Source organism: Carassius carassius, chromosome 1 (genome assembly GCF_963082965.1).
Source record: "Carassius carassius chromosome 1, fCarCar2.1, whole genome shotgun sequence".
Classification (NCBI taxonomy): domain Eukaryota; kingdom Metazoa; phylum Chordata; class Actinopteri; order Cypriniformes; family Cyprinidae; genus Carassius; species Carassius carassius.
This window is the reverse complement of record NC_081755.1, coordinates 24,560,680-24,677,400: the sequence shown is the minus strand read 5'-3', so window position 1 is coordinate 24,677,400 and position 116,721 is coordinate 24,560,680. Positions and strand designations below refer to the sequence as shown.

The 116,721-nt window shown below is 36.7% G+C and overlaps 1 protein-coding gene across 1 annotated transcript; it reads left to right on the top strand.

The window, feature by feature from the left end:
- Positions 1-44,423: 44,423 nt before the first annotated feature.
- Positions 44,424-110,036, top strand: LOC132142548 (protein shisa-9). The gene is made up of 5 exons (XM_059552505.1): positions 44,424-44,693; positions 46,149-47,334; positions 81,531-81,646; positions 100,182-100,292; positions 106,143-110,036. Exons 2-5 carry the CDS (start codon positions 46,790-46,792, stop codon positions 106,607-106,609), a joined length of 1,239 nt encoding a protein of 412 aa, XP_059408488.1. The 5' UTR covers positions 44,424-44,693; positions 46,149-46,789; the 3' UTR covers positions 106,610-110,036.
- Positions 110,037-116,721: the final 6,685 nt, after the last annotated feature.

Below are 116,721 nucleotides of genomic sequence, written 5' to 3'. Positions count from 1 at the left end.
TTGCATGAAACCACTGATCTAGATCAGTACATGAAACCCATAATACAACATATTAATCATATTTAGTCTTACCACAAAAACAATCTAATAGAAAAACTGATCATCCATGTGTGAAGTATAAATCTGAAAACACGTGAAAAAGTGTGCTACCCTAGAAAAACACCAGATGGAGATATTACACAAGCCACTGCTGTTGTCCTTCAACTCCTGTACTTTTTTATGTAAATAAAACGGAGAGGAGGCAGGATTGTTTGGTAACACTTTTTTTCTAATTTGCTTTCATAAATCCAATTTATTTTTATTTTTTTTTACGAAAAATGAATAGCATGTCATTAATCACCCTCAAATCTGTATGGATAAGTCTTTTTCAGGTAAACACTTCCTGGTCCCCACTGACTCCCATAGTATTTTTCATCCTATTTGGGTAATCTATTCCTTGAACTCCACTCACTCACTATCCCCCAAGTCCAGAAACCATTTATTAGTTATAAAATAGGCCAATTCTGTAAAATAAATGATTAAACTGTATCTATTTAGAAACTTTTGCTGACAACAAATTCCATGAGAGAAAAACAACTTGTTCTTTCAAAAGGGGTCATTTAATAAAATCAACATTTTATTTGGCCCTTTGACTTGAAAAATTCAGTGTGCTATAAACATTTAGGGAGCATCTCAGTCAGCTCCCTTGTTCAGTAGTCAGGGCACTGATCAGGGAGTCGACCATTTTAAGGGCTGTCTAAATCGCAAAATCCTTCCAGTGCAGTGGAACATTTGCTTCCTGAAGAATACAACAATGCACCACAAAATCAAGGGAGCATCGGTGCTCACTATGCTCCCTTACCGGCAATAACGTCACATTTCAGAAGCATGAAACATAAACCACACAAGTCAACTCAATACATATAATGACTTGCGATAGAGGATTTGAAAAGACAGACCATTTTTAGTGTATTTCAACATAAACACACATCGCTAGACACATAATGAAAACATATATTATCATTTATAATGAATATTCGGCTGAAATGTTGTAAGAACGTAACAGAACGATGTGTTTAAAGAGAATAAAATTATTATATAAAAATGAGATTGGTCCTGCCTGTTGTTTATTAATTCCGGTAATGACGTTCTATGTTGACCATTGGCGCTATACCTAATCATGTCACTGGAATTCGAGGGATCACTGTCTTAGTTTGCAGTGAGTCAGGGAACTTACCAGTGCCCGAATTCATGTACACGATCTACTGATTCACAAGCTCAGGAGCTAGGGAGCTGATTGAGACACACCCATCCTCTAAGAATTCCTAACTTCATACCCAATTCAAAAAATGATACTTCTGCAAAAGCACTTTGTTCTGAAATTCTGCAAAGGTCTAATGTCAGACAGATACATTAACAAACACAATAATATATATATATATATATATATATATATATATATATATATATATATATATATATATATATACAACCCGAATTCCGGAAAAGTTGGGACGTTTTTTAAATTTTAATAAAATGAAAACTAAAGGAATTTCAAATCACATGAGCCAATATTTTATTCACAATAGAACATAGATAACGTAGCAAATGTTTAAACTGAGAAATTTTACACTTTTATCCACTTAATTAGCTCATTTAAAATTTAATGCCTGCTACAGGTCTCAAAAAAGTTGGCACGGGGGCAACAAATGGCTAAAAAAGCAAGCGTTTTGAAAAGATTCAGCTGGGAGAACATCTAGTGATTAATTAAGTTAATTGATATCAGGTCTGTAACATGATTAGCTATAAAAGCTTTGTCTTAGAGAAGCAGAGTCTCTCAGAAGTAAAGATGGGCAGAGGCTCTCCAATCTGTGAAAGACTGCGTAAAAAAATTGTGGAAAATTTTAAAAACAATGTTCCTCAACGTCAAATTGCAAAGGCTTTGGAAATCTCATCATCTACAGTGCATAACATCATCAAAAGATTCAGAGAAACTGGAGAAATCTCTGTGCGTAAGGGACAAGGCCGGAGACCTTTATTGGATGCCCGTGGTCTTCGGGCTCTCAGACGACACTGCATCGCTCATCGGCATGATTGTGTCAATGACATTACTAAATGGGCCCAGGAATACTTTCAGAAACCACTGTCGGTAAACACAATCCGCCGTGCCATCAGCAGATGCCAACTAAAGCTCTATCATGCAAAAAGGAAGCCATATGTGAACATGGTCCAGAAGCGCCGTCGTGTCCTGTGGGCCAAGGCTCATTTAAAATGGACTATTTCAAAGTGGAATAGTGTTTTATGGTCAGACGAGTCCAAATTTGACATTCTTGTTGGAAATCACGGACGCCGTGTCCTCCGGGCTAAAGAGGAGGGAGACCTTCCAGCATGTTATCAGCATTCAGTTCAAAAGCCAGCATCTCTGATGGTATGGGGGTGCATAAGTGCATACGGTATGGGCAGCTTGCATGTTTTGGAAGGCTCTGTGAATGCTGAAAGGTATATAAAGGTTTTAGAGCAACATATGCTTCCCTCCAAACAACGTCTATTTCAGGGAAGGCCTTGTTTATTTCAGCAGGACAATGCAAAACCACATACTGCAGCTATAACAACAGCATGGCTTCGTCGTAGAAGAGTCCGGGTGCTAACCTGGCCTGCCTGCAGTCCAGATCTTTCACCTATAGAGAACATTTGGCGCATCATTAAACGAAAAATACGTCAAAGACGACCACGAACTCTTCAGCAGCTGGAAATCTATATAAGGCAAGAATGGGACCAAATTCCAACAGCAAAACTCCAGCAACTCATAGCCTCAATGCCCAGACGTCTTCAAACTGTTTTGAAAAGAAAAGGAGATGCTACACCATGGTAAACATGCCCCATCCCAACTATTTTGAGACCTGTAGCAGAAATCAAAATTGAAATGAGCTCATTTTTTGCATAAAATTGTAAACTTTGTCAGTTTAAACATTTGCTATGTTATCTATGTTCTATTGTGAATAAAATATTGGCTCATGTGATTTTAAAGTCTTTTAGTTTTCATTTTATTAAAATTTAAAAAACGTCCCAACTTTTCCGGAATTCGGGTTGTATATATATATATATATATATATATATATATATATATATATATATACACTGGCTTGCTGTCATTCGATACGGAGGGCAAGAGCTGAGTCAAAATCTTCAGTTCTCATTCAAGTCATGTCACTCGGCGGCCATCTTTGAAATACCTCTCGGGCATCCAAGTGCAGCTCCTATCTCTTTGAATGGGGAAACATCAAGTTCTCCAAAACTGTTCACTAAGCTTACGATTAAATTTAATATTAGAAAACATCAAAGAAATCTGACAGCAACTGTGTCATAAATTCTTTTCCACAAATAGATGTTATAAAAAGCTTATTTCTCAGGCTAGACCAGCCAGTGAGCATGCACAATCCTAAGAGCACGTCTCAGAGTGATGACTCTGTTTCTATAGCAACCGGGACTTCTAACAGCAGCTACAGTGATGTGCTGACTTTATTGATTAGCGATTGGCTCTTTCATTCAGAAGGAGGGGCTTCCTGCGATTGAGCGGGCATATTAAGCGTTGCATTTTTCCACATTCAAAACTACAGGAGCATCTTATTAAATTAGAATGTTGTGGAAAAGTTCATTTATTTCAGTAATTCAACTCAAATTGTGAAACTCGTGTATTAAATAAATTCAATGCACACAGACTGAAGTAGTTCAAGTCTTTGGTTCTTTTAATTGTGATGATTTTGGCTCACATTTAACAAAAACCCACCAATTCACTATCACAACAAATCAGAATATGGTGACATGCCGATCAGCTAATCAACTCAAAACACCTGCAAAGGTTTCCTGAGCCTTCAAAATGTTCTCTCAGTTTGGTTCACTAGGCTACACAATCATGGGGAAGACTGCTGATCTGACAGTTGTCCAGAAGACAATCATTGACACCCTACACAAGGAGGGTAAGCCACAAACATTCACTGCCAAAGAAGCTGTTCACAGAGTGCTGTATCCAAGCATGTTAACAGAAGGTTGATTAGAAGGAAAAATTGTGGAAGAAAAAGATAAACAACCAACCGAGAGAACTGCAGTCTTATGAGGATTGTCCTCTTTTCAGATGAGAGCAAGTTTTGTATTTCATTTGGAAACCAAGGTCCTAGAGTCTGGAGGAAGGGTGGAGAAGCTCATAGCCGAAGCTGCTTGAAGTCCAGTGTTAAGTTTCCACAGTCTGTGATGATTTGGGGTGCAATGTCATCTGTTGGTGTTGGTCCATTGTGTTTTTTGAAAACTAAAGTCACTGCACCCGTTTACCAAGAAATTTTGGAGCACTTCATGTTCCCTTCTGCTGACCAGCTTTTTGAAGATGCTGATTTCGTTTTCCAGCAGGATTTGGTACCTGCCCACACTGCCAAAAGCACCAAAAGTTGGTTAAATGACCATGGTGTTGGTGTGCTTGACTGGCCAGCAAACTCAACAAATCTGAAGCCCAGAGAGAATCTATGGGTTATTGTCAAGAGGAAGATGAGAAACAAGAGACCAAATAATGCAGATGAGCTGAAGGCCACTGTCAAAGAAACCTGGGCTTCCAGACCACCTCAGCAGTGCCACAAACTGATCACCTCCATGCCACGCTGAATTGAGGCAGTTATTAAAGCAAATGGAGCTTTGTAAATGAACATACTTTGCAGAAGGCCAACAATTCACTAAAAATATTTATTTATTTATTTATTTATTTTAATTGTTTTTATGAAGTATTCTAATTTGTTGAGATATTGAATTGGTGGGTTTTTGTTAATTGTGAGCCAAAATCATCAAACTTAAAAGAACCAAAGACTTAAACTAGTTCAGTCTGTGTGCATTGAATTTAATACATGAGTTTCATAATTTTAGTTGAATTACTGAAATAAATGAACTTTTCCACGGAATTCTAATTTATTGAGATGCAACTGTATACGAGTAATAGGTCTTGTGTATTCTGTAGTCTTTGGCTAGATCTATCTGCTGCTCTCTACACTGTAAAGGGTAATGAAACCCCAGACTACTTTTTCAGAGAATTAAGCAGAGGTCTTTGTGTTGAACATCATAGAAGACCATCTTAGCATCTGTTAATTTTAATTGTTAAAGAAAACTGGTTAAATTTAAGCTTTTTTGCGCTGTTTTCATCTTCGTGTTGATGTCACAATTTGTGACGTGGCAAAGGACAACACGTTGTGTGTATAACATTTTTCATGAGACTGCACAACTGCATGTGCTGATTTGCTATGACAGCATTTCAGACTGTGAGACCATGTAAATTACTTGAGGAACGTTCATGGATTGAAGGAGAATGTTTGTTTTTTGCTTTGCAATAAGAGTTCGACACAAGCTCGATTAATTTACTTAGTGAGTGTAATTGTTTTTACAGCTCCGTGACACAATGTTGCAAAAGGCTTATATAAACGCTGCAGAGTAAGCCTAAAGATGTCAGAGGTGCAACAGTAGATTCATATATATGTTGTAGATGCAGAGTGCAAATGGCTGTGTATTTATTTGTGTTTTTAACTTGATGGGAGTGAAATAAAATTGTCCGAAACTGAAGCTGTATCTGTATCTGTCTCCCCTCTTCCCCCTCCACTCCACAGCACACCACACCCACTTTTCTTTTAAGCAGTTTTTAAAACTGTGGTGAGAAGTAACCAGTGCTAAAACAGGGGGTTTCATGACCCTTTAAACATCAAATCCTTCCGTCCACTCTCTCATGTCTGGATTGAGTCTTACCTCACAGGTAGGTACTTCAGATTTGCTTGGGGAGGAGATTATCCAGATCACATCAACTGGTTACTGGGGTTCCTCAGGGATCAGTTCTCAGACCCCTCCTGTTCTCATCATACAGGCACATGGTTTTTCCTTCCATTGCTATGCTGATGACACGCATCTCTACCTCTCATTTAAACCAGATGACCCAGCGGTACCTGCTCGGATCTCAAATGGAGATTCTCATATTCCCAGCCACACCATCAGTGCTCATTAATGATAATCACATCAGCCAGGAATCTTGGGGTGATCCTTGAAGATAGCTGACCTTGAGAAAGGGGTCATCGGATGCGACATGCACTTTTACAAGTTGTTTGAACTGATATGTGTCTTGGCAGTGAGTGTTCACAACCACCTTACAATGATAAAGATCCACCAGAATGTCTTCTAAGCGACTGAGGTGTTCTGTTGTTGGATGTAATAATGAGCAGACATCATTTACTCCAGACATCTGAGTCGCTGAAGATGCAGTGGATTACTTTTGATTTTAAAGGGAATGCGCCAATCTACCTCAATGCGTCTGCTCACAAGAATCATTTGTGATCCAGCTTTACCTCCAGAAGAAGTGTGTAAGGTTTTTTAATTAATTTTGGCAAATTGCCTTTCCTAATAATGTGCTAGTTAGAAAGTTTCACGATGGATGCGGCTAAAGTTTACCGTCTCTCAGAGAGCGGCTCAAAAGAGAGGGGCGGGGTGAGCAGAGCTCATTTGCATTTAAAACGACATGCAATAAAACAGCATGCTAAAGACAGAGCTGTTTTTGACAGCGTAAAAACTGTGTTGTTTTACACTACCATTGAGAAATTTTAACCAAATTATGTTACAGACTTTTCATTAAGACACTAAAGAATCATATCAACTTGTGGAAAATGGGCATCTGACGACCCCTTTAAAGATCATATTGCAAAAACGACACGATCATGCAGGTTTGCACTACACAACATTAGAAAGAACATGCAACTCAGCCTCTCATCCAGCCCCTTGTCATTTCTAGGTAGGACTATTACAATGCTCTTCTGACTGGACTTCCAACATGTGCAATGAAACCTCAAAAGATTCAGAATGCAGCAGCACAATTTGTTTTCAATGAGCCCAAGAGAGCCCATGTCACACCACTTCTCATCTCTCTGCACTGGCTTCCAGTCATGGCTCACATTAAGTTCCAGGCTTTGGTGCTTGCCTACAGAACAGACACGGGCATGGCACACTCCTACCTCCACTCTCTGCTATGGGTCTACATCCCGTCCAAAATCCTCAGGTTGGTAAGTGGGACGTTTTCAAGGATGTTTTCTTTCACCATTTCTTGCTGGTGGAATGACCTGCCTAACTCTCCAAACAGTTGGATCCCTCAGTGTTTCCAAAAACAACTGAAAACTCTGTGACCATCTAACTGCATCCTCCTAATAATAATAATAATAATAATAATAATAATAATAAAAAAAAAATCTCTATGCTTTAACTTTTTCATATGCTTTCATTTTCCCTTAATCCATTCCTGTCCTAGCTTATACTATTTTGAACGATGACTGAAACCTTGTATAACTGGCACTTCTTGTGTTTATTGCCATCTTATGATGAATCGCTTGTCGTATTACTCAAATGTAAGTCACTTTGGATAAAAGCATCTGCCAAATGAATAAATGTAAATGTATTTTCCAGACAATATTTTAAGATTTGATTTAGATTTCATTAGAGTGGAAATATTAAAAGATAAATATTTAATTGTACAAACAACATATTTCATATTTTGACACTTTCTTTAGAGAATAAATGTGTCTGTATAATGGACAATATTGGGTTTCCTCAAAAATGTCAAGTAACAGGGTCTGGGTCCAAATGCAGGGAAATATCACTTTATTTCACACGAGAACAAAAAGGCCAACACGGCAAAGACCAAAACAGAAACAAATGACGGTGACAAGCCAAAACACGAGTAACAGGAACCACAGCATATACAAATGACGACTAAATGCAACCAGACAGAGTGTACTGTACCACGTACTGTTGTGCCTGCACAAAGACTGCAATTTAAAACATTCTCTCGTGTGAGAGAGCATAAACATTTTCAGTGTGTCCGGAAGTCGTTTCATTGGAACAGGAAGTTATAGCTCAAATATTCTCCACGTATATGGCTCCTTCCAAACTTGTTTAAAAAATTTGGTATTTGTTGTTTCTTTACACTAGGCTTTTTCGTATGTGATCACTCGTGTGTTATTGCCAATTCTGATTTAAAAAAAAATTTTTTTTACATTTTCTTTCCCGTGTCCTTCGGTTCATTTAGTCCGAATATATGAGGAGAATATTTGAGCTATAACTTCCGGTTAGTGGGTTTAAATGTATTTATGTAAAAAAAAAATATATATATATATATATATATATATATTTTTTTTTTATTATTTTATATTATTATTATTTTTTTATCTCACGTTTTGAAAGGGTAAACTCTGGTTCACACTCCAATACAGTAGGTGGCGATAATGCACCTAACTTTGGTGCTACCCGCCATATAACCGAAGAAGAAGAAGAAGAAGAAGAAGAAGAAGAAGAAGAAGTAACTTCTGGTTGCACTGAAAGGACTTCCGGACACACTGAAAATGTTAATGCTCTCTCACACGCGAGAATGTTTCAAAGTTTTTATATATTTCTACAGATATATAGTGTTTCACTTATACGCACAAGTGTTTCAGTGTGTATCGCAAGTGTTTCAGTGTGTATCGCAAGTGTTTCAGTGAGCATCGCAAGTGTTTCAGTGTCTATCGCAAGTGTTTCAGTGTGTATCGCAAGTGTTTCAGTGAGCATCGCAAGTGTTTCAGTGTGTATCGCAAGTGTTTCAGTGAGTATCGCAAGTGTTTCAGTGAGTATCGCAAGTGTTTCAGTGAGTATCGCAAGTGTTTCAGTGTGTATCGCAAGTGTTTCAGTGAGTATCGCAAGTGTTTCAGTGTGTATCGCAAGTGTTGTAGTGAGTATCGCAAGTGTTTCAGTGTGTATCGCAAGTGTTTCAGTGTGTATCGCAAGTGTTTCAGTGTGTATCGCAAGTCTTTCAGTGAGTATCGCAAGTGTTTCAGTGAGCATCACAAGTGTTTCAGTAAGCATCGCAAGTGTTTCAGTGTGTATCGCAAGTGTTTCAGTGAGTATCGCAAGTGTTTCAGTGTGTATCGCAAGTGTTTCAGTGAGTATCGCAAGTGTTTCAGTGTGTATCACAAGTGTTTCAGTGAGTATCGCAAGTGTTTCAGTGTGTATCGCAAGTCTTTCAATGAGTATCGCAAGTGTTTCAGTGAGCATCACAAGTGTTTCAGTGTGTATCGCAAGTGTTTCAGTAAGCATCGCAAGTGTTTCAGTGTGTATCGCAAGTGTTTCAGTGAGTATCCCAAGTGTTTCAGTGAGCATCGCAAGTGTTTCAGTGAGTATCGCAAGTGTTTCAGTGAGCATCGCAAGTGTTTCAGTGTGTATCGCAAGTGTTTCAGTAAGCATCGCAAGTGTTTCAGTGTGTATCGCAAGTGTTTCAGTGAGTATCCCAAGTGTTTCAGTGAGCATCGCAAGTGTTTCAGTGAGTATCGCAAGTGTTTCAGTGAGCATCGCAAGTGTTTCAGTGTGTATTGCAAGTGTTTCAGTGTGTATCGCAAGTGTTTCAGTGAGTATCGCAAGTGTTTCAGTGAGCATCGCAAGTGTTTCAGTGTGTATTGCAAGTGTTCCAGTGAGCATCACAAGTGTTTCAGTGTGTATCGCAAGTGTTTCAGTGTGTATCGCAAGTGTTTCAGTGAGTATCGCAAGTGTTTCAGTGAGCATCGCAAGTGTTTCAGTGTGTATCACAAGTGTTTCAGTGAGTATCGCAAGTGTTTCAGTGAGCATCGCAAGTGTTTCAGTGTGTATCGCAAGTGTTTCAGTGTGTATCGCAAGTGTTTCATTGTGTATTGCAAGTGTTTCAGTGAGTATCGCAAGTGTTTCAGTGTGTATCACAAGTTTTCAAAGGGTTTAGCCTCAAACGGCCTCCCATACAAAACAAGCTTCCTCAAATGACATCTTTATCATTCTAGTCTTAAGGACAATGTCCATTTGTTTCTTTTTTGATTGGATGCATCACTACAGAAGGGGCGCCTGTGTTCTCCCCCGAAGTCAACCCCGTTACACTCATTCACTGACTCATTCTCTCGTTGGCTCTCTCCAGCTAACACTGTCACTGCGGGAGGTGTGACCTCTGTGGAGACGTCGCCAATCCTCTCGCACACTTGCGCTCACAAGACTGTGTGTGCGTGTTTTTATGTTATGACTGTGACGGACCCTCAATCTGACAACCCAAAGTCTTGATGCACACAAAAATATGACCCAGAAAGGTTCTGAGGGAACATCTCAGAATAGAAATAAGCAGTTAAACCAAACTTAATCCCCAAAGAGAGACCTAAGATGGATTCACTTGGTACTCGGTCCTCTTCTGTTAAATGCTTTGTCATTTAGGTGTAATTCCGATGGTGAAGTATTATAGAAGAGGAACACTTCCAGCAAGCATCCTGTGTGTCTAAACAACACCCATATCATGAACATCTCCTCTTAAAGCACTGAAAAAATGGTATAGATACCATCAGGAAGTGCTATTAAATTTCACAAGCAATTACAAAGAAAGTAAGAAGGAATCATATGTTAAATTTTGAAGTAGATAAAGTGATATAGTATTTTCTTTTAAAACATACTCCAATAATGTTTTTTTTATTAACAACTTTGAAAATCCTTTTTTTAAATTGAGCGACAGTTAACCCAAACAAGAGAATGTCATCGTTTACTCTTTGACGCATGCAAAAAAATGTACACTGTAAAAATGTATAGGCTATATTTAAAATTTTCTAAAGAAACATGAATGTGTTATTTTCTTTGTAATTATTTGTTACATTTACTAGCAATTTCTGAGTGCTGTTTTAAACCTGTGACTAACTTTGAAACCTGCAAATGAGATTTGATAGCTACACCGTAAAAATGCTTTATGAATGTTTTATTAGATTGTTATAAGTTCTACAAGGAAAAATACTCTTTCTGTCTTTCTACTTTAAAATATAATGTTTAGTTCAATGTGTTGCTTTTTCTTTGCAATTCTTTGTGAAATTTACTAGCTATTTCTAAGTGAAAATGGTTTCAAAGTAAAAAATGAATTTCAGTCTTTTCCTTAGAAAACCATTGCATGATTCAGAAGACTTAGTACAAGAAGCATAAACACATTTTTAAGGTTGTATTTTTTTTATTAATCTTCTTGTCAGTTTGACAACCAGCTGTATGGGAATGAGCAGCATTCACATTGTTTAAAGCATCTCATTTCGTGTGCGACAGCAGAAAGATCCTAATCGTAGAAGTTTGTAATGACATGAGGGTGAACAAATGCATGTCTTTTCAAAATAGAACTGTTCCTTTAATCTGAGACGATTATGATGTCACAGACCCAGTTTTAGCTACAGCTCAGCCGTTCCCAGAGACTCATTTCGTGTTTCATCATGATGTCTCACGCTCGCTCTTTACTGTCTTTGTATGTGTGGTCCCATCTTAAGTGGGTCGGCTCGCAGTCAGAAGCAGAACTAAGCTTCCTGTTCTTCTCCAAGAGTTTAATTCCAGCTTTATCTGGAGATCTAATGTCTGACTGTCGCTTATGGTATTTCTGAGAACTTCTGAGAATGGTATTTCTGCCACTGTCATAAATGAACTGAATGAACTGAAACGAGAGCGAGAGTCTCATGCTTGAGTGCATGTACTCGTGTCTCTTCTACTTTAGCTTCCAATATCTCTCCATCCATTTCTCTCATCTCCCATCCCTCACGCCAATCTCTCATGACTCGTCAGAGCTCACTGACACACACTTTCACACACCATAACAAGCATCTTTTCCAATATATTGTTTCATTTTCCCTTCCAGCCTCTCTATTTTGTTTTTCATTTTCTTTCCAGTTCGTAGGTAACACGGCATTTTTTTTTCTTCTACAACTGAAAAAAACTAAAGAGATTTAAATCAGATACACCAGATACACATTCGCCACTAATCTGAACAAAGCTGAGATATTCTATAAACACATTAGTTTTTAGTATTCACTGAGAATGACCATGACTGTCTTGACTTGACTTGAAACTACAACTTAACATAAAGATCACTTTCTTCATTATAAAAAAAAAAAAATTAATTAATAAATAATTGTCAGCTAAGTTGATCGTAGAGACCATTGGTGTACTTTGGTTTACGCTGCTTTTGCCTAGCTCTACGGGCATGCAAAACATAACTTATCTTCTGCTAAATACAATGTGTGGTATAAGCAGATGAAAAGAGATGCTAATGCTAATTACATGAATGACCTGAATAGTACGTTTGCTTGAATATTTCCACACAACTCCATAACTTTCATGCAGCCACCCACAATCTAAGTTCAAGCTCCAAAAATCTCCACCATAACTGAAAATTAAACACATGAAATAAAACGTATTTTTAAGACATTTACTCACCCAATTCAATTTGATTCAAAGCATGCTGCGAACCATTCATCTCTCTCAGAACTGTTGAACGTTCTGGCAAGGTTATTTCAAAGTTAAGAGCAAACAGTCTTCCAGGTTCCAGTATACCTGTTTCAAAATATATTATATTGTTTTCAAAAAAAAAACATTAAGTTGAATGCTCTTTAAAGGGGTCATGAACTGAGAAACAAAATTCACTTGAAATTTTGACATATAAGAGGTCATAATATAATAACATTCTGTAAGTTTTAGGACTCAAAACTTAGTCTAAAAAAACGGATTAAATTGAAACCAGTCTGCCAAAACAACAGCTTGTAGAACGTTCTACTCTATGATGTAATAGTGTGGATAAGCACCGCCTCTGCAGATGATCAGCCCATGCTTAGTGCATGGGGCCTGTTTAGCCCCCCCAACCGATTTGCACATGTAGTGTAAATAAGCAGTGCTTCACTTCTTTGCATTGCCTTCCTCCTGATCCAAACATTAGGAAAGAGTGGATGAACTTTATTTGTAATCATCAGTAAGAACTTGGTCCTTTGTTCACTTCCTTTACTGTGGAATTGTTTACACACAATGCACGATTTGCCACAGGATTTTCAGAAAGACTGAAACCCAAAGACGATGCTGTACTGACTATATTGGATCCAACAGTAATGTAATGCAAAACAAGTGGCCTTGTGGCCACTATTGCTTTGTCTGTTCTTACAGATGTGCACTGATTGTTTATGTGTTTTTAACCTAAATCACAACAGCGTCCATTTATAAAGAATTTAAACTGTCAAACATTCACAAGTGTTAGCCAATCATAGCAGTGGGCATTTACTTTAATGACCCCTTTAATGTTTGCATTAAAAAATGGACATGTTGAATTATACGTTTTCGTAACTTCTATCACTAAATGGAAATGTATTTTTGTTAGCTGCGTATGAACCTACTGTACCATTGCCCAAAAATCTTTTTTCACTTAGAACCAACACAAAAAAGACTTATGAAAAAGGAATTACATTTTAAGCAGAAACATTTTTAAGTGCTGCAATAAATTAGCCTCTAGATGAAATATAAGCATGCTTTTATTTTCCCGGGAAGTTGAGTTGCATTTGTCCTTCTGTTCATTGCTTTGTCTTTCACAAACTTTTGTGACATTGACCCGAGGGGGCATCACTGCAGGGCAGGAGCCATATGGATTTCTCCTGAGATTGGCACGACCCACCTCAGTCAAGGCCAACAATATAAACACACATATGCACATGGAGGACAGAGGTTGCTTACGCATGTGTGACTTTAGAAAGCACTGCGTGTACATTTGCCCGAAACAGCAGTAACACTGCGACCATGTTACTTTAATGTCCTCATGTTTACCAAATGTATGCACATGATCAACATCTTATTGAAAATAAGATTTTTTTAACATAAAATGATCATGCAGAGTTAACTCGCATACCTTGTGTAGAGGAAACTAAACTGACAACTCCCAATAAATTTAGTTGTATCAAAGTAACTTGATGGTAGTTTTTTTCATATTAAGAATAATGCATTCATGCTTTTACCTTTATATAATGAGCAAGACACAGAAGACTGGACAGTATACCAGCATTTGCTTATTAACTGTTAGTTCACTCTTCAGCAGAATAGAAACCACCAAAACAAAATCATCTTCTTCATACACTAATACTACAACACTTAAGCCTACCAAATCTCTAAACCTAAATAAAAACACGTAATAGTTGATAAACACTTACCCAGTCCCATGCAGAGCATGCTGGGAACTACAAAACCAATTCCCAGTTTCAGTGAAAGCAACCAAAAAAATTATAATCATGTAGTCCCAATGCCAATGAACAAATTTAAATAGATGAATTCCAATGAAATTCAAGAATTTTTGAATTATTGTAGTTCATTTTAATGAAATTGTACAAACAGTACAAATATTTTTTGAGAGTTGAATACTTAAACTTTCTAGCAGTTAATTCTAGTGAGAAATATAAAAAGTATAAATAAAAATTTAAATAATATATTTGATAAATTTTTAATGGTTTTGTGCAACCACCACAGCTGTAAACGAAATGATTAAAAGTAAATTAAAACATTATGGGTCTATGTAAAATAAAAATAAAAAAATAAAATAAAAACTTTTTCATTCTTTCTACTTCAAAAATTCACATTTGAGTCATAATGTTACTTTGTAAATAATTGTGAAATTTACTAGCAATTTTCTGAAAAAAAAAGGATGCATTTAACTTAATTTAACTTTAAGTTTCAATCAAAATATGTTTTGGTGTTGAAGAGCAGAAAAAAATGGCTTAATAAAAAGACCTTAAGAATCAGAGTTGAAGAATATATTGCACTAAACAACATACATATTTTATTTTGGTCACCCAATATCACAGTGGACACAAACAATTCTGTTATCTGTGTGTTTCGATTTTATACACCGTGAAAAGTGTTTTTCCTATATCCAAAAGCATATCAATATATAAATGCTTTTCACTATACAGACGCAGCCGTTATAGTCAAATGGTTTTAGATGGCATTTAACGGCAAATCGACTTTACTGATAAAACATCAACTACTCAGTTACCAGAAATATCAGTGTCAAAGTAGTTTAGACACACACTCACAATGCCAGTGTGTGTGAGTTCTTGTTCAAGGGGGATATGAAGTGAATTCATTATCCGTGACATATTCCTATTGTGGTTGCAAAGGCAAAGGAAATTGTATTATTGTACTGCTAAGTGACCGAAGGTGGAGAAGATTTTAAGAGCTGCTCATAAGTGACTTCAATACTGATGTTACTGATTCCATGTGACTTTAAACAGTGATTCAGAATATCAGGGCTGATATCACAGTGACATACATTGACAGTGAATATTGACTCATCTAAGCAGTTTTTGCCTGAGGGCAGGACAGACACATGGATGCCCACGATGTAGCTGGACTGAGAAATGCTGGGCTTGTACATTTTACCAGCACACAGCATCTGGACAACAATACAGAAAAAACACCATGAAAGCAGGTCAGAGCATTGTATACATGTTTGTGCGTTTATCCAATATAGCCTGCACAGTAAATGCTTTGAAATATGGTCTATGTTGCAGAAAGTATGATTCAAAGACCATTGTGACATATGGTAAGCCCATGGCTATCTCTAAAGATCATTCCCCCTTCCATCCATTTGTTATTTTTCTTCCCTTTCTAATGGTATGTAGAAATAAAAAGGGCAAAATAATGATTGTCATTTATAAAAAAATAAAAGATTTAAATGAGTATGTAGACTGAGTTAAATAATATTCTACTGAAAAACATACAAACAAAAATAAATTATCTTTGTTTTGAAGTGAATGAATGCCCAAACCTTATGAATTAATTTTTTTTTATGTAAAAGAGAATACATCTCTCTCAGATATTCACATTGTTGATCAATATGGGTTTTTCAATGACTAATTCTTAAAACCGGATCCTCCCTTTCCCTTTAATATTGATTTTTGTTGTTGCATACTTGCATAGACAGTCACCTGCAGGTCACAGCCATCAACTCGCCATTCAGAGAAGTTATGATTTATAATCAATAAGCTGCAAAAACCTGCATGAAACATTTATTTACTTCAATAATATGTTGCAATGCTTTATTTTATTTATTTTTTTGTGTGTGTCCTGGTCCTGTTCCTCATTCTTCTCTTCATAATTTTTTGTAATGGCTTTACTTTCACAACAAAATGTAAAAACTCCAAATTTCTGCATCTAAAATATTTTTAAAAGGTTTTTATAGGAGCTACACTGATAGAAATAAATCTGTATAATAACAGAAAAAGTACTGGCTGCCCATTATTCCATTATTTTTTTTAACAGATATTATTTTTAATCCTAAAACAAAATGCAATTAAGTGTAAATTTCTAAATACAGAAAGAAACACTAGTAAAAACATATGGAAAAATCATTCAAATTAATACAGTACATTGTGCACTATTTGTTTTACAAATAAAACTGTCATTTAGAGTTTAGATTAGGGTGTTATGATTTTATCCTGACAATGATGATAAAAAAATAAAAATAATAATAAAAAAATCTCTTTTTGACTCAGGGCCAATTCTTGACTCCAGTAGTGATTTCAAAGTAGCTCATAAACAATTCACAAATGCAACAAGATAGCAGCATTCTGGCCACCATCCAGAACACTTCAGCACTGTGACATCCAGTTTTGCATGAGCACCATTACTGGTTTTTGAAAATGCTGAAATGTATTAATTTTTTTGCAGTTCTATTTGCTGCCACTAGTGGCACTGAAACGACACAGCAACTGACATGTTCTCCCTTTCTCTCTCACACTCTCTGTCTTTATCTATGACATTTGAGCATCTTCATGATTGCACCTTACTTAGCATGCACACACATGCATGGGTGCATTCTCAAGCTGCACAGTTCACTGGCCTTCAGGTGAAACTTGCGCTCAAGTTTGATTTATAAGTACTTTGTTTACATCAAACTAAATGAGATACATTAATGCTTAAAGATGTTTCCTCAGCTTTAGGCACTTTCATGTCCCAGGAATTGTTTTAAAAAGAACATACTTCAGTGTCTTTATTGCTGCTTTTTCTATTTTACAATTCTATAAGCATGTATTAATTATTTCATTGTATATATATCTGTCCCACAACAATTGTGGTTTCATTTCAAAAGCAAATAATAATTTTGCTGCTGAGAAAGTTATTTTGTAACGTTAGTGTACTTAAAGGTATAGATCACTTTGAAATTAAATTTTGGTATGTTTTAGCTTACCTGAAGGGAATCCCAGATGTAGGTGTCTTTATTTCCAAAGTACTTTCAATTTTGACTTATATAATTTTTACCTCTTATACACAACCACGTCCAAGTGATCTGAGGGCGCGCATGCTTCCTGATGTGACGTGCGCGCACGCTCTGGCTTAGTCTGCGCAAGCGCGGAAAGCGCTGGAAGTGATCTCTCGCGCGTGTATGTCACTCATTGTTTACTGTTTACCACACGATACGCATCAATCTGTACTGTCTGAAATATAATGCAGTAATTGTAATTAATTAATTGGTTTATAATGCACCCTGTAATCGTTGCGATTATAATAAACACAACACATTACTCACTCTATTTACAGCGTGCCATTGGGTCCCTCTGGCATTGGACGTCGCCTCCAGTTTATATGTGGCAAACTAAACACAACGTGCAAAACGCTGCATCTCAACAGCGGAGAAAACTCAGGATCTTCAGTCAGGCAGGTGTGTGATGCGATACTGTCAATGTCCTCGTCGTCGTCTTGTAGTTGTGGCATTGCTATGTTCCATTCGTGACAACATATGCTCTCCACTTCTGTTGGAATCTCACAACACTTGCTACAAGAACACCACCAGTTTTGAAGAGATCTCTGTCTCTCTGAGGCTTGAAGACGTGCTGCCTGCAGCGGATGCTTCCTTCATCACTCTTCTTAATTTGTGTATTCTGGTTCAAATAAATATGGTTGTGAAAAAAATTAAACATTGTCTGTGGATATATCGAAATCGTCTTCAATTGCGATTTCCTGTACGTCTAAATATGTTTAGATCTTCACTGTGAAAAGTAACACTTCCGAAATCTCTGTGTAAACAATGAGTGACGTACACGAGCAAGAGATCACTTCCGGCGCTTTCCGAGCTTGCGCAGACTAAGCCAGAGCGCACACACACGTCACATCAGGAAGCATGCGCGCCCTCAGATCACTTGGATGTGGTTGTGTACAAGAGGTAAAAACTATATAAATATTGTTCGTTTTCTTACACAACCCGCTTGTTTCGTGTCTTAGGTCATCAATGTGTACTTACGATAGGGAATTGTTTAATTTGGACTTCTCTGTGCATGCTCTTTGAGGTGGTGACCATAGACCTGCATTATATGAGTCACAGACAAGAATTGTTTGACCTAAAAATATCAAAATTGAAAGTACTGCGGAAACAAAGACGCCTACATCTTGGATGCCCTTGAGTTAAGCTAAAACATACCAAAATTTAATTTCAAAGTGAACTATCCCTTTAAGAGACAAACCAGTTCTCTCAGTTTTGCTTTAAATATTTTTATTTTATTTTATTTCTTTTGGCTTTGCATTTATAATGAATGTTCTTTATAATTAATTACATTTTCAGTCCTTTTCTTAATGTCATTAAATTGGACTTCAATGTGAACGTTTCTTTTTATTTACTGACATTTTATATTATTTCATAATATAATAATAATATAATGTGACTTATAGACAAATGCGACATTGAAAGGTGGAAAATACTGTATCTATTCCACTGTAATTCTGCAAAAAGTGTGAAAATATTATTTAATGTGAGTATTTAGGATACATCATTTGTTAACTATATAATTAACCATAGCAAGTCAGACATTTTATTCCTAAAATGTTATTTCCAAAAGAATGCTACATTGAAAACAGTATACCTGTATCCCTTGAGATGTGAAATGATTTTCAGAAGTCGTGTATATACTGTAGATTTGTATAAATTGTTGAACACTGTTAGTTGAAAAATGAAATACACTAATAAGAGTTTCTACAGGCCAAAAGTGTCCATAGTAAAGAAACACAGAGCCAGTGTGCATGAAGACTTAGCTTCTGAACCTCGGGACATATCCATAATCAGCATCATTCTCCCTGCCTTTTCTGCTGTTTTCTCCTTTGCTGTTCCCTCCGGATCTCTGATAAACTGACGTTTCTTTGCTGATATGCACATTTCCCCAATCACTTCATCTCTAGTCCCTTCTCACACACACACAATCTGCATCTGTATCCCCCAGAAATTCTCTCGCTTCACGCCAGATGCCGAGTTGCCTCAGTGAATCCTTTGATGTTATAGGCCGTCACGGCGGGGGAGCCGGCTCAGGCTTTGTAAGGCAAGGTGGTGACGTCACAGCATGTAAACTTAAAAGCCAAACATAAACAGGGCTCACTGCAGTGCAGCGCTGCAGGATTATAACACTCCAGTCACGCAGGCCTCTGATGGATACATCAGTGCAATGAAGCAACGTTAAAAGAATCAATACAAGTTAAGATTCAGCTTGTGCGCCAACCTGCTAATTACCACAGAAAATAATCTATCTATCAATCTATCTATCTATCTACAAACCCGATTCCAAAAAGTTGGGACGCTGTACATATTGTGAATAAAAACAGAATGCAATGATGTGGAAATTTCAAATTTCAGTATTTTATTCAGAATACCACATAGATGACTTATCAAATGTTTAAACTAAGAAAATTTATCTTTTTAAGGGGAAAATAAGTCAATTTTAAATTTCATGGATTCAACACATCTCAAAAAAGTTGGGACAAGGCCATGTTTACCACTGTGTGGCATCCCCTCTTCTTTTTATAACTGCAAACGTCTGGGGACCGAGGAGACAAGTTGCTCAAGTTTAGGAATAGGAATATTGTCCCATTCTTGTCTAATACCGGCTTCTAGTTGCTCAGCTGTTTTCTCTGGGTGAAAGATCTGGACAGCAGGCTGGCCATTTCAGTACCCGGATCCTTCTTCTACATAATCATGATGTTGTAATTGATGCAGTATGTGGTCTGGCATTGTCATGTTGGAAAATGCAATGTCTTCCCTGAAAGAGACGACGTCTGGATGGGAGCACACGTTGTTCTAGAACTTGGATATACCTTTCAGAATTGATGGTGCCTTTCCAGATGTGTAAGTTGCCCATGCCACACACACTCATGCAACCCCATACCATCAGAGATGCAGGCTTCTGAACTGAGCGCTGATAACAACTTGGGTTGTCCTTGTCCTCTTTAGTCCGGATGACATGACGTTCCAGTTTTCCAAAAAGAACTTCAAATTTTGATTCGTCTGACCACAGAACAGTTTTCCACTTTGCCACAGTCCATTTTAAATGAGCCTTGGTCCAGAGAAAACGCCTGCGCTGCTGGATCATGTTTAGATATGGCTTCTTTTTTGACCTATAGAGTTTTAGCTGGCAACGGCGAATGGCACGGAGGATTGTGTTCACCGACAATGTTTTCAAGAAGTATTCCTGAGCCCATGTTGTAATTTCCATTACAGTAGCATTCCTGTATGTGATGCAGTGTCATCCAAGGGCCCGAAGATTACGAGCATCCAGTATGGTTTTCTGGCCTTGACACTTACGCAGAGAGATTGTTCCAGATTCTCTGAATCTTTGGATGATATTATGCACTGTAGATGATGATAACTTCAAACTCTTTGCAATTTCTCTGAGAAACTCCTTTCTGATATTGCTACACTATTTCTCGCAGCATCATTTGGGGAATTGGTCATTTGAGCCACTCTGAGAGGCTCTTTTTATACCCAATCATGTTGCCAATTGACCTAATAAGTTGCAAAATGTTCCTCTAGCTGTTCCTTAAATGTACATTTAACTTTTCCGGCCTAACACATTAACCTTGTAATGTACAGTACATTACTATGTTAATCCCTTAAAGTTAGAGTTGTCCCTTAGAGTTGTCATGACAAAACTATATATATATAACTCGATATTCATTTAACAATACATTATTTTACTTCACTATTTTAAATCAGCAGCATCAGGATTGGTTGTTAATAAAAACAAATGAACCATTCTTGTTAACTGGGTATCTTGAATACTTTCTTTTGGGTAACATCACTGACAGCAGACATGCCAGCAGTAAACATAGACACACAGAGATGCAATTCCACCTAGTTTATCAGTCTAACAAAAAAATAATGTATTATATCAGGACCTGACTGTGCCAGCACCTACTTTCTGTGTTGTGTGTGTGTGTGTGCTAGCACAGCAGCCAGACAGAAACTGAATGAGCTGAAAATAGCTGTGCTCCTGTTAGTGTTAAGAATACCTGCCTCTCTCGCAGATGAGTATGTGTGCATGTGCATTTTTATAAGGAGTGAAATTTCCCTGTTCTCTAATCACCAGTGAAGTAAAATGAATTAACAACGTTGACTTAAGTGATACATGCTGGATGGAGAGTGTGGCTTGGAGAAGAAGGGCTGAGAAATGTTAAATTCTCAGGATGCTAAAATAATGAAGCTAAGACTGAATTTGTCTTTCAAGACAGGCTGTCAATGTGTCAGGAATGTGTGTTCTGTGTGTAAGTGTGGGTGATGTAAACCAGGCTTTTTGAGTTCTGGGGATTGATAAGCAGGAGAGTTTGTGAATTTTCAGAAGACACTGCAGTCAAGCTTTCATTGAAATCCAGCGTGTTGCAAGCAGTCGCAGTGTTTGTAATGTGGGTCAGTAGCTTTGGAAGTGGTGGCACTTTTGTGATAAACGCCTGAGAGTCCACTGTCAAATAATGGCTAATACACACATCCGAATTTATCTGGGTCAGCCCAGTGGTGGAGACAGTGACCCTTAGACAAAGAAATAAAATGAGTTTGACTGCTGTTTAGTTTGGCGATGTGGGTTCCAAAAGAGGAAATGGTTTTTGCATGGTTATATTTATCGGTCATCGTCCTCTGGTAAAGCCTCATGAAACACTGAAGAACAAATGTGGAGGAAATAATAAGGAAATGAAGTCAGACACTCAAAAACGACTCACAGAGAGAAACGGATGTTTACGTGTTCTAATGTGAGAGGTTTTCTCCTCCGCAAACCTTGTACACTGATTTTACAGTGTGCTGGGTGTTTGCTAACAGATTGCTAAGTGATTGCTACACTACTGTAAAAAAAATGTTGATTCAACTTACTGTTTTTATCAGTCGCTTTGACACAATTCTCGAAACGTCTTAACATTCTCTTAACAGTCTGTTCAACTGTCATAACTGTTTGCTGGAACATCAAAACTTGCATGTCTGCAAAATACCCGAAAGATTTTGTTCATGCTTCAAAACCTAGTTATTGTGTCAATGACTTGGCCAATGCAAATAAATATAAAAGTGGTTTTGTCATCATTTGAGCCACACTGGTCAAAATGCTTAGATATGCACATTTCATTTCATGTTACATGCACCTTTTAATTTTGTTAATTTCATATTTGTTATATGCAATTTAATATCTGAGTTGTTATATGCAGTTTGTTTTTTCTAATTTTTTGTTGACAGACTGCTTTCTGTAATGTTCAGTAATGTCAGTTTTGTGTGTATCACACTGAGAATTTTAGATACAGGTTTCAAAAAATGCATTGGTAAAAGCCAGTACTGTAGCACACAAGAATAAAATGAACAGTTATTTTTATAAAGTAAACTTATTTTTGTTGAAATATGTTACATGTAAACTGAAAATTCACCATTGCTTATTAATTTTTACACACTCTGTTGCCTTCCCCTTACACCAACACTACCACACATACCTATTGCTCTCCACAACAAGCAACTGTGAATTTTCAGTTTACATGTAACACATTTCTACAGGTAAATGTACCGTTCAAATACACATTTTTTATACAGTATTGCTGTAGTTGCTGCTGTGACGTTCCTGAGGTAGTAATTGTGCTTGGAAAACTCTTTATGTACACTTCCAAACATGACTGACTTGCAAAATTGTGATTCCTGTTTCATTGCAAAGGGCTAAAAAATTTCTGGAAACTTTAAATGTTTCTGAAAATGTACAATTTACCATACATTTTCCACCCCTTTGCAACTGCAATGGCAAACCATTTGCCAAGACATTACAACCATTCCATATCAGTTATTTATGGAATATATACATTATACAGATATATACAGACAGATTTTGATAATTGAGTGTATCTTTTTGCAAGTGATGGCTCACATGATGAAATAATGTTTAGAAGTTGTAGAGAGGTTGACAGTTTCAGTGAGAATTAACTTATCAGTTTTGATTAACAAGGCATGTGCAATTAGTTATTGTGCAAATTTTAGACGACTGCACTTACTCATTTGCGCACATGCCAAAACACACGCAATTAGCTTAAATCAATAAATTCTGATGTTGTCAAGAAACTAATTGTTTAAACATCTGAACTTATTGTTTTGAGAAAAAAAGAACTCTTATTCGAGGACTGAGCAAATGCATTTGAGAAAAACTGTAAAAAACAAACAAAAAAAAAATAATTGTAAGTCTCCGTGCGGCCTTGAAGTGTTAAATTTAATCACCTTGAAATGTGAAGCTGACTAAACTTAAAATTTTAAGGTAGCATAAACACTTACTTTTTAAAGTTGAAAAAAAGATAGATAGATAGATAGATAGATAGATAGATAGATAGATAGATAGATAGATAGATAGATAGATAGATAGATAGATAGATAGATAGATAGATAGATAGATAGATAGATAGATAGATAGGCTTTTGTGTGGTCTTTGAGTCTGAGCTCTTTCTGAAGCCTTCAAAATACTGGCAGTGTAGCGGGTTTTCTGGTTTAGACTTGGATTCTTTCTTCAAACGTCAAACTTAATCTCAAACTACACATTCAGCAGGCCAAAAGAGATAGATAGACTGTGAGCAGGCTGAGGTGTGCGCTTGTGTGTGTGTAGGCAGGACTCAAGGAGCTAGAAGAGAAAATAACAGGATCTGAATGGACACTAAAGAGATCACTGAGAAACTGAATCTCAAATGTGGGGTGTTCGCTCCTCTGCTTGCTTTTGGCGAGTTTCCTGCAGACAGATTCAGCCTGATCCAGACAGACAAGTGGAGATAAAAAAGCACACAAAAATCAGACACTCTTTTCTAGCTAGAAAAAATTTGTTTGTTCAGCAGCCAGTCAGAACATATGCGGATTGTAATTTTAGACCAACCAAGTTTTCACTGTGGGCGGAGCCACTAGTGTTAAGCTGCAGAAAGAGAAAACTATTAAGGGACTGACAAAAAAATCTTTAGTATAGGTTACAGTCTAACACAGTTGACCTGAATTAATCCATAGTAATTCAAGGTTTTATCTCATAAAGTCTGAAATAAGACAATATGCTCAGATTCAGTTTCTGGAATGCAGCTGCATCTCAGTTGTCCTTGTTCTCAGTTGTGTATGACCTGTGTTTTCAGAATCGCTGGCGTGAAATTATGCTTTAAGAAAAGTGAGCTTTGAGCACATTAACACTGGCAAACACGCCTCCCTGCAGATAAAAACTGTGCATCTGTAGGAGCCGACTGCGTATCACTTAGAATTTATGAGGCTGTGAAACTGTTGCAAACCACTGCTCCAATGGATACAGTTAGTCACAGGAATAAAGAATTATCAATGAAAGCAATTATTTTCATTTTCTTTGTGCACAAAAAGTATTCTCTTAGCCTTATAAAATTAAGGTTGAACCACTGGTGTCACATGGACAATTTTAACGATTTTACACCACCTTTCTATGGTGGCCGAGACAGCTCAACATGCTGCAACATAAGAAAACACATGCAAATTGAAAACGCGCTGCAAATCATCACAACACATGCATATAACGAAATGCGCTGCAAATCATCACAACACATGCATATAACGAAATGCGCTGCAAATCATCACAACACATGCATATAACGAAATGCGCTGCAAATCATCACAACACATGCATATAACGAAATGCGCTGCAAATCATCACAACACATGCATATAACGAAATGCGCTGCAAATCATCACAACACTTGCATATAACGAAACGCGCTGCAAATCATCACAACACATGCATATAACGAAATGCGCTGCAAATCATCACAACACATGCATATAACGAAATGCGCTGCAAATCATCACAACACATGCATACAATGAAACGCGCTACAAATTAGAGCTGTAATCGGGCCTTAAAAGTTAGTCTGTAACATCGTAACATCTCAGCACTCTAAATAGGCATAGGCTCATTTAGCCTATAAAATAGATCAACGCACCAATAAACACTAGTCTTTTTTAACAAATTAAATTAAGATAATTTTTTTATTAAGATGGGTATTTGGCAATAACGAAATTAAGATAACGGCTCCGCCAGATTTGCTTCGCCACTAGCAGCTGACATTTAATAAAATAACAATGCCAACATTAGCGTATATACTCTGTCCACATTATGCATTTAAGACTCAATTAATATTTATTTATCATTTGACAAACCTTTACTCACAGAGATTAGGCTAAGCCTACATGTTTTTGTGGAGGAAAATGATTGAATCCACTGTAGATGTCTTCAGCGCATTCCTGCGATCACTGATGGTGCGTCATTATTCACTCATTATTATCATTATAAACATGGTCAAAACTTTTCCACACCTCAGACTTTGCTTTAGTTGCTGGTGCAACCAAAACGTAATCGTCAGAGGCAAGCCTCCATTTCACCTACACCTAGCATCCATTTTCGCATTTTTCTCACGCTAATCGAAACACATCACATGACCACTCGTTCACCTCGCAAACCGGAGCGCAAGCCTGAGCCCGCTTAAGATGATATAAATTAAGCCCGAACCCGTCGGGTCCCATCGGGTCCCGTCGGGTTCGGGCAAAGATCTTCAGCTCTACTGCAAATCATCACAACACATGCATAAACAAAACGCGCTGCAAATCCTTCACAACACATACATTAACAAAACGCGCTGCAAATCCTTCACAACACATGCATTAAAGAAATGCGCTGAAAATCCTCACAACACATGCAATTAACAAACGCGCTGCAAATAGCACTGACCACAATGGAAATGTTTCAAGGAGACCTCAAAAAGTGTCGGACCCGACTTGGATTTGTTTATCGTGCAGTGGCTACTGGTCAGTGGAGTTGTTGGTGAACTGAAAGACGAGTTTTTTGTGTTGCAGCGTGTTGAACTGTCTCGGCCACCGTACCTTTCTGTGCCTTGAACGTGTGTTGCTTTCTAGTCAGGGACAGAAAGCTGTTGGATATCATCCAAAATATCTTCATTTGTGTTCTGAAGATGAACAAAGGTCTTATGAGATTGGAACGACACGACAGTGAGAAATTAATGACAGCATTTTCATTTTGGGGGGAACTATCTCTTTAAGGACCATTAACACATTTTGCATTGTGACATTATTTTTAACACACACACACACACACACACACACACACACACACACACACACACACACACACACACACACACACACACACACATGCATATACTTGTGGGAATTACATAAAAGCAGTATGCATTGATTACAGTAACGATAATTTGTCTTGGAATGTTTTCATGATATTTCCTCTATCAGCTGCAAAAGACCGAATGTTACAGCTTAAAAAAAGAAAAGAAAAAAAGAAAAAGAATTATATTAATGTTTTCATGTTTTACAGCTATACTTACTGTATTGTCAATGATGTTGTTTTATAAAGGAATTGTTTTGGTTTCTTTTTCTGCTTTACTTTCACTCAAGTCTGTAATTCCTAGACTAACAGTTTTATAGGTTTAATTTCTTTCTCACTCTTCTTTCCTCTCATCCACTATCTGAATCTAACACATCTTAGTCTTTGATTTAAATGATCTGATCTAAATATTTAGTATTGTAAATAAAACTTCGCCAAGACTGACATTTTTTTTAAAATACGCCTGTAAAAGTATCTTGAAGCACATCTTTCTTGTTCGATAAAACATTTAAATCCTAATACAACATTAAAGACGTGTTGCCATTCCTCAGGCTATGATAAGGTCTCTGCAATTCCAACTGAGATGAGCTGAAACTTAGAGCAACCTCAGTGAAGCTTAATAGCTCCTCTTCCAAAAACAGATCTTTTGCAGAGCTGCTTGATGCCGTTTTATGGTTGAAAACACAAGCTTTTCCCACTGAACAGGAAACAGCCCTTGTGCATGTAATCGTGTTGATGCAGGGTTCATCTGAAACAAATCATTCAGCATAGCGTATTTACTTGGGCTGCCAATTTAACATGTTAAATTGGTGCAATTAATGATACTAAAACATAATTAAAAATAAAGCAATTAATAATGCAAACATTATATTGACTTCTAAAGCTACGTTTTGTAATATCTCCCGAAGGATTCACTCATAAGACACAATAATGTTATGGCACTGAATTATGTTTATTTTGAGGGCTGATATTTCCAGAAATACAGGTCTTATCATGTACTGTAGTTAATTCTATTTTTTTTATTAATTGAAAGTAATATTTACAAACCTCAAATGTTAGCAAGTATAGTCTGTGTCATACAGCACAAGCACACCTGAAGCCAATCTTTAAATCTTAGAGAAAATCAAAGAAGTGCACTCAGATGTGCAGTGCAAGCATGCTATACTATGAATGTGTCCTATCAGCACTACACAGATGCATTACTGTCATCTAGTGTACAGTTCTACACCTGATTGACTGTTTTTCTGTTCGTGCTGTATTTTTATCCATTTCAGCTAATCTTCTTACTAGAAGTGCACTGTAAATATATATATATATATATATATTTATAACCAAATCTTACTATGTGTTTCCAGATCCCTACTATCATTTCCACTCGTAAACCATGCATCACACAATGTAGACAGCGCAATCTTAACAACCTGCACACTTTGCCTATGTCTGCTAATACACTACTTTTTTTTCCTATTGGTCTCTGGAATTGCCAGTCTGCTGTAAACAAAGCCGATTTCATTACTTTTATTATTAGTCATTCAAAGCTTAATCTCATGGCCCTAACAGAGACCTGGATCAAACCAGAGGACTCTGCTACACCTGCAGCACTCTCCAATAATTTCTCATTTTCCCACTCCCCCCGTTTGACTGGAAGAGGTGGAGGTACTGGTCTGCTCATCTCTAATGATTGGAAATTTAATTCTTTACCATCTTTGGGTATCAACAGCTCCTTTGAATCTCATTCAGTTACTGTTACCTACCCTTTTAAAATAAATTTTTTAGTTGTCTATCGACCCCCAGGACCACTGGGTAACTTTTTGGATGAATTAGATCTGTTGCTCTGAACCTTTTCTGAGGATGGTACTCCCCTAGTTATGCTTGGAGATTTCAACATCAATCTAGATAAACCTCTGTTTGCCGATTTCCACACTCTGCTTGCCTCTTTTGATCTCAACCGAGTGTCAACTACTGCTACTCACAAATCAGGCAACCACCTGGACCTTATTTATACACGAAACTGCTCTACTGATCATGTTCTGGTTACTCCACTGCACACGTCGGATCACTTCCTCCTCACTCTTAACCTCAACATGATCCCTGACACATCACTTACCCCTCCACATGTCATCTTTCAACGTAACCTATGCACACTTTCACCCTCCCGGCTATCTGCAATGGTTTCATCTTCACTTCCTTCCCCTAAACTGTTTGCATCTTTGGACGCGAACAGTGCTACTGATACTTTCTGCTCCACTCTTACATCTTGTTTAGACACTGTTTGCCCCTTATCTTCCAGGCCAGCCCGTAACACCCCTTCTGCCCCTTGGTTATCTGATGTTCTACGCGAACACTGTTCTAAGCTTAGAGCTTCTGAAAGGGTGTGGCGCAAGTCCAAAAATACTACTGACCTTATTGTGTATCAGTCACTCCTATCTTCTTTCTCTGCTAATGTCTCCTCTGCTAAAATGACATACTACCATAACAAAATTAACAATTCATCTAACTCTCGCATGCTTTTCAAAACATTTTCCTCACTTCTTTGTCCTCCTCCTCCCCCTCCTGCTTCATCTCTAATAGCTGACGACTTTGCAACGTTTTTCATTAATAAAATTAAACACATTAGTGCACAATTTTCCACACCACAATCAGTCAAGCTCATATCACCAGCAAACTTACACTCATTTACATCCTTCTCTTCACTCTCTGAGGCAGAAGTCTCAAAACTCATCATTTCTAATCACCCTACCACTTGCCCGCTTGCTCCTATTCCATCTCATCTCCTTCAAGCCATTTCTCCTGCAGTTGTACCTGCACTCACTCACATCATCAACACTTCCCTCCACACTGGTGTTTTCCCCTCATCATTTAGACAGGCACGTATAACTCCACTACTTAAGAAACCTAACCTCAACCCATCTCTTTTAGAGAACTACAGACCAGTTTCCCTTCTTCCTTTTATTGCAAAAACACTTGAACGAGCTGTTCAACCAAGTCTCTACATTTCTCACAAACAACAACCTCCTTGACAGCAACCAATCTGGCTTCAGAAGTGGACATTCAACTGAGACGGCCTTGCTCTCAGTTGTTGAAGCTCTAAGACTGGCAAGAGCAGAATCCAAATCTTCAGTACTTATCCTGCTTGATCTGTCCGCTGCTTTTGACACGGTTAACCACCAGATCCTCCTATCAACCCTACTGGCAAATGGCATCTCAGGAACCACACTTCAATGGTTTGAGTCTTACCTATCAGATAGGTCCTTCAAAGTATCTTGGAGAGGTGAGGTGTCCAAGTCTCAACATCTATCTACTGGGGTGCCTCAGGGCTCAGTTCTTGGACCACTTCTCTTCTCTGTCTACATGGCATCATTAGGTTCTGTTATTCAGAAACATGGCTTTTCATACCACTGCTATGCTGATGACACTCAACTATACATCTCATTCCATCCTGATGATCCGATGGTAGCTATTCGCATCTCAGCTTGTCTAACAGACATTTCTTCCTGGATGATGGACCATCACCTTCAACTCAACCTTGCCAAGACAGAACTGCTTGTGATTCCAGCAAACCCATCGTTTCATCACAATTTCACCATCAAGTTAGGCACATCAACCATAACTCCTTCAAAAACAGCTAGAAGCCTTGGAGTTATGATTGATGATCAGCTGACTTTCTCAGACAACATAGCTAAAACTGTCCGATCCTGCAGATTTGCTTTATTCAACATCAAGAAGATCAAGCCCTTTCTTTCGGATCATGCTGCATAACTCCTTGTTCAAGCTCTTGTTCTGTCCAGGCTGGTCTATTGCAATGCCCTCTTGGCAGGTCTTCCAGCCAATTCTATCAAACCTTTGCAATTAATTCAGAACGCGGCAGCAAGATTAATTTTTAATGAGCCAAAAAGAATACACGTCACACCTCTGTTTATCAATTTGCACTGGCTTCCAATAGCTGCTCGCATAAAATTCAAGGCATTGATGTTTGCCTACAAAACTACCACTGGCTCTGCACCCATTTACCTAAATTTGTTACTTCAGACTTATGTGCCCTCTAGAAGTTTGTGTTCTGCAAGTGAACGTCGCTTGATTGTGCCATCCCAAAGAAGCACAAAGTCACTTTTACGGACTTTTAAGTTAAATGTTCCCTTCTGGTGGAATGACCTCCCCAACTCAATCCGGACAGCTGAGTCCTTAGCCATCTTCAAGAATCGGCTTAAAACACATCTCTTCCATCTTTATTTGACCCTCTAACTTTAACACTCACTATTCTAATTCTATTCTTAAAAAAATCTAACTACCTTTCTAATCTTTTTATATTCTATTTTCTTTTCATTCATTATGCAATTGTATATGTATGTGTGTGTGTATGTGCAAAGACCTCTAACTAGCTTGCTCTATTCTTTTTTTATTTTTATTTTTTATTCTATCTGTTTTCTTTTTATTTATTGTATTATTTAAAATCCCATGCTACGTGTACTGTGTTAACCTAACTGAGACTTGTTATAGCACTTATATATCATTGCTCTTTTTGTTGTTTTTGATTGCTTCCACTGTCTTCATCTGTAAGTCGCTTTGGATAAAAGCGTCTGCTAAATGAATAAATGTAAATGTAAATGTAAATGTAAATATATATATATATATGTATTTATATATATTATTATAGGTGAGGTTAAATTTACCCATATAAAACTAAGACAACAGGATTGAATGTACAAATATATAGAGGTGCAAACCTCCCAAATGACACACTGACTATGAGCCAAGATGATGCCCAACAACACTGCTTATATGTTATCTGCAGTATACGCATTACATGACCTTCTCCTGCCAGCGGATCAGATGCATGACCCACAGCTGCCAAGATTTGTTGTCATCTGGGAAAATGTAAGTTTCCATCAAGCTGCTCTTGAATTGGTTCATCAACCACAATTTATGGATTTTTCTGTCCATTTTATTTATACATATATATATATATATATATATATATATATATATATATACACTGTCTTTATTTATTATTGCATTGCATTGGATTTAGAACAGAAAATCTGTGATTTAGATAAAACTAACATACCAGGGTGGGCAAAGTTCAGATTGACGAATTGGTCCATTTTTAAATATTAAGTTAAAACTGAATTACACTAGATATGCTCCAAAGAAAACCAAATTGAAATGACAAGAAAAGGAATGACCTCATATTGCAATTTAAAGACATTCAACACAGGTAATGCATTCTGGGAAATGAAGTGTTCTTAAGATGAAATGAGAATTTCTTAAATACAATTAAATATATAAGCCAAACTAATTTCTTTAGGTTGCTTTTAAATATCCATCCATCCATCCATCTCTCTGAAAGCCCTAACTAAAAAAAGTCACATTTTTACAAAATATTTCTCAAAACGTTTAAACATGAATTTGTCAAGCCAACATTAAGTGTGTCTTCACAAAATTCTATCTTCTAATTTAAAAAAAGTACTAGAAATGTACTTATATTTTTATTTAATATTAATCATATTTTTTTAATGTTTACGAAATATTTTGTATTAAATTTAAATAATTGTAATAATATTTCATATTATAAAAATATTCAAATTGCAGTTCTGCGTCCTGTTCGCTATCTCACATTAAGGAACTGAATTGAACTTGCATTCTCAAGTAATTTTTTAAACGTTGTATATAGAAAGGTTGACCTAACAATATGGCTGACCTTCCTGGTCAAGCTAGTTAAAAAGAAGACAAAACCATCTATTGCTGAATAACTCATGCACTCACAAATCCTCATAGTCCACCAGTAAAGTGAAGTAACTTAAGCCAAACATGTCCAATACAAATTGGCACTAAAACAAATAACAGCTGGCACTAAAACAAATAAAAGGCCGCAAATTACAGAGCCCGATCAGAAAGAACAGATCCAGAGGAAACACACACAGCACGACAATAGCAGTAGAAAGGAAATAAAAGCTGTATTTTGGGAGCAATGTTATTTATGTTATAATAAGCAAGAGAGAGAGAGAGAGAGAGAGAGAGAGAGAGAGAGAGAGAGAGAGAGAGAGAGAGAGAGAGAGAGAGAGAGAGAGAGAGAGAGAGAGAGAGAGAGAGAGAGAGAGAGAGAGAGAGAGAGAGAGAGAGAGAGATCAGGCTTAATTGCACATTAACAGAAGCCGAAACAGTAAATCTTTGGGGACGTTACCATGACTGTCAGTCTCTTTGCCGCTTTTCAACCATAATTAATTCAGGCTTCTGTTACTAATTAATTTGGCTGAGCTAATTAAACAAAAGAGGCACCTTGGGTTCCTATCTTTCCTTCCCTCCTTCCTTTTCTCCTCTGTCCTCTGCCATTGCTCGGCTTTTTTTCCTGGGATTTTCTGTCAGCGGGACAATTCAACCAAAAAAGCCCTAAAAATTTGCCCTCTTCATCATACTGATGTTATATAATTTCCTGTATTATGCATGTTTTGCCTTTATATGTTATCTAAGCTCTAAGTAAAGTACTTCTGATGAAGAAAAATTTAATATTTCATCTAACAGTACATTATAGAAATGGTTATACTAAATATTTAGACATAATGGATACACCATCTATGTATATTTCAGGATCATCTTGGGTTACCACAACAAAACTGATGTTGAGAGTAGTGCAGTATAAATGAAAAGTGAAGTGACATTCAGCCAAGTATGGTGACCCATACTCAGAATTTGTGCTCTGCATTTAACCCATCCGAAGTGCACACACACAGAGCAGTGAACACACACACACACACTGTGAACACACACCCGGAGCAGTGGGCAGCCATTTTTATGCTGCGGCGCCCGGGGAGCAGTTGGGGGTTCGATGCCTTGCTCAAGGGCACCTAAGTCGTGGTATTGAAGGTGGAGAGAGAACCGTACATGCACTCCCCCCACCCACAATTCCTGCCGGCCCGGGACTCGAACTCACAACCTTTCGATTGGCAGTCCGACTCTCTAACCATTAGGCCACGACTCCCCTACAAACACCTAGACCTCATCTTTAATTATCAGTGGATGATAAAAAAAAGGAGGTTGGCATCTCAATAAGCTGAGCAATGCCTCTAGCGACAGTCACATGACTCTCCAGTTGTAACAAGAAGCAGGTGAACAGCATCATCCTACATCCTTCTGCTTTTTGAAGAGAAAGAAGCACTTTTCTGCTCTTAAGAGCCGTCTAGACAAGCACCAGATCACCCGCAGAGAGCATGCACACTAAGTGAAAAGCCTCAAGGTTCAGCATTCCTCTACTTTATATTTGAAGTTATTTTTCTTGCTACAGTTTGTGTAGAATGAGGTCTTGCATGCATCACCATAGCACTCTTTGGCAGCATGTCAAGTATAGAAAAGACATAGCAAGATTATGTGGAGGTCATCTCCTTGTACATGGATGGGAAAAGAAAGGATTAGCATGAAATCTGGTAAATATGCATATTTTTTTATATATTCTCCTATCCCATCTTATTATGCACTTCAACTAAAAATAGAAAATGCTTGCATTTATCCACAAAAAGGGATTATAAAGCGATCTATCGAAATACTTTTTTGATTCTTTATTAGTTTATAAATCCATATTAACCTTTTTGTACCGTTCAAAAAGCAGTTATCTTAGTTTCTTAGTAAGTTTTGTTTATATTTTTTATTTAGATTTAATCCTTATATTTTCTGTTGTCACTTTAATATTATAATCATCTGGTTTTCCATTTTTATGTGTTTTTATATACAGTGAAAAAAATTATATAGTGCTTATATAATATATTATATATAATTATATAATATAGTTATAGATTTTTATTTATTTGTATTAGTTTATTTAGTTTTACGTATTTTTGGTAATTCAAGATAAATTAAACGAAAAAGAGAAGTGATTCAGGAACTAGCTGAAATAAAACATTCATATTAATAATAATACAACTTTTATTTCATTTCAGTTAATTTATTTCAAGTAGCAAAAATTTGTGTGTGGGGGAGGAGTGTCACGGTGTCTGGTCTGTGTTTCCCCGGGTGTCCACTAGTGGTCTCACTTCCCCATAGGCACCTCACAGCAGGCACTTCATTTCCCACAAAGCCTTGTCCCTTCATCACCGTAATTGCCCACCTGTTAATTGCTCTCAGGTGCCTTCACTTTCATCGTCATTATCCTGTCTATTTAAACCTGTCTGTTTTCTCTCTCTGTGATGGAGTCCTTATTTTCCGTCATCTGGTTTCCTCGCGTTCCTTGTGTTTTGAGTTTCTTGTTCCTGTTTGTTTGTTCCTGGACTGATTTTTGGTTATGACCCCCTGCTTGTTTTGATTCTGATTTTTGGATTACCCATTAAACACACACTGCTCTTGGATCTCTCGTCTCCTGTCCCGATTGTTACAAGGAGGTTTAGTTTTTGTATGTATTTATGTATTTATTTATGTTTTAGTTTTGATGAACTAAAATATCCTTGGCAAGGACTGGACTTTGGGATGCATAGTGCATACAGTCCATCAAGCCCTGGCCCAGAATTCACCACTCCTAATGGGTGCTTATATTAGGGGTTAATGTCCATTGTCTAAATGCATAGGGATGTCAGATTCAATAGCTGGAGGAAAATGACATTGAGATTGTGAAGGAATTGGGTTCCTGTGAGACTGGTCCAGCTTTCTGATACTGCTAAACCCTCTACTACTAGAAAAGCATATCAGAGACTCAGTGAGGTCTAATAGTTTCACAACTTGTATATTCCAAAACATAGTTCAGGTCTACTCTGGATCTCATGCTGGGATACTGGCAAGGTCACATCTTGCCCATAGTGAGGAAAAAGATCTTTTAGAGATTAAGTTACAGCCACACTAATGCTAAGTATCTGCTTACCTGTTCACCATAATTGCTGTGATGGTGGTGTACATCTGTTGCAACTCTGAGGGACCTTTGCAAGGCTGGAGAGAGAAGTGCTCTGGGGCTCCTCTCGCCTTCTGGACAGCACTTTTTCCTTGTCACACACCAATGCAGAGGATGGCTTGAGCAAAGGAAACCAATTCTCTGTCTAATATGGAGTATTACAGTGATTATCACAATGGTCACAAAATGTAAGAGTTATTTAACAACATTGTTGATATTGATGACAGTCAGGACTAGTTTGTGTGAGCAAATCTTAAGATAACACCTTGTGAGGTCTTCACAGCGCGTGCCAGAGCTTCTTTCTTCAAGCAATAATGAACACAGTGCAAAATCACAAGGATCGATTTGGGAACAAATTACTCAACTGATTCTTTTTAATGAGTCAACGAGTTAATGAAGATTCACACTGTCTCATTTAATAATTGCTAAAACTCTGCTGTGTTGTTATATACCATATTTAAACTTTTATATATAAAAAAAATAAAACATGCAGAAATACTGTATTCTTACAAAACAGAGTGGAAAAAATATATATGACACAATTTGCAGCATGTAATGCTAATTAAACCATTTTTGAACAACCATCTTTATCTAGCAGTTCTATTATTTGTCTCTTAAATGTTTAATCCCTCTGTCTTAAATAATCTGCACTTAGTTTAATTTTGTTTTACATTCTTGAACACTGTGTGAATCAGAACAGAAGGCGCACTGACCCAGAAATTATGACAGCAGCAAACATCTCTGTGATGCTCACTGTTATATTGTTTTATAACTGTTTATATTGGCAGATGTTTAAGAGCTCTGTGATTGATATAGCAACAAAGCGGGTTCAAAGATTTCTATAGTTTGTTTGGAGATTTTGTTACTCTATATTGTTAAACAGCACTAAGCGGATCAAGCAAGGTTGTTCTGGCCCCCAGGGGCCTCTGGTAACTATGGTGATGTACTTAATTGATGCATTGATTGCCTTGATTAATGGAGAGCAAGAGCAAAGACAGATGCTCGATGCTGTTGAGCTCTCACTACAACAAAGCGACGGCCGTGGAATCATGTGGGATGAGCACCTTCATGAATGTAAAGTGATGTAGGCCTGCTTCATAGCACTCTTGTTATGTCAACCTGTCAATTTGTGTTAACCGTGCAATTCATTTTAAAGACACATTGCTGATTGCATTTCAGGTTCTGTTTTCAATTTTTGACTGCTGTGCTGGTCAGGCGTAATGAATAAGCTTATTTAGTTGCTTCTTTGTCAGTTCAAATATGAAATTTTTTATAATTATGCTGTAACACTTTACAATAACGTCTTTGTTAATATTAGCTAATTTGTCAACATTAGTCAACTACATAAATTAACAGTGTAACAAAGACCAAAACCAAAATATAGCATTTATTAATCTTAAAGGAATAGTCCCCCACACCAACCACAAAATTTAATTAAATAAAATATTTATTCATCTTCAGACTATCCAAGATTTAGATTAGCTTGTTTCTTCATCAGATCAGATTTGGCAAAAAAATTGCATTAAATCACTTCTAACCAAAGGAATCCTTGCAGTGAATGGGTGCCGTCAGAAGACAGTCTGAACATCTGATAAAAAATATTACAATAATCCACACATCTCCTGTCAATTAATGAACGCACTGTGAAACAAAAAGCTGTGTGTTTATAAGAAATAAGCCCATCTTTATCTATCTGTTATCTTGAATATCTCCTCCAGTGAAAAAAAATTGTTTTGTCTGATTCAGGAGAGAAATATGCACAGATCAAGCACTGTTTACAAGTAAAAACAAAACCCCTCTAAAAACAATTTTTTATGTGAGAGGAAATCAAGAAGTGTTATCATGGATTATGGGTTGTGTTTGGGCCAGAAGTGATGGTTCAAATTTAAAACGCCTTAATTATGGATTAAATATGGATTATTGTAATTTTATTATTTGCTGACTGCTGTTAACAAATAAAATCTTATTGTAAAGTGTTACCAAATATGTTTAAAATGGATAACAAAAAATATGACAGTGTCAAAAAAACAAACAAACACACAAAAAAACTAAACATAAATTTATATCAGATAAGCCTACAAAATATTAAATAGCTTGGATGTGATGATAATGGGCTCAGAAGTACAATTTAAGTATAATATTAATATGATCTTAAATTTAACTGAACATATATCATTAAATATATCTATGTAACACTTTGCCATAAATTGGGCATTTTAGTAGCTCTTCAGCATGAAACACACACACACACACACACACACACACACACACACACACACACACACACACACACACACACACACACACACACACACGTCAATCAAAATAATAATATTTACTTGGAAAATTATTTATTATTCCCATTATACATAATTTCACAGGAAAATATTGGTGTAATATTTGTCATTTGATATTCAGATTATGAGAACACTTTTCTTCCCTATTTTAACCCTTGGATTTTCATGTTTAATTTATTCAACACTGACCGTGCCAACGTTTCTCTTTTTTCTTCTTCTGTCAAATAATGCATATAATTCAGCTTCCTTCCTTTCCTTTCTTTATTTTCATCATTGGAGGGCATTAACTCTGTGCAGCTGTTTTCCAGCTGCACGTCATTATGTCTGCAACAGCTGTTGACACCTAAATCACGGCAGAAGGAAGGTGCTACAAATGTACTCCTTTTTTAAGTGTGTAAATATGACTTAATCAGTCGCCCTCCACATGTTCTCTCTCCCTCTCTCTTCTGCCGTGTCCCTGATCTCCAGGTAATCTAGGTACTAAAGTAGAGCTCATAATTTCAAAATAAGACAGAATTAAACAGCCTCTGACAGCCATTTCCAGCCTCTTTTGCCAAGATGCTTTGCTTCACAAGTAAATGGCTCCTATCTGACATTTACTGCCATTTACTCCCCTGTATGAAATAGGAATGGGTCGATTTTCTTCATGAACCAGTGACAACCGCAGCAAGAAATAAACCTTGTTTTTGAAACCAAAGACAGGAAATAGGTCCCTCTCAGAGCCTGACAAACAATCCGGATATTCAACCTAGTTTAACGAGTCTTTGCCCAAAATAAAAAAAGTGTTATTTACAAATATATCCACAAATATTAGTATGCTACAGAATTGTGCTGTCTTCATGCGTAAATGTGATCAAATAAATGGCTTTTTTGGTGTTTTTATGTGTATGCAATATTATCTCTTATAAAACAAGAACAATACCGTCTTTAATGGCCATGCTACAGCGCCGTAAGATGTTTTTCTTCTTGTCTTCATGTTTCTAGGTCACGGTTTCATTGGTTGTTGCTATTCCAGCTATTAGGAAGTAGGAATATCATAAAGGATTTGATACTTCCTGCTGGCATGGAAATGTCTCTCACTATGAGTTAAGACCTCCTTTTCCCCTTCCTCTCTAGCTCCTCTACCTCTGTGACATCTGAAATGTGAGCTGTAATTTCATTCGTGAGTGTGAGCGGATCTCAAGGGTGAGGATCCTGTGAATTTTTCAGTTTTGCTGTGAGTTAAAGGTGTTCAAAGATCTGGGTCAGTACGTTTTTTAAAGAGATGAATATTTTATTCAGCATTAAATTGAACAAAAGTGACAGTGAAGACATTGATAATGTTACAAAAGATTCCTATTTCATATCATGTTCTTCTGAACTTTTTATTCATCCCAAAATCATGTTTTCCAAGAAAATGAGAAGCAGCACAACTGTTTTCAACACTGATAATAATAGAAATACTTCTGGAGAAGCAATTTTTTTAAAATTATTTTTTATTATTGTTTTTTAAATACATAAATGAAATTCTAATATTTCACAATACTACTGTTTTAGCATTAAATAAATGCAGCTTTGATGAGCATAGGTGGCAAGGTTTTAAGTGTCAAATCCAGTTATATTTCTCTCTCTTTCTGACCTTTACAATTAAACTGTCTGTTGAAGCTAGGCCTTTAAGATGTCTGTGTAAACACCTTCCTTACATGTGTAATGAGTAATAGAGCTTTGTTGTGTGCTGATTAAAAAAGTAGATTAGGTAGGTAAATAAAGTATGTTATTAATTATAAAAGTAAATTAGTAAAAGGTCAGTTTTGATTCAAAGCTGACTTTAAGGACAGAGCTTCAGCCCCATTCATTCCTGAGTGAAATGCCTCGAACACAACCGTGACTTCCCTTTTCCTTCAAAGGACAAAAAATCAATCCTGCGGGCCAGGGAAAGAACAGGGGGAAAAAGGAGACCAAACATAGTGGAATAGATGTTTTCGGCTCTTTTTGTTTTCTAGCCTCAAACTACTCTCAAACTGCACAATGTAACTTGCATATTAATGCATACAAAAGCAATCAGCTGCAGCAGCAAAGCACCTAAACGTCCTGACAAATATGTGGTTTTGTTTCAAAATCTTAGTAATTACTCTGTAAAATACAAGTTAAATACAAAGCAATGCTTGGGCTTACAATATCTCATGCCAATTTTGCTAGTATTTTCCATTTTGGCGAATTGTAAGCAAATTTGTATGACCCAGTGATGGATGGATTTGTATGAATTTTGTGATTCACTTCATACAAATTTATACAAAATAGCAAAATTAGAAACAGCTTTATCTCTCTCTTTAACACCAAATACAAATTATTCAGGCTGTTACATCTTCTACCATGAAAACACAATGCCAAAACAATCCCACTGAGTCTAAAAGAAGAATTACACATATTTCTGTCCTTCCTTAATGGCTTTTAAAAAGCTACACTTGCTATTTTAATAATAAGAAAGACTGTCTTACATAAATATTTTAATGATCTTAATAAATTAAAAGGCTGATCAGAGACCCACAGAGCAGAAAGTTTCCATGAAAGTTAATTCGTCTCTGTTTATCAGATGATTAAGGTGAGAAAAGAATAGAAGTGAGTCAGAGAAAAATAGGATGAGTACATCAGGCTAGAAAGAAAGAGTGATGGGAAATAGAGGTATAAAGTGATTGGGGAGTTGAGCTGATGGAAATGGAGGGATCGGGAGAGAGAGATGAGCTCGTCTGGAGGAGAGAGAGAGAAAGAGAAAGAGGGAGGAGTTTGATTGCAGAGACATTTTCCACCCTCTTTCTCTCAGTCTCTCCATCTATCCATCCATCTCATGCACTTACTCTCTGCCAGAGGAATATCTGGGAAAAACAAACATGAGGGATTATATGTCACGGAAACACACACGCATGAACACAAATCAAAACAAACACACTGATAAGAGTTTTCCTGATGGAGAAGAAGAAGGAAATGGATGCAGAAATTATGCATAATGGGGAAGGTCTGAAATATGCAAAGCTGCCAAGGACAACAAGTGAACAGACACATACAGCTTCCCTGATTCAGTTAAAGAGTTAGAAAGTCTTTTTTAAGCTTTGCACAAATATTTTTTTCCAAGGATCAATGAGAAAAAAAAATAGGACAGGGCTTGATTTCATGCATCAGGCATCGATTAGATTGTAAAAGTGAGTGTTCTGTAGCGAAATGAATGAGGGGAGGGGCTAAAAACGAGAGGTCTTCTGAATAGGAAAATCATTTCATTGGAAGAGCAAAAGTTGAAAGTTTAAAATATGCATTTATGAATGTAAATAGGGTTAACTTTGATTTCATGTTGAACTAATCTGAACGAACTGGGCTTTCAACTGCCTGCAACAAGACATGATTGATGCAAATACATAACATATACACATCATAAAACATAGACTGAATCTGGGTCATCCTTTTCTCAGTCATAAATGAAAGGTCAACAAGATCTGGACCTGTGGAACAAATCAGTATGTGGTATACAGTGACTCCGCCACACTTATGAGTGTAGGACATTGTGTGTGTGTGTTTTCCCCATAACTCCCAACAAAATGTTCCCAAAAAAAATCCAATCATGTCCTTAAATGTGAAATGATTAATGAAGAAAGAACATGATGGTTTTTTGAATCATTCTAAAAATGTAAAATGTCTTTTGAGATTTGAGTTTGTGTTGGTCAATATGATTATCCGCATATGAAAATGACAGAAGTCTACAGTATGTCTTCATTTAGCTTATTTAATATGTGTAATGAGGTTGCTTAATCATGTAGAGTACCTAAAAATACTAAAAAAGTATATATGTATAATTAATGAATATCTGTGTCTGCATTAAGGATGCACAAAATATGTCATCAGCTCACATATTTATTATTATTATTTTTAAATCCGTTAAACTTTTTTAAAATAAATGTGTTATATTGCCTGATATTGTTTCTGCCTATTAAAAAAGATTTAGTATTTTTTTGCCATAATCTAGTACTAACTAAAAGGGACAGATTAATATATCAATGAAATTATGCCATAATTATTAAATTTATATACTAGCCTAGGGTTTCCCCTTTAACAGTGTGTTTTATTTGGCAAGGAAATATATATATAAAATATTAACCATAACATAAAATAATTTTTTATGTATCTGTATCCAAAAAGTAGTAACTGGTTTACAGGATAGCATTGTTACCAACATAAACATTGTTTTATGAAACTAGTCAATGCAAATGAGATGCTATACAAACTATGTTGATTCAGGTTTTATTACGAGTAACATTACAATTGCTTTTCCTTTTTGCTTCTTGGTTCGAGGTTCAGTTGTGTGGCTTCAAACTACTTCCACTGAATATAGTAGCCTGCATCTTTCCTTTATGGATATGATGTAAACATGCATCTACTGTAAGTATGATGAAAAGTATTCAGTTTCTGTGGAAATCTGTCCCGACAGCTCTAAAATTTCAATACAGTAAATATAAATAAATGTAATTATTATAGGCTTATCACAAGTTGAGGCAAAACACAGTTTGAAAGATGTTTATATAATGTACTTACTTTGAATAAAAAAATTACATAGTTTGTTTCACATTAAATGCCAGTAAAACCTCTTTCTTGGACCTTCAGAATTCAGATCCTTGCTGAGATGAACCGAACAGACAGATAAACACAAAGCAAATGTGTACATGGGATTATCCAACACTCTCAGAAATAAAGGTACAAAAGCTGTCACTGGAGCTATACCTTTCCGTACACTTTTGTATCTACTGGGTTCTAATATGTCCACTTTAAGTACTAATATGTACCTTTATTTCTGAGAGTGAAGGCCACTTGCCTCCATTTAGAAGAGAAATGGCATGATCAAGCCGGAGAGAGAGAGAGCATCTGAAATGATTAAGGGTAAGTTTCCCCCGACCTGAACGCTCATTGCCCCTTATTTCTCCCACGAGACCTCTGGACTCATCCGCTCCTTCCCTGTGGTGCTGAGAATCGCTGCTGTGCCAGAGCAATAATTCATAAACACAGAACCAGAAAGGAGATTGATTTTGAGTACAAAGATGCTATGGGAAGAGAAGGAAATAGAAAAATGCATGGGAATCAATGGTGAAATGACCAAGGCAATGGGTTCAGTTCGGATAGAACACCTTGAATACACTGTAAAATTGACAACGTAAATATGGAAAAATAAGTGATCAAAATCAGTAAAGACTGGATTGCGTGAGATGATTCTGAGATGATTGCCCCAGCTTCAAAATCCCTTTCTGCCGCTGGCTGCGGTCTGTTTTCTGAAACATCAGTGTTGTAGAGCAGCCCGTTTAAATGAGTCAGAAATATTTAAAAGCAATCAGAGCTCATAGAGCCACCGGCAACCAAAACACTCAGTGAAAACATTATCATATATGCAAATGATTCTTTCTTTCTTGCTCTGTTCTTGTTGTTCTTTACTTGACCTCGTTTATTTTCTTTCTCTGCTGCTTTTTATCCAACTCTCAGTGGGTGAATTTTACGAAAGCTGTTGGGAAAGTGTGCAACAGTTTGTTGCATTGTGACAATATTTTCATGACAGTTAAGCACATTTAAACCCCGCCTCCCCAGCTGTCAGCAGCAGCTCAGACTTATTTTTGCGAAACCGGAAATATGTTGCTCTCGGTACATTTCACTGCACTTTTCAGGTGACACATCCACTCATCTCATCCATTGTAGCATGTTTTTCACACAAGTGCAACGTTGTACCAGGTGAGGTACTGAGCAAGTTTACTTCATCAGAAAAGCCATACATTTAGAGCTGGTTAAGTGATGCAAATTTCAAATTGTATTACAAATAATTGTGCAAGGAATCTGGCAAAAATAAGTCTTTATCAATACTTTGGCCCTGTAATCACAATATGAAATTGTGTTGGCTGACTTTATAGACACTCCTCCTTTTTAATGTATTTTATTATTCATTTATTTTAAGATTTTGTAGTTGTAATTTATGTATTATTCTGCTTGGTATTTTATTATACTTGGTATTTTATTTTATGGAAATAGCAGTGATAATATTGCAGAATTTTAATTGCTGAATTTGTGGCAAATGGGTCTGTTATCTGTGCTTTATTCTGTGTAGAAAACAGGTAAAGACATTTAAAACAATTATGCATTGTATTTAGTATTAGTATGGATGGATAAGTATTTAATTTTACATTATAATGAATATTGGGAGGAATGCATTTAGTTATCAGGAAAATTGTCACAATGCAAAAATATATTGATATATCTACGGTACTCAAAACGTATTTATCTTATATAAATAAAAAAGCTAATACATTCTGGCATTTTATCACAAACTACAGCAACTACTCGAGTAAGTTCGAGTTCAAACATGCAATACATATAATATCTACAATATTCTACATTCATCAAATATTCTATATTTTTCCTGAGATTTATCCAAATATTTTCGCTTTTCCAAGATAAGATCTATCATTTCCCTAAACCCTAGAATTCACTCTCTCCTCAGTCCATATTTCTGGATTCACTCTTCCGTCGTTCCTTCCTCTCCATGATCCCTCCGTTCTGTTAATCCCCTGCTGCTTCCTGCCTATCATCTCAGCCAAACCCTAAAGAGCGCTGTACATGTGCCACACACAGTCACACACACAGATTTGTGACCTGCTGTCTCAGTAAACACTGCTGCAGTCATCTGTTGAACCACAGGATTTGGTTTTCACAGATAGAAAGAGAAAAACGCAATAGATAATTGACACACAAAAAATGAAAGCAGGTTGTGGTAAACATAAGGCAAAGTGGAGGCAGAAACAGAGGGAAACGACAGGACTATTTTTGAACAGTGAGAACAAAACATGGGACAAAACAAAGGAGGGAGAAGGTGTCAATGACAGAGAGAAAAAGGGAGAGGGGGGCGAGTCAGCAAACGAAATGCGTTCATTCGCTCACGAGACAAACTGAGTGAGAGAGAGAGAGGGAGAGAGGGAGAGAAAGAGAGAGAGTGTGAGCCACTATCATTCGTTCCTGACTCCACACGGGAACACACCATCCCTGGAACACGGAGTCTGGCTGGGAGCGGAGAAACGGGAATGCACTGGGACGAAAAAACTGAGGAGAATAAATATTACCTGCCATCTGTTGGTCTTCTTCACTCATCTGTCATCCACTGTCACTTTTTTTTCTTTTTCTGAGGAGAACTTCTTCAGAGCCTCCAGTGAAAACACATACATATAGAGATATATCTATAACAATCCTATACATATATCAATATACAGTATGCCTGTTTTCATAAACAGCGTATGGGTAAGCAGATGGATTCAGATTCTATGCTTTTCCTCCAGAAGCATTTCCTCCACTATAGGAAGCTGATCTGTTGCATTCTGAGACGTGTGCATCAGCACCACGCGTCCACATGGAGAAAGAAAGGGAGCTTAGATAGGTGCTTTGGGAGCTGGATTAGATGTGCTGTTCTGTCTTTTCGTGTATGTGTGTGTGTGTGTGTTCGTTTTGTGCTTTTTGTGTGTGAAAAAAAGGGGCCGTAATGATGAGACCCCTTTCTTTCTTTCTTTGTTTGGATGAGTGTGTGTGTGTGTGTGTGTGTGTGTGAGAGAGAGTGTGTGGTAGATGACAGATAACAGAACTGAGAAGTAATGATAGAACTGAGAAGAAGAGGCCCCAAAGAATCCAGAACCAGAGAAAAATGTGTTGACGTTGCTCAGAGGTTGCTCTTTTATTACTCAGGAGACATCTCACTTCGGTTTCTTTGAGTAGCAACTTGTGTCAGATGTTTCTCCTGAAATCTCTTTGGAGAAACAAACAGAAGCTAAACTAATACTGTGAATAGCGTAGCTCATTTAGATTTCCATCAAAATGAGTTTGAGTTCATACTAAAATGGCAGACTTTGGTGTCTTGGTCAAAACAAAGGATAGTTTGAGGCAACTTTTAGATCTCTGTTGAACCTCTCCTCAAGAGAAGCACCCATTTTAACTGGAGACTGTGGTCTAGAAGAAAGAATGGAGATGTTACAGAGATCTTATTTGTGACTTCTCTTTCCTGTGGGGTCTGGGAGTAGGCTTGTCAGTGAGAGAGAAGCAGAGAGCGTCTGTGAACGAGAGAGAATATCTGATCAAAAGTGCCCAATTCGAGAAACAGCTGCATGATTACACACAGAACAGAGTTCAGCAGATCAGATCAGACCTGTTAGTTTGAGATATTTGAAAAGAAGTGGGCTAAGAAGAGTTGTGTTTTGGTTATGTTTTGGCTTCCGATAAAGAGCAATCGAGTGAAAAAAAAAACAATCTGCAATGTTGCTCATTCTGATCTAAGATCTTAGCACACGCATCTTTAAAAGGTCCAACACGTTGTATTTATACCAAAATATTTTATTTTTAAAGTGTCCATTTTACGTATATATTTTTTTTTACGGTTTTATGATTACAATCATTAATCATTATATCTAATTTATATTTTATCTACCTATCTATATATTTATACTTAAAACTACAGTATATATTGCAATTAACATTTATGTATTCAGAACTGTCAGCAAAAATATTTGGGTGGCAATGCATGAAATATATTTTGACCCAAAAGCATATAGTTATAGTATACATTTATATATTCAGACTTATACATATATATTTATAGTATATTATATGTTTATTACTTATCAATAACTGTTACATGAACATCTTCGCATAATCTTTTTTGGACTGAAAAGGGGAGTTTATGACAGTATGTTTGGTGTTTTGTCACAGGGGACAGAACTGAGCAGAAGGAAGACACCTTGATTGTGAAAACAAAAGCATCAGGAGGACTAAAGAACAACAGATATTCATTTGAGAGAACAGTACAGTGTAAAACACTGAGAATGACTTGTGGAATACCTCCGAACTGTAGCGTGAGGCATCTCTTCCTCGCTGGCATCACGCAGTGTTCAGTGGGACAAAGATCACGTATAAGGCTTGATTCCAACAGTGTCATTTCTTCAGGCTTCTGAATCGGAATTCTACTAAGTGCTGTTTTTTTGTGTTTTTTTCTCGGGCCACGAAACAGTTTGTCTCAAGGTTAGATCTTCGAAGCTGGAGTCTCTCCAAAGGGGAGGAATCTTGCTCGCTCTCGCTCTCTCCCTGTAGTGATGACAAAGAAGAGCACGTTGTGTGCTGAAGTGGCGTGGAAAGCTCTCCGTCTCGTTCCCTGATGAGGGCTGCATTCCCTGTATCAGCTTGCCGTTTAGGAGCCGGACAACAAGTCAGCATTAAACCTGCTCTAAACTTGAACTCTTTGCTCAGTAAACTTGCTTTCTTGGTTCACATTAAGTAAACTCTGTTGGTTTAATTGTACCCAGTGACGCTGTTGCATTCTTGGATACGCATTGTGGGATTACTCAAAGAGGATCATGGCTGCCTCACACCTGTTTTTGAATGTGTTGACTGCCGTTTTACTGTTGAGCTACATTTCTTACGGTCAAAAATCCAACACCGCCAGCACAGGTGAACAAGCCACAAATCGGACGGCTGCTCCGTCTGGTGCCCCGGAGGTCACACTCGCAACCCCGGGATCAGACGCAGATGAAACCCCAGTGGCTGGCAGCCGCTGTTGGGGTTACTATGATGTAATGGGCCAGTGGGATCCTCCGTTTAATTGTAATGCAGGAATCTACCTGTTCTGCTGTGGCTCCTGCTACTACCGATTTTGCTGCCAGTTCAAGGTTCACAGTCTGGACCAGACGTCTTGTTCCAATTACGACACGCCGGTGTGGGCCAACACAGGCAAGCCGGCGGCTCCAGTGACCGATGTCCAGGAGGAACCGGATCGAGACCGCACTACCATGATCGTGTACATAATATGCGGAGTGGTGGCCATCATGGTGCTGGTTGGGATCTTCACCAAACTGGGCCTGGAAAAAAGTCAAGGAGGACAGACGGACATGACAAACTCCAGGTGAGTGGGAGTTAATTCGATTCTCAGAGATGTCTCATTTAAGTATCAACTTTGCATTAGATTTTGCTTCTTATAATTACTGAAGAGACTTAAAAATTTGAATCTTTGACATTCAGTAAATGTATGAAATGTATGTAAAGATAAAGCCTTTTGGTCTGAGTTTTTATAGTAGTCTTCTGCATCTTGGCAGATCTGAGCAATGTTTGAGTTTTCTTCAGAAATTGTAGAAGAAACACATATGAGTGGCTTTTTCTCAGCAGAAAAATCTGCTGAGTAGGAGACTTAGAGTTAGACCAAAGTCTCTATTTGTTTGTCTGTATTTGCAGACTAGCTCTGTACAACCATAGGAGAAACATTTTGAGTTCCACAAAGACATTTTTGTCATCTACATTCTTAAAAATAAGATTTTTTTTAAGTAATGTTTTTTTTTTTTTTTTTTTTTTTTTTTTACATTCATATGGTTCCATGAAGAACCATAAGAGCTGTTTCTTGTTGGCTTGTATGAGGTTCTGCAGATTACTGAACAGTTCTTGACAGAAATGAAATGAAGTGAAATGAAGTGAAATGAAGAAATGTTCTTTGGGGAACGGTTCTTCTATGGCACTGCTGTGAAACCCCAATGTGGAACGTTTATTCTTTAGAAAACTATATATGTTTATGTTTTGAAGAACTCAGAATCCAATCTGAAGAATTTATAATGTAACAATTTTTTTTTACCTAAAAAAATCATAGGCTAAATCCAGCTCAAGCTCCAGCTTGTTTTTTAAGAACCTTATAGAACCTTATATTATTATTGATGAGACAAAAGATGAATATTAAGGTGTTGCAAAGAACCAACAAAGACTTAAAGAGGGGGCCAAACAACTGAGACCACGGGTGTAAAAGCTACTATGATTACAGATTATATTGTTAGAATAACAAATAGAAACAATATCTTAGTACTTTGTATATTCTTTATTGATAGGAGTTCTCGAGCTCATATGTTCCCCAGCATCATTTAAGACAACCCTAAGAGTATATTTGTGCTCCAGTGGAAGAAAGAACATCTGACCATCTGTACAAAGAGTCACATAAGTGTCACAAATTACCTTATTTGATTAGTAACCTAGAAATAGTGCTAAATCTGATATAATTTAGATTTTTTTAAATAGAAACTTTAATTGTATCAAATCTATCAAAACTTTTATAGATTTTAAACTCTATAAAAAAGTGTGGGTTCAGGCTTCTGCTTCCTACTGTATTTCTCTTCCTACTGATATTTCTAACATACATTCATGTTGATTTCTCAAAGCTTGGCTTTTGTTTGGGTGGAACTGTACAGTACGAGCTGCGATCAGTTCAAAAGAAGAAGCAAAATGAAACATTTATATTTTTGGTACTCCTCTACTATGTGTTCTGACTATATGACGTTTGTGGAAAAAAAAGAAAGAAAAGAAAACTATTTTAATGCACTCAACACCATCATAATGTAAATAAAGTTGACACTTTGGTCTCTCTTCAGCACGGGGAAGCGTAGCGCTGTCCTCCGGGGCTGTAAGAGTGGGACGTCAGTCCAGCTATCTGTCTCTCATCCGTAATGTGGCATGGCAGACAGACACCACCATGATTTAATGAGGGCTATTGATAAGAGCTGGAAGCATGCCATGCCCGAGATAGAAAGCGCGCGCGAGAGAGAATGAATGATAGATTATCCATCTGATGCTGATTTTAGCGGGTGGATAAAAACAAATCTCTTATGCTTTGTGAAGCAATAATAAAAAAAAATCACATGGCAGAGATGCATTTCTAAATGTATTAAAATTGATAAGAGTTTCTGTTGGTAATGATAGGTTTGAGATGCACACAATGACAAACGCAGTGTAAGAAGGGCAAGCTAGTGAAGTGTATAGCCAGCTTTTTAATTTAACACGATTTATCATAGGAAAGCTTAATGAGGCTCGATAAATGGGTGCCAAAAGCAGTGAATAGTTTGTGTTATAATGGCGCAACTAAACATATCCAGTGTCTGTTGGGATGAAACACAGAGGCACACTGAGGAGAGAAAGAGAGTGATTGTATTGACCAGCTCTGAGAAATCCAATGAGGCCAACATGACTGGATTCACCAACACAAACATGGGCCAGTATAGAGACCAACGTGCTCGCACACACATACACAAAACCCATCCTATGCCACTGACCTTATAAAATCACAGGGTCAGAACAGTGACTAATGACTGGTGAAATGTCTAGAAACCCAAATGACGTGCTTCATTTGAGTGTGCGCACTGAGCAAACTAACCGTGCCGGCTTGAGACGTTCAGGTTTTATGTTTTTATGCATAATCTGACCTTTCATAATTACCTTTGGTGTATTTGAAGGGTGTATTGCGTCTGAGTGCGCTTGCAAACTGTGTTCGCTGGTGTGGGTTTGTTTTTCATGTGTAAAATCAATTCAGTTCAGCATAAAATGATGCTTTTTCTGCCACTACTCGAGTGATGGCTGGACTGTGCGAGTGCTCTGCTTTCTACTTACATAATCTTTATTTGCATGCTTGACACGTCTCTTGGTCAGACATACCAAGTTTTACTAAGACAAAGTTAGTAAACGGGGAGCCAGAGAGTCTTTTGGAGAGCATTTGTGTGCTTACGAAGTAAACATCGTACATCTGTGCCGAGTGCCTCTATTACATGATCATCCAGGCAACAATGGAAGTGGCTCTGTAATGTTTTTTTAATGTCTAAAATGTGTGAACAGGCAAATAATGCTTCCCATTGAGAGGCTGGGAGAAAAGAAAGAGCACAAGAAGGACACAAGTAAGGGCAGTAACTTGTAAAGTTTTTAATGAGTGTGTCCTCAGTAAACACCAAGATGCCTGCTTTCTAATACATGCACCATGTTGCCAGGAGTTAGCAAATATTGGTTAATTTGAAAAAAATTATTACCAGTGGGCTATGTTGCAATGCTTTCTTTTGAAGATGAACTTCACTTTCAGCCTCCACGTCCTGGTCAAAATCTCTGTTTCCGCCAGGTCAAAGAAAAGGGTTGAAGGTTTGTCTGCATGGTTAGCATGGTCCAGTTAACCCCTGCTGGTTGATGTCATAATTACACCATCTGGTTCTGAAGTGTGTCTTCTTCAATTCCAAAGTAGCTGTGCATTCTAAAAAAAAATTTGTGAGTGACATATAAATCACAGATAATTCATTATATTATCATAATTATATGCTTTTACATTGGCCAATTTTTGGAGGGCTCATAAAGCCTACTGTATCATTTGATAAATTATAAACATGTTATAAAAATGCTGAAAAACCTTTTGCACACAATTTACTACATGCCTTCAGTCATATGAAGCTTATACTTCTTTGGCAAGCAAAAAGCCTATTAGTACAATTCCAAAAATGATGAGGTCATGGTTCCCATATCTATTTGAAATCTTTACTGTTTTATTTTTTAATAATGTAAAGTAAACAGAAAAATAAAAACATTTACTGGACTGAATCAACTTAGGTTTACATTATTATCCATACATCTATTTGATACAAATGATTAAAATGTGAATTTCAAATTTGATACATTAGTCCTTTGAGGAATGCCGAACACAAAATAAATTATTTTCGAAGAATTTTGAAGAACCAAACATTTGTTGGTCCCCACTGACATCCAAAATAAAATACCAAAATACATTGGAAGTCAATGGGGATTGATTAGCAGCATTCTTCAAAATATCTTCTTTTATGTTCAGTATACAAAAGAAACCCATACAGGTTTGGAACGACATGAGGGTGAGTAATTGATGACAAATTTTAATTTTTGGGTGAACTATGAACTAAACTCCCATTAAATGTCATCTTGGTAAGACATATTATTGGGAGATATAGAGCAACAACTTGTTTAAATGCATTTTATGTGTAAGTAGTCTGCTTTAAATCTCATTGATTACAAACTTTAAAGAATTTAATCTCAATATTTTGGCCATATAAATATTATCAGCTGCACCAAATTGCATATTTTTGCCTAGTTCAGGCCTCCAAGCTTTTTCATTCTTGAGTGTGACCTTCATATATTCCTATATGAGCCATAAAAGTCTGATCTATGATACTTATCGAAAAACACACATGCCAAATAAACTGTTCCATCTCAAAATTATGTATAGGGTTTAATAGGGTTCATAGGGTTAAGAGTCCTCCAAAATTAATATATGGATCTCTCATGGATGTGTACATTTGAAGAACTTGTGGTTCATTTTACGGATAAACCTCACCACAGATTTCTCTTTCTCTGATTTCATAGAGTTTGTTTGCTAGTCTATATTCAGCTTTACTAGCCAGCAGACAGGGCCCACAGAATACAGTGGTGCCCCATTAAAAATGCATTACGACTTCTGATAGAGCTGATTCCCAAAGCTGGCCCTGGAACTATTAATGCGCCAGACAAACAAACTGAGCTCCACAGTGAGTCCACCAAGGCGAGCAGAAACCAGTGGGAGACGTCTCACAGGTCCTTCTGTACAAACCTCATGAATAGCCTACAATGAAACCTGCTGCACTTCACTTAGCCACAGGTCAAAGACTCCCGGGTGTTTTTCACAGCTTCTCAAAAGGAAAGAAAATGCTGAAATTATGAGAACTGATGCAGAATGACTCTTGACACATTTGGCAGTGTAATGAGAATAAATAAAAAAAAATTTAAGTGCAAAAAAAAAAAGCGGGCTCAGAAAAAAAGAATAGAAATGTAATCTATAAAATTATTACATATTTGCGTCCTCACAAAAGCTGAAATTAATGGTAAAATGTATGGAATTTTTATATAAAAACAATTCTGAAGTCTTGATTCCTCCATTATTTGTAATGCTAAACATATTTCCACCTCCTGAGGATTTTGCTAATTACTCTGCCAATTCATAAATTTCCATCAACAACAAATCATGCATATGCTAATACATCTGTTTACCTTTTTTAGAAACTTTCTAGTAAACACATTTGTGTTGTTTTATTCCTAATAAACCTTCTTGCCCTCCATAACGTGCTAATTCATGTTGCTAACTAGTATCCCATTAGCTTACATTATTTGTTGGTGTAAAACTTAGTATCTCCTTGGGGTAGGCTAATTGTTAGCAAAAAATGCTATGTTTTGTAATTTCCCCCCTAGTTACACTTATTGTTAGCATGTTAACACTAACAAGTGGGTAATTGCAATGGCATGTTTGGTTTTGAAATCCCACTCACTGCATACATTTAATGGTGAACAATGTTGTCTTTACCAGTAATTAGCTTCCCATTTAACTGTAGCACAGCCTCATCAGTGTCATTGTGATATTGTTTCCTGTGTGAGAACATAGTTTGATTAGTCATTGTCTGTCTTGGAAAGCATCTCTAAAGAAAAAAAATAAAATAAAATGTTATATATATATATATAGGTCTATATATAGAGGAGACCGGGGGGCTTGTTGTGACGCAAGGAAGTTGTCAGAAGCACTATATCTCAAGATTTTGAGTCAAAGGACCAATTACACAGGTCCAATTGTGTGTTTTCTATTTAAACAGTGACTTTGTGTGTTGGTTTGAAATATCTGCTGTAAAGTCATCTTAAGATCAATTCCATTATCATAAGACTTTTACTAGCTGTGCCATTAATTCTATTAATAATTCTATTATAATCACACATAATATTAGATGAAAACCTTGCAATGAATAAATAAAAAAAAGCAAAGATTTCTTGCCCTGGCAACTAACTGAAATAAGTTAATGAATAAATAATTACTAAAACTGAAATAAAAATAGATTAAACATTAATAGTAATATTTAAAAAAGACAACAAGCACACAAAATTAAACATTAAATAATTAATTCAACTTAAAATGTAAACTTTAAATGAAAATATAAAATTGAAAGCTAATTCAAAATATTATTAAAAATGATAATAGTAAATCAAAGTCAAAGTCAAAGTCTGCTTTATTGTCAATTGTAAATAACTCTAAAGGTTATTTTTCATATTCGGTACTATGTCAGGTATGGCAGTGTTTTTTTTTTTTTTTTTTTTTAATTTTACAATATCTGCTTGCTTAAACAATGTTTTGCTATTTTTGTGCTTAATAATTTAGCTTAGAACATATTATATAGCCTATTAGCATTTCCCTGTGTGACATCTTTCCCCACTATAGGTTGGTATGATCTATATGTCTTTTTTACTTTTTTTCCTGGTCAATAATGGTGGAAATATTCCTTTATTATTATTATTATTTTTTTTTTTTTGGAGACAAAACTTTTGTTTATACAGAAATTGACTGTGAAATATAAACCTATACTAAGAAACGTTCAGTAGAGCAAAAAGTGGGGCAACTAGCCCCAGTCTCCTTGTTGAAGACGTGACCTGTCAGTTTCTCTGCATGCATGGACACATTGAGTCGTGGAGCTCATGCGGGTGACAGAAAATGGGAAAGTCTCATCTACTCATAATTTCCTGTCAGTTTTATTGAGTGTATCTATCATTAAAAACTGCGCCCCTAACCTCACTTTAGCCCCTTTGACAAACCAATAGCCCATCTCACGGTCGTCCTGTTCTGCTTCATTGAAGATTGAGCTACTAAATGGACCATTGCACCCATGATTGTTGCAATTCCTCGAGAAAACTGCTTCCCTTAGCTCAAGAGCAAAGATGTCAGTGATGGATGCTGCCACTACAGATGGATTAGACACCGATTACAGAGCTTCACCGCAGGATACTGCTCTGCCCGAGATTTCATTTTGACTTAAATACCACGAGGAGTAAAGGCTAAAAGCAAAAAATGATGTGTTTTGCAGGGGCAACATCAAAAAAATGATGTCAGAAGACAAACTAGTCTAACGGCAGAAAGACATTACTTAAAGGGACAGTTCAGCCAAAAATAAAATGGTGTCATTGTGTTCTTACCCTCATGTTGTTTTATTCTCACATGACTTTTTTATAGAGAATTTTGTTATTCTATAGAGAAAAACTACTGCAAGAACATCCTGCTACTCTTTTCTATATAATGAATGTAAATGAAGACTGGGCAACCCAGGCACATTTGGAAAAACATGCCAGTGGTGACATTTCTGCAATATGATAATTGTGTTGTTTTTGCATGTTTTGCAGCATTTCTCTTTCCATTCAGTAAAAAAAAAAAAAATATCTCGACAAAAACAAACAAAAGGAGGCTTTTTGCACCTGCACACTGTAAAATAATTTGGCCTCAAAATGTAAATCTCCTTTTCATGCATACAGTACACGTGAAATGGACACACTGAATCATGCTGACTTCAGTTTAAAAAGCTGTAGATGCCTGTGGTGTGTGTGTGTGTGTGTGTGTTTTGTTTTTGGCTTCCACCACACACAGAGCGTATTTGTGATCCCCCACTGTTTAATGGTAACACACACACAACACATACAGTCATTTTACAGCATTGCATAACGTGGGGTGATATTGAATACACCCCGGGCACAGTTTGTGACATCACTTAAATGCATCTCATTTCCCACCATTGTAATATAGCTAATGAACAGCAAACTTAAAACACACACACACACAAACACACACACACACACACACACACACACACACACACACACACACACACACACACACACACACAGTAATCATACAAACTCTGTTTTAAAGTCTAATGAACTGCCTCGCTGTCTACATAGTGAGCATTTTGACTGAAATTGAAGCTCACAATGGTGCTAGCATACACACAACACAAATCAGAGTCCTGGAAGACCCAACATACACTTAAATCCAATAGAGTTTGATATTAACGTAGCTAAGTTAATGCTGCTATACTCAACAACAACAACATACAACCAATGGAGCATTCTGAGACTGCCTTCATCTTATTCTCATTTGCATGCACAGATATTTAGCACCCTGAAAAGAAAAATGTCATGATTTGGCTTAGCTATGATTTATTTCTCAAACTATGAAACCATTTTCCTCAATTGCAATATCGGCTTAGCATGCAACTTGTTTTATGTAAAAAATATTTGAAATGCCTGAATCAACCTGACTAGACTTATACAAAAATATGGTCAGATCCAGTAAAAATGGTTAATTAGGATAAGAAATGCATGTCGTCAGTTTTTCAAGCATTGGTAGCCCTGCTTCCAGTGAAATCTCATTGGATTTCTGCTCAACATAATTGTATTTTTGTATATTTGTAGGAAATCCTTATCTGGTGTTGTGCAGTAATTATTCTTCCAATGTGACTTAAAACAACTTGTTGCTGCAAAATTACCCCATTTGCTCCTCTCACAAGAAATTCTGAATTTGCTGTAGAAAATAATCTAAACAGAGGTCGTATTTAGAATGTAAAATGGCACAAGTGTGTTTTGGCTTTGAGTTGTGTGTTTGTGAATGTGCTTTGTGTCTTAATCACATTGATGGAAAGTCGATGGCTAATTTGCAATTTGTTTCAGCAATTGAGTACTTTACCTTCTCGCTCTCTCTCCCTCTCTCTCTCTCTCTCTCTCACCTTGATCCTGAATCACTGCTGCACATTTCCTGTTAATCCCACATAAAAAAGAGACAGCGAAAACACAAAACAGTGCAGTGATAAGTATCACCAATGAACTGCTCAGAGCTGAAGCCCTGCATGAGGAACGTTTATTTTCTTTTCCATGTCTCATCCCTCATTTCAAAGGCTCAGCGCTGCTCAGTCATCCTGAACAGACTTGTTCCAGGGGGGATGGTGGGATTGGGTGTGGGGGATTGTCAAGGCCGAGCACAAGAGAGGACCTGATTGAGACCAGGGGGTGTGGGATAGGGATTGGACAGATATTTATCTTGATCTCTGTCCTGTCAATCAAGCTATACACGCTGGAGACATCTACAGTCGATGGGAAGATGAGGGAGATAGACGAGAGAGTGGAGGAAGGACTCGGCATGAGAAGTGGCAGAGAGAGGGAAATGTATATTGTTTATTTGACTGATGAATCTAGTAGAATTAAGGAAAGAAGGATCATACTTTCATACAAAATGGGGTATTGAAATGCGTTCTATTTTGTAACTTGATTCACTGCCTCAAAAACAATGTTCATGGCGTGAGATGCTGAAAAGAAACATCCATCTGATGCATATACAGTAATCGCAGTCATTGAAAAAAATATCAACAACCACAAAAAAATGCCTGTGGTTTTTCAACTCTGACTACCGTATTTTTCGGACTACAAGTCGCACCTGAGTATAAGTCGCATCAGTCCAAAAATACGTCATGATGAGGAAAAAACATATATAAGTCGCACTGGACTATAAGTCGCATTTATTTAGAACCAAGAGAAAACATTACCGTCTACAGGCGCTCTATGCTGCTCAGTGTAGACTACAGGAGCACTGAGCAGCATCTCTGGCGGCTGTAGAGCGTAATGTTGTCTCTTGGTTCATTTCTCTCAGTTCATGTCAAATTAATTTAGATAAATAAGTCGCACCTGACTATAAGTCGCAGGACCAGCCAAACTTTGAAAAAAAGTGAGACTTATAGTCCGGAAAATACAGTACTTGGCTGAGTTATCTGTAGCCTCATGAGTTCACATTTACTTAGAATTACATTACATTTATTAATTTAGCTGACGCTTTTATCCAAAGCAACTTACAATTGCTATATATGTCAGAGTTCGCACGCCTCTGGAGCAACTAGGGGTTAAGTGTCTTGCTCAGGGACACATTGGTGTCTCACAGTGGATTCGAACCCGGGTCTCTCACACCAAAGGAATGTGGTTTATCCACTGCGCTAACACCACTTTAAATAAAGATATGCGTTATTGGTGTGCCGTCCGGGGAGAGAGCACCGAGCCCGGCAAGACTCCTGAGCCCAGGGCACCCCGCCTGTCCGGGGAGAGAGGTCTGAGCTCGGTGTCCAGCCCAGCCCAAAGTGCTCCCCCAAATTCTTCTCCCCGAGCTAGGGTAGAAACTTGTCTGAAGGTGCGTGATCAGGGTGGCGGAGAGATTCTGAAAGTCGAGAGATAATGAAGGTAGGACGTAGTGATTGTTTATAGGTGTTTTTCTTTTGAGCTGATTGGTAAACGGTGTAATCACTAATGATGGACTGGCTGTGTTAATTATTCGTGCATGCTCCTCCCTAAATTAGTTTATGAAACTTCACTTTCTTGTAGCTAAAATAAAATAAAATATGAATATTATATAAAAAAATTAATTTAAACAAAACATAGAATTGAAATCTGAAATGAAACTATTAAAATGACTGAGAGTTTGCTTAGAAAATGCTACAAATAGAACTGAAAAAAAGCTAAATAAGAATATTTTAAAAATGAATATGAATTAACACAATAATGCAATATATATGAAAATAAAATAAAGCTGTGAATTGAAAACTGAAAATGAAAGTGCATTAACAAATATTAATTGCAAGTATAAAAATGCTCCTAAGACAGATTTTTTGTTTTGTTTTGAACAACCACATTAGCCCCTGCAGAATTCTTCATATCTCCTCTATAACGCATGCAGGTGCAGTCTGACCTTTACAGGAAGAGGTGCAGGTCCACCTGGAGGTTCAGGTCATTCATCTCGGAGGTGGAGTACGGTTTTGTCTTGTTCCAGAGAGGAGGGTGGTTGCTGTGCCAGTTGGTGCAGTGGTGCAGGACTGATGTTTTTATAAACCTTCACTCAGCAAAGGCGCCAGTGGTTCATCATTTCCCCCTAATTGCACCGTCTTGCACACTGCGGTGTGTGCACCAGTTCAGTCAGCCGGCATGTGTGAGAGAGTGTTTTTTTCCAAGTGGATTAAATACCTACGTGATGCATTCATCCTCATAAGGGAGTGATAAATGTGTGCGTACGCTGGATTTATTTAGCCATTCAGTCCACTGAAGCTGTTCTAACAACATTCTGGTCTTCCAGTACCCAGAGCAAAAACCCTTCTGTGTTTCTTCCACGAGCACATTAGCTCAAGTAAAGCTGACCCAAATTGAAGTGCTCGGCTCAAACCACATGTCCATTGTGGATGTGTTTGGAATTCTCTGCGCGGCCGCGCCACAAATGGCTGTTGGTTTTCAGACAGTAGAGCCGATTAACTTAATTTAGGATTAAATTGCTTGCACAAAATTTCATTTACTGCTTACCTCTGGCTGAACGGCCCACATCACAAGCAAAGATGCATACAGAAACAATGTTCTGCTTAATGTGTAGTGTCTTTCCATATATATACATATACATATATATATATATATATATATATTAGTGCTGTCAAACGATTAATCATGATTAATCACATCCAAAATAAAAGTTTTTGTTTACATAATATATGTGTGTACTGTGTATATTTATAATGTATACAAACTCTCATGCACAGCATATATTCTGGAACTATTTACATGCATATACATTTATATATTTATATTCTTATATTTTATATCTCTATATATATTAAATATATAACCAACATATTTTTCTTAAACATATACATGCATGTGTTTGTATTTTTATATGCATAATAAATATACACACACACACAGATATTATGTAAACAAAAATGTATATGTATATATATATACACACATACAGGTGCTGGTCATATACTTAGAATATCATCAAAAAGTTGATTTATTTCACTAATTCCATTCATGTATATTATATTCATTCATTACACACAGACATATATATTTTAAATGTTTATTTCCTTTAATTTTGATGATTATAACTGACAACTAAGGAAAATCACAAATTCAGTATCTCAGAAAATTAGAATATTGTGAAAAGGTTCAATATTGAAGACACCTGGTGCCACACTCTAATCAGTTAATTAACTCAAAACACCTGCAAATGGTCTCTCAGTCTAGTTTTGTAGGCTACACAATCATGGGGAATACTGCTGACTTGACAGTTGTCCAAAAGACGACCATTGACACAAAATGTCATTGCAAAAGAGACTGGCTGTTCACAGAGCTCTGTGTCCAAGCACATTAATAGAGAGGCGAAGGGAAGGAAAAGATGTGGTATAAAATAGTGTACAAGCAATAGGGATAACCGCACCCTGGAGAGGATTGTGAAACAAAACCCATTAAAAAAATGTGGGGGAGATTCACAAAGAGTGGACTGCAGCTGGAGTCAGTGCTTCAAGAACCACTACACAGAGACGTATGCAAGACATGGGTTTCAGCCGTCGCATTCCTTGTGTCAAGCCACCCTTGAACAACAGACAGCGTCAGAAGAGTCTCGCTTCAAAAAGGACTGGACTGCTGCTGAGTGGTCCAAAGTTATCTTCTTTGATGAAAGTAAATTTTGCATTTCCTTTGGAAATCAGGGTCCCAGAGTCTGGATGAAGAGAGGAGAGGCACACAAGCGACGTTGCTTGAGGTCCAGTGTAAAGTTTCCACAGTCAGTGATGGTTTGGGGTGCTATGTGATCTGCTGGTGTTGGTCCACTGTGTTTTCTGAGATCCAAGGTCATCGCAGCCGTGTACCAGGAAGTTTTAGAGCACTTCATGCTTCCTGCTGCTGATCAACTTTATGGAGATGCAGATTTCATTTTCCAACAGGACTTGGCACCTGCACACAGTGCCAAAACTACCAGTACCTGGTTTAAGGACCATGGTATCCCTGTTCTTAATTGGCCAGTAAACTTGCCTGACCTTAACCCTGTAGAAAATCTATGGGGTATTGTGAAGAGGAAGATGCGATATGCCAGACCCAAGAATTCAGAAGAGCTGAAGGCCACTATCAGAGCAACCTGGGCTCTCATAACATCTGAGCAGTGCCACAGACTGATCGACTCCATGCCACGCCACATTGCTGCAGTAATTCAGGCAAAAGGAGCCCCAACTAAGTATTGAGTGCTGTACATGCTCATACTTTCCATTTTCATACTTTTTAGTAGGCCAAGATTTCTAAAAATCCTTTCTTTGTATTGGTCTTAAGTAATATTCTAATTTTCTGAGATACTGAATTTGGGATTTTCCTTAGTTGTCAGTTATAATCATCAAAATAAAAGGGATAAACATTTGAAATATATCAGTCTGTGTGTAATAAATGTAAATAATATACAAGTTTCACTTTTTGAATGGAATTAGTGAAATAAATCAACTTTTTGATGATATTCTAATTATATGACCAGCACCTGTATATATATATATATAGATAGATATATATATAGTTCAAGTTGTTTTTAAAGGGAGCATGAACTTTTATGGATCAAGATGCATTAAACTGTTAAAAAATGACAATATAAAATGCTTTTATTTTGCACTTTGTTATTCATCAAAAAATTCTGAAAAAGCGGAACGACTGTTTTCAACACTGATATTAATAAAAAGCAATAATAAACTTTCTGAAGTGATTCTGATTTCTGAAGAGATACTGGAAATTACAATTACAATTCCGTCATCATTTACTCACCCTCAAGTTAACAAAGAGTTGATTGAAGCCATTGAAGTCCATAGAATTTTATCCGATACTGGTCAACTGTTTGTTTACCAACATTCTTCAAAATATCTTCTTTTGTGTTCAACAGAAGAAAGAAACTCATAAACTCACTGGAACAACTTTAGGGTAAATGAAGACACAATTTTAATTTTGGGGTGGATTAATGCTTTAAAACATACAGATATTGGCCAATGTAGTTTAACAAACGACAACTGGAGTGTAGATTTTGTAATGATTTACACAGGTTAAATAGAAATGCTAATTTGTTGTTTGGGATCCACATTAACATTTATCACTACATCAGGTGGCTAAAATTAAAATCAAGTGCAAATTAGAAGAAATGTCATATATTATATAAACCTGAATAAACTAGTCTGGTTTGGTCACCAGCTTTAAAATGCTTCAAAGGATCCGCCCGAGTCCCTTAACAGGGTGGTTGTTGAGACTTATGAGTTTGGAAAGGGATTTAAAGCCATTCCCAAACTATTTAAAATTCATTGTTTTTGGATGAATAATCTCACCTCACCCACAAATACAGTCCACACTAAGTTCCAGTATCAAAGAGACCACATGTTGAAAAAGGACAAACCTTTTCTTACTTTCACAGCGCTAAACTGAATTGAAGTCGTTCCTGAATCTGCTTACAGCCTATCGATTCTCACTTTATTTAAAAATGTATGCCTCTTCTGTCTCACTCTTTTAAAAATATCCCAGAATTCCCTCTCTACCTCTTTACCTAACACTTTTATTTCATCACACGCACACACATTCTCAAAGCTCTTGTGCGTTCAGACTGAAAGCTCTGTCTGCCCTCAGTAAATACTCTCAAATCGCTCACGGATTTTATCTGAATCCAACATTTTATTTCTCACCTCTCTCTGATATCCCTTAGGAAAGTGTGTGTGTGTGTGTGTGTGTGTGTGTGTGTGTATGTGTATTGTAATGCAGTTCTCAGTTTAGCCCAGTCAGCTCTATAGTTATTAACACAATTTATAGAGTTATAGCAATGCAGCCGCCAGAATCAACGTGACGCAACCATAGAAGGACACAGAGCTACACACATTCATAAAAAGCATGTGTCCTTGAGTTAAGTGCAGTATATAAACCCAATATTCCCGCTGGTCCAGTTTAAAAACAGGCAATCAATGAAAACTGACCTGTTCAGATGAAAGCGAGGAGGTATGACCCAGCATTTCGCCCTCTGAGTGTGTGGATCTGTCTCTCCTCTCTGCCATAATGAAACGTGCCGTTATAAAACAAAACAAGTTGGTCTGGAGGAGAGAAAATGAGTTCTTTGATGGAGTTCCACAGGGGATGAGATCACAGGACGTCTATATGAGAAAGATCAGAACACAACCTCAGCAAAGCACAGAGAGAGACGGAGATGAGAAGGAGAAATGAAGCTCTTTAATGTGGAGGTTTTTGCTTCTCTCAACCATAGCTCATCCAAAAAATGAACATTCTTCTTATCTTTCCATACCTGTTTGAGTTTCTTTTTGCAAAGTCCTGTTAGTTGCACTTTTCCATTCTATTACAATAAATGGGGACAGCTTTAAAGCTTCAAAATGACAAAAAGGCAACATAAAAGTATCATAAATGTACCGTAGTCCATATTTACTGTATTTCAAGAACTACATACATTACATATAATTATACTGTGTATAATGAATGCAAAAGGAGAAAAGTTCACGTTTTCATGACAGTGAGATACTTATTCAAGTTTTATGCAGATGACACAATGATTGATATGCTTTATACTAACAGTAAAAACTGTAAAGTTGTATAATGTTGTTTGATTGTATGTGTTCAAACCATTTTAGCCATTTTGCAGATTTCAAAATAACAGCATTTATTTAAAATTTACATCTCATGTAACATTTTGGTTTCTTTACATATAATTACATATATATATATAATTTTTTTTTAAATAAAAGTGTTAACCTAACTTCAGGTTTTTGAATGGTAGTTATAATAAGTTATACTAATACATTTTATATTATTATTTTTTATTATTAACATTTGATATTCAACAACAGTGTGGACAAAATACTCTTTACTGAGACCCTATCTCATTTAAAAGGGACCAAGAATACATGAATGTCCCCACTTTCAAGGCCAAGGACAGTGTGAACGCACTCTTTGTTATTTAAAAAAACTCAGTCACCTTTAAGTTGACTCAGCCCTTATATTGCTCAGGAGAGGCTTTAGCAAATATTATTTGTAAGGATGGTAATAATCAGGAAACCTTTGTTTTGCACTACCCAGTAAAGTGTGTGTTTGTGTGTGTTAAAAGCACATGACTCATATGACTGAATCCAAAACATGCCTCATGGTGTATTTGTTTAATTTAAACCATCCCATTTGCTCAGTTTCATGAAGGGTGCCAATACGTCTTGAGTTGACTTTAAACTTCATTAATCTGCATTAATCTGACGGCAGACTGTTGAGAGAGAGAGACCGAGAGAGAGAGAGAGAGAGAGAGAGAGAGAGAGAGAATTGCCTTAGGGAACGATGTCTTGCTAGTACAGCTTCAGCCTGTTCTTTTCTCTGATTGCTACATGAATTTGCTTGTGTGTGCACATGTAAGATGTGAGACGTTTAGGGTGAAATGTGTCTCCTCTATTTTTTTTGTATTTTTTTTTGTATCGGCCAACCAATACCATAATTCCAGCTTTTATACAAGTGGTTTTATTCATGTGATATACAAATGTCTTAGGTCCAAAACAAACATAAGCATTATGCTTATTATATAAGCATTTTGGCAGATAATTACTTAAGTATTATGACCAATGACCAAAAAATGGCAGATGGTAAAATTCAATACAATTTTATGTAATTTAAGAATAGAACATGCTAAATTAAATAATGTTAAAAGCTACCAGTTTTGTTATGAATTTAATTTTTAAAATGATTATGTACAGTATTGAAAATAAACATACATTTTTTGAATCCTTAATGGAAAAGTTCACCCCAAAATAAAAATTTGTTGAACATTTACTCCAAGATGTAAATGACATTGTTTCTTTTCAGAACATATTTGGCGAAATGTAGCATTACATCACATGAACATCAATGGTTCCTCTGCAGTGAATGGGTGCCGTCATGAGAATGAGAATCCAAACATCTGATAAATAATAATAATAATAATAAATAAAAATTACATTGCAAGATGTTAATTGATGGTCTAGAATTGTTTGGATTACTTGTGGATTATTGTGATGTTTTATCAGCTGATGGACTCTCTTTCTGATGGCACCCATTCAGTAAGCAAATGATGTAATGCTAAACTTCTCCAAGTCTGTTCCCATGAAAAAACAAACTAGTTTACATATTGGATGGTCTGAGGGTGAGTACATTTTCAGCAAATGTTCATTTTGGGGTGAACTATTAATTTAAGATTTCATTTAACATTGTTATCCAATTATCAGTGTTTGTAAAGATTAACTTTAAGTGAGTGTTAGATGATGGCAAAGCTAATCTAAATGTAAAAAAACAAACAAAAAAAAACCACATGCATATTCAAATATACAATATGAATGAAGGAAACTCTATTGCTTGCTTGAATTTTGAGATTTGTTAGTATCACAAGTAACGTGTTAATATGGAATCAAAAATATCCTAATAATATACCTTACTTTGAATGTTACTTTTAACAAACAATTCTATTCCCTCCATTTATTTTTTATGGTTTCACTCAGATTAAGTGAATTGGTTGTGGAGATTTTACATTTTTAACTATCTACTTTGAGGCTGCACTCGTGATGCTTTGGCCAAGCATTTTTTGTCTGCGGTTGCTTGTTGACGTAGTATTTTTCTGGCATTAATTCAGGGGCGCCCCCAAGGGGTGGCCAGGGAAACTCTGGCCACCCCTGCGGCCACCCCTAGGATTATTTACAGTGGGTCCTATTAATTTAAATGCAGAATGTAAATTCACAATAGTTTAAGAAGTGAAAAAAAAGTGCAGCACCTGCTGCAGCCACAGTTTTGCGTCTCTGAGCACAGGGCCGGCCCGCGGTATAGGCGGTATAGGCAAATGCTAAGGGCGCCACTCATCCATAGGGGCGCCAGAATGAGTGAACCAGTAAATTTTTTTTTTTTTTTTTTTTTTTTTTTTTTTACATATATATATTTTTCATAATAGGCTACTATTTAAAAACCATTAATTCGAAATACTACCAAATAAAACAAAAAAAAAAAAAAAAAAAAAGTCCGGCTATTCAATCTTCCCCTATCCATCGAGTGCTTGAAGTGCGTCAGAAACAGAGCGCGCGCGATCAGTTGTTGGTAATTTGTTGTGTAGCGTGCCCGACGCCGCATCCAATGTAGACAGAACTGCTTTTGTTAACACACAGCTCGTAGAAACGGGCCTGGCAGCTCGCGCCAGTTCTAGACACGGTGAAAGTTTCCTGATTGTGACGGAAGGCCGAATTTACATGACACATTATAAATGAGCATAGTCTGCGATAGATACAGTGCCAAAAAGAAGAGAAGAGGATAAAGACAGAGGTAAAGAGATGTAGTGAAAGAACAATTTATTGCATAGGAGTAAGATACTATAATTTCATGGCAGTTATTTTTACCTTAAACTTAATGTTAGCAGTTGTTCTGAGTTCTGAGTCCCCAGACTGTGATTTTGTACAATCATGTCAGTTTTAAGACGCATTTTTTATTATCACTTTTTTTATTAATGTTTTACTCTACAGTTGTGCAGGGGATACAGTACAGGCCAAAAGTTTGGAAACATTACTATTTTTAATGTTTTTGAAAGAAGTTTCTTCTGCTCATCAAGCCTGCATTTATTTGATCAAAAATACAGAAAAAAAATTAATATTGTGATATATTATTACAATTTAAAATAATTTGTTTTCAATTTATTATACTTTAAAGTATCATTTATTTCTGTGATGCAAAGCTGAATTTTCAGCATCATTACTCCATTCTTCAGTGTCACATGTGACATCCGGTCTATCACATGATCCTTTAGAAATCATTCTAATATTCTGTTTTATTATGAGTGTTGGAAACAGTTCTGCTGTAATGTGTGTGTGTGTATATATATATATATATATATATATATATATATATATATGCTAAATCATGAACACAATGACAGGGTGAAATGGGCTGTGATGCATGGGGCGCCAGGTAAAATCTTTCCTAGGGCAGCAAATTGGTCAGGGCCGGCCCTGTCTGAGCAACATTAAAGTGTTTCGTTCCTGAATGAATCAACCGTTTAAATGATTCGGTTCAATCGGAATGACTCACTTATTAACAGTGACTCGCTGCCACCTATTGGCGGTTTTAATTTCACATTTAATGGAACCTTTTCATTTTTTAAATAATTTCAAACATCAGTTTTCAATGTTTTATCTTTAAAATATCAAAACATTATTTGTTCATTTGTAACTGCAGGTTAAAGTATTCCATATTCCACGGAGCTGCATTAAACAGTGTGTAAAAACATCTAAATGGCACTTCAGATGCAGCCTCTGTTTTATCTACATTGCAAAGATCAATTTTGTTGATACTGATTGCATTTGCTTGGTAACAGCCCAAATGCAAGTATTTGACCTAAAATATGGTGCACACTTTTAGAAACAATGGTGTAAAGATAAAAAAAAAAAACTCAGGTGTCTGCACAATTAAAAATAAGATATCAGCACAATAACACTCAGCAAAATAGTGTAATTATCGTTATCGATAAAATCCTAGAACTCACAGAGATATAACTTTTTGTCTATATTGCAAACCCTTATTTTTTTTCTTTATTTTAATGTGCCACCCCCAAAATTTACTGTGGCCTCATTTGGCCACCCCTGTTAACATTTTCTGGGGGCGCCACTGCATTAATTTGTCTGAGCGTCAAAGAGTAAGACTTTGAGGACTTGAAGTGCCAGTCAAAGAATGTGAATTCACAGCCAAATAGCATCTATGAATGTTTATCTGTATATGTGTGAATCACAGGGCATTTTAGTGTATTACAGTTTTACAGACCTGATATGAGCTGACAGGTGTAGCTAAGCACAGGGAACAAGAAAGAGAAAGGCATAAATGCTAATTCTATGCAGTGTGCATTATCTTTTGATTTATGGAGTGTATGTGCGCGAGTCATTATTCAGTAGCAGTGATAAAATGTTAGCGACGTGTGGTCATGTGATCACGGGAGGTCATTGTGATGCTGGGATGTAGATTTAGATATTCTGGATTCCACAGCGGAGATCCAATCAATAGCAATGAACTGTTAGTAGGTCGTCAGCCTCCCTCCATCAGCATTCAGTACAGAGTACAGAGAAGGTGCATCTACAGGATCTCATACAGATGTCCTGGTCCTGGTCCTGGACTTCCAAAAACAAACAAATATATTATATATATTTGTACATGCATCTAGTGTTTTATTCCTCCTGGGTCTTTCAATCCACCAAACTTGGCACAGTCCTTCAGGATGTTTTGACTATGCTTTTGTTTTCTCTAACTGATTGACTGTATAGTTTATTTACACACCCAAACAAGGAACAACATTTGCATGTTTGCTTATTCTGTGTATTGTTTACATGAATTAAAAATTGTGAGTTTTGATAATATCTTCTTACATTACCATTGTCAAGTGAGCCCCAATTAGATCATCAGTCCTAGATACTGTACATAAATGCGTGAGCTTGTAGATTGCAAAATAAAAATATAAATGGCATACATTATTAATAACAGTAATTCATCTTAATTCGTTTTATATTTATGAAGCACATTCTATTTTTATTGCCGTAATGCACTGATTACTTATTACTATAAAATTCAATAAGCAGTAATAAAACAAATTAAAAATAAATCTTGTAAATCAGTAAGTTGGCACTTAAACATCAAAATAAATAACATTATATATATATATATATATATATATATATATATATATATATATATATATATTAATACACACACATATACAGTATATATACATAAAGTGTGTTTAAATGATTATTTATTTAATTAAGTGAAAAAAGCTGTCCAAACCTACCTGGCTCTAAGTGAAAAATTAATTGCCCCCTCCTGATAAATCATGAAAGAACTGTGATTAACCACATTATTTTAGAAAGCTGAGTTAAATTTCACTAGCCACAGGTCTGATTACTACCAGATCTGTTGAATCAAGAAATCCATTAAAGTCTGCCACATTTTAATTACGGTGTAGACAAATGAATTCGATAGATTGTGATCTACCAAACAGCTCCACATAACAAAGCACTGTAAAGACTAGATGCCTTGTCAGCAATACAATATTGAATAACTTTTAAAGATTTTTTTTTTCTTTAAGTAATGCAGATTATTCAACAGGCTGTCACTTCTGGTTGGACACGTGTGGACTCGAATGCTGTAGCTAGCATGATCAGTCATAAAATCAGTAGCCTACTAACAGTTCACAATTAAATCCATATCCTTCCTTTTCTTGTAACCCGATAAAATCAATCCATGGTGATGAGCATCATTGGAGATGTTTAATCCACAAGAATTCTGAGGATTATTCCTGCTTGCTGGCGTTCCAGCAAACTTTATCACACCAGCATCAAAGTTTGTCTAGCTCTATCATACTCAACCAGAGAACATTCGAATGACAACATGCCTCGCGCATACATCATATACCGTTTTATTTATAGTAAGCCACATCTGCTGAAAACTCTACTGTATTTTGCCAAAAGCAGGTCCTGACCACATGTGCTTGACTTCCAGCAGTGTGTGACGGGGAGTCTTGAGTGTAATCACATCAAATACAAGCACACTCCATTTGTTCCCTGCGGTCTGGGTGTCTTTGATATTACACTCCACGCTCTATTAGATTACAACCCTCAAAGAACAACGTAAGTATGATTTGATTTTACAGTGCATGTTTCTATAATTATTTTGTACCTATAAAGTATGTACGTGTAGGTAAGGGAACAATGTGTTACGTTTGGGTAATAAGGAGGTAACAACCGGATATGCAACATGCAAAGAACTGCGTAAGTAACCTGAAGTTACTGTGTAAGCCTGTGTTTCAGTAATTATAGTGTTTCCACGGGTATAAGGGAACAATGTGTTAAGGGGGTAGCAAACAGATTTACAAATTATTCTGGAATTATTTCCATTAAAACTTAACCGGTACCTATTCTATTACTATGCCAAGGATTAATCAAACGTTTGGTGTATATAGGTTACATAAGCCTTTTAAAATTAACGTTTTAGATTACAGCCCGCAATTTATAGTGTAAGTAAACTGAATTTACAAAGTAACTTTTTTGAAATTATAGTGTACCTATTCAGTACCTCTGTTTAGGTATAAGGGGTTCCTATTCTAATATTAGGCAGTATTTATGATCTAATAACAATCTTATGTCTGGAGTGATTTAGAAAGGCAATATAGGTAGGCCTACCTTTTATAATTATAATGGTATTTTATTATAGGTATTTTTTAAGCATGGGGTAGGCTATATTCTATTATTAAATGATTCATGATGGACATTACTGAACAACAAAACTGGACATGTAGTGAAATTATTTAATGATTTTCTGCTATGATTTATAACTTACACTACATATATCAGATGCTTTTATCTAAAACGACTTACAGTGCATTCAGGCTATAATTTTTTTTAATCAGTATGTGCGTTTCCTGGGAATTGAACCCATGCTCTTATGGGCTGCTAAGGCAATGCTCTACCACTGAGCCACAGGAACACTGTACTGTACACTCATACAACAAATTGCTCTGAAACGATTGTTTATACAGTAGGTCATACATATCATACAAATTATTTAGCAAATCTTGTTTAAGAAAAAATGTAAAAATTGAGTTAAATTTGTTCATGTTTTTGTGTTTGGTGTTAAGCACAGAACTGCTTGAGTTTGAACTCGTGTGACATGCTGCATGCTCTCTTTCACGTCCTTTACATTCCTAACCCAAGACCATCGGGTTACTTATTTGTTTTGGTCTTATTTAACCCAAATCGGGTTAAATCAAGTCAGCTTCCTAACCCAACAGTCTCAACTGAGCATTTGGATTGAAACAATTACCAGCGTGTTTTATATGTGGGCTATAAAAAAGTGCACAGTGTATGTTTTTGCTAAATCGTTTGCCAATATAAGATTGTTGTTAGATCGTAGTTATCCCTTAGTTTCAAAATGCTTACAGTAGAAATAATTGTGTAATTTCACAGGTTGTTACCCCTTTATTCCCCAAATCTTGCATATTATTCCCTCATACCTACACGGAGATAGGCTTCTGAATAGGTACACTATGATTACAAAAAAATTGATGCTGTAAATTCTGGACGCTTGTCTGAAGTTTAAAATCATTGGCTACCCGTAAGCCAATCACATAGGGGGGACACAATCACAATTATCGCCCTGTCGGACTTTGGCCTCCCCAGTTTCTCGCTGTTGATCGGTAACAGTTGATAAATTAAACATTTCCCAAAACCTGTCGCGTTTAGGGCCACAACATTACCTCCATTCAAAATGTAAGACAAACACTCTGCGAATAGCATCATTTGTCTCCCATTTAAGGATTATGGAGGCCACTGTGCTCTTAGGAACCTTAAGTGCAGCAGAAATTTTTTTGTAACCTTGGCCAGATCTGTGCCTTGCCACAGTTCTGTCTCTGAGCTCTTCAGGCAGTTCCTTTGACCTCATGATTCTCATTTGCTCTGACATACACTGTGAGCTGTAAGGTCTTATATAGACAGGTGTGTGGCTTTCCTAATCAAGTTCAATCAGTATAATCAAACATTTTACATTTACATTTAATCATTTAGCTACGGTGGCCGAGAAGTGCAAAACAAATCACAATTACAAAAACAAAATAACAAATCCAAAAACACAACGAAAATTCAGAAAACAAAATAACAATTCAGAAAACACAACGACAATTCAGAAAACAAAATAACAATTCAGAAAACACAACAACAATTCAGAAAACACAACGACAATTCAGAAAACACAACGACAATTCAGAAAACAAAATAACAATTCAGAAAACACAACGACAATTCAGAAAACACAACGACAATTCAGAAAACACAACGACAATTCAGAAAACACAACGACAATTGATACAAAACGGAAAAGGTAGGTATATTTTGAGAATGACATACTTATCGCTGATTGGATGAGACACCTGTCAATCAAGCCAGAACCGGAATCATGCGATACTGGAAGCGTCATAGAGCGTAGACTGGAAAGCACGAGGGTAGAAAAGCTAACTTTAGCGATAAGTATGTCGTTCTCAAAATATACCTACCTTTTCCGTTTTGTATGAATTGTCGTTGTGTTTTCTGAATTGTCGTTGTGTTTTCTGAATTGTTATTTTGTTTTCTGAATTGTCATTGTGTTTTCTGAATTGTCGTTGTGTTTTCTGAATTGTTATTTTGTTTTCTGAATTGTTATTTTGTTTTCTGAATTGTCGTTGTGTTTTCTGAATTGTTATTTTGTTTTCTGAATTGTTATTTTGTTTTCTGAATTGTCATTGTGTTTTCTGAATTGTCGTTGTGTTTTCTGAATTGTTATTTTGTTTTCTGAATTGTTATTTTGTTTTCTGAATTGTCGTTGTGTTTTCTGAATTGTTATTTTGTTTTCTGAATTGTCGTTGTGTTTTCTGAATTGTTATTTTGTTTTCTGAATTGTCGTTGTGTTTTTTGAATTGTTATTTTGTTTTCTGAATTGTCGTTGTGTTTTCTGAATTGTTATTTTGTTTTCTGAATTGTTATTTTGTTTTCTGAATTGTCGTTGTGTTTTCTGAATTGTTATTTTGTTTTCTGAATTGTCGTTGTGTTTTCTGAATTGTTATTTTGTTTTCTGAATTGTCGTTGTGTTTTTGGATTTGTTATTTTGTTTTTGTAATTGTGATTTGTTTTGCACTTCTCGGCCACCGTATTTAGCAGACACTTTTATCCAAAGCGACTTAAAAATGAGAACAATAGAAGCAGTCAGGTCAACAAGAAAACAACAACAGTATACAAGTGCTATGACAAGTCTCAGTTAGTCTAGTACAGAACACATAGCCAGGTTTTTTTTTTTTAATAAATGGAAAGACAATAAAAGAAGGAAAAGTGCTAGTATTAGTTGGTTAAGTGCTGGCGAAAAAGATGAGTCTTTAGATGTTTCTTGAAAATGAGTAAAGCTGGACTCAAATGAAGTTGAAAAAAACACAGCTGGACTCAAATGAAGGTGTAGAACCATCTCAAGGATGATCAGAAGAAATGGACAGCACCTGAGTTAAATATATGTGTCACAGCAAAGGGTCTGAATACTTAGGACCATGTGATATTTCAGTTTTTCTTTTTTAATAAATCTGCAAAAATGTCAACAATTCTGTGTTTTTCTGCCAATATGGGGTGCTGTGTGTACATTAATGAGGAACAAAAATGAACTTAAATTATTTTAGCAAAGGCTGCAATATAAAAAAAGAGTGAAAAATGTAAGGGGGTCTGAATACTTTACTGTACATATCTCCCCTTTGCTAAATTCTTGAATCTGAGGGTTGAAATGATGAGGGTTGTACATTTTTTTAATTTCCCCACAATGCTCTTGTCTCAAGTTTAGTTAATAAGCATAAGGTCTATACATTTCCAGGAGTCAGCAGAGAGAATCTGCTGCTGTCAGGCATTATTGAGTTTCTATAGAAAGTAAGTCAGGGAAGTCAAGTCAAACTGCATTGCTTTTCCGTTACCCAGCAAATCTTTTTTCCCGCCAATAGATTACTAAAACAGATACATGCACTGACATCTGAATGATTTTATATCCAAGCAGACAACCTTGAACAAGACCACATGATTTCTCCTGAAATAGCAAGGGGGTTGGGGGGGGGGGTTGACTAAGAGGTCTCTTTTACTCAGATTAGTGTGCAAAGACACACACAATCTCTGCTTTGCTGCTAACTATATCTGAGGCTCTTTGTAGTGTGTCAGGCACATCAGGGCCAAATATTTCCCCTACTGTGATATCGCTAATGGCTAATGCACCAGAAACACACACAAGCACACATATTTCCACACACACAAACAGACACACACAGTCTCTCTCACTGGAGCAGCATTAGCCCTGTGGCTAACCGGCCACTCTGAACCATCTGCCTCACCAGCTCAAAGTTTCAACTAACTGATCCCCAATGCATGATGAGATTAAAAACAAATCTCTGTGCTGCAATCTATTTCAATGTTATGGATGCTTTAAACTTTACTGTTAATAAAATGAGTGGCGGTTATTAACTTAAATGCAACCAGCAACCAGAAAAAAGTAATTATAGTGATGTCAAACAATTAATCACGATTAATTGCATTCAAACTAAAAGTTTTTGTTTACATAATATATGTGTGTGTACTGTGTTTATTTATTATGTATATATAAATACACACACAGTATATATTTAGAAAATATTTACATGTATATAAATTTATATATTTAGATTATTATATATAAATATATTTCATATATAAACATAGCATATTTTTCTATGCTATATATACATGGATGTGTGTGTGTGTGTATATATATATATATATATATATATGCATAATAAATATACACAGTACACGCTCATATATTATGTAAACAGAGGCTTTTATTTTGGATGCGATATATTGTACTATCAATTACCTTTGTAATTTTTATTCCATGGCAGAAACAAAAACACAATTGCGTGGTGTGAACTTAGAATTCTGAGAAACAAGGTCAGAATTGTGTGATGTAAACTCTAAAAGTGAGAAACTAAGTTTGAGATATGAAAAATTTTACAATTAGCTTTTTTATTTTATAAATTTTTTTATTCTGTGGTGGAAACAGGGTTCCATAAAAAGATGCATCATAACCATAGCTAAATTATCTTATTATCGTGAACTGAAAGAAATAAAGATCACTGATCTGCTTTGCTTGCAGGTTAATTAGCTGAAATGCATCCTATTAGCGGCATCCCATCGCCACATAGAGGCTAGGCAGTGAGTCATTATCTCATCAAAGGAAAATGATCTTAACTTGCTTTTGAATGTTATTACATTCAATACATTATATTACATATGAAACATTAGACCTATGTAATACGGTCAACAGAAAGTTGGCTCCTGCTCCTCACCTTTTCCAACCTAACAAACAATCTGGCAATAATAAGGAAGTAATAAAGAAAATGGAAGTGATCACCTGTGCCCATGTAACCATGAAAAACCAATATTAAATAACAAAATTAATGCTCTTACACATCCTATATGAGATTAATAATACAACATACTCAATCTTACACCCTGAAGCAATCTGCAAATTTGAACAGTTGCATGCTAGTCTAAATGCATAACTCACACTGTTCACACACTCACACTGCAGTAACAACATGATGCAAAAACTAAAAAAGTCTATAAAATATTGAAAAAAAAAAAAAAAAAAAGATTAATTCACAACACTGTAACTTAGACCCATTATAGGCTATTAGTATCACAGGCTAAGATAGTTTCGACTTTGTATTGTATGCTTTTACAGTATGTTTAAAATATATTTTAATCAATAAAAGAAGAAATCTATAAAAAAAAAATATGAAAAAAGGGAAAATGTTGGTGTGCTACTGTTTGACATTTTCTGTTTTTCATATAATATCCCATTCCTATAGTTAATTGGACTAAATGATAATGATAATTTATATTTATCAATAATATAATGAAAAAATAATGAATTTGACAGTGAAACATTAACAAAGAGTTTTTGATATATCATGGCAGTGACTACATTGATCAGGAGGGAGTCTAGCGTATAGGCCTATGAGTTCTTGTCAAAGTGCTCCCAGCCGAGTCTTAAAGTGAGTTTAGGAGCCAGTTGGGGGCACTTAAGACTGATTTGGGACGCCTGCAGTTAGTCTTTCCACCTGTGATTACCACTGGAGTGCCTTAATGGGAATTTTGCTGAAAAGTAACAGTTTAATTAAAGACCACATGTTTCTGTAATGAAAAGGGAACATGCTGAGAGAAAATCAGCAAGATTGGAAATCTCTAACATAATTTCTTCTAATACACTCTCATTCAATCCAAATCAGCATATGTATGGCCAATCATACTTCCCCCTGAAGTTAAGACCATCAGCATGATTAACGATCATTTTTTGTCAATAAACAGCTGAATGATGTTGATTTGCTGCTCTGTTCTGAAGTATAAAATCTGGCCGTAGGTGAGACAGATTGAGTCATTTAAAATATTTAATTGCGAAACAGAACAGCAAGGGAACGGAGATATTCTTGGTGAACACAGCTGGGAGCAGATGAATGGAGCATATGTGTAGATGTTTCTCAGATTGCATCTACTGTACATGTGCTTTGTGCATCCTTCCATGTGATCACGACATAATAAACATTCTCCTGAGAACAACTGTTGCTAAAAGAGAATCTTTCAAAACTGATATTAAAGTTTAATTACTTTGCAGTTTGAGGATTTTTTCTAAAATATATGGAATCGATTAAATAAAACCACTGTTCCCTGTAGTCAAACACTGTAAAAAATTGTGCCATTAGATAACAGTACTGGCAGCAGAGTTGCCAGTAAGGTACTGTTAATTTAAAGCTCAACCGTTAATTTTATTTTATGTATTAAAAAATACATTTTTTACAGTGTTTTACCGTAATTCTATCATGGAAATTAACTCCGCTTCCATTGCTTCAAACAGTTCGAGTTTAAAAACTAGCATCCATACAATGTTAGTACTGTCAACTTATTTCATTTGAGCCCACTGAGAAGAAATATTTCTTAGTATAAAACTGCAAACACTTTACGTGTAACATTAATTAAAATCATGACTTTTACTCAAATCATAGCAGTTCATTGTCAGCTATAGCACACATGTATGTGCTGAAGTACAGAGATCTTCACTATGTCAGCAACTCCACATTTACTGTCTTCAAATAAAGCAGCAGAAGTTCAGCAGTTGTGGCTCATCATTGACTGAAGCACAGGCTCTACTCTCCAGCGCAATGGTGTACCACAAAACTACATTAAACTAACAGATCTCTCTTGTGCAAACACACAGTTGAGTTCAGTATTTACTCTCATTATCAGTGTATGACTTTGCATAACTTTTTTTCTATGGATGTTCACAAATATTTCAGTCAAATTTTTTTTTTTTGGTGAATCTGACTCTTACATTTTACAGTATATTGCTGTTTTTTCCTTGACTTAACAGCAGCAATCTGTAGAAAAACAGTTATTTACTGGCAACCAATAAATAACTGTTTTTCTACAGATTGTTGCCGTAAATTAATTACAGCTTATTACTGTTAAATTACGGTTTATGCTGTTTTTTCTTTATCTTAAATCTTTAACCCTATAAACCTAACAACAAAATTCTCAGTATAAAATTAACATTTGTGTACTCTTGTTTACTTTAGTTGGGGTCTTGAACTGTAACATTAATGTTTTATTTATTTATCTGCTGTAACAATGTGTTTTCGAATCTTGTTTGTTATAGCAAAAAATGAGTCAAAGAAAAAAAATTGTGTTGTTGTTTATGGATAAATAATATCAATCATCCTCTTAATTCTGATTCACTGATTTTATCTAGAGTCTCTTCTCTCACTGAACATCGATATTAGAGCAAAAGAACAAGCATTGCTGAGCCATCAGTTCCCTGTAGTCAAACACTGTAAAAAATTGTGCCATTAGATAACAGTACTGGCAGCAGAGTTGCCAGTAAGGTACTGTTAATTTAAAGCTCAACCGTTAATTTTATTTTATGTATTAAAAAATACATTTTTTACAGTGTTTTACCGTAATTCTATCATGGAAATTAACTCCGCTTCCATTGCTTCAAACAGTTCGAGTTTAAAAACTAGCATCCATACAATGTTAGTACTGTCAACTTATTTCATTTGAGCCCACTGAGAAGAAATATTTCTTAGTATAAAACTGCAAACACTTTACGTGTAACATTAATTAAAATCATGACTTTTACTCAAATCATAGCAGTTCATTGTCAGCTATAGCACACATGTATGTGCTGAAGTACAGAGATCTTCACTATGTCAGCAACTCCACATTTACTGTCTTCAAATAAAGCAGCAGAAGTTCAGCAGTTGTGGCTCATCATTGACTGAAGCACAGGCTCTACTCTCCAGCGCAATGGTGTACCACAAAACTACATTAAACTAACAGATCTCTCTTGTGCAAACACACAGTTGAGTTCAGTATTTACTCTCATTATCAGTGTATGACTTTGCATAACTTTTTTTCTATGGATGTTCACAAATATTTCAGTCAAATTTTTTTTTTTTGGTGAATCTGACTCTTACATTTTACAGTATATTGCTGTTTTTTCCTTGACTTAACAGCAGCAATCTGTAGAAAAACAGTTATTTACTGGCAACCAATAAATAACTGTTTTTCTACAGATTGTTGCCGTAAATTAATTACAGCTTATTACTGTTAAATTACGGTTTATGCTGTTTTTTCTTTATCTTAAATCTTTAACCCTATAAACCTAACAACAAAATTCTCAGTATAAAATTAACATTTGTGTACTCTTGTTTACTTTAGTTGGGGTCTTGAACTGTAACATTAATGTTTTATTTATTTATCTGCTGTAACAATGTGTTTTCGAATCTTGTTTGTTATAGCAAAAAATGAGTCAAAGAAAAAAAATTGTGTTGTTGTTTATGGATAAATAATATCAATCATCCTCTTAATTCTGATTCACTGATTTTATCTAGAGTCTCTTCTCTCACTGAACATCGATATTAGAGCAAAAGAACAAGCATTGCTGAGCCATCAGTTATGAAAGACAGTCAAAAAGACTTGTTGCAATTTAGACTGACACATCAAGAATCAGTGTACGGATCACAACAATGGTGACAATCCACAAAATAAATAAACAGATCAGTTCTGAACATCACAAAACATGCTACTAAAACGCAAGACAAAAGCAAAAATACAAGCATAGTAAGAATTCAAGAAAATAAGTGGACAATTCAGCAGCATAATTTATTCATTCCGCAATGCATACTGGGAGTCATGGTTGAATTTTGTCCTGTGCTGGTTCGGCATGCAATGCGTCACAAAGCTTTTGATTGTCACCATTGTTGAGATTCATAAGCTGATTGTTGATGTCTCTCTTTGAGTGTTAATGAAATGGTAGTTCCAAAGGTTTTAAACCCAAACTATTTTTAAATCCTTATGTTCTGGTTGATACTATCACTGATCAATCTCATACCGTGAATCCAAGATATAAACTTTCAGTTGCAAGTTACATGGTCCAGTTCTGAGGGGGGAAATATTTTTTTCAGAATTGGAACTTTATTGCAAGTTTTCATCTCACAATTCTGTGTTTTTTGTTGCAATTGTGAGTTTATATCGCACAACTCTGATTAAAAAGTGAGAATTGCGAGTTTATATCTCACAATTCTGACTTTATAACTCTCTCTCTCTCTCTCTCTCTATATATATATACTATATAGATATGATTTAAGTTTTGTTAGCACAAATTACCTGATTGTTTTAACATACTTTACCTTCATAATTGCAAGAGTGTATAAGCTATCTTCAAGTCCACCAAAGGCCAGGTTATGATACGACTCACTAGAGGGACAGGAAGTTTGTAGACAGCCATTGTCCTGTGTGGCCCATACTGGCTTTGAGAAGACAGCAGAAGTGATTCACAGGGCAGCACATCAGTCGAGCATACAGCAGAGAGCTGGCCGGAGCCGAGTGCCTCGTTCTCCTGGTCGTTATTATGAAAGAGACAGACCCTTCTCGTATGCCTTAGCCCAGCGATCCTGGCAACTGTTGCTTTAGAACTGTCCCACGATTCCATCCTGCCCTGAATCTCAGCCTGTGGAATAGAGAATGTTGAGACAATGATGTCACAAGGGAAATAATGGAACCTTGAAGAGCAGCTGAGCAGAATTATTTTGATTTGCACTGGAATTAGTTCACACTTGCACTTTCTGTGCACCTAAACAATTTTAATGCATGCAACCACCAAATAATTTGCCAGTAGGGCATGGATGACTTGAGAGGGCTGGTTGTTAGTTAGATATTATAGCTGCCTTGAGAGTTCAGATATGGCGCACTACTGGACAATTGGTGAAGGTTACGGTCACTGAAGCTCCCAGTGTTGGCTTTGGTTAGATTCTGAAGGTGAGAGCCGGGATTAGTGAACAAAGGAAGGGACAGAGCCAGACCCAACATTCTTCGAAAGTATAGTGTAGACATCAAATTACATAAAAGAAAGAAAGAGTTGATTTGAAATACAGAATAATTGCTAAGAATAATATGTGAATACAAAAGGCACAAACGAGTGCAAAGAAGTAAATAAAATAAAAATGTGATTTATAAATAAACAAACAAACCAGTATATGGTGTTTGGTGACAATGACATCTATCTTTAAAGTTCTTATTCTATGTGAATGATTTCTGTTTAAAGGGGTCATATTATGTTGCTATTAAGAACATTATTTTGTGTATTTGGTGTAATGAAATGTGTTTATGCGGTTTAAGGTTCAAAAAACACATTATTTTCCACGTAATGTACATTATTATTGCTCCTCTATGCCCCACCTTCTGAAATGCGTAGTTTTTTACAAAGCTCATCGGTCTGAAAAGTGAGGTGTGCTCAGATTGGCCAGCTATCCAGCGCTTTGTGATTGGCCGAATGCCTCAAGTGTGTGACAGAAATGTAATTTCCCTTGTCATACTGTGATGCATGTCCTGTCAGAACACCGATGTGACGAGACAAAACCAATGAAACCCATTTCAAATGAGCCTTTTGTTGCATCCAAGTGTGAACAAAATTACATATTAGAATGACTTATACTGTGTTTTTGCGTGTTGCGTTGCATCACACCACATAAAAAATAAACATAAAACCATGTTTGCATTTGTGATCGGAGCAATGACAAACAACAAGAGCTACTCTACACTGCTCAAAACTTGTGTTTGAATCGTCAGTGGCAAATCCTTTAAATATGTAAATGTACTTACAGACTGTGAGTCAGAACAGACACAGGCATTGTAGTCTTCTCTCCCAGGATCAGGAAACAGTCCTCCATAAAATGTGAGGCACACATCTGAATATTTGGGTTGAACTGTTCTGAAACAGTGTTAATACAGCTTAACCACTGATTTCTAGTTGTGTCCTCTTTTGCAAGGCCAAACAAAGTATTTTGCTTAACCCAATGAAACAGCGTCTCCACAACATGACGCCGGCGACAACAGCAAGAATAAAATTTACGCCTTCTTTCTTTGTGTGAACATTTGGGCGGTGTTGTGCAAATTTTCCTTACATCGTAATGTAGACATCTGGGGGCGTGTTAAAAAGAGGCCTTTTAGGAGGACGTGGACCAGTCTTAACTTTTATTAATGATATCTCTTTGGGTTTGAGACTTAAGTCTTTGCAACTGCTTGTAACACTCCAAAGAGAAAGGAAAACTTGAAATCCCATTATATGACTCATTTAACAATGGAACATGATGCAATCTAACTTTAAACCGACTCTTCATCTCGTCACATAATTGCTGCTGATGTGTCCTTCAATGAGAATAGAGGCCACAGGTCTCGCCAACCTTATCTCATGACGAAAACATAGCTTTTGGGAATGCAAAATATGCAAGGCGCAAAATATGTACCAATAAGTACATATCACTGCATTTCCAACAGAAATGAATACTAGAGGTGGTAAAACAGCGAGCACTTGTTTTTTGTTCACAGTCATGATTACAGCTCCACACAGTATATTTCCCTTTCTGGATGTATCAAGCTTGCACGGTAGCTAAGCCCAGCATGAACCGGCCATTCAGTGGACATTTATCATTGAATATGTCATTAAACATACATGGCACTATGTATTTACAGGTGCGTTTTCTTCATGAGATCAGGCTCAGTGTCACATATAAACTGAATAGAATGTTGTCAGGTTTGCGTGGGTTTAAATTTTGGCGTCTTTGTTTGTCTACTGCAGCGGTTATCTGCTCGGACTCAAAAGAATGTATAGGAGCATAACACTGTGCTCGTCATGATGTCCCGTCTATCACCTGTCTATGCCCTCAATTGCAATTGACCCTTCGGAAGGAGCTTGATTGACAACTAATATGAACAATCAAAATGCAGAATCCACCATTTTGTCTGACAAACAAATCTGGCAGTAGAGTAGATTACCTTCGGTGGACTGAAACTTGAAAAATGGAGTGTATTGATGTCTTTCTATGGTTGAAATTTTCTGATGTTCATTCATGTTAATTTCATGTTTTAAGTAAGAAGATCGGTTTGTGTGCCACTTGAACTGAGGCACTACAGTGACGAGCGGGAATTGAACATGTAGACCTACATTTATGTATTGATTCAGGTCTTCGCTGTTAATAGTGAATGTGTTGCAATACCGCTAGAAACTGTTCTGTTCGCTTACACTAATATGATCAACTGTAATCGCTTGCAAATTAGGATTTTCTCATTTCAGCTGACTGTGAAAAGTGTTCACTTCACTTCAATAACTGCAGTCTTTGCATCTTCTTTTTATCACTGTAGTGTATAATTTAAACTTTTATTTACAGAAAAGTTTTAAAAATGCTTTGCAATGTCCTAATTTTTTTCAGAAATTGATCTTCTGCACTTTAGCAGCATGTTTGACTAAAAATCGCACTATTTGCTGAAATCTCAAGTTCATTCATTTCCTAAAGACATGTTATGCCAGGTATCTAAGACTTGAACACAAATGACTTGAATTAGTGAGACGTGACTTGGAACGAATGCAAAACACTGGCCAGGGTTCATGTCTGGTTTGTATTACTCACCGTTATATGCCAAGTGCCCTACTGAGAAACTGATGGTGTACAAACCTGTCTCCTTTTAGGGCCCTGACGGAACTGCTAAAACAGCCAGGCGAGCCCGGGGGTGTGGACAGAGGAGGAGGCCACCACCCTATCGGATCCAACGGCATCTCTGGCAGGTCAATGCGCACCAACAACGGTGAGTCAGAGCTCCAGAGTCATTGCTGAGCTGAATCTCAGGTGCTCACGGATATAATGAATGTCAAATCAAATATAATGAATGTCAAACATTCAGTGTTCAGGTAAAAAAAAAAGGAGATTTGACAGGTTGCTTGCATTTGTATTTCAATTGCTGATATGTGAGGCCTGGAGATTTTGGCACACAAATGTGAAGTATTGATATTGTAACTGTTTAAATATGCATGTTACAAATACTTTCTATAGCCCAACTGTAGTTGATTTTGATACTGTGGCACTTTCAAAACATTGCTGTTTGTTTGAGCAGCCTTGCATGGTATCACTGGCTCAACTAATGGTGTCATTTTCGGCGAGGGTCTATCCAGTTGACTGACCAATTAAAACCCCTGGCCATTGATGTTGTTGCTTACTATAGCTAAAATTATTTTCTGTAATTGTAATATAAACATTAGTTGTCAGATGACTTGGCATTCAAGTTGAAGGACTAAAAAATAAATAAATAAATAAAAAATTAGCTGATTCAATAAATACTGTAATAGTATATAAATAAAAAATAAAAATGAAGGGAAAAAAAATTCTTAGAATTTCTTAATTTTTTTTTCCAGTACAAATATCGAAGCATTCATAAATCAGCATACAATTACTTGAGAGGCACAGTGACATAATTATTATTATAATATATATATTTTAATGTCTGCTGATAGGGTAAAACCTACCTTTAATTAATTAATTTATTTATTTATTTTTTTACCCCATTGACAATTTATTTTCCTCATTGTATTTAAGCATAAAGACTCATTCTGAAATGTGCTATGGGTACGGATTGTACCTCAAATTTAGTCTTGATGAGAATAGGTGTACTTTTACTTTTATGCAATCAGACTTTCACCTTGGAGAAAAAGGGTGAAAAAAAGACTGCGAGAACTGCCTGAAATAGAACCTAAAGTGCTTGTCTCCCCAGAGCACCTTGATAATCAGACAACAACACCTTTTAATCATGACAATGACTTTTATTTTTATAATCCTGTTGGGTGCCATTGGAGTTGCAGCAACTACAGTACACCTGAAAGCTTTGGGACGACTTTGGCTTGCTTGAGTAAACTGCAAAATTAATATTTTTTTATTTATTTTATTTTTATTATTATTTATTTAGCTATGTCATCATTCAGTTCATCAACATTCACTTTGCAGTCAAAAATAAAGTTCTTGTGCGATAGCGAGCCACGTTCCATAGATACACATCAACCGGCAACATATTGAACACAATGAGGCTTAAAGGCCATCACCTTTTGGCCCTGTGAGGGTAATGAACTGGAATGAGGGAGTAATTACATTTATGGATATGAGTGGTCCTACTGCTGCTCCTCTCAACCTAGGAAGAGGAAGTGGCTTAACAAGGAAACTGTGCTAATTAAGGCATAATTAAGAAATTTCAGCCAAGACCTGCTGATCAAGAAAAACACTGTCCTTCTGTCTGAGAATTAGGGACCCATTTATCTCTCCATCTCACACATGCACTTCATCACAGGTGTGAGTTTTCCTTGGGAGTGTGAGAATTTCCACTGTGCCAGTGTTTCTGCTCGTACTTCTTTTATCTTCTTCCTCTTCTAAATCCACCTCTTCAATAAGAAACTAATTAAGTGCTCATTAATCCAGCTTGAATACACTAAGGGTCACAAGGGTCTTAGAATGATCCATCTGCACATACACACACAAACACAGCTGAAAAGTTGTGACAAAGACCCACGGTGACACAGGTGGTCAGGAAGAATGGATTAGAAAGGAGGAAAATAGAAATGAGGAAAAAAAGGTGAAGTATCATGATGAACTTGATGAGAATAGGAATTTTAAATAGGGGTGTGTAGAAAAAAAATGAGGTGAATAAATAGAATAATAATTTACAAAAAGTACAAAAATTTATTTGATTCATTGATTAATATGAAATAAGTTTGTTGACATAAATGCATGATAAATTATTATTTTAGGTTATTAGCTTAACTTAAAAAATATGTATAAAATATATACAATTATGTATTCATAAAATAAACTATATAAAATGATAAATATAAGAATACAAAATAACAATTAAAAAAAAATTCTAAAATGTAATGAAAGTATCGACATTATGCTGGTTTCAGATTTTAAAAATAATTGAACCCTCTGGTGCTCTTCGGTTTTTTAAAAATCACAGCTTCATTGGAATGGTACGAACTTGATGAATTTTATGGTATTTGGAATGTGAACACACACACAAATTGAGGGCTTGATTCGAGCAGGCTAAGTGGTCGTAAAAAATTGTCACACTTGTGGTCTTCGGTCAAAAATGGCTGACCATACTAAATGAATGTGAAATTGACAAAACATTGATTTTTCAATTAACAAGATTGTGTGCAATCTACAAATATGTCACAATGCTTGAAAAAAGTACACAGCAATGATAGAGTGAAATTTTAAACCATCAATAGTGCAAAACCAACAAATCCATTTACACACATGTGTACACACAGCTGTGGCCTAATGGTTAGAGACTTGGAATAGTTACCAGAAGTTTGCCGGCTTGAGTCTTGGTGCTGGCAGGAGTTGTACAGTAGGTGGGAGGGAGTGAATGAACAGCGCTCTCTTCCACACTCAATAGCCATGGCTGAAGTGCCCTTGAGCAAGGCACTGAACCCCCGGGCGCTGGATCTATAGCTGCCCCCTGCTCCAGGTGTGTGTTCACTTCTCACTGCTGTGTGTGTGCACTTGGATGGGTAGAATGCAGAGCACCAGTTCTGAGTATGGGTTACCATACTTGGCAAATGTCACAACTTTTTTTATACACACACAAACCTATGAACTGGTGTGACTGTTCAACTACAATGCAGTAAAAAAATGGACAGCAAGGAAGGGGTTATACTCTAAAACATCAATAGTGCAAAACAGACACATCTACTCACACACACACACACACACACACACACACACAATACACATTCAGATGAATTGGTATGGCTATAACTATATAGCCATAACGAGTCAGAAAACTGAAATAATAGTTTGAAATCAGATCAGACCCAAAAGGATTAAGCTATGATAAAATGATTAAAACATTTAATTTTTGTTATATTTTTATAGAATTGTATAGCTTTCTCTGTGTTCAGGGTTGACTATAGTAATTATAATAAAAAAACTGATGATTCAAATCAACATAAAAAAAAAAAAAAAAAAAAAAAAATTATATATATATATATATATATATATATATATATTCTAAACCTTTACAAAAAGTCTTAAAAAATATTTATGTCTAAAAACAATTAGAGTATTTATAGGCATTTTATTTAGAGCTATATGGGACTCTTTGGGCTAAACAAATGTTTTTCTTATTTTACTCCCACCAGATGGACTAATCTGAGAAAAAAAAAGGAGAAAAAGGACACTTTTTTGGAGTCCAGTCAAGTTTGACTGTAAAGACCACAAGTGTGACTCCTAAATAAGGAGCAACAGAGGGTTAAATAAAAAGTTAAGGGGCATTTTGTTGGTAAACTGTTGTTAATTCGTGATGTAGTTGGTGATTTCCCCTATTTTCTGGAGTGCAAAATGGTCTGCAGTCTGCAGTCTTTGTTGAAGGAGTCCAGCACCTGAAAAAGTTTGAGAAGCACTTTCCATAGGAAAAGAAATGAGATTTCAGGAATCAAGAAACCCAGGTGAGGGAACCTGGCAGAGAAAAATAGAAGGAAAATGAGTCAGAGATTGAATGAATAAATAGTAAGAGAGAGATGGGAGGGGAGGAAAAAGACCTAAGGGGAGGAATAAAGAAAGAGCAAATGAGACAAGAGGAAAGATGAATGAGTGTGGGAGAGGAATGGTGTGGGTGTGATAGGCTGTCGAATGAAAGAAGAATTAGAGTGTTGTTTAGAAAGGAGAATGAGAACTGAATGAGAGAACTGTCTCCTCTTCTACCATCATCCTTCCATCCTTCCACACTGTTTGTGCCGTGGACATTAATAATATCATGCAGCTTATTGTCATTATCACCCACAAACACCCTGGCATTATGGTGGCAAGTTTTGCAGCCAAAAAACAAAAACAAAACAACAACTTTACCCTCTTAAAAATAAAGGGTTTCTAAAGAATAAGAAGTTATTAATGAACAGCGTTAGGGGTAATGCATTACAAGTTACGGAAGTTATTATTAAATATTATTTATGTATTCAATCCCATTTTATTAGTCAATGTCTTTGATACTGAATTTTCGATGATCAAATTCACCTAAGCAAAAATGACACATTTGTGTTTAATTTTTTTGTTATTGGTGAATGGTGTTGAACTTTCTTCTACTGCGTCATATTCTTCATGCAATTTGTTTGAGCTGCGCCCTCTGCTGTACAGACATGAATTCACATTTCCTTCAGCCTGAGGTTTATTCGTTTCACTTCTAGTGCGAAAGGGCTTTTACATTTGTAAAAGACGAACTTTTTTATAATAAAAACAAACAAACAAACAAACAAGCCCTGCCTAGATTTAAAAAGTAACTCAAAAGTAAGTTAACGCATTACTTCCCATATAAAGTAACTAAGTAATTACTTTTTAGGGAGTAACGTAGTATTGTAATGCATTACTTTTTTAAAAGTAAGTTCTCCAACACTTTTAATGACACATTTTGGTTCTACACTCTAGAAGCTACCTTAAAAATGTACTTCATGTCAGCGCAATAGCCTTGTGAGCTATGGGCGTCCCGAGTTCGAATCCTGATCCCACCCCCACTCTTTCTCACTTTGCTTCCTGTCAGCTCTGATCTGTCCTATCATAATAAAGGTAAAAATACGTCTTAAAAACATCATTAATCAGTTTTATTGTTTTTTAATAATTTTATCAGGTAGAGGTGAGCGAATCAGATAAAAGTCAGCCTCCTAAAGTAATGATTTTGCAGTTTAATTAAAATCTTTATTTTTAACACCATGGGAAATGAAATAAATACATACATTCTTTCTTGTCAGATCCAGACGAATACAAAACACAGCGAATTCATTTCATTTTCAACTACACACTTCAACCGTGTGTGTGTTTGACAGCTTGCTTGTGACAGGTGGAGAGATGTTTGTGTTCTTCTTACAGTAAATATTACAGTTCATCTTTACTGTCTGGCCGAGCAGTCAAACGCCTCTGGAATCGCCTTCAGGCAAAAACTCTTCCGTTTCTTTCACCTGCTCTGGAGAGACACATTTCTTACGCAGGCGATTTTACTGCTGATATCAGGATGTTTTCGCTGCATTTCTAAAGATGCAGATCTAAGGGTCTGGCTGAGTGCAAAATGCTTCATATGTGCAGCTAATGAATGCAACAGCATGAGATGTCACACTGTTTGCATTTGATGATGATACATTGCGTTGTTTGTGTGCGTGTAAGAGAAGAAGTCTCTGTGCCATATGTGCCAATCATGTTCTTGGCAGACAGTGTCTGTCAGTGTGTGTGTGTGTGTGTGTGGTCAAGGCGGGTTGTATGACAGACCACCCATGAAAAACACATCCATCACATCAAAATGTGTGTGTTGAGGATGACGTGACTGTCCATATGTCTGTGAATATATTTTTATCAGGGAAGTCGTGGCCTAGTGGTTAGAGAGTTTGACTCCTAACCCTAAGGTTGTGGGTTCGAATCTCTGTACATCTTGAATACTGTACATCCTGTACATCCAAGTCGTATAGTATTATAGCAAACACACACACGCAGATTTCAAAATAATTAACAATAATAAAAAACTAATAATAGTTAACTGATGCCTTGGTTGAATTGTTTTCATAATATTATTTCATGGCAGCACAATATCTTGCAGGTCAAGGTGTTTGAATAATTTTGATTGCAGCTGTATACACACAATCAAACAATTAATCAGCTTTTATTTGTATTATTATAAATGTCTCTACTGTAGCATTTGATGAAAAGTTACCTTTATAGGAATAAATATTTTACAAAAAAAAAAAACATTATTGTAAATTGCAATATGTTACAATATTACTGATTTTACTGTATTTTTGATCAAATAAATGCAGCCTCATGAGCATAAAACACTTCTTTTCAATAAATATGTAAAAAAAAAGTATTCCAATCTTTAGGACAAAACTGTGTGTGTGCATATATATATATATATATATAATTGCAGATATAGATTTAATATTTTTCAGTTATGCCCTTGAGAATCTGCACCAGTGTGACTGACCAGACATTTACGGTGGCTGCATCGAGTGTGTAAAGTGTAATGAAGTGGAAGTTTGATCACACCCATCTTACCAACCGCTTCCAGCGCCCTTCGGCTGACCCTAGCAGCTGTGGGCACACACACGCACACACACACACACGCACGCACGCACACACACACACACACACACACACACACACGCACGCACGCACGCACCTATAAAGGTAACTGAAGAGTGTGTGCACTCTTCAGACTCAGATTGGTATAAACACAGCAGACAAGCAGCAGGACATTACCCCAATATTCTGAAGTCGCAGCAGGATAAAGCATTCATTTCATCACTGACACGTCTTCGTAACAGTGTTAAACTGATCTGAGGCCTGTTGTAATGCTCACTGATCTGAGCTCTTTTGATGTTGCCACAGATCAGAGGTGATTTCTGCACTGAGCCTGAAGCTACAGAACCAGTAATCAGGATCTGTTAGCGGGAGGCATGGTCTGTTGTGGAAACTTTCTACAAAACTACAATTTCTAACAATTATTTTTGTCTTTTTATTCAAAATATCAAAAAAATTTCAAAACAAGATAACTGCATTTGAGAACCAATATTGCATAGTATTTTAAGACGGATTTGCAGAGCAAAGAAACAATATAAACAATTACACAAAGCACCATTGGATCCTGTTACAAAAACACCCAATAAAATCCATGACTCTTACAATGTAGCAGTGACAGGAAAAACGTTTTCTTCGAAAATCTAATTATGATGTTAAGATGTTAATAATTCTTCACTGTGATGTTTTGTCCTGGCAGGATCCCAAGGATATTAAAGCCCTTTGTATTTCTCCTAATTAATAGGATTATTACAGCATGACCTTCTGAATATAGCATGTTACCACTGAAAGGTCATCTTAGAAAAGGTAGAATCTCAAGAGGAGCAGATACTCCAGAAAGAAAAAGATGAAATAAAATGTTTGAAGATCTCTTGAAGGTCAGAAAGGAAGGGAAATATTCGGAATGAGCTGTTTGCATGTTGTAACAGGATAATATTTGAAATCGATGCTCTAGATAAAGGCCATTGCACACTAGACATAGTGAGAGTTCCCATCTCTTGAGACATTCACACAACCTCCAAATGCACTAAAACTGGCTTTGAGAAATAAATAGTTACTTTCCAGTAGACTGACATTTTCTAACATGAAAAGCTACATTATTTAAAGTGATTTTTTTTTAATTATAAAAACACTTGTTTTTATACTAGAAATAAAAATAAATATTCATATTAATTAATATAAGTTATTAAAAAAAACTGAAAATAAATAACATTTTAATAAAAAAATAAACATTTAATTTAATGGTCAAATATGAGTCAATTATAATAAAATAATGTTAATATTAATATAAAAAATGAAATTATTTGCATAAACAATAATAATAATAAATTAAATTAAATTTAAATTAAATTTATGCATTTAGCAGAGGCTTTTATCCAAAGCGACTTAGAGTGCATTCAGGCTATCAATTGTTACTTATCATAAATATAAAAAAAAAATGGATTGTGAATTCTTTCCAAGCCTTGTCCAATCTAGCAAAGGTTTTTACCGTATTTTGGTCCGGTTAAAGTGTGTTTTTCGGTTAAAGTTACTTCAAGGCACTTTGGAGGGACTGAAGTCGGCATGCTGCCATGGCAATTTAGCAACAGGAAGCTTCCTTTCTGTAAATGCACCAATCATAAAGCTCTAGTAGAATATGTCAATCAAACATGCATTGATGCCTGTGTGAAAGGAGTATGATTAAAGTAGAAAGAGAAAAGTGCAATGGTGAATGGCAGTTATATAGAGAATGAGTGTGAGAGAGAAAGACAGCTCAGGTTGAGATATGCTTTTTAGGAAATGGAGTGGATAGACGGATAATACGACAAACTCAGAACAGTGGAAAATATTGCCCTTTCAACCTCTCTCCTTCCATCTGAAAGAGGTTTAAATGTCACAAGGCAGATAGTACATGTGGTCTGAGCAGAGACACTGAAATGTCAAGCATAGCAGGATGACGTATGTATGTGTGTTTCTGTTAATACTTGTCTTTAACCCTAGAATGCATACATGGCGAGTATTTTGTTTTTGCTCTGTTTTTCACTTTAAATGTTCCAAGAATTAGACAATATAAGGGATATAGGTCACTCAGAAATGAGGATTTATTCACTCTCATGTCCTTCCATATAGCGTTTGACTTCATCTACTGAACACAAAAGCTTGACACTCTTTTCCATGCATGCACAATGAATGGGAAACTGAATCCTGAGACCTTTAAAGTCTCAAGAAAGATACACAAGTGCCAGAAAAGTATCTTCTTGAAGTTATACAACATCCTTTAGTGAGTAAGATTTCTTTTATGGTGATGTTGTATCCTTTTTGAAGCTTGATGGCATATAACATGAGGTTGAGTTAACAATGACAAATCAAATTTTTGGGTGAACTATCCCTTTAAGGTTTACTAAATTTAAGAAGGTTTGTATTGATACCCCTAGTTTATGCAGTACATGTGTTTCCTTTGGAAGTCAAAGCAATGAGTGTGTTTGACATCTAAATCTAATCGCTATGTGACTTTCCAAAAATTATGTCTACTGAGGTAGACAAGCTGTAGGCGGGATGTGTGTGGGTAAGACTCATCTGGTTTGCCCTTCGTGCACGTGACAGATGTTTTCAGATGTCCTCAAATCCAGCTGTTTCTCATTGCTCTGTGGAAATCGGAGGGTCAGATCCTGCAAAAGCTCCATCTGCATGAAGAAGAGCAACACCAGATTAAGGGGAAAGGGAAAAGGGTGAAAAACGCTGTATAATTTACAAAGCTTAAATTTGTAAATTTCGTTAATTTCAAATGAAGTTATTTGTTATGTACAAAGAAAAAAAAGGAGGAATTCTGAAGACCGAGCTGGTCTTTATTTTTCATGCAACTAAAATAAATGGGGACTGGAGCTTTCAAGCCAAAAAAAAAAAAAAAATACTGTAAAAGGGGTCTATATGAGTTGTGTGCTTCAGAATACCTAAAATATTACGGAGCTCATACTGTAGGTGGACATTGTAATGGAAAAATATGAACTCTGGAGGGTGGAAAAAATCAATGCTTTTCACTCATTTACATTTTAGTGTACACTTCTGCCATAGTCACCACTAATAACCTACTACTAAATGTAATGTGGAAACTTAATATTTTCTATAAAGCTGCTTTGAAATGATTGGTATCCTGAAAAGCGCTAAACAAATAAGCTTGAATTTTAAGTGAATTGTAAAAGTACTGCATTCCTCCGAGAAACTTTGCATTCTTTCACAAAACATTTGTGTTCTTTTGCAAAACTGTTGTGTTCTCTCGCAAAATTATTACATTCCGTTGCAAAATCATTGTGTTCCCCTGGGGAACTTTACTGTACGTCCGCTTGTGAAACATTTATGTTCTCTTGCAAAACTACTGTTTCCCTTTGAACTTTACATTAACTTGCAAAATATCTGCGTTCCCTTGCAAAAGTATTGCATTCCCCTGAGATACTCCACGTTTGCCCTTGAAACCTTTGCGCTCTTTATCGTAAAACTATTATTTTTTCACCACAAAAGTTTTGCAAGTGAATGGCGAGTTTCATCGGGCAGTGTTTAGTGAGAGAATGCTAGTACTGAAATATAATGTTTTCTCCCATCTCTATCTTTTTTTCATGAACCACATGGTCTACTTTCATGAGGTATCTGTGTCTTTTTTTGACGCTTGAAAAGCTACAGACTTTCGACAGTTTTCATTGTAATTACATGGAAAAAGACAAGGCAATTCATATTCAAAAATTCTCCTGAAGTGTTCCACAGAAGAAAGTCAGTCCTACAGCTTGGGATGACATGAGGGTGAGCAAACAATAACACAACTGTCATTTTTTGGCTGAACAATCCCTTTAATGCACAATCTCTCATACAACACATACACACCAGGTTATCTCAAAATAACCACAACAAGCAACTCTATGACATACTGTGCACACACTTCTTTTGAAACATGCTTTCACACTGACAGCATCAGCACATCATGAGAGCGAGAGAGGCATAGGAAGAGAGGAAATAAGAGTGAGGGTTATTAAGTGTGACAGTAGAGCAGCTGGTCTCTGTGTTAGACATCATACATGCCTTCATCTTACCCTCCGTCCTGTCTTTTCCCATCCTTTTTTCCCTTTTCATTCATCACCTTTCTCCCAAAAAACAAGTAACTGCATGAATAACTGAACTGTGCTTCTGAAAACCTCTCATCTTCCCTTTGTCTTACAATCATACTCCACAACATTTGCCACTCTTTATCTTTTTATTCTCCTTCATTCTGGTTCTCCTATTAGAGAGCTGCATGAGCTTTGGTGAACACCCCTCCTCTGGAGGTGCACTGTCCCAGTCTGACTGTGCTCAGATAGGGATTGAAAATGGTCGTACCATCTGAAGAGCAGAGAGAGGGGGGGACGGCGACTGGAGGTGGTTTGAAGGTCAGAAAGCCGCTGGTGTGTGTGAGAGCATCAATCAGGTTTAACTGAGCAGGTTCACACACACGATTGCTTCGCAAGCACTTTGTAGAGATTGGGTCAGGCTGTGCTACTGAGTGAATTAATTGCATTGTACTGTATCCACACCAATCTCTTTCACACACACACACACACACACACATACTGTAAGTATGAATTGTGTTGGTCCATCATTGGTATAAACGGCTGGGATGTACATACTGCCGATTGCTGGGATCTGATGACACATATGCATGAAGTCTGGGAGGACTCGCTAATTTCCTGTGCTGATAATAAGGTTTAAGTGTGTACTTGTGCACACGTGTTTGTGTATGTTAGTTTTCTGCATGCGGCTTATGGATGTAGTGGAATATGTGTCATTAAATTAGTTACAGTCCATTGAGAAGCGGAAAAATAAAACTGTACTGGCTCTGGCAGTGAGCTTGCATGTGGCCTGTGTGTGTGTTTGACAGTCTACTAAATTTACCCTTGGGGATCAATAAAGTGTCCATCTACAGTATCTATCCATCAACACTAATAAAAAAAAGCATAGGCTACTAATTGTACTACCATGGCTTTTAGACGTGTTGGAAATACTGTGTTTTTAAAGTATTGCATACTTTTTTTCAAAAACATGGTACCACGGTATTCTTAAAGAAGTACCATGGTACAGGGATGGCGTCAGATGGTAGGACCAGGCTACTCTGAAATATCATGATACTGAAATCGACAGATGATGGTCTTTACATGGTACTTCATGGTATTTCAAAGAATAACATTTTACATAATATATATATATATATTATATAGCACAACTCTTTTCAACATTTGTAAGAAATAAGAAATGTCTCTTGAGCATCACATCATCATATCAGAATGGCTTCTGAAAGGTCCTGTGACACTGAAGACTGGAGTAATGATTCGGCTTTGCAGCACAGAAATAAATTATATATTTTTAAATAAATATAATAATATTTATATATATTATATAAATATAATAACATAGTAAAAAAGTATTTTAAATGGTCAAACTCTGGGCACCCCTGTTTTGCAATATTACTGAATTACTGTTGTACTGTTGTGTTTTCATTTTTTATGGGAACATTCCATAGGCATAACGGTTTTTATACTGCACAAACTGTATTTTCTATATTCTAACCCTACCCCTAAACCTACCCACCACACAAAACATTCTGCATCTTTAGATTTTCAAGCAAACAAAGAAACAAAAACATTCTGTATGATTTCTAAGCTGTTTTCTACATGGGTACCAAAAAATGTCCCCACAAGGGACCAGATCTACTTGTATTGCTATCCTTGTGGGGACATTTGGTTCTCTTACTGTGGGGAATACCAGGTACACACAAACCCAGATGTGCATTACAGCATCTCACTGAAAGCCTGATGCTCAAGAATATGGGAAATAGCAGCTAGAAATAAGCGAATTAATGCGAACATCTGCGTACATCTTTATCCCAATCGATCTGTCCTGCTTGATTCTGTTCCATATTGTTCAAGCTCTCCAGGTTGGCTTGCCCTACTGAGCATTTTTCCTCATACTGTCCCACACCGACAATACAAACACTTAATGATTACCTACTAATGATAAAACAAGGGAAATTAAACAGACCTGGGCTTTTACATTTCCTGAAGAAATTCCACATTTTATTGATGTTATATTTACAATTTAAATGCTTTCAAAGGCCATGTGAACGGCCTATGAATTTTTATGAATTTAATGGCATTGTGACTGTGTGGGTTGGGGAGGCACCAGAGTTAGCTACACCAAAATGGGTAGCTGTATGTGTGTGTGTGTGTGTGTGTAAGGTAACTAAATGCATGTTGACAGCAGTAAACTGTCAGATTGTGTGTTGTGGCACATATCTAGGGCCTATTGTAGTTGTTCGACAGAAAAAGGTGTGTGTGTGTGTGGGAGAGAAACAGTCTTACAACCCATCACTGTCACTACTGATTATCCGTCAAAGTATATCAGAGTCAATTCAAGTCAATTGTAAGTGTGTACTTGGAGAAGTGCGACAAAGTAGGTGATCTCTCACACACACAGTGGCACAAACTCAATTCCACTTTCTAAAGCGATAAAGCAAGGCAATATAGCCTTGTCTTACTTTCTCTTTCCCTCATGGCAGTCAATATTTCTTTTGCATATTTGGTTATTTTACTGTTTCTTTATTTCTCTTTTCCTGTTTTAGTCTCTGTTTCTCTCTCATCCTTGCCGTGAAATGCTCTTCAAAGCCTTACAGGGCTGGGCAGTAATATTTAAAAAGCTAAATGAATATGCATGTTGATTGCTCTTTCTTCCTGAGAGGGATGATGCATTATTAATGAGAAGTAGTGCGTTTTCTGTGGCGAGCCGTGTGTGTTTGATTGAATTTTCCCCTGAGGGACCTCCTATACCCTCAGAGAACAGAAATCTCCAGCTCCAATGGAGCAGATACACGGATGGATATCAAACAACTTTTCTGCCCTACACATTGTTCCAGTGAGGAATCGCTCTACAAAAAGTTTTAAAAAGTTAAACTGAACCTCCTGTGGATGGTCAAAACAGCAGGAAAATTCCTTCTATATACAGAAAACAGAAATGATTTAGTCTGCAAGACTTTAGTCTGCAAGACATTCCTTTCAGTGTGATTCTCTATTGATACCTGACCTTTATTTCTGAGAAAACAACAGATTTTAGCCTCCACAAGCTCATCTGTGTTTTCTATGGTTTCAGTCTGGCATTATGATTACTCATATAAAAAAAAAGGTCAAAGGGCTCCATTGTTGCAAATAATAATGCTAATGCTAATAATACAAATAATTCTGAATATTATGTATAACATTTAAAAAATATATATTTTATTAAAGTTAAAATTCAAAATTTGTTTATTCTGCATATCCTTTATCACTTACAGTAAATATAAAACGAATAAATTACAAAAAGCAATATCAGAAGATCACTAGAATATAAAATAGGTTTCATCACCCTGACTGATATTGATCTATATATCTCTGTCCAAAAAAACATAAAAACCAAAAAAACAACAACAAACAAGCAGTAAAACCAGCCTAACCATTTTGATAATCCCTGAGCAGCTAAATCTGATTAATAATCTACAGCACACAAAGTCACAACTTACCAGATCCCTGCACAGTTACAGTCATGCAGTTATTATTAATTATGACCCAAACGTCAGACTCCCATGGGGAATAGGGGCCGTTACAGGGAGCTACATTTCAATAGCCATTTAGCAGTTCATTAAGTTATGTAACTCCAGTCTGAGAGGAGCACAGACCACCCACCCATCACCCTCTCTTCTACAATGAGGAACTAACAATGGAAAAAAATAAAATAATGGAGAGCAGAGAGAATTGGGGCAAGCAATATATTTTGAACCTTCAACATGCCACAAAACGTTTGTAGTATCAGATGGGCTGAGTTGACCTCTGACCTTTAATTCTTTATTTGTTGCTGATTATTTGATTTCACAGGAATCAGTGAATATAATGAAATAATGATGTGAGCAAACAGAACTGGACTGAGAGGGTAAGGGGCCGATATAGTGTGAGACACAGTCATGTCTGATTGTTTCAGAGTCTGATCACGTCTGCGTGTAATACTGTGAGTTTAGATTAGATTACAACTGCAGGGTGACCGCAGAAAATCGCTCAGAGCCTCGTGCTCGTAATGTCAATCCACCAGCGCCAGAACTTGGAACAGTGTGGACTTCTAGGCATTGTGCACTGCAGACCAGGCATTCTCTCTTCAGGCAGAAAATAAGCCTCTCAGCTGATTTCAGACCAGTCTGTTATCAACAAACTCCAGGACAATAAAGTAAAACATACATTGTATAAAGGTTAAAGTTCAATAAAGGCTTTCAGAGCAATGCATATTTTTTTTTTGCTTTCTGAGAGCTTCAACATCATTTTACATTGGCTATGTCTACATAAAGTTAGCGTTTGAGATGAAACAAGTGAAAGGCTCAGATTGTCGGAAAATTCTGTATTATTTGACTTAATACTGCATACAAAAATTTATTTAAATTGTTTTCCGGGTAATTTTTGTCCTATTTAAAGGCCGTTTTTCCCTAACCGCATTAAATGCATGTATCCCCTTTCACCTTAAACAGCTTTGTTTTATTTTGCATTTTGCGTGTGCAATTCTTGTATTTGTGTGTAAAGTTGGGAAAAAAAGAGGCAAAGTTTTGAAAAAAACTGTGTAAGCAGTTTACAAAATAATGTAAACATCTGAACTAAAATCAAGCTCTTAAGGATCACTTTCAGGACTTTCCAAACAGACGTTTTGGAGCCCGCTGAGTGCCCAAGAGCAGGACGGACACCCTTTGCATTGGAGAATTACTTCACATGCAAGAGCCTTTGACCAATCTCAATTACAAACTGACATTCGTTACTTAGCCACTGAATGGAAGAGTGGAAAATCTGTGATTTTAATTAAAGAATCTCTCTGCTTGATTGACGCCTTATCCGTATTTCCAAACACTACCAAACTCTATTTTACCCACAGTCTTTCACAACATAACAGACAGAGAAAATAAAAAGAATTGGAAAAACTCAGAAGAAACTGAGAAAAGATGTCACATCTTTAATCATTGGAAGTCTGACGCTTCTATTCCAGAGAAAGTCTCTAGAGTAAAACCCTACAGAAGATCGAAATGGAGTGTTACAGATCGCTTACTCTATATGTCCTTAAAACAGTCTGTCCGGGGAAGAATGATCCTGTTAGAGCTGATGACATGACCCAGAACGACAAAAACAGTTATATACTAAATTTATAGATTTAAATATACACTGTAAAACAAAATCTGTGCATAGTTAAAAAATGCCACCTCTGGTTGCAACAGTATGGCAATTTAAGTTTTATAGGTTTGACTGAAATTTACCTAAAAAGGACATTTCATTAACTGAAACAGTGTTAATCTAAATATGCTTTTTTTGTTTTTTATCCTTACAATATAGTATATTGTCATCCCCTTAAAAACACAAGTGGTAAAAAGAAATCCACATAATGATTCAAAGTTCATCACAGCCACAAGCTGAGATAAATATTAATATAATGCTACAATATAGAAGGTGAACGTTCTCATACACAGATACAAAACACACGTCTCTAAAAAATGCAATAAACATTAAAAAATGAAGAAGAAAGCTTCAAATGTGAGGTGAAAATATAATTTCTTTCTCCAAAACAAATTTATAACATAAGTTTTTACATGCTCTTTGCTATAATAATAAATTTGGTGTTATGGAGACTATGTCTACTGTACAAAGTAAATCCAAGACTTTTATGTCAAAAGAGCATGTTGTTTATTAAAAAAGGCACTTTAAAAATGTCTGATTTTAGTTTCAAACTTTTTCTTGTGAGTGGATGCAAGAATTAAACAGACAGATGTGTGTGTGTGTGTGTGTGTGTGTGTGTGTGTATGTGTGTGTGTGTGTATAAAGAGAGAGAGAGCGCAAAGAGAATTAATTTGGAGGAACAGAGAGATCTCCTGTTGTGAATGAGATTGAGTTGGTGTAGAGTTTGACAGGAGGACATGGGTCTAAATCAGCCAGGCTTTACTACAAAGACACACACTGTGCACGGCACATGAAGAAATACGTCTTTAAGTTGCATAAAACATGGCATAAATAAAATATACCAAATATTTTACATATTTTAATGCACATAGCTCCGGTATGCTTATTGATCAATACAACGCTGCATATATGATGAAGAAACAGCTCTTTAGCTGTTAATCTATTCACAATCAACAGCATCAGTCAGGTTCTGGAAATGCTTCTGTTGAGGTCATCAGTGAGTGTAATTACAACTTAAAAAAAAAGAAGCAAACTTCCGTTTGTTTGTTTTTGCTTTTTAAGGCAAATTCTAGGTGTTGAGCAATACTATCCATAAATCTCAAAAGAAAGCCACCAAGATTTGCCATACACATCATTTAAAAAGTATTTATTTATCTAACAAAGTATTTATTTATCTAACTTACAAAGGGGAAATGTTCTTTTTCTAATGCTATGTGTGATTGTGTGCGCCTGATTAACCCTTTTCAAATGTGTCAGACAGTGTCAATAAACACAATATGTGTGTCGACACAATATGGACCTGACATAATTCATCATCTGCATCCATTTTCTGTGATATAACCTGAGCATTTAATTGCAGGTGTGTGGCGTAATGATCCGTCCTGCCACCCTGAAGCACACATATGCACTAACACTAACATATATACGTTAAGTGCATATACACACACCAGCACAAAGTGATCTGACAGAATCAGGTCAGTGACCACACACCCCAGCCCAAAGGGGAGGACACAGGATGTGACCCTTTAGTGACCTCTGCACAGCATACAGACTGTTGCATATACAGCAGTATATCGTGCATCCACCTCAGAAATGGTAATTAATGGCACACATGCACAAGCATTCCCGTAGGAAAGAAAAAATGTGATCTCTTTATCTCAGGTTTCTTACTAGACAGCAGTCGCCTTACATTTTCTCCTGAGAAAAAGATGATGCCAATGAGTTTCAAATGAGATCTCAACAATGTCTCAAAGATCTACACGGCCCACAGTCTCAAAAATCATGGAATTTCTGATTTAATTAATCTACAGTGATGCCCATTCGATAGCATTATTAAGATGAATAGTTCCACATTCAATGATGCTATGAACTTAGTCATGTACCTATGTGTTTTTGAGCTTTAAACACGTTTCTGCTGGTGATTCATGTTGAAGATGGTTGGATTTGGTTGAAACTTGTTTTTGAACTGCATTACCTGTTAAGGAAATTAATTGGAAAAACAAAAAACCATCTGGAACCAAAACTGTTGGAAAGTTGGTGGGTGTTCACTGTCCTTTATATGAACTCAAACATTTCTCACCGAATTCTTCCAAGACCAACTGATCTGAGGCTTTGCTGTCACATTAATTTTGCAGCTTGTATTACGTTTCAACAACTGTCCCAATTGATTTATTTCTCAAATGGGATTAGTGTTTTCCTGTTTAAAATATCTAGAAAAATCTTTTAAACAAGCAGTGGCATTTCAGAGATATTGATATCATTGTGTGTATATTTTGTCATATATTTTGGTAGATTTTGTTTTCCCTTTCTCTAACTTGTTTACACTTGAAACAGGAATAAATCCATCAGGGCATTAAGACAAAATACACATGCACCAACCCTGAAAAGCCTGATTTCTGAAAGAATAGTCATAAAAATCAAACTATTCGAAATTGAAGAGGTTTTTTTTTTTATCTTTAGACAAAATATAAAATCTAGAAAAGTTTGCATATGTGTTTTTGGTTAAAGATACTGTTATTTCTCTAAAAACTGAATATCTTACGCATTGCCACTTCTCAAGTAAATGAATATTGCTTTAAGGATTGTTACAGCTATTTTTACTGAGAAGAAAGTCAAAAAAGACTAATTAAAAAACTTTTTCCAGTGTACTTGAATAAAACATAACTGAGAACTCCATTAAGATTGAAAATGGATCCATTAAAAATCATTTAAAGTCACAAAGTCATTCCAAGCTATACATAGCATTAGTTCATGTGTTCACTGAGAACTGAACCCATGACCTTGACGCTCTACAGAACCTGAGCTGTAAGACTCATGCATGTCCTTCATTCCTCTTAACTCGCTGAAATTAACGGCAGACTTTCTCCTTTACTGTATAATCACATGCACTCAGCGCTCTCTAAAATATGCTGACTTCCCTTTTACTAACGCACCTTTCCTCATTGTGTCCCTCTCTCTCCTCTGTGCTCCCTCATTCCTCTCTGTCCTCCTTCTCCTCCTGTGCTTTTTCTCTTCCTTCAGAGCATAACCACCTGAATAACGTCACGCTTCCTCATTTGAGTCCCGCAATGACTCTGTCCCAGCCTCACAACAACCTGGGCTTCAACAAATACTCCTCTCTCAAGACCATGGGTAAGACGCACACACAAACAGCTGTCACATCTTATGACGCACAGCATAAACGCCACACATGTTCATCAAGGTCACTTTACCCACAACCACTGATTACCATTGCAAATCATTCGCAGTGTCATTGACTGCAGGGGAAATACACAATGTAATCACTTATGCAAATATCACCTCTCATATCGAGAAGGAAAAAACCCTGACATGTCATTAGAATCGCAGGAGGGCGTTCTCGGGAGCGTGTACTGTACACATGCGGATATGATTATAATGGACACAAACGCACGCCAAGTAGTGTGGCCTTATCGATCACAGCATGACTCCAAACACAGAGGGCCCTGTTTACTAAACAGACACACGCATTACCCCCGAGACACATATAAATACACACTCGCTGAGAAAACTAGGGGCTGATGGGAAATCGGTTGAAATGTACTAAAGTGTTCTATATATGAAATTAAGGAAAAATATACATCATACACTCCTGGAACAACAGCATACATACAGATTCAAAGATATATATATAATATATATAATATTTTATTTACATGGTTGTACCAAGAAAGAAAAAAAAGAAAAGAAAAAGAACTATAAAATCATAAAATAAAATAAATATCGTTCAGTTTGGGGTTGGTAATTTTTTTTATTTTTTTTTAATGTTTTTGAAATAAGTATTCTATGTTAACCAAGGCTGCATTTATTTGATAAAAAAATTCAGTAAAACAGTAATATTGTGAAGAATAAGTACCATTTAAAATACCAGTTTTCTGTTAGAAATATATTTTAACGTTATTTATTCCTGTGAGCAGTCATAACTGCAGTCTTCAGTGTCACATGATCCTACAGAAATCATTTAAATGTGCTCCTGAAACATTATTAATTATTAATGTTGAAAACAATTCGTTTTTTTCTTTCTTGAAATATATTATATTATTCTCAGGAAGTATAGTAGTATATACTACAAATCTTCTTTCCAGTGTTTGGAAAGCTAATTTGAAACTAGTTTGCTATGCTTCAGCGTACAAACACATAATTTTAAGTCCTTTAACAAAATAAATTAATAGTTTACCTACAATGTCAATTCTATTATCATTTACTCACCCTCCTCATCTTTTTTTCTTTTGTGAAAAAAATAATTAATTTTAAAAACCATTAAAGTGTATTTAAGTTTACTTAATCTGCTTAACTATCCAAACTATATATGATTGTTTGCATACACTCTGAAAATGAAGATTGTCACTGAGACTGTACCCTTAAAATAATTACTTTGTATCTTATTTTATTCTAAAAGCTTCACAGTAGTTCATTAATGGCACTTACTGTATTTCTACTCTATTAAGTTAAAAAGTTAGATATACATCATGATTTATACTGTATAGATCATGTTCTACCTCAAAACTTGCTATAGAATCTTGATATAAGAATTAACATATACCCTAGAAGTCTGTTGAACATCTCAGGAAGCCTAATTGTGACAAATTCTGATCTTTTCAGCTCAAAAATGGTATTAAGAGAAAACTTCTAGTCAATTGCATGTTGAGAAAGCTGTTTCTAATCTGGACAGTGTTGATAAGGATACATTTACAATTCAATACTATTCAAATAATACATAATTTAAAAATACAATTTCACAAATCAATAAAAAATAGATTTCTATTGTGGGATCTTACTAATGTAAAACATACTGTTTCTGTTGCACATATTTAACCCACATCAAAGAGATATGAGAGGATAAAACACACAAAGATGGAGAGGGATTTATTTTTTCCCCTTTAAAACAATGTGTAGTTATGGTGCATGCAGTCTCTGGCATGGTGTCTTCTGTTGGATTATTGCATTTGGAAAGCTTGAGGTGGATCAGCCCTGACTGCGCTGGCAAAGAGAGCGGATGGGGAGAGTTCAGCAGAGCAAGTGGAGGGAAAGATGAGAGGATGACGGGAGAAAACGAGGAGAAACATGCACATGGGGAGGGGGTGTAATGAATAGGGTTGGAGCCAACTTGTGGCAGGTGCCTAAGACAGCTTCACAGCAAAGTCTTAATTAAAGAATAACGATCAGAAACAGACGGACCGATACAGAGAGAGGCAAACTAAATTAAACAGAGAAAGTTGTGAAGAAAGAAGCAAGGGAGAAAAGCCAAGAAGGAGACATAAGAAAGATGAGAGAAATAGTAGATGTGGTAAAGAGGGGAAGAGATGGTAAGAAAGAAAGAGAAGAAATGGACAGAGAGGCTCTTGGTACATTTACCGTCTGTTCATAGATACATATGTTCACTCTCTGAGCACTTCCTGTGTCTGACATCATCAGGCCATTATGTCATATTCTCTCCTGTTGCAGTGCCTGAATGCCCCTGAGGACCAAACACACACACACACACACACACACGTTTGTTTTTGTGAGAAGTGGGTTCATCCCATAGGTGTAATGGTTTTTATACTGTACAAACTGTATATTCTATGGCCCTTCACCAACCCTACACCTAACCCTAACCCTCACAGGAAACTTTGTGCATTTTTCTTTCTCAAAAAAACTCATTCTGTATGATTTATAAGCGTTTTGAAAAATGGGGACATGGGTTATGTCCTCATACTGTAAGTCACCCTCTCCTTGTAATACCTGTGTCATACCCATGTCATTATACAGAGTTGTGTCCTGACATGTCACAAAAACAAGAGCACACACACACACACAAATTGTTTTTCTATCATTTCATTGACTTCTACTGTATTTATACGGAGGTAACAATGTGATCAATATTCTAATCCTAACACTCCCTTAAACCTTTTTGCAATTTTTTAATTTTATTACAACAATTTTTTAATGTCTACAGATGCATTTTCCTTGTAAAGTCCCAAAAATGAAAGCAAAATGACCCGAGCACATATGCACATATGATAAAATAATTAATAAAGACCATAATCTTAACCTTTGCACTAAAATAAAACTTTTTTACAATGACAAAGTAAAAATATTTAATAATGATAATACTGTACATCTCTGTCTAGATAGAATCTTTTTTAGGCTAGTTGTGTGTATATGGCATAAGTGTGTGTGTGTGTGTTAAATCTGTTCCTCTCTTGTTCATTATCAAGGTAATACATCTTGGTGTCCTTCTCTTTAAACACACTCCCTAAATTATTCATGCCTACTCAGCGCACTCTGCCCACATTACATATTCACTGGACCTTCACTGGAAGTCGACTGAATTGTGGTTCTTTAGATCCTCTCTTCTCCATCAAATTCAAATCAAAACACTCCTGAATTAAAAAGCACATGTATGTGCTAATGGATGTGCACACTTAAAAACATAATATGAGCTAATCTGCCTGTCTAATCACATTAGCAAATTACCGCTTGATTCAATATCTACAGAAACAAATTAACATCCTCATTTGGGTAAATTTTGTCATATTTCTGCACACAGATTTTGTCACTTCTTCAGACACGAACAACGTGTTGTGCTGAGACATGACTATGGCCCTCAGCATGTTGCAACGTCCCTAAAACCCCTTCAGGTTTCATTCTGACCTTCTAAGCTGATTGTAATGCTAAACGACATTCACTCATGCACAACCACAAACAGTGAGCTTGTCCATACTGATGCGGTCAAAAAGAATCATAACAGTAGCTGCTATTGCCAAGTTTCCCCAATTTTACTTTAGTGAATACAGTATTTTGGCAGAAACAATGATTGCCCCCGCATTAGGATATAGTTTGAAATCACACATACACATAAAATGAAATTATGCTACATGCTTGTGTGCCTTGATAGCAGGTACTCACCTCATGCATTAGCCGTGACTCAATCAATTGTGAGAAAGGACAGTATAGGAAGTCAGGATGGAAAACATGACAAAGGAGACAAAAATGACAAAACAGTGATGCTTCACTGTTTTGTCATTTTTGTCTCCTTTGTCATGTTTATTGTTTAGGTTTATGTCAGAGGCCATTGAAGCGTGTGGCCTGTCTATAGCTTGCAGCACTCAGTGGAGATTGGCTAGTTTGACGGGACAGGCTAAAAGGCTAACTCCGCTCTGTCAACGATGCTAACATGCTAACCCACTTTAACCTGCAAGAATAAAATAACCAGCATGTCTTATACATTTACATTTACATTTACATTTATTCATTTAGCAGACGCTTTTATCCAAAGGGACTTACAAATAAGGACAGTGGAAGCAATCAAAAACAACAAAAAGAGCAACGATATATAAGTGCTATAACAATTCTCACTTATCTTAACACAGTACACGTAGCATGGGCTTTTAAATAATATAATATAAAGAAAACAGATAGAATAGAAAAAGAATAGAGCAAGCTAGTGTTAGAGGTCTTTATATATATATATATATATATATATATATATACACACACACACACACACACACACTCACATAATTGCATGATAAATGAAAAGAAAATAGAATACAAAAAAGATTAGAAAGGTAATTAGATTTTTTTTTAAGAATAGAATTAGAATAGTGAGTGTTAAAGTTAGAGGGTCAAATAAAGATGGAAGAGATGTGTTTTAAGACGATTCTTGAAGATGTCTAAGGACTCAGCTGCTCGGATTTAGTTGGGGAGGTCATTCCACCAGGAGGGAACATTTAATTTAAAAGTCCATAAAAGTGACTTTGTGCTTCTTTGGGATGGCACAATCAAGCGACGTTCACTTGCAGAATGCAAGCTTCTAGAGGGCACGTAAGTCTGAAGTAATAAATTTAGGTAAATGGGTGCAGAGCCATTGGTAGTTTTGTAGGCAAACATCAATGCCTTGAATTTTATGCGAGCAGCTATTGGTAGCCAGTGCAAATTGATAAACAGAGGTGTCACGTGTATTCTTTTAGGCTCATTAAAAATTAATCTTGTTGCCGCGTTCTGGATAAATTGTAAAGGTTTGATAGAACTGGCTGGAAGACCTGCCAAGAGGGCATTACAATAGTCCAGCCTGGACAGAACAAGAGCTTGAACAAGGAGTTGTGCAGCATGATCCGGAAGAAAGGGCCTGATCTGCTTGATGTTGCATAAAGCAAATCTGCAGGATCGGACAGTTTTAGCAATGTGGTCTGAGAAAGTCAGCTGATCATCAATCATAACTCATACCATTCATAACCCTTCCTGGCGCCACATATATCACACATATACCTAACTTTTACCAAGCCACTGTAAATATCACTAATCAAAATATTACACAAAACAGTGCATAATAATTATAGTTCTACATTTATAACTGCAGCTTCTGTAGTGAGATTACCATAGTAAAGTATAAAACATTTCACTAAAGTGCCTTTTGGTTTCAGTTGAGTAATGTTGCAGTACAACATTTTAAAAAATTTTGTAGGTTGTCCTTGTACCTCAAAGTGTCATTATAACACATTTTAACCATACAAACTAACCCAGATCAAACTGCAAAACCATTCTACTGTCTCCTTTCAACTATGTGCATCTGCTCTTCACTGGACATTCCTTGCATCGATCCTTTCAAACAGAGTCCTGCCTCAGGACACATATAATTAATATTTCATGACAATGAAATATGACAATGATGTGAACAGCCATAGCTCCCTAAAGTCATTGTATGTACGTTCATGCATGCATGTATGTATGTGTGTGGCGTAATGTAAAAAAGAGCTGAGGGCATCCTCACGTCATGCTTGATGACCCTCTGCTCCAGGTGTTTTAATCATTAGATCCTCTTAGCACTAAAAATAGTAAAATACAATAGGTTTAGTAAAATACACCATAGGGTATGTGAGTGTAAAAGCAACACTATTAAATGAACGCATTGGATACTTGTCACAATGTTAGCCTCTTTATTTCTAACTGTTTGTTTTTTCCTGCCCTTTCTCTCTGCAGATATTACAGCAAGGGATTATTACCCCAAGAGCTACCCCATGATGGATTACGTACACCGCCAATCCTCGCCTGCAACCTTCCAGCCTATTGCTTTCCACCCAAAAGACAAACACTTTCTTCCCCCTCCAGACATCCATACTCCATTGGCCATCACCATTACGTCAGCTCAAGTCCCCAAGCCCAAGATCTCCAAGACTAACACCCACCCACTCACCTCGAGCTCAGCCTTCAAAGTTTGGGACCCTAACAAGAGCCATGTCCAACATCAGGTCCCTCTCATGATGCAGCCACAGCCACCACTGTCCCAACCAAACAGTCGTCGCCAGGCCTTCTCCAACAAGCGTCAGTTTAGCATTGAGACTCTTCCAGAGTTGTTCACTCAGCCTCTGGGGTATGAACAGTCTCCACACCTCCACCCAAAACACAAGGGACTGCCCACGAACAGCAAAACAGAAGTGACGGTCTGAGGCGAAATCCTGGGAAGGATACAAACACAAGAAAGCATGACTTGGATTAGACAACCGGATGTGAAAGCTTCTACACATGTGCTTCAGTTATATTTACAGTATATTTCCTCCTAGTGTTTGTTTTGGACTAGATTTATATTCATTGTACTATAATACAAAGAAATGAAGGGGAAAACATTGCATGGTCTTGATTCCGATTCTTGGTGGGCCTTGAATCCCTAGTGATCCTAGCTCCCCTCTAAAATTCTGGCCTGTTGTTCTTGTACTTCTGGCCTTCAGATGTCTCTTGTGGCCCAGACCCATGTGTCCGTTAGCAAAGGGAAGGAACCTTGCACCTCAGGAGCCTTCACACCCTTCTGGACAAGGCCATTGTGTTGTCAGCTTCCATCAGCCAAAAGCTGCCACACAGTGAGCTATTATTCTGACAATTCTAAACCACTGAGGACAAAGAACAGCGAGGAAGCATACGGAAGGGGACAGTGAAGAAACCAAGGTGCCCAGTGAGAGGGAAAGAGAGTTTCAAGTGTTGTGATGTCTAAGGGTTTGTTATTTCAGCCAACGGATAAGGGTCTAGGTGAATTTGGCAAAGTCCAATGTCTCTCGGTCTCTTTTTCTCAACACCATCATCAAAGGATGCATTCAAGTACTTGTCCAGGGAGCAAACTGCCAACATCAAGTCATAGCTATTCTGGCTGTTTCTATTTCAAACTTTTGTTTGAGACACAGCACAGGTAAAGACAAGGTCGATAAGCCAGTCTCTGTTACAGACAGAACTCAAGAGAGACATTTCAGGGGACAACAGTCGCCCGAAGAGATGAGGTGCCATAGTGACGGAGGAGGTGAACAAATCCAGCAATGTCATAAATAGCACTGCCAAAACAACTTTGCTAAATTGACCCATCTGTATTCTTGGCAATATCTGTCAAAAAGCATGCTTCCTTTGAATAATTCTGAATGTAAATAATTATCCTTTTGGTGAAAGCAAGAACCTTTTAGACTGTGGCAAAATCAAGCATGTAGCAGCAATACCTATACCCTATTGTAGCATCCTAATGGGCATGGGAAATCTGGTGATGGGCATCAGTTTTAAAGGGAAGAGTGTAGGTGTCTTAAGAGTTGCTCGAGAGACCAAGGAAAATGGTAGCAATACTAGGCCTATCCGTCCTCTCCTGCCTGGGGCCACATGACTGATGGACACAGCTGTTAAACTCACTCTCTCTCTGCTGTTCCAAGCTGTTCCCTGGCAGGCGTTTGGCTGCCACAATGCCACAGAACAGCAGGGGGCGCTGTAATTGATGACAGCTTGCTTCTAATACAGAAGATCTTAAATATGTTCTCCCATACTGCCTGTAGACACTTCTTTCTTGTCTGTCTTATCCGTTTTTCATTGACAATGGATCTGAATCGAGAGTTATGGTTATTGACCCACAGAAATGTCTGATGGTAACCTCTTGCTTTACATAACATAACATAACATAACAATAACATAACAATAATGCATCTGTTTACCAAGCAAACGATTGCGTCTAAAAAGTAGCACACTTTGTTTGAACAGCCTTGTGAGATTTTACAGGCCAATGAGATCTGATGTTCAAGCCACATAGGGAATATAAAAGAGTTTGAAATGTTCATTGGAACTGCTTGCAAATAAAACGGCAGTATTGTGAGAGACAGAAAAGGAGAATGAAACTCGAAAGCAGGAGGCAACACACTCGTAATGGTACAAAGCATTCCTTTTAATACATTAGATCGCATTATAGTCATTGCAGTACATGTTACGGCAGTTGGGTCTGTAATGAACTATAAAGAAAGGACGAAACAAGAAAGAAACAAGTAGCTCTCTCTCTTTATTTACCCACTAGCTTCATTTTGGAGATAATTTCTACTTGTGGACCAACTACAGGGACAGCAGTTCCAAAAATAACAACAATTACAGTTACAGCATGTTCCTCGATGGCTATTTTCAACCCTTGAATTGATGCGAGGATGTATCAACATGCTCTCATGGGTCAGCATCAAGGCAAACTATCCTGAGCTACAGTGATGCTTCATTCAGTTTCGGTGGCAATGGCTCCAGGGTGTCATTGGGTTTCAGGGGCAAACCCTGGAGGACAGACACGGCTGTCAGACTCTCCTAGCACAGAGATGTCAAGCGATGCCAAGGTGAGCCAGCTACACAGCCCTCTGCCTGAAATGGAGCCGCTTTATCGGCCAGGAGGTCATGAAGTCTGTCTTTGAGGAATGCCGGAAAAGACTAGAGCAGATTTAGATTTTGACAAAGCCACAGTGACAAGATCTCTGGCTGGATCAGTTTGAACCCTGAATCAGATGAGGACTATCGTCCAGGTATAAACTTTGATTTTAACTTAATAAAGCGCTGGATTGGTAAATTAACTACTTAATTCCACAGTTTGAGGACTATAAAGTGAAATCAAAAGAGGCTGCGTGCATTCACATCTGTTACAAAGAAACACAAGGTGTAAATATCTACTTTCGAATTCCTTCGGTGTGAAGAATCATTTCCAGGGGTTCTTTTAAACCACCCAAATAAGCTGAAGGACTGTTGTTTCTGATTTCTTCTTAAAACGAAAGCGTTCTACCTGTGATGTGGATGCTACCAGGTAGTATTTTATCTTTAGCAATACATGATGTACTTTTTACTGTTTATGTACTATTTGCAATGTCGTTTTTTTTGTACCGTAAGCGTAATTGGAATCAAAGTCGAGCCTGCCGCAGTTGACAACCATTTGACGGAGATGAAGTGCTTCCGAATTTTAACACCCTTCTCACCTTCTTTACTAACTTAAAAGATGTCTTGCCATATTTGAAGCTTGCGCTATATGTATAAAGCTTATAATTTTTAAAAGACGTATTATAACCAATGCTTGAATGACATGTTAGTTGCCAATCCAGAGACATGTTATATGTATATTGCAGAATCACATTGTTCCCATTTGTTTGGTGGCTCCATTCGTTTGGTGGTATGTTGGACCAATCTAATCTTATGCACTATTCTAAACTGAACCTTTTGTGTATGTATAATTAGGATGAATTCTAATAAGGGCTTTAAAGGATGTATGTGATATTAATAGGAGTTGCCTGTGTTCAACATGGAAAGGGTTAGTTTTTCCCAATGCAATGACAGGGAGTACAGTTGCTTGTGTCGGAGTGTAGGGTAAACTATAACAAGAGGTTGTGAAAGTGATGCTCTGTCCTGCAATCAAAATTTTAGGGAATTTATTTTTGCCTGTGTGTGTTTGTGTATTACTCTCCATCACAAAGCAAAAATTATGTTCCCTCTTTCAGAAAATGGGACTTTTCTTGTTTAAACCCTGAATAGACATGCATAAAGATGTTAAGGACATATGAGAAAAAAGACAATTGCTCTAAGTTTGAACCTACCAGCATTAAAGGAAATCCAAAGCCAGCTACAGCAAAGGCAGATTGATCCTAATTAAAAGCCACTGGTTGCATCATTGATACATAGAATGACAGGAAGACCCATTAGGCTTGTCTGTTGACTTAAACAAGGCCAGATTTTTTACAGCATCACTAGCATTGAGAAATATCTCCTGTCATGTTTCTTGTGTTTTATGTTTACTGATTATATACGCCTGTTTATGCATACGTAATGGTTAAAAGAGCAAAAAGTTAAATATATAAATATTGTGCAAAAATATATGTATATGATGTGAATATAAAGTAGCATTAGTTCACAGCGTTTCACAACTAGAAACACAAATTAAAGCTGAGGATTTGACATTGTAAACAGTGTTTAGTGGAACTTTTTCCAAATGCTTTTCTAGGTAGAGCCTTCACGTTACCCCATGTCCTAACTAGGTGTGATGCAACACATTTTCAAGTAATTTATTTGTCCAAAATGCCATGCAAACATAGAAGTGACAGCTTGGTTCATGGAAGTATTTTTTCCCAATAGTATTTAAAATGAGTGTTGAACCAAACACATGTCTCAGTGATCATTCAATCAACATTTAATCCGAGGCCAAAAAAAAAAAAAAAATTAATATTTGACATTTTAAAATGGGATATAGAGACTATACTTTCTTTTGAAGCAATTAAGTTCTCACACTTAGAATCATTGCAAATGATGTAATAAAATGAGCAATCAGCAAACAGCATATATAAAACTTTAATTACATCATTAGCAGGGCCTGTAGAGGGGTGTAAGAAGTACTGGAAAATTATACTTTAGTATGAGTACTTTGACAGCATTTTACTTCATTAGCTAAAAATATACTTAAAAGAATACGGGAAAAAGGAAAAATATAAATAATAAAAAATAATAATTTAAAATAAACAAATCAATAAACAATATTACTTTTGTACAGCAAGGACACATTCAGTTGTTTAAACGTGACAATAAAGACATATGTTACAATTGATTTCTTCATATAAATGCAGTTTTTTTTACTTTGGTAATAAAAACAAACATGCAAACAGAAAAGTTTCTTGAGCACCAAAGGACCAATAAGAATGACGTCTGAAAGATCATGTGACACTGAAGCCTGTAGTAATGATGCTAAAAATTAGCTTTGCCATCACAGGGAAAATTTTTTATAAAAAATTGATAAAATTAATAAAGAAAACTTTTAAATTGTAAATATATATTTTACAATACTACTGTTTTTACCGCATTTTTTATCAAATAAAGGCTGGCTTGAAGAGCAAAAGTAACTAAAACAACAACAAAAATCTTACCTTTGTAAGTAATTGTGCTTAAAAGATCTTTTCTTAGCTTTTGAAATCGATAAAATTAGACTTTTAAAATTAGACTTAGAAATTTAATGCAAAGCAACATATTTATCTGCAGTTGTCCTAAATATACCAAATACACAAGACTCTAGGATAAATCAGATGCCAAACTAAATTCAATATGCTGAAACGTGAACTGAGGAGATTGAAATTAATCAAATGAATCTTCATCAGTGGTTATAATATAGACACATGTTTGGGTGACTGATGAAACATCTCTTTAAAAGTATAAATGACCATGATTTGACCAATTACTATACATTTTACATTGAAACAGATTTTATTGATTGTCCATTGAGATTCTCTGACTGTGATATGCCTTTATTAGTTAAATTAAGCAGAAGAAATTGTGCATTCTCAATAAAAGGACATATAAATAGAGATGATGACTAATTAAAACATACTTTATACTTAGTACTTTGAACACCTAAGTGAAATTGTAACAAGTACATTTCCAGAACACTACTGTAGTGACAAAACACACAAAGTATTTCAATACTTTTTATACACTCGGCTACAGGAACCCTTGCAGAAAGTGATTTTTGAACCTCAACTACTGCACCATGGCTGACAGGTTCATTGATTATAAGCAAGTTTTGTTGCATTACTTGCTCGCAGTGTGGACCCGATATTACTGTAGTCTCTCTCTTTCTCTCCTTGCTTTTCTCTCTCTCTGTCACTGTCTCGTTTGTGTTTGTTCCTCCATTTCATATTTCGTCGGGACAGTGGGAGGCGTAAGTCTTAGCTGTCATTGATATCTAAGTTAATATGGGTCTCCTGAGGCTGTGGAGAGAGAGAGAAATGGAGGACAATATAGTATGATGATGAAGAACTGTGGGTGGAGAGAGGAGATCTGACATCCTACCCTTTCGTTTCAATGTACTTCATCTTTTTTGCTTGTCTAATGCCCCATTTCCATATCTGCCATGCTTTTTTCCCTTAAGTCTGGTTGCACTTTGTGGAGATGCTGAATAATTCAGAGAAATAAAATTTACAGGATGGTGAAAGATGGAGACAGTGAGAGAAACAGAGCTGTAGAGAGCACGGGAAAGACTAGAGATGCAAAAGCAAAGCTGAAATGCACCTGTTTGAGAAGAACCACAGTTTGCAGTCCTGTATCAGTGTAATTTGTAAGTTTTAAAAGACATTTATGTATTGTTACAAAGGTCAATGTCTAGGAAGGTTTGGTTTGACTCTAAAGGAGTATCCTAAGTTTAAAACATGTTGACATTCTCTTTAGAAACATGTTGAGGTTGGTCACAAAATCTCATCCTTTTTTTTTTTTTTTTTGATATACCAGAAAATAATTTGGCAATTTTTTTTAAATATACCAGCCCCGCATAGCCAATAGATCGTTTGAAAAGCAAAATGACCCATAAAAGGTTTTTGTGTGTGTGTGTGTTTTTCTTTTTATTCTAAACCTATTTGTAAGCTGATAATCATAGAAAATGCCATAATTTCAATTTAAATAAAAAAAAATATTTTATGCACTTACAGGGATATAAAAGAGAACATTACAACACCAACTACTCACCAATGTAAAAGTATAAAGTACAACAAAGCTACAGATTATGTGTGATAACATGACACTAATTTAATAAGATTCCTTATACTAACCTTATCTATAACTGGAGCTGGAATATTCCTTTTAATACTAACATAACATTAACTATTCATATCATCTAATAATAAAAACTACAATTCCTATGCTTCCATGCAACAATTGTTGTAACTGTCATGTAGATCTGTAATGTTCTCTGCTAGGTCGGCAAGAGAGCAACCTTATTCAATAAATTATAAGTATTACATTGAAACGTCTCAGGTTATGTATGTAACCATGGTTCCCTGAGAAGGGAACGAGACACTGCATCCTTTAGAGGTCACTGTGGAGAATGCCTTTAACTGTGACCGGTTTCTGAAGCATGCATCTAAACATGACAATAACATTGGCGGGCAACAGCTCATAACATCATAACCTGGCATAATCACAGTATAAAAGGGCGTCGGGAGAACATGTCATCCGCTTCTTTGTCTGTAGCTTGTGTCTGAAGCATGGCAAGGGAACTAGAGGATGCAGTGTCTCATTCCCCTTTCAGGGAACCATGGTTACATACCTGAGACGTTCCCTTCCAAGGAAACTTCAAACTGAGTCCTCTAGAGGTCACTTTGGGGAATGGTATACCCATGCAACCATGCTGAGGGAAGTGCATACCATAAACCACAGCAAGCACTAAGTACCAACTCTACCATAGCCATGGGAGTTGCCCCAAGGACGCCTTGTTGGCTGTCAGTGACATTTTACCCTTTAGCCAAGGGCCTGAGCTGCATACCCTAAAATAACTTACCTTTTAATGGCTGGTCTGGAAAGCCCAAGCCTAGGGCAGAGCTCAAGGCTTGGAATCAGAAGAAAGAGATTCCTTTAAGGGGATACGACCAGGTGTCTAAAAAAACCTAGCCTGCCACCCAGGGGGCTACCGCCAGTTCTGAATGAACCTGCTCAAATAACTGATTTGACTGATCATTGGTAACCCTGCTCAGAAATGTTTCAACTGAGATACATAATTTGAGTGGAGCCCAAGGTGAGAACAGGGAACTCAACAAGCAACCCGCCAGGGAGGCAAAAGATTGCCAAGCAACCTTGCATGACTGTTAACCGGAGCTCAAAAGGTGCGGAGGCCCAACTCCAAAAATAGGAGGGGGACTCAGACGCTCAATCTGGGAGTGACGCTCATAGGTGACTGTCTAGGGTGAAGAGAGCACTGCTCAGCTCAGCACTGCTAGGCTGGACCCAAAAAGAGGCAACTTATCAGGGAGGCAGCAAGCGGCCCAACTACCTGATGTCACTGCAGGTTCAAATCCTAGCAAGGAGAGAAAAGAACCCAGCTTTATCAAAGCGATCAATAGCCCTGTGTCAGAGTACCTAGCTCTCAAGCAGAGAGAAGGACACACAGAGCCTTGCTCAGGACTGTCAAGCTCCCACAGGACCCTCCCAAAGTGAGGGGAGCACCGCCATGTCCGGAGAACAGATAGATCGCAAGTTTTCGGGAGCAGCATCTCGAATCTCAAGCTGAGGCAGGCCCTTAGAGCACACACTGTGAGCTACTCATAGCTAACCCTCACAATGAGGGGAGCACTTTTCAGCTCAACCAGAAGGAGGTGCTAGATTTTGGCTCAACCAAAAAGCAGCTAAATGGAGCGAAGGAGCTCAATGGAGCGAAGGACCTCAATGGAGCGAAGGCCCAACTCTCAAAATAGAAGAGGCATGGTCATAGGTGACCCTCTAGGGGGAGGGGAGCACTGCTAAGCTCAACCAAATGGGGGGCAACTTATCAGGGAGGCAACAAGCGGACAAAAACCTGATGTCGCAGTCACAGAGCTCATAGAGGTAGAGGGCTCTACCCTTGGCAAAGGGAGAGGAACCCAGCTAAACCAAAGTGATCAATAGCCCAGGGGCAAAGTACCTAGCTCTCAAGTAGAGAAGAGGACTCACATTATCTGCCCAGGACCGGCGAGCTAATAAAATATCCCCCCGAGTGAGGGGAGCACGGATGTCTGGGGAGCAGATCGACTGCAAATGGGACATCAGAAATGGGATCCAGCTTAAAAGGGGGTCACAAATTTCAATAGGAAACAATGGGGGTCCCAGCATAGGGGCAACTGACCAAGGAGCCGATAGGGATGGACCTAACAACTCAATAAAATTATCAATCGGTCAACAACAAGAGGTTCTGACTTCAGCAGGGGAGGTGCTTGCAGTGGTCCTAACCCTTAAACAAAGTCAGAAAAACAGAGACAGGTCCAAGTAGCACTGTGGATAAAGCTATTTAGTGAATTCACATAAAATTAGCAATAGACTAGATAAAATGGATCAAACTCACTGTACCCTTTGCAGCCGCTATGCACCGTCGATGCACATTTCTGCCGAGCCCGCACTGAGGTGAGCTCCGCAGCAGACTTCTACCCGACAGTCAAACTGGCATTACGTCATGAAAGTGTGGACTCACAGAGAGTCCTCGAGTGTTTAGGATGTGATTTGGGACAGGGATATAGAGGATGACGTGTTTTCCCGGAACCCTTTTATACTGTGATTGTGCCAGGTAATGACATCATAGGCTGTAGCCGGCCAATGTTATAGCCGTGTTTAGTTGTATGCGTCAGTCACGCTGAAGGCATTCCTCAAAGCGACCTTTAGAAGATGCAGTTTGAAGTTCCCTCAGAATGGAACAAATTTTTACTGTAAGGAATGATATGAATTAACATATGGTAGAGCAAATATGATGTTCATGATGACAAGAGAAATGATGCTGTTGACGATGACCATGCTGACACAACAGCAAAGAAAATACCAATTGTTTCTATGACACTAGTTGCAATTTCTAAGAAAAATACGGACACAGTCCAAATGATTTAATGGCTTTTTAAGCATCTGTTTATAACAGAAACATTGATAAGTGTTCTTTGTATATCTTGTTTAAAAAATAAAAGGCAGAGTGAAACACTCCTCTGGACTGAGTCTGATTAATGATGTCAGATGGGGATCTGTCAGTCTGATCTCTGCTGTCTCTCTTTCTGAGGAAATCTACTAAAAAAAACATTCAACATACTGCATAAAAGAAAGTGCTGTTACTGAACTATTTAGAAAAAATTGAGATATTATGTAAAGGTGTGATGTTATTCACATGCTGCAAAGGAACCTGTAGCAGTTTAGTCTCATGTAACCTGACTTTTAGTTATGGGAACAAAATCTGGTCCAATTTACAGCTTTTTGGTTCAAAAACCACTCACTTAGGGGAAAATGGTGTCTCTCTGTCATGTACAAATTTTTTACATAAAGTTTAAAGAAATGTTAAACTAGAAATGAATCAATTCTGTAGCATTAGTTTATATATTCAGTATCATAAACTTACAATGAACAATTTCAGTATCATTTATTAATCTAAGTTAATGTTAATTTGGTAAATATGCTATTAATAACTGAACTTATGTGTGATCATAATACACTGATACAGAATGTTAAAAATGTACTAGTTGAAAAACTAATTAAACATTTTTGTTATTTTAAATATAATAATATTTGACAGTATTATTGATTTTACTGTGTTTTTGATCAAATATATGCAGCCTTGGGGAGCATAAGAGACTTCTATCAAAAAATCTTTTTACATCCTGTTGTAACTAAAGATATCACTTCAAATATAAAGTAGAATGCAGCTTTCATTCATTTGATAATAATCTGACTTATGGAAACAGTGTAAAATCAGGAACTGGTGATCGTAGCCAGCTCTCACCAGTTACAATGTGTTTGCTATAAGCATTAGACCACTGGCAGGCCTGTTGTT

Bases quoted from the DNA above. Each gene is read 5' to 3' on its own strand.
- LOC132142548 (XM_059552505.1), top strand. From the start codon at position 46,790: ATGGCTGCCTCACACCTGTTTTTGAATGTGTTGACTGCCGTTTTACTG. The intron at 47,335-81,530 runs GTGAGTGGGAGT...GTCTCCTTTTAG, and splicing joins ACGGACATGACAAACTCCAG to GGCCCTGACGGAACTGCTAA. The intron at 100,293-106,142 runs GTAAGACGCACA...TTCTCTCTGCAG, and splicing joins CTCCTCTCTCAAGACCATGG to ATATTACAGCAAGGGATTAT.